We start from the raw sequence: 131,870 nt of genomic DNA, 5'->3' as shown, positions 1-131,870 counted from the left end.
TTTGATGATTTTTGCTACCAATAATTGATCAAAAATTGCATCGGCCTTGGTGATATCGAAAGTGTACACTTTCGATGTTTTACTCATCTCTTTGGCGGCCGAGCTGGTCTTCGTGTCTTTGGAACTAACTTGAGCTAATGCCTTGCAGACATAAGGTTTATCTATTATTATCTCGGCCGTGTCCACACTGGCATACTGGGTATCCTCGCTTTCGACCAATGCATAGCTAACCGTGGGATTCTTATACAACGTTCCCCGGGATGGTGACTTCGACATCTTCTCTTCTCGGAGCAAATAATCATACTGCTTAACGTGTTGAGCAAGTTTGTATTCCACGTCCAAACTGTTTAGGGCGATCCTGACAAATTCAACTTCAGGGAAAGGTACTCGGCACCAATTCTTGTCCGACTTAAACCTTGTTAAATATTCCATTAGAGATTCGTCGAACTCTTGAGCCATCCTAGCCAACGATGATACAGACATTTCCATCCCCGGCTGATAGAATTGTTCATGGAATTTCTCGACCAATTCCTCCCAACTTTGTACGGAGTTCGGTGGGAGATTAATGTACCAAGCGAAAGCTGAGCTTGTCAGTGAAAAGTTAAACAACCGTAGTTTATGGAAGTCACTATTGACATCTCCACAATGCGCCGTGAACCGAGCCACATGTTCTAACGAGGATAAGGATGATTCTCCGGCGAAGAGACAGAAATCGGGGATCTTGAAGCCTCGCGGGTATTCGAATCTCTCTACATAAACCGGGTATGGATTGATGAATTTTGGAAACTTCGGTCCCTTCTTTAGGGCCGAGTCGATCATTCTTTGGACCTCGGTCATGTTGACAGAAGCTGCTTCTTTTCCCTGGCTTGGTTCGTTAGATCTATTACCTGGTCCGCATCTTTTCTCTAAGTTGATTGGTTATAACCGGGCGGACCCTTTCTCAGCTTGTACTGGAACATTTGTAGAAGAAGGCTGCCGAGGTTGGCTGACCTGGCTATCTTCAAAGACTTTACTAACCAATAGTTCAAGCATCCTGGTCTGTGTGTCGTTGTTGCTTCGAATTGCGTCTAGTAAATCATTCATCTTTTGACCAATCGACTGCTCGACCTGTCGATATTGTTCATCGAGTCGTCTCCGAAGAAACGACCTAGTTAGTGGATCAGAACCCTCCCCACCATCTTCGTCGTAATCTTCCACTATTCCTTCAACGAACATGCCTGCTGTTTGGTTAGGGACTTCTTGGTTGCAAAGTTGTCCGCCGAGACAGATTTCATTCTCTCGGCGCGTCGCACTTGTAGCCTCGGGCGGCGCAACAATGATCGAATTTTTCGCCGGATGCAAATCCTGCCCAAGGCCTTGCATTGGTAAGTCAGCTATTGACTTTCCTATGATTGTTTTCTTTTTTACGGACCGTGTCTCAATGGTCATAAACTCCGAAGGTCTGGCACAATGGTCCCACTGGGCGTGCCAAAATGTTGACCCTAAAACTTACAAAGCCTACGCGGCGCGCAAGCCGAATAACTAATAAGCTAACTAAGTCTTTCGGTTGAATGTGGGGCGTGCCAACTCGTCAGTCGAGCTCGACCGAGGAGTAAAATTTGTTGATGTTGCGTTGAGCGCGTTGTTGACTTCTTTATCTTGCAACTGCGACCGAGGAAGGAACACTCTCGGTCTTTGGGTTCTAGAGCCTGAAGACGAGGCTGCTAGTTCTGCGAAGTTCACAAGTCGTCGATGCCTGATTCGGTCACCATGATTATATTCGTAAGAGTATAAGCACATCGAATCGACACCAGACTATACAGACACAAATATTCAAAGGTAATGTATGTCTTGATGGTGAACGTAGTTCGGCCGTCAGAATGCCGAACTTTAAAACTCACTTGTGAATATCCAATCATAAAATCACTCAGCGTCCGATACACCGAACGTCGTAACTCGTAATACCTTGCTTTGCTGAGACGGCTGATAAGATGACCCCTGCCAATAAGGATTCGAAAACCCTTCTCGGCCAAGACTTGGATAAATAATCAGGCAGCCTCGACGCAGTGCTGTTTATCCAAACTGAAGATGCTCTTCGATCGGTTGATTTTACGGCAACATTGCTGTTTATCCAAACTGAAGGTGTTCGTCGGTTGCCTCCACAGTGCTGTTTATCTAAACTGAAGGTATGTTGGCGGAAAAAGAAAAGGAAAATCTCAAGGTATTTGAGAGGTTTTGCGCAAGGCAATTGTATGTTGAATTGAAGGTCATTCTTTGTTGCATGATTTCTTGTATTTATAACACCCACTCCTTGAGACCGAATCAAACCCCTATCTGGATTGGGAGTCCTTGCCCTTTTCCAACTTTACTTCGAATAACCCTACTCCCATTAGGACTTTGAACTTACCCCCTTTCAAGGCTTTATTCATCGCTGGCCGAGAATCCTAGTTGCACCAGGACTTCCTCGACCCTCTTTATTTATCTGGACTACTCCTTCTTATGATATGACTCGACCGACCCTGCGAAATGGCCCAGAATCCATCAGGCAGGCCATAGTATTTGACACAGCTTTGGGCCGAGCACAACCCTATGCTCGGCCCAACAATATTATTTTGGGCCCAAACAGCTACCTATGAACTCTCCTGATCATAGAGGTTTCTATTTCTCTAACAGGCATTCCATATTTTCCAACTACGTACCATTTCCACCTGAGTCGGGCATAATCTTTCTTAGTGAATGTGGACACAATGCTCTTTGTTCTTCCCTTCATTCTGACATCATTATAACTTGGTTGGGGCGCCTTACATCCACCCATTTTGGTATTTTGGCTTCTTTGTCTTCCACTTCTTCAAAGGCTTCGTAATCTCTGAATACTTCTGACAAGCCCTTCAGTTGAGAATCCCCTTCCAACCTTTGGAAAACATTCTTGGAAGTCTCTTTCTCAGCTGCTCGCATGATGCTTCTGCGGGTTTCTTGTTCTTTTTCCTCTTTTCTTCTGAATAACTCCAGATCAATAATAGCTCTTGATGTTGGCACTTCTAACTCATATTCACATTGACACTTACTACACAACACCAGCCCTTTAACTATGGTTGCTTTTAGTGTCTTGGGCAACTTGATAGTTCCTTCTGTCAGTCTATCAACTTGCCTCATTTCCGCTTTCACTTCCCAGGTAGCTTTCCCTTTCTCAGCCCAAGTCAGGTTGATCATGTTTATTGGGGCTTCTGGGAAGGGATCAGTGTCAATCATCATGTTAGCTTGTGGTTTCTCCAGCAACAACTTCCCCTTCACTATGAGGTCTTGTATCCAATCCCAAAACTGGACACAGTTAGTTATGGAATGGTTGAAGGTATAGTGCAGCTTGCAATACTTCTATCCTCTTAATTCTTTTGGTTTAGGCATCTTTTTTGTGTTGTCGAGTACAATCATTCTTGCCCGCACTAATTCTTCATAAATATTCGAGGCCTTGGTTAAATCAAAAGAATAACTCTAGTGTTTAGAGGGCTTTATAGGGATAATTCCACCATCATTCATCACCACTTTCTGATCTTTGACTGGTTGGACTAACCCCTTCACTATTAACGGTTTGAAAAGGGTAGTCATCTCTGCCGCATACATGTCCATCCCTTCTCTTTCGTGGTAATCACTTGCTTCTGGCTTTGTCATTTCAAACTCTACTTGGTGGATTGTAGATTTATTTTTATAAAAAGGGGAAACCTTGGATAAGTGTTTGACTTGTTGTTCCTCAAGCAATAGCTTCTCGTACTTTGTGGCAGCAATTACCAACTTTTGCAACTCATTGAACTATACATCATAAATTTTTTTTTCTCAAAGGCAGCCTCAAAGCCTTCTGAGCAATGGATATAAATTGCGCATGATTAATAGGGAATTGGCACCTCATTCTTGTCATTCTGAACCTCATCATGAAGTATTCTATAGACTCATGTTCATATTGCTTCACCTCTACTAGGTCATTAATAGACATCTCGGGCTTCATCCTGTAGAACTGTTCATGAAAAGCCATCTCCATTTGCCCCCAGTTAGTAATAGAATTAGGGGGGCAAAAGAGAGTACCACTGAGATGCTAGACCCACCAACGAGTTCCTAAACAATCTTAACTTATAATTAGGATTGTCTTCAAATGCCATGCAATGGTCGGAGAACTTGAAAATGTGATCTCTAGAGGACACACTGCCATCATCTCTACTAAAAGTGAGGAACGTGGACATCTTGAAGTTGAGTAGAAATGAATTATGCTCATTGCATTTATGTTATTAATTCTTAGTTATTTTAAATCTTCAAGCTTCTTTTGTGTGTTTTCAGGATCATAAGACGTATTTGACGAAATGATGCATTGTGGAGCGTTTTGGGGCCTTTTGGAGCACTTTTGGGCTAAGGATGGATAACTTATGCTTGGAGCCAAAGTGTTGGACGAAATTGAAGGCCTTGTATGCACTTTAGGACATAAAACAAAGGGCCTAGCCCATTCTCTTCCCAAAAACCATCCTAACCCATGCATAACCTACCAATTTCAGCCACATGCATCACAAACACACAACCTTTGTGCCGTGGCCTCCCACCCCTAATTCCAGCCATCCCATTTCATCATTGCAGCCACCATTCACCCTAGTTGTCAATCACATGCTTTCCCATTCTATAATTCATCCACATGCATCTTTAATCATTCACTCACATGCTTTCCCAACAAACAATTCAGCCACATGCACACAAAACCACCCATTGCCGTGCACTCACTTCCCATTTCCAGCATTCCCCTTTGCATTTCCAGCTTTCCACCAACCAACCTAGTTGTCATTCCACATGCATTCCCTCTTTAATCATTCCCTCCTAACTGCCATTCACATGCTCTCCCATCCATTCTCTCCCTATAAAACCATGCAATGCATTCATACACACCATTTCATTCACAACACAAAACAATCACACAACACACCAACACAAGACATCCCTTTGTGCCGTGCCTTCCTCCACCATTCCAGAAATTCATACACACTTCACACCATCACACAACCATTCCTCCATACAAATACCACCCCAAAACCTATCCTTAGACCTTGTGCCGCAACAAAGAGGAAGAGAAGAGGGCCTAAATGTTCATACAATTCAAGTTTGAGTTGTTGGAATGTTTAGGTGTTTCTTTTCCTTTGATTTCAATGTTTAATTTCAATTCTCTTTGTCTTGTATGTATGAGGAACTAAACCCCCTTTAGCTAGGGAGTGATTCGAAACCATGTTTATGCTTGCAATATGAATTGATTACCTTTGGTTGGAATTTCATGAGTTGTGGATTCAATTTGTTTAACTGTTTGATTGATAACTTATTTATGTATGTTTATTGAGAGTGCACGCTTAATTTTCATGCATGAATATTGATGCGAGTTTTATACGCGCACAAATTAAACCCTCTTTTTGTCAAATTGTAGTATAGGTGCAAGTAGGGATCGTTCTGGACCGGGGATTAGGAGGGATTGTTAATCTCTTGGAAACTGACTTAAAAACGTAAAAACAATATAAAACACTAAACTAGACTCAAAGAATTCAAAAAACTCCAAATACTTAAAAACATAAAATAAGACAAATCAAATGATTAAGACTTAACAAAATAGGGGGGGATTGTGGTTGGACGAGATTAAACTAAACGGACAGATTATAATTTAAAACAGATAGTAAAGATGAATGTGATGAAAATATGGATGATGGAATAGCTAAGGGGTTTTTCTCCACACATGTTACACTTGCATACAAGATTGATTTTCGGTTGGTCTTTCGATAAATTATGAAACTCAATGCTCCAAGTTAATTAGGTCCGCTTAAATTAACTTTCAGATTTCCCTAGATTCGTTGGATTGAATGGAATACGCATTACAACCAAATTATTCTTAATCAAAGTCCCTAACTATGGAATACGCATGATAGAGACATTCAACAAAGATCATTAAGTTCAACGGAAATCATAAACATTGACGAGGCATTCGTTACTATGGAATACGCATGAAACTTATGCCAAGAATTCGTTTAACGCAATTGTTTATAAGCAACCTCCACTACTTGTGAATATAAGTTCGTAACTATTAGGTGAAACTCACTTATATTCTAGCGTCATATTCATTCAAACGGTTAAACAAATTGAATCCACAACTTATGAAATTCCAACCAAAAGTAATCAATTCATATTGCAAGCATAAACATGTATTTTGAATCACCCCCTAGCTAAAGGGGGGTTTAGTTCCTCATAACTTTGAAATCAAAGAAACACCTAAACATTCCAACAACTCAACTTGAATTGTATGAACGTTTAGACACTCTTCTCTTCCATTACAAAACAAAGAAAATTGAAGTTAAACATTGAAATCAAAGAAACACCTAAACATTCCAACAACTCAAACTTGAATTGTATGAACGTTTAGGCACTCTTCTCTTCTTCGTTATTATGGCACAAGGTCTAAGGGATGTTGTTGGTGTGTTGAATGGATTGGGGAATTATGGAAATGGATGAGGAAAGATAGAAAATGGAAAGAAACTCACGGCTAGGGAAGGGAGAATGTGTTTGTAATGTGTTGTGTATGAAATGAGATGTGAATTGAATGAATGAATGCAAGGGTATTTATAGGAGTAGTGGAGGGAACATATGGCTATGTCATTTGTAGGTGAAGTAGGTGGATGTTGTAGGTGAAGTAGGTGGATGTTGTAGGTGAGTAGGTGGATGTTGTAGGTGAAGTAGGTGGATGTTGTAGGTGAAGTAGGTGGATGTTGTAGGTGAAGTAGGTGGATGTTGTTGGTGAGTAGGTGGATGTTGTAGGTGAAGTAGGTGGATGTTGTAGGTGATTATGAGTGATAAGTGATAAGTGTATGATATGTTAAGTGATAAGTGAATGATTATGATAAGTGATAAATGAATGTATGATATGATAAGTGGTGAATGATATGTGGTGAATGATAAGTGGTAGTGTTTAAGTATTTAAAATAGGGAACAAAGCCCTTCCTTGCATGGCAAGGAAGGGAGACACAAGGAAACACACGACAATGTCCTAAGGTTGCTAGGAATGTTGTTTTTGTGTTCTAAAATGCGTAGGAGTTTTCAATGATGCTCAAACATGAGGTCTTTTTAGGATTTAACTTTCCTACTTCAAGTCTTCAATTTCGTCCATCCTTTTGGCTCCAAGCATATGATATCCATTCCAATCTCTAATTTGCTCCAAAAGGCTCCAAAAGGCATCATTTTGCATACTTTGCCCTTAGAACCTGAAAACACACAAAAGAAGCATAAAGAACTAAAATAACTAAAGAAACATAACGTAAATGTACGAGAACAAGCCATTTAAGTCGCATAAATATGCTCCTATCAAATACCCCCACACTTAGCTTTTGCTAGTCCTCGAGCAAAACAGAAAAACAAAACAAAAAGAACAAAACACAACCTACACCTTCCAACAATCGTATCAGGGACTTCCAATGCACATGACAAATTAAAAATCATTATTCTCACAGATTTGAGCCATCTTTACACTTAAGTACATTCTTACTCATAGTCACCACATACTAGTTCACAATTAAGCATTTAAAACCATGTTTTGAATGTAGTAACATGCCTTAGAGAATTCCCTCAATTTCTTACTAGATGTACTCTCGTTTTTCACACAGATTTTCTGACTACACACCCTACACTAGGTATATGTGAGAAGATTGATGTAATCATAAAAACGAACAGTCACATATATGTATTTCAAAGGAAGCAATTTCTGGAGTTAATAAGCATGTTTAGATATGATCTCATGAATGGAATGCTACTACTTAGACGCGAGGACCAGTGATACCATATGCTCATACCAAGTTCAAACTCCACAAATTGAAATACACAACACTCAAGATAGAAGTCAAGGGTTGTAACGGGGCTTGGGGTATGTGGATAACAAAGAAGGGATATGGAAAACAAAGGTTTTTAAAGAAATAGTGAGCAAAGCATTTGAACCAACTTAGAATTCACTTTTGAATGAAAACTCAACTTTTGAACAAAAAGGGAGAATTTAGACAATTTACGCCCAGAATTGGTGTTTTGGAACCTTTCTTCAATCACTTATTCTTTCATTTTTTTTTTTTTTTTAAGCTCTTTTTTCTTTCTTTCTTCCTTTTCTCTTTTTTTTTTTTTTTTTTTTTTTTTTTTTTTCTTTTCTTTTGAATCTCAAAACATAAACACTTAAACATTCTCTCCCCCACACTTATTTTCTTTCATAATGTAACTCAAAAGGAATTCAATTAAGTCATGCTCACTATCTTTTAAGAACAAGGGTGGGGATTGTCCTAAACTAGGCTAGGTGAGGAAAATGTGGGTAAACAAAGAATAAAGGCTAAACAAGGCTCAACGGGGTTAAAACTTACAACATATACGAAGTATGGGAAGTAAGGCTATTTGGCTATGGTGGTGGTCACTACACAACTTCTTCTTGAATATGTGTTATGCAAATCAATAACATGCTTTGAATGAAATGGGCATGAGTTCTAGCATTTAGTTCTATCATGATACAATTGCATTCTAAGTAGCAACCAAGCAAGGCATAATGAGATCATGCAACAACTTTAGAAAATAAAGAATCACAGAAAATAACTCTCCAAAGAAAGTAATGGCTCGAGTCTCACAGGGATGTAGCGTTTGTTTGAGTTTCTTCCTTCAAGCATGTTACAAAAACGAATTTTTCTTTTATGATTGCATGTGAAGTCATACATTATAACCATAACCAAGCATATACCAAGAGTAAATCAAACTTTTCTCTATGTTTATAACTCTTTCTAACCGTCATGCAATTATAAACCAAATCCTTATCATTGTGTTGGAAGGTACCCTAAGACACAAACACACAAAAACGACTTTTAAAACAACTCCTTTTGGGTTTTTCAAAACAATTTTTCAAATTTTTATGGGATTTTCGAATTATAAAACAAAACACACTAAAACACTCTAAAACAACTTAAAAACACCTTAAAACAGCAAGGAACAACATTAGAAGTTATGGTGGATAAAACCCTACGAATTTGCATCAAAACACTTTAGTTACCCCCCCACACTTAAATCAAACATTGTCCTCAATGTTTTAAGCATAGATTCACACAAAACATAAGTAAACACACAAAAAGCAACTAAACATATTAAACATGGCATAATGTAATTAACAAAGAGAAGAGTTTAGGGACGCAAATCTGGTTATGGAGTGTAAATTCCCTCTTCTCCTTGGTGATTGCATTGAGGCTTTGATCTTTGTGATTCCACAGGCTTACTCTTGAACTGGTTTCTGCCCATCGTTGATTTTCCTTTGTGCTACTTCTTGAACTGGGCAGCAGGATGGTTCTTTTGGTTTCCCCAGAAGGTCTGAGCTTCCTCCTGTTATCTGTTTCTTTGTTCAATCTTTGCAGGAGTGGTCCCTTCTCTGGAAGTGTAACAACCGTTGAAGATGACTACTCGAGAGCAACGCTAGGTAAGCAATCAGGAATAGATTCCAGGCAGTTGGCTCCAGATCGGAAGACTGACTCCAAGTGCCGGCTGATTGCTTCTTTTACTTTGCCATGCAAGTAAGAACAAGGACAAAGAAAAAGACAGGGAAAGAGCATGATATGAGATACTTTTGCTTTTGACCTTGATGATATGAGATACCTTTGCTTTGAAGAAGCGGTGAATGAATCACCACATGCTTCAATCCGCCGTTTCCTCCTGGGTCATATGTACTTCAGGCATCTGGTATCATCTTTGGGGAAGAAGAAAGAATTGAGTATTTTGAAAGGCTTTGCTGGGAGTGCGCCCTCAGAGGTGAGGGAGAGTTGGGCATTTTCTTCAGGTTTGCCCTGCCATAAAAGACGAAGGTCGACATATATAGAGATAATATCAAGTGGTGGTACTTTTTACCCTTTGTCGACAAACGTTTTGATCCCGCAAATCTGGCTCTTTGAAATAGTGGCGCCTCTTCGATCTTTGAATACGCCTCTTCGATTTCTGAGCAGGCACCCCTTCGATTTCTGAACGACGCCCCTTCGCTTTCTGAACGACACGTGGTAGTGCAGATGCGGCTCCTTTTGACAAAGCTGCACGCGTCTTCTGAAAAGCAGAGAAAGCGTCGCCGAACTTTGCGCTTGTCGGCTAAAGATGTGTAGATGCGATGATGGCCTCCACGTGTTTTCAGCTTTGTCAGAAATCTTTTGACAAAGTTGAACGCGTTTTCTGAAAAGCCGAGGGAGCGTCGCCTAAATTACGCCGGAAAATCCGGCTCTTTGAATCGGTGGACGCGTCGTCTTGGCTTTTTATAGAGCTATCAATCACCCCAACACACACACTCTGAAGATTTCCCATTCCTGAAACTCGACTCCGGCCCTTTGTGAAATTTTAACTCCATCCACCCCTTCTCTTTGAACACTTTTGAAAAAAAATGGCAAACTCATCGAACCTTAGCTTAGATTTGAGTCTTAGCAGCGATCCGGTTGCGCCCCGTCAAGGTAATGTATGGCGCCCTTCTTTTTTATCTTCTAACGGTCCTCTTTCAGGTGAAGACTCTGTGATGCAGGACGCCACAACAGCTACAATAGTAGCTAAAAACCTCCTCACTCCAAAAGATAGTAGGCTGCTGTCAGGACGGTCCGATGAGTTGGCCGTTCAAGAGTCCCTCGCACTTAGTGTTCAGTGTGCGAGTTCTGTGTCCAACATGGGCCAACGCCTGCTTGCTCGGTCCCGCCAAGTGGAATCGTTGATGGCAGAGGTGGAAAGACTTAAGCAAGAGATCCAGCAGCTTAAGTACGAGAATAGAAGTTTGCATGTGCTTGCAAATAACTATTCGTCGGGGATGAAGAGGAAGCTTGATGAGCTGCAAGAATCTGAGGGTCGAATTCACAGTGACCGTCAAAGGCTTGCGTCTTATCTCCAGAGGCACCTTTTTCCTGGGTCATCCAGCGTTTGGCCAAGTATTGAGGCCTGGAATGCTCTAGCTCCGATGCCTCCCGCTCCGATGGCTTCCGCTCCGATGCCTCCCGCTTCTATGCCTCCCGCTTCTATGCCTTCCGCTTCTGCGCCTCGTAGTGGGGCTTCACGCAAACAACCTTTGTGAAGCTCCACCTTTCTCCATGTTTAGTATCTTTCTTTCTCTCTTTTTTTTTTTTTTTTTTTTTTTTACATAAATAAAATCAAACGGCATGGAATTTATCTTTGAATGGGCGGTGATACTTGAAATGATCCGGTAATAGTTTAAATTCCAGATTGGGTGCCTGAATCATTAACCACATGTTAGTATAAAAGAAAATTGAAATTCGGGGAGGTGGCTTACCTGTGTGCTCCAAAATGAACTCCAGAATAAACACCCCTTCGAAAGTTATGACTTGTCCCGTGTCATAAAATCCAACTTCCTTGGGAATTGTGGTTTCAAATATGTCCTCTTTGATGCCTTCTACATCTTCTCCAGCCACTACCTTCTCTTGAATCATTCTTCTTGGTGTACAAAGTCCTTTGAAGAATTCAACACCATCTAAAACTTGCTGTGTTGCACCAAGAATTTGAATAGCATTTTGCACCTTTGGGAAGGCTTCCACGATGTCCTTTTTACTCTCTTCTTGGTTGGGAATCAAAAACCTGCTAGGAAAAGGGACATTGGGTGGAATAACATCAGAATAACATGGAATTGGGACGTCCTTACTGGTGGTGGGTGGTTTAGAGGGCTTAGGGGGCTGCGGCAAGGGTTGTTCTACCCTTGCCGTGTGCATGTCTTCTTCCTCCTCCTCAATTAGCAGCTCTTCATCCACTTCTAGGCTATGTTTGGACATTTTTAGGTCAGCTCCAACCTCCATAGCACTTCTCAAAGTGATAGCATTATGGATTTCAAAATCTTCCTTCGAGTTTTCAATAGTTGAGTTGGAGAGTTCACTTTGCTCTTGAATTTGTTTCATGAACTCCATAATCTGCCCAAATTGCTCGTCCAATTTACCCAACTTCTTGTCTTGATTTTGTTCGTCCTGCGTCAAAGAGGTTAGTAATTGAAAATTTTTATCATTATCCATGGACATACTTGAACTTGATTGGAATTGTTGTGGGGGAGGTTGTGGTGGCTGCATAGGTGTTGTATTGAACTCCTCATATGGTTGCCAATATGCTTCTTGTTGAGCCTCCTTGGCTTGATTTTGTGACCCCTGCGCCAAAGAATTTATTTCATTAAGAATTTGATTATAATCTATTGGCGAACTTGAATTTAATTGAGCATATTGCATATGAAGTTGTGGTGGCTGCATAGGTCTTGAATAGAACTCCTCATATGGTTGCCAATATGCTTCACGTTGAACTTGTTGATCTTCCCACCATATAGAGTTTGAATGATCCCTCCAATCTCTTTGTGGACATTGATTGGCTTGAAATCCTTGCCTATATGAAGCACCAAATGTAGGGACACTCTGCATTGTGGTCCTTTCGGCATACGGCGACAATTTAGAAGTAAGATTTGCCAATTGAGCTTGAATGCTAGCAAAATCCATATCTTACTTCTCTAGTACCTAAAATCAAAGAAAGAGAACTAAATCAAATATCAAAAGTAACAACAAACAAAGAAAACAACACTAAGTGAGAAACTAAAACGAAAACAACTAAACAAAAAAAAAAGAAAAGAACCAAGGGATTAGCAAAGTTGCTAATCCCCGGCAACGGCGCCAAAATTTTATGCGAGTTTTATACGCGCACAAATTAAACCCTCTTTTTGTCAAATTGTAGTATAGGTGCAAGTAGGGATCGTTCTGGACCGGGGATTAGGAGGGATTGTTAATCTCTTGGAAACTGACTTAAAAACGTAAAAACAATATAAAACACTAAACTAGACTCAAAGAATTCAAAAAACTCCAAATACTTAAAAACATAAAATAAGACAAATCAAATGAATAAGACTTAACAAAATAGGGGGGGGATTGTGGTTGGACGAGATTAAACTAAACGGACAGATTATAATTTAAAACAGATAGTAAAGATGAATGTGATGAAAATATGGATGATGGAATAGCTAAGGGGTTTTTCTCCACACATGTTACACTTGCATACAAGATTGATTTTCGGTTGGTCTTTCGATAAATTATGAAACTCAATGCTCCAAGTTAATTAGGTCCGCTTAAATTAACTTTCAGATTTCCCTAGATTCGTTGGATTGAATGGAATACGCATTACAACCAAATTATTCTTAATCAAAGTCCCTAACTATGGAATACGCATGATAGAGACATTCAACAAAGATCATTAAGTTCAACGGAAATCATAAACCCTCTTTTTGTCAAATTGTAGTATAGGTGCAAGTAGGGATCGTTCTGGACCGGGGATTAGGAGGGATTGTTAATCTCTTGGAAACTGACTTAAAAACGTAAAAACAATATAAAACACTAAACTAGACTCAAAGAATTCAAAAATACTTTAAAACATAAACTAAACAGATTCTAACAAGTTCAAAAGACTCAAAACTCTTAAAAACACAAACTAAATTGATTTCTAACTAATTTGACATTAAAGTAAAGGGGGATTTAGGTTTTGACAAAATTAAACTAAATGAACAAATTGCAATTAAAACAGAATGTAAATATGAATGTGAATAAAATATGGATGATGGAATAGCCAAGGGGTTCTTCTCCACACATGTTACACTTGCATACAAGATTGATTCTCAGTTGGTCTTTCCATAAATTATGAAACTCAACGCCCCGGGTTAATTAGGTCCGCATAAATTAACCGTCAAGTTTTCCTTAAGTTAATGAATTGGATGGGTTAGCGCAACGCAATTCACCACATTCTCCAAAAGTCCTTTACGTGAACAGCACAATAAAGATACAATCAAAGATCATTAAGCATTATGAAAACTATAAGTGTTGACGAGGCATTCGTTACTATGATGAGCATGAAACTCGTGCCAAGAATTCATTTAACGCGATTGTTTATAAGCAACCTCCACTACTTGTGAATATAAGTTCATAACGATTAGGTGAAATTCACTTATATTCTAGCGTCATATTTATGCATGAAAATTAAGCGCGCATTCTTAATAAACATTCATAAATAAGTTATCAATCAAACGGTTAAACAAATTGAATCCACAACTTATGAAATTCTAACGAAAGTTAATCAATTCATATTGCAAATATAAACATAGTTTCGAATCACCCCCTAGCTAAAGGGGGATTAGTTCCTCATTACTTTGAAATCAAAGAAACACCTAAACATTCCAACAACTCAAACTTGAATTGTATGAACGTTTAGGCATTCTTCTCTTCCATTCCTCATACGTACAAAACAAAGAGAATTGAAGTTAAACATTGAAATCAAAGAAACACCTAAACATTCCAACAACTCAAACTTGAATTGTATGAACGTTTAGGCACTCTTCTCTTCTTCGTTATTATGGCACAAGGTCTAAGGGATGTTGTTGGTGTGTTGAATGGATTGGGGAATTATGGAAATGGATGAGGAAAGATAGAAAATGGAAAGAAACTCACGGCTAGGGAAGGGAGAATGTGTTTGTAATGTGTTGTGTATGAAATGAGATGTGAATTGAATGAATGAATGCAAGGGTATTTATAGGAGTAGTGGAGGGAACATATGGCTATGTCATTTGTAGGTGAAGTAGGTGGATGTTGTAGGTGAAGTAGGTGGATGTTGTAGGTGAGTAGGTGGATGTTGTAGGTGAAGTAGGTGGATGTTGTAGGTGAAGTAGGTAGGTGAAGTAGGTGGATGTTGTAGGTGAAGTAGGTGGATGTTGTAGGTGAGTAGGTGGATGTTGTAGGTGAAGTAGGTGGATGTTGTAGGTGATTATGAGTGATAAGTGATAAGTGTATGATATGTTAAGTGATAAGTGAATGATTATGATAAGTGATAAATGAATGTATGATATGATAAGTGGTGAATGATATGTGGTGAATGATAAGTGGTAGTGTTTAAGTATTTAAAATAGGGAACAAAGCCCTTCCTTGCATGGCAAGGAAGGGAGACACAAGGAAACACACGACAATGTCCTAAGGTTGCTAGGAATGTTGTTTTTGTGTTCTAAAATGCGTAGGAGTTTTCAATGATGCTCAAACATGAGGTCTTTTTAGGATTTAACTTTCCTACTTCAAGTCTAACCCTCTTTTTGTCAAATTGTAGTATAGGTGCAAGTAGGGATCGTTCTGGACCGGGGATTAGGAGGGATTGTTAATCTCTTGGAAACTGACTTAAAAACGTAAAAACAATATAAAACACTAAACTAGACTCAAAGAATTCAAAAATACTTTAAAACATAAACTAAACAGATTCTAACAAGTTCAAAAGACTCAAAACTCTTAAAAACACAAACTAAATTGATTTCTAACTAATTTGACATTAAAGTAAAGGGGGATTTAGGTTTTGACAAAATTAAACTAAATGAACAAATTGCAATTAAAACAGAATGTAAATATGAATGTGAATAAAATATGGATGATGGAATAGCCAAGGGGTTCTTCTCCACACATGTTACACTTGCATACAAGATTGATTCTCAGTTGGTCTTTCCATAAATTATGAAACTCAACGCCCCGGGTTAATTAGGTCCGCTTAAATTAACCGTCAAGTTTTCCTTAAGTTAATGAATTGGATGGGTTAGCGCAACGCAATTCACCACATTCTCCAAAAGTCCTTTACGTGAACAGCACAATAAAGATACAATCAAAGATCATTAAGCATTATGAAAACTATAAGTGTTGACGAGGCAGTCGTTACTATGATGAGCATGAAACTCGTGCCAAGAATTCATTTAACGCGATTGTTTATAAGCAACCTCCACTACTTGTGAATATAAGTTCATAACGATTAGGTGAAATTCACTTATATTCTAGCGTCATATTTATGCATGAAAATTAAGCGCGCATTCTTAATAAACATTCATAAATAAGTTATCAATCAAACGGTTAAACAAATTGAATCCACAACTTATGAAATTCTAACGAAAGTTAATCAATTCATATTGCAAATATAAACATAGTTTCGAATCACCCCCTAGCTAAAGGGGGATTAGTTCCTCATTACTTTGAAATCAAAGAAACACCTAAACATTCCAACAACTCAAACTTGAATTGTATGAACGTTTAGGCATTCTTCTCTTCCATTCCTCATACGTACAAAACAAAGAGAATTGAATTTAAACTTTGAAATCAAAGAAACACCTAAACATTCCAACAACTCAAACTTGAATTGTATGAACGTTTAGGCCCTCTTATCTTCCTCGTTGTTGTAGCACAAGGTCTAAGGTGAGGTTTGGGGAATTATGGAAATGGATGAGGAATGGTGGAATGGGGACTCACGGTTTTGGATTCTAAGGGGAAGTGTTTGTGTTAGTTGTGGTGTGTGAAATGGAGAGATGTTAATTGAATGAATGAATGCAAGGGTATTTATAGGAGTAGTGGAGGGAACATATGGCTATGTCATTTGTAGGTGAAGTAGGTGGATGTTGTAGGTGAAGTAGGTGGATGTTGTAGGTGAGTAGGTGGATGTTGTAGGTGAAGTAGGTGGATGTTGTAGGTGAAGTAGGTGGATGTTGTAGGTGAAGTAGGTGGATGTTGTAGGTGAGTAGGTGGATGTTGTAGGTGAAGTAGGTGGATGTTGTAGGTGATTATGAGTGATAAGTGATAAGTGTATGATATGTTAAGTGATAAGTGAATGATTATGATAAGTGATAAATGAATGTATGATATGATAAGTGGTGAATGATATGTGGTGAATGATAAGTGGTAGTGTTTAAGTATTTAAAATAGGGAACAAAGTCCTTCCTTGCATGGCAAGGAAGGGAGACACAAGGAAACACACGACAATGTCCTAAGGTTGCTAGGAATGTTGTTTTTGTGTTCTAAAATGCGTAGGAGTTTTCAATGATGCTCAAACATGAGGTCTTTTTAGGATTTAACTTTCCTACTTCAAGTCTTCAATTTCGTCCATCCTTTTGGCTCCAAGCATATGATATCCATTCCAATCTCTAATTTGCTCCAAAAGGCTCCAAAAGGCATCCTTTTGCATACTTTGCCCTTAGAACCTGAAAACACACAAAAGAAGCATAAAGAACTAAAATAACTAAAGAAACATAACGTAAATGTACGAGAACAAGCCATTTAAGTCGCATAAATATGCTCCTATCAAATATGACGCTAGAATATAAGTGAGTTTCACCTAATAGTTATGAACTTATATTCACAAGTAGTGGAGGTTGCTTATAAACAATCGCGTTAAATGAATTCTTGGCAAGAGTATCATGCTTTTCATAGTTACAAATGCCTTGTCGATGCTTATGATTTCCAAAGAACGTAATGATTCTAACTTGTATATTTATCATGTTGTTCATATAGAGAACTTGTTAGGAATAATTTGATTGCGATGCATATTCATCCAATTCAATGATTCTAGGGAAATCTGAAGGTATTAGGTCAGCCCTTGATTGTTAGATAGATACCGACAGAATATCATAGTTAACAGCTTCTTGATTGCATCCGTGAAAGTTCGAGATTGATGGTTCGAGTTAGCAGGTAGTTCCGGAACGGACCTAATTAACTTGGAGCGTCGAGTTTCATAATTTATCGAAAGACCAACTGAAAATCAATCTTGTATGCAAGTGTAACATGTGTGGAGAAGAACCTTCTAGCTAGCATTCATCCATATTTTCATCACATTCATATTTACATTCTGCCTTTAAATTACAATCTGTGCATTTTATTTAATTTCATCAAAAACTCAATCCCCTCATATTTTGCTGAGTCTTAGTCATTCGAATTTGTTTTATTTTGTGTCTTTAAGCATTTGGAGTCATAAACACTTTTAAATTCGTCCAAATTAAGTTCTAGTTTCTGTTTTGAGTCTTTTGATTTGTTTTAGTGTTTTAAGTGTTTAGTTTTGCATTCTTTGAGTCTAGTTTAGTGTTTTAAACTTTATTTTACGTTTTTGAGTCAGTTTCCAAGTGATTTTGCAATCCCTCCTAATCCCCGGTTAAGAACGATCCCTACTTATACATATACTACAATTGTCACAAGATGGTTTAATTTGTGTGTCACATAAGTTTCGCATCACTCATCGATATACTCAGGGTATGGCTTCTGATAGGTGATCTTGAACAACGGATGAGCTTGGGGTTGAGCATTTTGGACCATCATCCTTCTTAAATCAGCTAACTCATCTCTAAGTTGTTGGTTAGCTGCGTTGTTGTATGGGGTATGTGGGGTTCCCTATATCGGGCTACAATCATTGCCCGATGAGGTTTCCTTATTTGGATCGGGCTGTCTCCACTTGGCATTCCCTCCCTTACTAGCCAATGGTTGGCGTCTATAAGGAGGAAGTTTGTCTGCCTTGGTAGGCTCGCATTTTCCACTGGATTCTCCGATTAACTGGGGCATTCCATACTTCTTTTTTTCTTGCCCGCTTTGCCCCTACTATCTAGTGAAAATAATAGAGGGTAGGGCAACTCCGCTTCTTGGATTTCCTCTAATACAGGCTGATTAACTCCAGATCATTCCTTGTTTTTTCCTTTATCCTTCTTTTCCTCGAGCAAAGGAAATAGGGGGATAACTGGTTCTTTCTCAGGACTTGCTTCCCTCATCATTTCCCTAGCATAACCATTCTTTGGAGTATTGTACTCCAGATCTAATTTTTTTTGTAGACTTCCTGTTAAGGAACAGACTCTACTCACTTCTCCTTTGGTTTCCAGAATTATACTTTCCATAGTTTTTAGTACTTACATCATGGTGGCTTGCAAGTCTTCATTGGTCACCTTCCTTCTTGACATCTCGGATAAGGTTGGGCTTTCTAGAATAGCTGGTCCTTTGGTTCTAGATTGCTTTTAATGAAAACATATCCATTAAACAAACAGGATCCAGATGTAAATGAGACTCTTAAAATAGGAAAACATATGAAATAACTTGAATACATGTTGGAGAATACATTTAAGCAATAGATCTACTAATTTAGAACACAAACAAAGAGCTTTAGGCAAGATTTCACCTTGTCTGGCAAGGTTGAACTTCTTGCAGTCACTTCTCTTTGAGTTTACAGGGGTTATATGCTAAAAAGGGATGGATGATAAATGAGTTTACACGAGGGATTCGATACTAGGATGCTAGAAGGTAGCAGAGCTTTAAACTAAAGAAAGATAGGCTTTCTAAGGAAAACTATTGGTAAAAGATTTCAGATCTGGGTTGATTACAGCTTATGTTTGTTTGTTTGTTTGTTTGATTGGTTGAGTGTCATTGTCTTTGGGGTCTCTTCCTCCCTTTATAGACAAATTAGTCGATTTTCATGACTTTGTTCTTACTCAAAAGCACTTAGAGGGTAGTGAGTGATCAACTTTTTACTTGAAATGCCACTAGAAAATGTTATTTGGCTAATAATCGGTTAATGTTCATCACTTGTCACTTCAATGGTATTGTCACTTCAATGGTAAGCACATGGTTTGTATCTTGGCTGAGAATGCCTTAATTTGCCTTTGGGCTTGATGTTGGGCTTCGGGCAAGTCCCCTTTTGATTTGGCACCCTTGGGCTTTCCTTCATCTAAGTCCAATGTTCAAATATTAACCCAAAAACATTTCTTAACTTTCATTTCCAAACCTCGAGCCCTTTTTTTTTAAAAAAAAAAATATTATTATTAAAGAGAAGGAGAATGATTTCAAACTACTACAATAATTTAGGGAGGAGAGCGTTTTGAACCCAAAACACATGGGTAGAAACTCAATACCTTATCCACTAGGATAAATTGGAGACTGCAACAAAAATCTTGTCCAATTGCTGCATGCATATCAGACATGCATAAGAGCAGCTCCACCAGAGTTGATAGCCCGATGGACTAGCTATCAAATAGTGCCAAAACGCCCAAGCAAGAAAGTCCAGCCCAAGCTGGCAATTGAGCCCGAGAGGGCCCAAGAGAGAGTCTCATGGGGAGTTGCTGGCCCAAGAGCCCGGAGTAGGTATGATGCAAGGCTAACGTTAGAGCGACGTCAGCTCATCCTCATTAGCTTTCTGCTTCTTTAGCTTTCTGCTTCTTTTTCCTCCTCACCTTCGATTTGCAGATGTCCCAGGCCTCCACTTTACCATCCTCAACTTTCAAACCCATTTCTCACAAACCCTAAAACAATCAAGTCTAGATACCATCAAACACCCAAACCCACCACCTTCCCACCCCCGCAGAACCACCCAAAATCGCCTCTATCCACCGTCGACACAACCCATATGAAAAACCTTTCCGAACTTTACAAAAACCCAACTGAATTTAGAGGAAAAAAGGACGACCCAGCTAAGAAAACAGCTAGATCACGCGTAAAGCAGATCAAATTCGACGAACCCTTGAAGCGAAATCAATCAGCTCGACAAACCTTTTGGTACTTTATTTGTTGGGACTGTTGCCTTTCTGATTTTTTTTTCTTTTTCTAAAAATTTAGATTAACGGGTTTTTCTTGGTTGACTTGATGGATTAATGTTAAAGCTTGAAACTTTCACACTTCCCATTTGAATTAATGTAAGAATTGATAAAAGATCGATTATTTTATTAAAAAAAATATTAATATTTTATTGCTTATTGCCAGGGCTATTCAATGTAGAGGTGGAGATGCAAAAGGCAGTTACTGTTATTAAGGGCAATTAATGTTCACTGGGTGGATTCAATAGTGAATAGCCCTAAAAGACCTTTGCAATGGTGGAGTTGCTCTAAACGTATGATGATTAGCTTGAGATAGGCTTAATTAACTAATTGGGAAGAGTTTGTTTTGCATCGCGAAGTTACATCAGTTAAACAGAAATGAGTAATTGTTGTAAAGGTGACTAGATGGTTGGCCACTAATCACTATGTTGCTCGTGATTTGCTTCTATAAAAGCAAGCCTTATGGAACACAACACACCTAAGGATGAAAGTAAGAAGTTCACAGAAGAGGAAGAGAGAAAATAGAGGAATAGGAGAAGAGATAATAAAGAGAGTTACTTTTGTACTCCTATTATTCTAAATTATAACGAAAGCACCACCGCTGCCCCGAGGACGTACTCCAGTCACACTGACTGTAAAGGAACCTCGTAAATTTTGTGTCTTGTTTTATTTATTTCACTGCACACACCATCGATTTTACAACATTAATCATATTATATATGAACCTAAATAAAGATGCATCAATATGCAGAAACAAAATATGAGACATCATATATATGTATATGATGAGTCATCTTTATAGATGTATGCCAATTTGACCTTAAGGGAGACTAAATGTGTAGCTAAAATTTTGTCAACTAAATTACATGAAAGTTGATAATTGAATTATTACTTAATTATTAATTAACGTATTTATTTTTTTATTGGTAACCCATAATTTAATTTGTAAATTTAATCTATAATTTTAGTCAACTTAGTATTATTCTTTGACCAAATATGAGTCATCACATGTATGACCCTTTTCCTGTATTATTATGTAGTTAAAGTTAATGCAGGAAATCGAAATCCATAATCTATCTAATTAATTAATATAATTAACCTTAAAAGTGATAAGACATCCTTTGCTTCAGAGTTCAGACTACAGATATTTTGCATTCATTAATTCAAATTTAATTAGATTGACAAGATCTGCTCACCACTGTTAAAACTGATCGATATAAATCTTTCATGGCATTGCCATTGCAGCTTACTGATATTGTTAAAAAAATCAGAAAATTTTATTTTTCATGTTTTAAACAACTGTGCGGCTGTGCCCACTTATCTATCATGGCATTGGAAAAATAAAATGATAATATAAATAAAATAATATAATATGGGGAAATGACAAGAGTCCAAAGGGGTAATATGCCTGGTGGGATTAATATTATTATGTTGTTAAAGTTAATGCAGGAAATCGAAATCCATAATCTATCTAATTAATTAATCACCTTAAAAGTGATAAGACATCCTTCACTTCAGAGTTCAGACTACAGATATTTTGCATTCATTAATTCAAATTTAATTAGATTGACAAGATCTGCTCACCATTGTTAAAAAATCAGAGAATTTTATTTTTCATTTTTTAAACAACTGTGCCCACTTATCTATCATGGTATTGGAAAGAAAAATGATAATATAAATAAAATAATATAATATGGGGAAATGACAAGAGTCCAAAGGGGTAATATTTCTGGTGGGATTAGGGCTGGTTTGGTATTGCTGTGCTTTGAAAAAAAACTGCTTCTGCTGTGCTGTGAGAATAAGCAGCTGTGAAATAAAGCAGCAGAGTGTTTAGTAAACTTTTTTGTAAAAGTGCTTTTGAAAAGAAAAAAAAAACAGTTTTATAGTGTTTGGTCAACTTTTATGTAAAACAGATGTGAAAAAAAGCTGGTTTTTCAAAGCTGGGTTTTGCAGCTTCTTGTTTTTGGCTTTTTTCATCCAAAACTGTGAAAAAAAACTAAAGCTGAATGTTTACCAAACACAAAAACAGCTCCTGGCTTTTTTTTATACCAACTTTTTTCAAAATCACCTCAGTACCAAACCAGGCCTAAGAGTAGGGAGTGGGGAGTGGGGACTTGCTTCTAGAAACCCCAAGAGGGTTTGCCTGCTCAAGTGATGGGTTTCTTTCTTTTTTTCTGAGTTCTAGAAACCCCAACAGGGTTTGCCTGCTCAAGTGATGGGTTTCTTTCTTTTTTTCTGAGTTCTAGAAACCCCAACAGGGTTTGCCTGCTCAAGTGATGGGTTTCTTTCTCTCTTCTTTTCTGAGTTCTAGAAAACACTTCATACTTTTGTTCTTGGGTGCACGCTACCCTAATGGCCGGTGGATATATGGATGAAAGTTCAGCAAATCAGTGTTGTCTGTTGTCAAAACGATACACACGATTTGATGTACTAACCCGATCGAACTTAGAAACAACGATAAAACGCCACAAATTTGGTAAACGGACGGCCCTACTGTGCCCCGGCCATGCCCCTTAACTCGCTCGTTCAACAAATGTGCAATATTGGCCTTGGATTTGAGGGTTTGACATTTGAAAACTTTTATTTTTCACGGTAAAGATAAGTATATCATCACTATTAAGATTAACAAATTGCCTAACAGAAACGATAGAAAGTAACAAAAACACTTAGAGACATCCAGATGCATGGAGAGGGTTTTTTGGTGGGGCAGCAAAAGCACTTAACATTACAAGGCTTAGCTAGCCAGGTATCTATATTGATGTGGTTCAAAAACTTCACAATCAAAATTTTAAAACATATCTATATATCTACCACTATATCGGGAGTTTTAATGAAAAGCTCGCGATACTATTTACTTTAACCAAAAACCATCTATTTATACTAAAAAGTCAATTTTCATATTATTCAATTTACTCTTTATTTTATCTTTATCTTTAAAACTCAAAATTTTCAAATCATTTTCATTCGTTTTCCTTTAAAAGTAATTCCCCAATAAATCAATAACCATCACAACTTTATATCTTCTGATGTAAAAAAAAAAAAAAAAAAAAAAAGAAAAAAGAAAATCAACTTATTTTATTAAACACACAATTTTAATTAGTCCTATAACCACCTTCCACTCATTAAAATGCGATGATCCTAATCCCTTACTTTTGTTAAAACAAGGCACCAATCACTCTCATACGTCTACGTCTTATTTTTAGAATATATTAATAAAAAATAAATTTACGTGTTATAATTTGAATAAAATAGTACGTCATCGAGTTCCACCTACACCAGAAACTTGTTCCTCACCTTTGTAGTGGGGAGGTCACCTTAATTATGCATGTGCCTATAAATGGGTAAGCTCCCAAGACAAAATCCAAGTTGTGAGCTGGAAAACATAAAATGGAAAAGCATCCTCATTTCAGTCCCCTAGCTTACTTCTCAGCATTCATATTTTCTTGTTAGTTAAACTTCCGAAAATGGTACTTACTACTTAGTAATCATTTTTCTTTCTGAGTAATATACTTCTTGTCTTGGTTAATGGAATTCGTTGAAGTATTTGTTTCTCGGACTCAACGATATATAAACTGAACATGTTAATGTATGTTTTCTTCAGGAGGGAGGGAAGATGGGTTGGACTGTCGCCGGTGCCGTGGACTACAAAGGGTTCCCAGCCAACAATTCCAGAACTGGTGGTTGGGTGGCCGCCGCGCTTATATTAGGTAAATATATGTATATGCTTTTATTTTTCATGGTTTCTGCATTTCTTCCGCCACCATTTTAGCAGTTCCTGTTAATTCCAAAATTTTATGCATGAAAGTGATCATATTTGATCGACGTGAGAAAGATCATGAACGCTACTGGTTAGCCGTATGTTAGCACAACTTAGCCGTATGATGGAGTAGAAAGGTCATGTGAAGGTGATGATAACGTTGAGAGAGGGGTTTTGGGGGGTGTAGAGCATATGTTTAATCTTAAGGCCGTATGGTGGCTCGGTTTGGACTAGACTATATCAATTAAATTGGCAACTTAAAAATATTGGGACCGAACTTTTAAAATTGGACAACAGTCCAACAAATTGTGTCTTACAAGTCCCCTCCAAAAGGGCAGAACTCTATGCAGTAAATAATTTTCTCGTTTTTGTTTTTGTAGGAATCGAAATATGCGAAAGGCTTTCGACCATGGGAATAGCAGTTAACCTGGTGACATACCTAGTCGGAACAATGCATTTGCCGAGTGCAGCTGCAGCCAACATTGTCACAGATTTTGTGGGAACATCTTTTCTCCTGTGTTTGCTGGGAGGCTTTCTCGCTGACTCCTTCCTCGGCAGATACAACACAATTGCAATTTTTGCTTCCATACAAACACTGGTTCGTTTTTATAAATTACGTCCCTTAGAGCCCGTTTAATAATCATTTTAGCTTTCAGTTTCAAGTTTTAATTTATAGCTTTATTTTAAAATTTGAAAACAAGAAACTTGTTTGGAAACGGGAGTACAATGCATGTTTTGTGACATAAAATTGATTCAATCTTTGCCTTAACATATCTGACGCAGGGCATGGTTGGATTAGCAATATCAGTGAAATTGCCACAGCTACGCCCACCTCACTGTGACACTACTGCCGCCACCAACCACTGCAAAGAAGCCAATGGATTCCAAATGGGAATTCTTTACCTTGCTTTATACATAATCGCATTAGGAATCGGCGGCCTGAAATCAAGCGTTTCGGGTTTTGGAACCGACCAGTTTGATGAAAAAGATGACAAGGAGAAAGCCCAAATGTCCTATTTCTTCAATAGGTTCTTCCTCTTCATTAGCACAGGAACTCTGGTGGCAGTCACGGTCCTCGTCTACATACAAGATGAGGTCGACAGGAGTTTGGCCTATGGAATATGTTCGGTTTCTATGTTTATAGCCATTGTAGTATTTTTTGCAGGGACGAAAAGATACAGATATAAGAAGAGCTCGGGAAGCCCCATTGTTCAAAATTTTCAGGTTGTTGTGGCTGCTATAAGAAAGAGAAAGATGAAAGCTCCGCTTGACATTGCCTCACTGTACGAGAATAATCCTGAGGCTTCGAGAATTGATCACACAGATCAATTCCGGTAAGTTTACTTTGTACGAAATGATTAAGTAATTTTTTTCAAGGTTGTCTGTTGTCAGATATGTGATAAAATGTTACGTTTGAGTTTGGATAGTTTCTTGGACAAGGCTGCCGTTGTGGTGGAAGGAGATTTTGAGGAGGGAACTTCTACGGGATCTAGTACCGCGAAGCCTTGGAAGCTATGGACAGTTACAAGGGTGGAGGAGGTCAAAATGATGGTAGGATTGCTTCCAATATGGGCCACAACCATCATGTTTTGGACGGCATACGCGCAGATGATCACCTTCTCTGTAGAACAAGCGTCCACCATGGAGAGATCAATCAGAAAATTTCAAATCCCGGCTGGCTCTCTCACTGTCTTCTTTGTGCTAGCCATAATGATCACTCTTGCTTTTAACGACCGTGTCATCATGCCTCTTTGGAAGAAATGGAATGGCCAACCAGGTATACAAATATGCACGAAAACAAAAATACTAATGGTCAGTAGCGGATTCAGAAATTTTGCTGTACAGAGTCAACGTGTAACACCTCCCAAAATTTTGTAACAAAACATATCCCTTAAAATTAAACCATAGTATTTCATTAGTGATTCATGGAACCAATTGCATTACTTGAAAAACATTCTCTTTTGTGCCATAGGTTTCACTAATCTACAGAGAATTGCAATCGGCCTTGTCTTATCAACTATTGGAATGGCAGTAGCAGCGCTATCTGAGAGGAAAAGGTTATCTGTGGCTAAATTTGCACGCAGCGCCACTGGAACTCTGCCTATTAGCGTGTTCTTGTTGATCCCACAGTTCTTCCTGGTGGGTTCTGGTGAAGCTTTCATATACACTGGGCAGCTCGATTTCTTCATAACCAAGTCACCCAAAGGAATGAAAACAATGAGCACCGGTCTCTTCCTCAGCACTTTGTCCCTCGGTTTCTTCGTTAGTAGCCTATTGGTTTCGATCGTGAAGGCAGTGACAGGAAACGAAGACGGGCAAGGATGGCTCGCAGACAACATAAATTATGGGAGGCTTGATTGTTTCTATGGACTATTAACTGTTCTAAGTGTGATCAATTTCTTAGCTTATCTTGTTTGTGCAAGGTGGTACCACAAGACTCACAAACAGCATGCATTTGTTTTGCAGATGGCTTCTGCTAATGGTGCATAACTAATATGATTTGTATGTAATTCCAGCAAATGAAGTATCTTCCCCTAGCTTTGATGTGTAGTTCAGCTTGCGTAATCATTCATTACCCTTGCCCTTGTCGTTAAGAAGAAAATATCTTCTAGATATTTTATGTATCATTGATTCACTTAGGGTTTTGATAGGGATGGTTATGATTTAGGGTTGATTGTTTTGGGCTGTGTGGGCTCGGATGTGAGTTATGTTAATTTTGGTGTTATGAATTTTTTTAGTTGGTAGTTATTTAGAGTTATTGCTTTCACGTTATGTTAAAATTCATATTTTGTACACGTCTTTGATGTACTGTTAAAGTTGTTTTAATGGATACTGTATTTCTTGAAAAAAAAATGTACATGTTTGATAAGAGATTTCTTGCTTCCTCAGTAGTTCTTCGATGCCATAATCATAGAACAGAAATGAATTAAAAATGAAAAGAAAAAAAAAAAAAAAACCCAAAAAAGATGTCCGGCACAATCCACTGAAATTGTGGAATTTATTAGGCACCCATTAACCGAACAAATTCCAATATCTTCGGTAGACTATTGCTGAACATGAAGAAAAAAAAATGATAAATTTCGTTCCGACTGTGGCATGAACACTACAGATTATTTCTTACATGAAAACAGTCGTACATGAATAATGCCGAGTTTTCTTCAGGAGGCGGGAAATGAGCTCGATTGTTGTTGCAGATGCTGTGGGCTACAAGGGGCACCCGGCTGACAAGTCCAAAACCGGTGGTTGGCTTTCCGCAGCGCTTATAACGGTTGTGTACATGTTTTTACCTTCTTGATTGCAGCATTGATTTTGATCTGTGATTACTATGATGCGAACACGATGAAGTATAAGATTCAAACAAAATTTGCGGTTATGAGGGTGAGAAATTATAATTTCGATTATTTGTTTCTTTGTAGGGGTCGAATTCTGCGGAAGGCTTTTCACAAAGGGAATAGCAGTGAACCTGGTGACATTCCTAGGTGGAACAATGCATTTGCCTAGTGCAACTTCAGCCAATATGCTAACAAATGCAGTAGGCACATACTTCTTCCTGTGTTTGGTTGGCTGCTTAATCGCCGATTCCTTCCTTGGCAGATACAAGACTCTTGCAAACTCCAATCGGCAGATACAAGACTCTTGCAAACTCCGCTGCAATACAAGCACCGTTAAGTTATCCGGTCTAATCCAATCCTAACCGCCAAACGTGGCCTTGATCCTAAATACTTCACAAATGTCATACTCCGGTGCATTGCGATATTAGCAATATCAGCAAAACTGCCACAGCTGCACCCACCACCTTGTCGTCTGAGCGCCAGCTACTGCAAGCAAGCAAACGGATTCCAAATGGGGGTTTTTTACCTTGGTTTGTATACAATGTCAGTAGGTATTGGTGGCCTGAAATCAAGTGCTTAGGGTTATGGAAGCAACCAATTCGACGAGAAAGACAAGAAGGGGAAGGCTCAAAGGGCCTACTTCAACAGGTTTTATCCTCTTCATCGGCTTTGGAACTTTGATCGCAGTCACAGTCCTCGTCTACATACAAGACGCTCTGGATCAAAGCGTTATGCACAGAATATGATCCATTACAATGCGTAGAGCAATCTTAGTGCTTTTGGGTGGGACTAGAAAATACAGATATAAGAAAAACTTGGGAAGTCCCATTGTTCACATCCTCAAGGTTATTGTGGGTGCTACGAGGAAGAGAAAGATGTCCTTTTGCTTACGACTTCGCCTCTTAGAAAACTCCCCTATGGATTCAAGAATTACACACACAGACCAGTTCCAGTAAGTTATAATTAATTAGTACTTTCAATCATAGGAAATTAACTAAATAAACAGTAGTAATTTTCAATTAACTTTTCGATATGTAGCTTCCTGGACAAGGCAGCCATTGTGGCTGAAGAAGATTTTGAGGAAAGCTCTTAGAAGTTAAGGTCGGCTACAAAGGTTGAGGAGGTAAAAATGGTGATAAGACAGCTTCCGATATGGGCAACAACCATCATATTTTGGACTAGTTATGCACAGATGATGGATGACCTTCTCTGTACAAGCAGCATCCACCATGGACAGGTCGATCGGAAATTTTCAAATCCAACTGGCTGGCTCTCTCACCGTCTTCTCTGTACAAAAATTAATGTTGCGAAATCAGGCTGTGAATTTAGACTGCACGTACGTAACGTTATTTCTAAGTGAAAGACTCATTTTTTTCTGCTTGCAGTGCAACAATACAGGTTTCACAAAACTGCAGAAAATGGCAATTGGGCTTGTACTAGCAACTATTGGGATGGGAGCAGCAGCACTAGGTGAGAGGAAGAAGTTAGCAGTGGCAAAAGCCAACGGAGGATTGAGTCCTTTGCTGATTAGGGTTTTCTTGCTCCCTCAATTTCTTGCTGGTGGGTGCCGGTAACGCTTTCACGTACACCGGGCAGCTCGATTTCTTGGTTTTGTCGTTAGCACGGGCCTCTTCGTTAGCACCGTATCCTTTGGTTTCTTCTTCAGTAGTCACTTGGTTTGGATTGTTACTAAGGTGATAGGAGGCAAAAATGGGGGATGGCTTGCAAAAACCATAAACCCGGGGAGGCTTGACTGTTTTTATGGGACTTTTAACCGTTCTCGGCGTCATCAACGTCAGTGCATATATTTGTTGTGCAAGGTAGTTCAAGCCACGAAAACTCACACCACCACCGGATTCTGCCGCTAGTGGCGGTTCCCCTGCTGAGGAAGATACGTGCTAGTAGTAAAAAATCAGTGTACCCATATATAGAGTTGGGAATTTAGATTTTTACACTCGTTTTCCTCCCGGAATTTAAGTTCAGGTAGTAATGTATGAACACCTGTTTTACTTTTATGAGAACAAGCAATATGTAGGAGCATAGAATGTCCTGACAGAAAACCCAACAACAATTTGAGAAGAAATCTCAAATCCAACCATTTCACTGAATGAAGTAATACCGCCTCTTTCGACCAATTTTACTGCTGCAAGTCATACAGCGATCAAAGAAATCGGAGAACGACAGCTATAAAATTGGTGTTCAACCAAACCAAAATTGGGCAAGCATTCAACTGAGTAGAAGCAAAATATAAGAGCAAACCGGCATACATAACACAGTAAGAATAAAGCACATTAATATTGATATACTTAATGAGTTTAAGCTCTCTTTGTAAACTAATTACGAGTCTGAGAACATTTATAATTTCCTACTCATAAAGATAAATTGCCACAATGCACGGCGATGATCAAACATCAAACCCCCCGGTAATTGAAATTGACCGCAGCTAAATTGAACTATTCGATATAAAAACAAAAATATGACCAAGAACAAAGAGCAAGTAAAACACAATTATCTAACACCACATACCCCCAAACAATAGCTGCTAACTCGGACCAAGTAACAAGCTTTCCATTTCCTTCCTCGATTATCTTTGATCTAATTCCCTATCTCCATATTTCGCACTCACAGTGTTGAATTTATCTGTTTGAAAATCAATCCTTAGTCTCACTCTTCTTTCCATTCCCTTCTCCGTCCCTCTCCTCCAACAACCTACCGGCCTCCACATTTTCCTGTTGAGACTTCCTCTGCGCCTCGGCCGCCTTAAGCCCCTGCAATTTGGCATGATTGTAGTACGCAACACCGCCAAATGCAATCAGGTACCCCATCAAATTGATAGGTGTCACGGTATCCTTGATCACAGACCACGAAAATGCAATCAAAAGCCAATCTTTGACAACCCCAGCAACATTCATAGTCAAAGCAGATGTCTTTCCCACTAACAGAAACACCGCCAGATTCAACGCAAATGCGCACAGCGAATTTGTCCCAAAAATCACGAAATCAAAGTGAAAACTCGAGGTCTGCCTCAACACCGGCAGCTCAACAATGACCCACGGCACGCACAAGAAGACGAAACAACACGGCGCAACATAGTAAAGTGAAGTAATCGGATTCAAGCTAATACCCTTAGCATTAAGCAGAATCTGAATCAGAACCAACCTCGTGGCCTCGAACGCCACGGCCAACAGCTGCAATGTGACTCCCCATGAGTTGAATTTCGCCTCCCCGTAAGCCGCGATGGCAACGCCGACGGAGATGGAGACCATGTTGAGCATGGTGTCGCTCTTGAAGGCGTCCTTTTTGAAGGCGACGCCGATGGAGTAGACCGCGACGGGCATGAGGGCCTTGAGCATCTGGATGAAGGAGACGGAGAGGAAGATGTAGGCGGAGTTGGAGAACCAGAGGGAGAGGGCGTAGAGGGCGCCGATGGGGACGACGGACTTGAGGTAGAGGTCGCGGGAGATGGAGACGGCGTCGACGAGGCGGAGGACGCGGACGAGGAGGAATGCGAGGGAGGAGCAGAAGGCCATGTGGATCATGGTGAGGGAGATGGGAAACGGCCAGTTGTACATTTTCCGGTCGAGGATGTACTTGTTGTAGATGATGACGGTGAAGGAGAGGAAGATCCAGACGGAGACGTAAGCGTATGAAAGGAGGACCTTCTTCACCACCCCCTCTGAAAGCGCCATTTTTTTGAAATCTGAAAACCCTAGCGCTAATTTGGGGGTTTGGTTAGATTGGATCTGAAATCTGAAATCTGAAAACCCTAACCCTAGATTAGGGTTCTCAGAGGACTGAGATTTAAACAAGGAGGAGACTCTTTCTCTCTCTAAATCTCGTTCTCTCACTAAAATGACTCACAGTGTGGAAGGGGGAAGAGTGGTGGAGGAGGAGTTGCGGTCGGATTAGATCTGTGGGATATGGGCTTTTTGATAATTTCGGTGGGATTTTGGTATTTTGGAACATGAAATACTATAACAAATTTGTAGATGTTTTACCGGTTATTAACAACACTTTCCAGGGAAGAATATTATAGTGTCTTAAAACCAAGATTCTAAAAATTGCTAGGCGGTAGTCGGATGTCAGATAAGGGTCTAGTGCCTAGGTGAATTTATGTAAATTTATTATATATCTTGTACATAAGTGTCTATTTATATCTAAAAAAACATATACTTATATGGATAATAAAAAATGATAAAATGCAAAATAGAAGTAGAAGAATACATACATCCCAAAAGTTCAGTATTTAAAAACTGTAAGCATATAATCATAATGAGGAGGATTTGGATGATAGACTAAATTCTTCTTGTTCATGAATCATGATCCTTGTATTGGATTAGACATAGACTAAATTATTTAACTTTGTTGTATTTAGTTTATTTCTTTTCTTTGTATGTATCCCTTCAACCAATTTGTTTCACTATTAGATGAACTTGTAGTGAATCCATCATTTGCAAATTAGGTACACCATTTCCATAAGTATACCACCAATAAAAAATATATTAAAAAAAAACTGCCTAGGACCACCTAGGTGCCGCCTAGCTTCCAGCCGATTTTTCCAAACGCCTTGCCCAAAATCGGGGCGGGGTTCCACCGCCTAGCACCTAGACGGCCGCCTAGGTCGATTTTTAGAACAGTGCTCAAAACCAATAAGACAATGTATTCAACTGATGACGTTTTATCACGGTGATAAAATTAATTATGTTTATTCACTTTAGTACGAGTTGGATTCCACTGATTATCTTCTTTTCAAAAAATAATTATTTAAGTTACTATTGTTGTTGTCATCTACAAAAATACGTTTTCACATAATAAAATCTTATTTGTTATGTCTTCTGTATTAATTTGGAGACATTTGTTCACATAAATGTAGTAGTCATGGTATAAGAGTTTATTTTAATCTAGATACTTTTTTTTTTTCTATTGAATTGGGTTCGTTTAGAAGTAATCATACTCTTTGTAAAGATCTATACATAAAAAATAGTATTGTTCTTTACTGTTCCACACAATATCTTAATAAAAAGTTAAAATACAAATTTTAGACATGTGCTCAGAGATGACCAAGTTAAGATATTGTTTATCATTTCTCTGAAGTACCATACGTATCAAAACTCAAAAAAGAGTTGTTATCTATACGCATATTTTTATTTTTTACACATTTATTTTTAATTTTATCATTTGATATTCTTCAATTTATTTGTTAGAACAATAAAAAATTGAGTATGAAAGATAAAAAAATATGTGCGAATAATAAAACGCATATCAAAAAAATTTGTTTTGTTAAATTTATAATCAATGATCTACTGAACAAAATTAAATAGTAGAATTTCTTAGTCTTGAATTTCCTCAATCTTTTGCAGGACAATGCAGTTAATTTTTTGATCATTACAACCCCGTTTGATGGACAAGATGAGATGTATTATTTCCAATTAAATTAGACTCGGAAATAACGCATTTTGTCGTCCATCAAATGGGATGAGATGTGTTATTGCCAATGTTTGATTAAAAAAAAGGTAAAATGGACTGGATTTGGATACAAGTTCATCTCCGTCTCCCGCTCTCACAATCTTTTTCTTTTGCTCAATTTCTTCTCCTTGGTTGTTATCCTTTCGTTGGATTTGGCCTTCGATCATCGTTTCGGTCTACTTGTTCGATTGCCGGTGTTCATCTTTTTCGTTTTGGTCAGCGTTCTTGTTCGATGCCTGCCAATTAGCTAAGCTAGCTGTCCCGTATCCCAAGAGAGACGATAGAGATGTTTGTATGGTTGTTGACCAACAGAAGAGCTGTTATGCGTTTATCTATCCCAACCTATCCAATTTGATTGTTTACACCAAATATTAAATACATATCTCAACCTATTTATTCTAATCCTAACCTAACCAGTTTAAAATTCAGTATCCTATCATGTTTAGCCCACCAAACGCGCTTGCATGTTTCAGATCAAAGACTTTCGAAAGAAGAACATGGTGACATCAAATGGGCCTTGAGGTTGCAAATTGTGCAGTCCCAAATTAGTGAGGGTGGCCTTGAGGTTGCAATAAATCTATGGTTTTGGCAGTCACTCTCTACTAACAATGCTTCTGGTCATTTCCGCTTGAATTAAGTTAAAAAAAAAAATCCTAATCGGATATGCTTGCAAAAGAAAAAATAAACAGAAAAATATTTCATTGTTTTAAAAGTTACACAGAGACGGTTATAATGGTTAAAATTCATATTAAATTAAAATAACATATTATTGTTCCGCCGGCAGGCCGGCGGACTGCCAGGCAGCCGTGAGGCATTTTCCGGCGATATTTTCTATTTGCGTAGGGTAGTTCTAATTTTCTAAAAAAAGCCGTACACAATCATGATTGAAACAAAATTGTGTTGTATGAATAAATATAGCTATGATGTATGCCCCCACATAATAGGGTGCAAATATTTATTTTTCCAGCTAATTTAGCTTACTTTCTGGAGTCTGGCCATTTATTGACCGCCGCGTGTTGATTCTTCTTAAATAGTAACATGGTTCTAACTTCTAAACTTTACTTCCAAGGGATACTTTTGCCCCCTCCCGGACCCTTTCTCTTGAATTTGGACACTTGTCATTTGTTTTTATTTTTTTTATCTAATAGTGCATAATTAGATTAAAAGATCACAATGGTATATAACATTGAATATAAATATGTAACTTAATTAAATACCGTCACAATAACATTCCGACCGACCGTGTTAGAGTTGACTCGCAACAAACCGCACTGCTGAAAGTCGCTCAAGAAAAGAGTGCAGGTTGCCTTCCAGTCCCCCTCACGTTTCTCCCTCCTGCAATCAGATTCTGAGCACACCCACTAAACCGAAAAATTAATCACTTACTATATTGTATTCATTCATTCCGTGAACCCCACCAACCACCTCTCTCTGTTTCTCTCTCCTCAGCACGGATCCCCTATCCAGGCGCACTTGCCCATATCCTCCGCCGCCCAAACCCAATCCCCCCAAATGAAAAAAGCTTCCATCTTTCTCCTCCTTCTCAGCTGAATAAATCTTGGGTTTTTCTTCTTCTTTCTTGCTGTGAACTTGGTCGCCGGCAATGGAGACCAACAAGCCACAGAAGAAAAAGAAATGGTTTTTACCGTTGGTGCTTTCACTTCTTCTCTCCACCCTTCTAATATTCATCACTGTTTTCACCTCTTCCAGCGCCTCCTCCTCAAGGTTTTCCCGACCCCATGTGAAAAATCACCTCCCCCATTTCGTCGAATCGAAGCTAAAGATTTCGGAAACATCCAAAGACCCAGTTCCTAGATTGGCCTACTTGATCTCTGGCTCCGCCGGCGACGGCGGCAGCTTGAAGCGGACGCTGAAGGCGCTGTACCATCCGAGGAACCAGTACGCGGTGCATTTGGACCTCGAGGCGTCGGCGGAGGAGCGGCTGGACTTGGCGAAGTTTGTGAAGGAGGAGCCGATGTTTGTAAAGCTGGGGAATGTCAGGGCGGTTCTGAAGGCCAATTTAGTGACTTACAGAGGGCCGACGATGGTTACCAATACGCTGCACGCGGCGGCGATTTTGTTAAAGGAGGGCGGCGACTGGGATTGGTTTATCAACTTGAGCGCTTCTGATTACCCTTTGGTGACCCAAGATGGTAAATTAAAATTTACAGCATTTTAATAGCAAAATGTATTTTTTGGCTTTCTGATTCTTCTACCGCTATTTTTTCTGCTTTGGGTAATTTATGAATTTTGTTTCTAAATTCGTGCTAATTTTGGTTAAGCATTGGATTTTGCTATATTTTCCGTATTCTTGCATTGGATTTCTTGGTTTCTCAGGCTTATTTTGGCAGCTGCAAAACAGTTTGTATAACTTATTTATTACTGCTTTTGGTTTTGGCAGACGTGGGTTAGGCCAGTTGGCGAGGATAATGTGTTCGTCCTTTCCCTTCCCCGTAAATTAGGGTAATAGAAAATTATATTGCCTTGTCACAAAAATGGTTACTGCTTTTGCTCATTGCTAGCTGTACTGAGAAGCATTCAGATAGTTGAGGGAGGGGGTAGGCCTTGTAGTTTCGTTTGTGATCTCTGGCGTTCATTCAATCCGTTAGTTTTTGTGCTTTTATTTCGTTGAATATAGAGTAGCGGTTAAATGAATAAGCTTCATTGTCGTATCCTAACACCTTAATTTACGTGTTTGTCCAACAGATTTGCTTCATGTCTTGTCATCCATTCCAAGAAATCTTAATTTCATTGAGCACACCAGTGACATTGGCTGGAAGGAGTATGTTCATCTTTCCTTATTTCGGAGTAATTTTTAAGTTTTGGTCAAGTTCGAAAGTAGGACACACTGATATGTATAGCTGCTCCTAAAAGGTTTAAATTCCATGAACCCCACAGGGACCAGAGGGCAAAACCCATTATAATTGATCCGGGGCTGTATAGCCAGCAAAAATCAGATGTGTTCTCAATCTCACAGAAAAGGAGCGTACCGACTGCATATAAGCTGTTTACAGGTGAAAATATCTGCTTCCGCTGCTTCTCATTTTGTTTCCTACAGCTACTTAATGGTTATTGATCTTTCGCAGGATAGAATGCAAAAATATCATCTACTAAAAGAATTTCTGCATAACTTGGTAAACACGATAGGATTAGACACCAAGTATGGTTTAAGAGAAGTTTAAACTATTTTTTAGCACGTATCTGGTTGATGGTCTGGAAACGTGTTATATCTTATATATTACTTTCAAAGAAGAAAGTGCACTGCTTATGGTGTTCTGTAACACAGGTTTCATAGCAACTTCCTTCTAAAAGTTTACGAATCTTAGTTATGCGAATGCACCTCCGAATCATAGGTTGTGAGTTCTTTTCGTTTGTTATATTCTTTATTGCTCTGTTCGGCTTGGTCGAATTGATTTGTTCAAGTTTAAACCCTAAGTCCCTCTATACATATAACTTATAGCTGATTCTGGATTCTGCTCAACAATTTCCTCAGGCTCTGCTTGGATGATGCTCTCCCGTCCTTTTATCGAATATATTTTATGGGGCTGGGACAATCTGCCAAGGATAGTCCTTATGTATTATGCCAACTTCCTTTCTTCACCAGAAGGGTATTTCCACACTGTCATCTGCAATGCTGAGGAGTTTCAGAACACTACTGTGAACCATGATCTCCACTTCATATCTTGGGACACCCCCCCAAAACAACATCCACATTTCCTCGTCGGTGATGATTTCCAGCGTATGGTAGACAGTAATGCGCCGTTTGCCAGGAAATTTGGGAGGAACGAGTCAGTTCTTGACACGATTGACTCAGAGCTTTTAGGCTGCAGTGCTGATGGATATGCACCAGGTGGCTGGTTCAATACTCAAGCAAATGGAAGTGCGACAGTTCCGGATTACAGTTCAAAAAACATCACCACTCTCAAGCCGGGTCCAGGTGCTGAAAGACTAAAACGTCTCATCACCGGTTTGATATCTGCAGAAGATTTTCATGCGAAACAATGCACCTGATACCCGGAATCCAGATAAACGACCATGTTAGTCTTATAAGTTATACCAAGTAAGCGTTGCCGACCATTGATCTTAGTTCATAGTAATAATGGCTGACAAGGGCATTTTAGCAGGCTATAGGTACTTAGTGGGGAAGACAAGTCAATACCTACAATCATATAAATATGTATATTTTACCAATTTACCATATCTGGTAATGTTCAGTACAATATTCTTCTAGTTGAAAAGCTGAAGGTGTACTGTAATGTATTATACAGTTTACATAATGATAAGTGTTCTTGAGTCATGCTTGATTAATTTCTCTGAATCAGGTTCGAGAATCGAACAATTTAAAGGAGTTGAGAGTATTAACCATTTCTTCTGCTGTGGATGACAGAGATCACCAACAAGGAATTCTTCGGCCATGCCATTTGCCTCTATCACACTGGAACCAGGTTTCTTCTTCATTCCGGCTTCCAAGATCATATTTCTGCCTCCTTTGCCTCAAATTCCCTGCCAGCTTCCTTGTACATATTATACGGAAGAAGATGAATGCCACAGTCCGCTACTTCCGTACCAGCAAGCTTTTTCCAAATTTGGTCCCCAACTTCAACATTCCCATGAACTCTACACGCAGCCGGTAATGCCTCCCATGCGTTGGCGTTCCCTCTTCCTAGTCCTCCCATCTTGTCCTCTACAAATTGGTCAGCTTCCTCCATGCCCGCTCTAGCCGAAAGGTCAACAATGCACGCATAGTGCTCAATCCTGGGTTTAACTCCGTTAAGGTTTCCATTTGATCAAACAAGTCAAGGCCCCTGTCAACCATTTGATCAAACAGTTCAAGTGATTTCCTTGCATCCCCAATCATTGCAACTGATCATACCATTCAACGCTCTAGCATCCTTATTAGGAATGCCCTCAAAACCCCGTAAAGTTGCTTCCACATATGCGCATTACATGTACATATCAACGAGAGCAGTGGCCAATCTCGTGTTAAAATCAACATGGCACCTTTTAGCATTAGGAGTGCACCCACAGTCCTTATGTGACCGCACCGAGATATGAGCAGAGGTAGTGACAAGTATAACAAGAACCGACTCATATGCTTTGTGCCTGCTTCTTGCATTTGCCTGAATAAAGAAAGCACCTCTCCGAAGTCGCTCACCTTAGAATACAGCCATCATTGCACTCTGTTTCTGTCAGGCATTTCGTCAAACAACTCGGGCATTCTCAACATCCCCTGTCTTCACATATGCGTCAATCATTGCCGTCCACACCATCACATCCCCTTCAGGACTTTTATCAAAAACCACCTTTGCAATTTACAAGCCGTGGATTACGGCATAAAACTCGATCAGCGAGCTAAGAACAAGAGTCGTCACCGTACCCGAATTGAACTACATGACCATGAACTCATCGACTGCTGAGCTTCAAATTTGGGCCGAGAATCGTGCACGCCAGGGCCGGTCGTGAATTTTTTTTCGTATGTTGTACATCGAATATTAAAGAAAATAAACCTTTTTCACATTATGACTTTTTTGACAAATGATAGGATAATTTACACTAAACTCATAAAAAATACGGTGAGGGAATTCAAAAACGAGTCCTTGAATGACAAGTTGAACACTTTTAACTAACTGATCTACAAGCTAGTTGCACATTATGAAACCTTTGAAATGAATTTTTCATATTTAAGATCTCTAATTTCTACATGTAAGCAACAAATTGCTACCATCAAAGGGCACATAGTAATTCAAATATGTTTTTGTTTTTCGAGCGCTCATGAAAAGTTGCGGTTCATTCTAAATATATAAAATCATAAGGAAAAATTGTACAAAGAAATGTAGGATGATATTTTTGGATTTCCAATAATAATACTTTGTTTAATAAAAAAATAATGACAACACAGTTTATTACTTAACCCTGAAAAAATTATCAAAAGATACAAAAAACCCAAATTTATATTTAGACGAACTTGAACATGATTTTGCGAGTAAATTCAAACTGAAAACAAAAAACCACTACTGAAAATACCGCATTTAATAACCTAATTAATGTTTGTTTGTTATTTAAAGTAGACATGAAAAAAAAAAAGAAAAAAAAAAGGGAAACTACCCCTTTATGTTGAGAGAAGGAAATAAATTTGGGTGGGCACGGAAACATAAACCAAATAAAACCATCTTGTCATCTAAAACATATTACTATTTAATATGAGCATTTACTATATATGAAGAATAAAACAAAACCTCATACATATATGAACCAGCTTAATTTTTTTTGGTGCCCCTCGTTTTTTTGAGCCCCAAGAGGTCGCCTTGGTGCACGCTTTGATCAACGGCGGAAAAGCGTAGTTGTTCGGGACAAACCCATAATTCAGCATGTCCAAGTAGCACGAAATGGCAGGAACCAGCGAATGCGACTGAACGTATCCTCTGATCATGGTGTTGTAAATGAAGATGTTTCGGTGGTGCTCGAAAATTGTGCAAGCGTAGGAAAAGAAGGAAGCATCTTTGGAGGTTGCTGCGGCGGAGAGGAGCGACGTAATGGCGTATGGTTTTCGGGCAAACGACATGTGAGGATGTGGGCGTGGATTTGCTTGAGCTGGTTTAAGGTTTTGAATTATTGTGAGAGGGGAACAAGGTCGTTGCTCCCAATGGTTTTCTGAATAATTGGCGGGTAACCCTTGGGCAGTCCCCAGGTGGACTTTGGACATATGGGGGTATAACTTGATCAAAATGATCATGGGCGTGGGATTTTATGACTTTGTAAAGTCAAAGTATATTTCAAAAGTATTTTTATTGTGAACACAGAGAAGTTTTTATAAAGAGTTATATGTGTTTAGTGAAAAAAAAAAAAAACAATTCGGAAGTGCTTATAGAAAAAAATACTTGGAAGTGCTTTTTGAAAATTATATAGCATCTGCTTTTTTTAGAAAATATTTTCATAATCCATAAGTTTTTTTAAGTTTTTCTATTAGACATAGCCTGATGCGTTTTTATAATCAAAATGCACTTTTAACCCTTCTAAAAGAAATCACTAGTATCTTCGAAACCTATGACGTTTACGTACTTGGTTTGTTTGCCCCAAGAACAATGACTCTTTTTCTTAATGAACTACTCGTATCCATGACGAGGAAAATCGAACTTAATTGGAAAGGAACGTATACGTTATCCTAGTCAACTGACTTAACCAACACTTGCCGTTGAAAAGCAATGGTTGAATGGCACATTGTCTTTTTTAATCACCTGCTAATATTATATGTTTATATTCCATCAATTTGAAGGCAAATGCAATTAAAAATTGGAGATTATGTGGACTTTGTTCTGCTTGTTCCTATTTGTGAATTTACTTTTTGTTACAGCAGATAAAAGTAGTGGAGGTAAAACCAAACAACAATGAGAGATTCATATCATATGTTCACTCATCTGCAATCTTAATCATTTTCTTTCCGGTGTTATGACCCCGAAAAAGTCCAATGAAAGCAGATGGAAAACTCTCCAAACCACACGAGATGTCTTCAACCGCTTGCAAATTGCCCGTGCGAAGATGATCCACGGTGGTGGAGATAAAATCAAAGTACACATTCATGAGATCAGCTGCTAAAAACCCTTGGATCTTAATTCTCTTGTAAACAACGTCTAGCATATTTGGCGCAGCTCGCTTTCCGGCATCTGTGTACTCAGAAATCACGCCGCAGACAACAACCCTACCGAAGGTGTTCATGTTCTCAACTGCTGCTTCCAGCATCTCAGCTCCCACATTGTCAAAATATATATCAATCCCATCCGGGAAGTACCTGAAGATCAAACCCAATTTAGTATTAACCCGTATTTCGCTTCAAAACGATAGGATCAAAGAGAGGTTTACTTTTTGAGAGTTGACTTTAAATCGAGCTCTTCCTTGTAGTTGAAGGCATCATCGAATCCGAGCTTTCCCTTGAGCAATGTGACCTATCAAACAGAACATTCGGATCAATTTTCATGAACAGATTCCGATTGAACGTAGTGTACCTAAAAGAAAAGTTTTGTAAGGTTACCTTTTCTTTGCTTCCGGCACAGCCAACAACATAGCAACCGAAGAGTTTTGCATACTGTCCGACCAAATTTCCAACCGATCCAGAAGCTGCAGATACGAAAACTTTCTCCCCCTTTTTAGGCTTGCACACTTCAAAAAATCCCCCATATGCTGTAAGTCCACTAAAACCTGTGACATTCAAAATAACCAAATCAATCCAATTGTCAACGAATTACGTGATTCAAGGACACTGGGTGCCTCTATTTTTAAGGGTAAGAAGATATAAACATGGAAAATGCCTTGAGCCAATATTGGAGTATCAATCGTTGCGACGATGAAGTAAAATTACCTAGAATTCCAACTTGATAAGAAAGTGGAAATCCTAAAGGGTCAAATTTCCTAAACATGGTCCCTTTTTTTAGAACAGTGTACTCTCCCCAACTGATGAACCCCACAACCAAGTCATCCTTCTCAAACTCTGGATTCCCAGAAGCCACAACTTTTGCCACACCATAAGCATCAATTTCCTGCCATCACCATAAAAAAAAAAAAATCAAAAAACTCAATTATGTTGAGACGGAAGCTGCTATTTACACTTTAAAATCACATTTTTACACTAAAAAATCAAACATGGTATTATTTACTTTACTCTTTATTTTGTCTTTATTGTTAAAACTCAAAGTTTTCAAATTTTTTTCATTAGTTTTCCTTTTAATAAATAAAATAAGAGGCCCAAAATGTCTGTGTTTGAGTGCTAACAATATTTTCCTTTATGAATTTTGTAACAAATAAGTTTCAGAGCTTACATCTCCTGGGGCGACGGCAGCTGCATAATTTATGGTTTTGTGGGAGGAGCTGAACCTTTTCATGCGGTTGAGCTGGTACGGATCGATCGACACATAGAGATTTTTCACGATGACATCAGTGGAACCAGCGGAAACTGATAGAGCAAGGGGTGAAGTTTTGACCTCAAAGTCTGACTCTTTCGGTTCTCCGTCGTCGAGGGGGGATTTTATAGTAATGTACCTGTTGGTTACCTCCATTTTCGGCTGCCTCTTTGTGCAGGCAAAGCTCACTGGATATACATATATAGAGAGAGTGAGGGAAAGATGAGTGAGAAAGGAGGATAAGTTAAAGAAGAGAGTATTACAAAATTGGAATCATAACGTTGTAAGAAGCCACACAATTGGCTGATTCTCTATCGCTAACTACAGTACTTGGATATATCAATGGATATATCGAATATCGGTTGCTTTCGATAGAAATGATGAAAATTTAGAATGAAACTATAGGGATTGACAAACATTAGTTTTGACGAAATATAACAGTTCCTCCGATATTTAACATATATGTCAGAAATATCGACAATATTTGCCGATTTTAGCCTAAACTTAAGAATTTAATTTTACCCTATTGCATAATTACTATGAAGTACAAAACGAAATTAATAATAAAACTCAAATTTATCAATAAACTCAAACACTATAATTAAACCATACGATCCTCTTTGCTTATCCTACGTTCATTATGACTAAAACCTTAATAGCTCTCATAGAGAAAAATAATTTTTTTTTTTTATTGTTGAATGATGATTTTGAAGTTTTGAATCCTCCAACCAAGGTATGAATCAATTTATGAATTTTTTGTTCGTTTGATTTCAATTTTTTAGAGTTTAGAAGTTATTTTACTCTAATTTTTTTCAAAAGAGGATTTGACACCGCTTCTCCGTAGTGGAATTTGTAGTAAATTACTCCTTCAATTGAGAAGATTGAACTAATTAATTAAGTTTATAGAATAAATTTTTGCGATTTAAAAGGTTGAGGGGTTGTGTCACAACTTGTAGTATTTTTATAACCTTTCAACTTGTAGTATTTTTATATAAAATTACAGTAAAACAACTTGTGTGAATTTGCAGCTAAATTAAAAGGTTGAACTGGACATGTAGGTGGGGCCATAGCTCATTTAATTACCTGATGTAGTATTTTTTAAGAAAGAAATATAAAAACAAAACAAGCCTTGATTTTCCATAACGCTTTCTCTCATCAATGTGGGTATTCCTGTTAGAATTTCTCTATCCCACATTGGTCACAGAGCTTGAGAACAAGCCATTTAAATATAATTACCCAATTATAATTAATACCGAGGCATTTTGTATTCAAACTCCATACCTGATGGATTGAGTAGGTGGTAAAGTGGGAACAGTATGAATGTTATTGGGTTATTGGAGTGAGCCCTCATCCTGTCTACCTGAAATTTAAGAATTCCGATTCTCCTGTGAATATATAGTCTTCTCCCTTCTTCTTGCTCAAGCTCTTCAAGCCATGGTCACAGATGTAAGTAAACATTCTGCCTGATGCCTTAAGGACTTACAATTCTTTCGAATTTCGAAATGTGTATTTGTTTGTTAATGCTTTTGTAAAGTTTGTTTCTTCTCTGTGTTCTTGGTTCAGTGTTTGACTAGGATTATAGGACTGATGAGAACTGAACTCAGTTTGCTGTCTACAAATGTGGGTTAGACTAGTTGGTCTGGGTAGTGCGTCCACCTCCCTGTACCTAAGTTCAAATCTCCTCCCCGTATTATAATAGTTTAAGATATATGGTTTGCTTCTGGCTCTGGTTTTGGTCACAGGCTCATAGTTGTTGTTATTGGAATCGGTTTTGTTGAACAAAATTATTATTTCTGGCTTAAGAAAGCAGAACTGGAGACATGCATGCTTGCTTTGTATGAGTTCAATTTCAAGGAGGAGGAAGAAGAAGAAAATAGTGTAATTAATCAATCTTAAGACTTAGTTTTAAAGAAATGGTGTTCAATATTCATTTGTCAGCTTGAAGAGATCATGATTGGAGCTTTTAATTGCCAAAATTCAATGGTTCTATAACTTAACTCGGGAGAGACCAACAATTATAGATCCAATAGGCAGTACACTAGTTTGCATTGATGTACTAAACTCGGGAGAGACCAACAGTTATGGAACCAATAGGCAGTACACAGCTAGCTATACTAATAGCAGAAATAATATTTATCACGCCCCGATCCCGACATATGTCCAGGATTGACACGTGACGTCACCAAATACTGGTCTCTAACATACCCTGCCTCCGGAAAAAGGTCAAACATAACTTAAGATCTGAATGCACAATTATTCTTCGTAGACTTTATGGCTGCATCTAACATCCTTGTTAGACTGCCTACGTACCCTAAATAGGGATCAAGCGATTCGTAGTTCATTACTTCAGTACATTCAAATATTCATCACATAAGTCGTTATGTCCCAACAAAATATCACAATGAATATCATGCAATCTTTCAAAGAACAACGACAAAGCACAATCATATTCTCTCGCCATATTTATCAACAAGTCAGTCATAATAATAATAATGATATCCAACATAATAATCCCATAAGACGAATAACATTTCCACTTCATCCATCACATGAATCATCACGTTCCCACATAAAATCACATTTCATAACGTGTAACATATTAAAGAATTAACAAGGCACAACATTATTCTCCAGAAATATTAATCAACTAAAATAATCATAATAACAACACTCATATCCAACGTCACTCCACAATCCCATCAATTAATCAATTCGTGAATCAAGATGTATAATCTTAGCATTTAATTACGTTCATCAAGTAATGCGATAACAAAACATTTCACGAATTAACCAAGAAACTCTATATAATTCCCCACTTGGATTATGAGTAATAAACATGGTAATTTTAATTTATTTTCACAATATCTATTGTGGGTAGTTCCCATCCACTTGAATTTAGGATTCTAAGATCACCTTACGGAATGAACAAGAGCAAGGATTACGGACCACTCAACGGAATCCAACAACATCAGGTTCCGGACCACTCAACGGAACCAAAATATCAAGCGGTTTCTCGTAATCTACCCAAACCTATCATATGTAAAGTCAATGCCTACATCCTGGGATTGATGCACTGATAAATCATGCATTCAGATAAGCTGCGAGGCTCAGGTGAGTGGCAATAATATAAGCATGTGATACAATAATAAAACCAGCCATCAATCACAATTTATAAACCTTTAATATAAATCATTCATAAGAAATCAATACCAAACTTTTGAAAACTCCGAGGGAGTCACCCAGACATCCAACGGTTTGCCTGGAACAATCACAACATCTCACAACCATATTATCATACACACAATGAAAAGTAGGGTTAGAGCGATACAGTTCGGCCGAAGCCTACGTCTTTGAAGCTATCTCAATTCAAACTCAATGAAACCCAAAGTGGATACTATCCCGGACCATCACTCAACGGAATCGCGGAGTAAGAGAGATTCCAGACCATCACTCAACAGAATCCGAGTGGATACGATTCTGGACCATCACTTAACGGAATCGCGGAGTGGAGTAGGAAGGATTCCAGACCATCACTCAACAGAATCGCAGAGTGGAGTAGGAAGGATTCCGGACCATCACTCAACGGAATCCAAACTAGGATACGATTCTGGACCATCACTCAACGGAATCGCAGAGTCCAATGCATAACAACCAATCAATGAAACACCACATGAATCAATTTACTCAAGTTATAAAGGTTCAACGAAACAAGAAATAAAATAATGAAACGAGGGATGAAACACGTTTCAAAGCAACAAACCCCATGACAATGGGTTAACGGTCCATCACTAGCCCTCACCTTTCATCAAATCAAGTCAATCATACAAAACAAACCATATTTCCAATATGCACGTCAAATCCCACTTCGTAAAACTATCTCGATGGCTAAATATAAAAATTAACAATTTATAGGAAACATAATTATAAAACCATTTCATATTCACATATATTAAAGTCACTCACATTTCATCATATCATACCATCTATGCAAATCAACCAACTTTCAAATATGCACGTCAAAACACATATCACAATCATCATCAGTACACAAGCCAAATCATGTTTAATAAACATAGGTCTATGGCTAAATATATACATACATACATACATATACATATATATATATATAATCACATTTCAATAGAAATCACATTATAAAACCAAGTCATATTCACAGATGATACTAATATAAGAAATCAAGGTAATAACCATATCACATATGTTCAAGTCACTCTCTAACCAATGTAGGCCACTAGACTTCACTTAAGTCTCCCATAGTACTAATTTTATTATTTAGAACGTATCGAGACATGTTGACCACAATTCAACTCTCGGTCAACGATGGGGTCCACCACTCTACGTAATTCGATCTTGAAGATCCGCGCATCAGATTTATGATCCATAACTTCCCAAAGTCCACATTATTATTCTAAAATAACATACTAAAATTTCATTATGATCCAACGATCGGATTGTCGTTAATCACACAAACAAGTGGCGGTCCAAATTGATCACCACACCAAACAATTGAATTTTGGGAAACCAAGCTAGACATAGGTTCACAGGGTCACTAGAAGGTATTTGGAACCTAGACAACACTCGTGAACAATTCCACACACCGCCACACGCAGTGGTAGTCAAGATGGATGGTTTAGAAACCCCGAATTTTCAACATTAACTAGATGAGCTCAAATTTACGTGGTAGCTAGAGCTCAACAAGGGAAACACTTTTCACAACTAGGCCGACGATAATTTCTAACCGGAAACCGTCCAAATTCACCGGAGAAAAACCGGATTTCTAGGGTTCTAAACACCCAACTCTAAAATGAATACGAAAACACAAACTAAGCATACCAACTTGAAGATTATGAAGAGTAGATGAAGTTTTATACCTCACTGGAAGGAAAGGGTTGCCGGAATCACCGAAAAAATGATAAAACCGCCGGAAAAGTCGTGGGCTTTGTGGCTTCAAACTGCAAAGATGGAAAATAAATTGGGAAATCTAATACTACAGAGATATAGGGTTCGTCAAGAGCTTTCCATGGACACCAAGATCACCCAAAACGGAGCTCAGATGAAGAAGATACAAGTGGATCAAGTTTGTGGGTTAATGGGTCAAAGTCTCCCCTAAAACGGGTTAGTAGCAGCTCTCCCCTCCATTTTCAGAAACTTCCCCTTTTTTTGGAGGTTTCTCTCCCATTTATAGCATTTTGGTAAAATTATCAAAATGCCACCGACTTCAAACGACTTTAACTTCTCCGTTCTGAGTCGGAAATAAGATCTGTTTACGCCTACGCGCTCATGGAATCCAACTCTACCTAACCAATTCAAGAGTTGACCGAAAAGGTCGAGAAAATTTGAAATGACAATACCCCTCACTTTGTTTTTCTCAAAATTGGAGAATTAACGAACTAGTTCCAATCAAATCTTCGAAATACATTAAGAATAAAATAAAATAAAAATTTTGGGGACGAGATATCACAGTATTGCCTAAAAATCCTAGTAACTGATGATAATCTGAAAGCTAACCTTGAAAAGCGAAGTACGATGTCGGGAGAGACCAACAGTTGTGGGTGTAAAAATAAATCCACATATTGAATTGGGTTTATGGGGGTATATTTGGTAGTAAATTAGGGTTTAAAGACATATTAATAGGTTAGTTAAAAATCAAATAAGTGCAAAGAGTCAGTTGGGTGTAGAAATAGGTTGCATGAGTTTAAATAAAATTTCCCTTTTCATATCTTTCTCTGATTTTTTGGATATTTCCATGTTAATACCTACAATCATATATATATGTATATTTTACCAATTTACCATATCTGGTAATGTTCAATACAATATTCTTCTAGTTGAAAAGCTGAAGGTTACTGTAATGTATTATACAGTTTACATAATGATAAGTGTTCTCGAGTCATGCTTGATTAATTTCTATGAATCAGGTTCTAGAATCGAACAATTTACAGAAGGAGTTGAGCGTATTAACCATTTCTTCTGCTTGTGGATGATATTTCTGCCTCTCTTTGCCTCAAATTCCCTGCCAGCTTCCTTGTACATATTATACGAAAGAAGATGAATGCCACAGTCCGCTACTCCCGTACCAGCGAGCTTTTTCCAAATTTGGTCCCCAACTTCAACATTCCCATGAACTCTACACGCAGCCGGTAATGCCCCCCACGTGTTGGCGTTCCCTCTTCCTAGTCCTCCCATCTTGTCCTCTACAAACTTGTCAGCTTCCTCCTTGCCCGCTCTAGCCGAAAGGTCAACCATGCATGCGTAGTGCTCAATCCCGGGTTTAACCCCGTTAAGGTTTCCATTTGATCAAACAATTCAAGTCCCCTGTCAACCATTTGATCAAACAGTTCAAGTGATTTCCTTGCATCCCCAGTCATTGCAACTCCAGCGATCATACAGTTCAACACTCCAGCATCCTTATTAGGAATGCCCTAAAAACCCCGTAAAGCTGCTTCCACATATCCGCATCACGTGTACATATCAACGAGAGCAGTGGCCAATCTCGTGTTAAATTCAAGATTGCACCTTTTAGCATAGCAGTGCACCCACAGTCCTTATGTGACCGCACCAAGATATGAGCAGAAGTAGTGAGAAACAATAGCCGCTCAATAGGCATTGTGCCTGCTTCTTGAACTTGCCTAAGAAAGCACCTCTCTGAAGTTGCTCACCCGAGAACACGCAGCCATCATCGCACTCCACGATATGGTGTTTCTCACAGGCATTTCGTCAAACAACGCTGGGCATTCTCAACATCCCCTGTCTTCCCATACCCGTAACCCGTCAATCATTGGCGTCCACACCACCACATCCCTTTTAGGACTTCTATCAAACACCATCTTTGCAATTTATATGGATAACGGCATAAAACTCGACCAGCGAGCTAAAGAACAAGAGTCGTCACCATACCCGAATTGAACTACATGACCATGAACTAATCGACCACTGAGCTTCAAATTTGGGCCGAGAATCGTGCACGCTTTGATCAACGGCGGAAAAAGTGTAGTTATTCGGAACAAACCCATAATTCAACATGTCCAAATAGCACGAAATGGCGGGAATCGGCAAATGCGACTGAACGTATCCTCTGATCATGGTGTTTTACATAAAGATGTTGCGGTGGTGATGGTGGTGCTCGAAAATTGAGCAAGCGTAGTACAAGAAGCATCTTTGGAGGTTGCTGCGGCGGATAAGAGCGGCGCAATGGCGTATGGGTTTTCGGGTACACGGCATACGAGGATGTGAGCGTGGATTTGCTTGAGCTGGTTTAGGGTTTTGAATTTTTGTGAGAGGGGAAACAAGGTCGTTGCTTCTAACGGTTTTCTGAATCGTCTGAATTGGTGGGTAACCTTTGGGTAGTCCTCAAGTGGAATTTGGACATAAGGGGGTGTATAACTTGATCAAACTGATCACGGCCGTCGGATTTGATGACTTTGTAAAGTCAAAGTTATTTCAAAAGCAATTTTATTGTGAACACAGAAGTTTTTATAAAAAGTTGTGTTTAGAGAAAAAAAACACTTAAAAGTGCTTTTTTTTCTTCTCAAAAGTGCTTTTAGAAAAAACACATGGAAGTGGTTTTTCAAAATTATATGACGTCTGTTTTTTATAAAATATTTCTATAATCTATAAGTGTTTTTTAAGTTTTTTCTGTTAAGCATGGCCTGAAATGTTTTTATTGTCAAAATGCACTTTTAACCCTTCTTAAAACAAATAACAAGTATCTTCGAATCCTATTACTTTTACATACTTGGTTTGTTTGGCCCAAGAACAATGACTTTTTTTTCTTAATGAACTACTCATATCCATGAAGAGGAAAATCAAACTTGATTGGAAAGGAACATATATGTTATCTTTTCTTTTATTTTCTTTGGATTTTGGAGCTTGGACCAAGCAATTAGCTAAAAACTACTTAATCACCTGCTCATTGCTTAACAACTTCCACTTGCAGTTCAGAAGTCCTAATCAAGCTTATATTATATGTTTATATTCCATCAATTTGAAGCCAAATGCAATTCAAAATTGGAGCTTATGTGGACTTTGTTCTGCTTGTTCCTATTTGTGAATTTACTTTTTGTTACTGCAGATAAAAGTAGTGCAGGTAAAACCAAACAATAATGAGAGATTTCATATCATATGTTCACTCATCTGCAACCTTAACCATTTTCTTTCCTGTGTTATGACCGCGAAAAAGTCCAATGAAAGCAGATGGAAAACTCTCCAAACCACACGAGATGTCTTCAACCACGTGCAAATTGCCCGTGCGAAGATGATCCACGGTGGTGGAGATGAAATCAGAGTACACATTCATGAGATCAGGTGCTAAAAACCCTTGGATCTTAATTCTCTTGTAAACAACGTCTAGCATATTTGGCGCAGCTCGTTTTCCTGCATCTGTGTACTCAGAAATCACGCCGCAAACAGCAACCCTTCCGAAGGTGTTCATGTTCTCAACTGCTGCTTCCAGCATCTCAGCTCCCACATTGTCAAAATATATATCAATCCCATCCGGGAAGTACCTGAAGATCAAACACAATTTATTATTAACCCGTATTTCGCTTCAAAACAATAGGATCAAAGAGAGGTTTACTTTTTGAGAGTTGACTTTAAATCAAGCTCTTCCTTGTAGTTGAAGGCATCATCGAATCCGAGCTTTCCCTTGAGCAATGCCACCTAAAAACAGAACATTCAGATCAATTTTCATGAACAGATTCTGATTGAACATAGCGTACTAAAAGAAAAGTTTTGTAAGGTCACCTTTTCTTTGCTTCCGGCACAGCCAACAACATAGCAACCGAAGAGTTTTGCATACTGTCCGACCAAATTTCCAACCGATCCAGAAGCTGCAGATACGAAAACTCTCTCCCCCTTTTTAGACTTAAAATTAATAATTGATTTAGAATTTTAATACTCACACCTTTATTAAACTCCTAACTAATTTTCAATTCAAAACATTTCCAAAATAAATAAATAAATAAATTAGAATAAGTTTGTACCCATTAGCTTTTTTAAAAAATGTTTTCAAAATTTTAATCTTAAAATGTACTCATTCTTAAATATACCAATTTGTTATATGTAAAATGTAGACCTGGCATTCGTGTCGTGTTTCTCGTGTTCGTGTCGTTTTCGTGTCATACCCGATAGCTTAACGGGTCGTGTCGTGTAATACCCGTTAAAGTAAACGGGTAATATGACCCGACCCGAAATCAACCTGTTAATATTTCAGGTAATATGACCCGACCCGTTACCCGTTAAGAAAAATATATTTTAAATCAATAAAAATGAAAATGAAAAACATAATTTGACCCAAAAAAATGTAAAACATAATACTAAATCAGTATATGCATACTAAATTTCGGAGTTGACCCCTTAATGAAAGTTGTAAAGCTTTTTATTACGAGTGATTACATTTTTCACACTTCTACAATAATTATTATTAATTTTATTAATTTTTCACTAAAATAAATAACATTGTTCATGAGATTTGGAGGATTTTAAAAATCTAAACGACCATGTAACCTTGCCAATGGAACTCAAAGCTTACATGTTATTCCTTTTACAAAATCCTCAATTTTCATAGATCATCATGACATAAGATTTTGTGGTATATATCCACTTCTGTAAATATTTTAAATTGACGATCAAATTATTTCATTGTATTCATATAAGATCAAGGAGTGTAGCTGTAAAAAATCATCAAAATCAGAGTTAAAATAACCGTTAAATCGTGATTTTTCGTTTATAACCGTCGAAACATTTTGTCTCGTTACTTGATCTCTGAATGTTTGTTTTTTGCAATTTCTGGCGTATGCGATCTCGAAGCATATATAAACACGTTTGATGGTTGGATCATTGAAATTATTTTCATATGATGCGTATCCCATCAAAACGATACATTAACTAACACTAAGTGTTTATTTATATTTTCATTAAGTATAACATAAGATTTTGTGGTATCCACTAATGTAAATATTTTAAATTGAAGATCGAATTCATTCATTGTATTCATATAGGGTCAAGGAGTGTAGCTATAAAAAATCATCAAAATCGGAGTTAAAATAACCGTTAAATCGTGATTTTTCATTTATAACCGTCGAAAAGTTTTGTCTCATTACTTGATCTCTGAATGTTTGTTTTTTGCAATTTTTGGCGTATCTGATCTTGAAGCATATATAAATAAATTTGACGGTTGGATCGTTGAAATTAGTTTTGTAGGATGCGTATCCCATCAAAACGATAAATTCACTAACATTTAAGAGTTTATTTATACTTTCATCAAGTATAACATAAGATTTTGTGGTATCCACTAGTGTAAATATTTCAAATTGAAGATCGAATTCATTCATTGTATTCATATATGGTCAAGAAGTGTAGCTGTAAAAAATCATCAAAATCGAAGTTAAAATAACCGTTAAATCATGATTTTTCGTTTATAACCGTTGAAAAGTTTTGTCTCTTTACTTGATCTCTGAATGTTTGTTTTTTGCAATTTTTGGCGTATGCGATCTCGAAGCATATATAAACAAGTTTGACGGTTGGATCGTTGAAATTAGTTTCGTAGGATGCGTATCCCATCAAAACAATAGATTCACTAACACTTAAGAGTTTATTTATACTTTCATCGAGTATAACATAAGATTTTGTGGTATCCACTAGTGTAAATATTTTAAATTGGAGATCAAATTCATTCATTGTATTCATATAGGGTCAAGGAGTGTAGGTATAAAAAATCATCAAAATCGGAGTTTAAATAACCGTTAAATCGTGATTTTTCTTTGCTTGCGGTGGTGATGGTGGTGCTCGAAAATTGAGCAAGCGTAGTAAAAGAAGCATCTTTGGAGGTTGCTGCGGCGGATAAGAGCGGCGCAATGGTGTATGGGTTTTCGGTAGACGGCATACGAGGATGTGAGCGTGGATTTGCTTGAGCTGGTTTAGGGTTTTGAATTTTTGTGAGAGGGGAAACAAGGTCGTTGCTTCTAACGGTTTTCTGAATCATCTGAATTGGTGGGTAACCTTTGGGTAGTCCTCAAGTGGAGTTTGGACATATGGGGGTGTATAACTTGATCGAACTGATCACGGCCGTCGGATTTGATGACTTTGTAAAGTCAAAGTTATTTCAAAAGTAATTTTATTGTGAACACAAAAGTTTTTATAAAAAGTTGTGTTTAGAGAAAAAACACTTAAAAGTGCTTTTAGAAAAAACACATGAAAGTTCTTTTTCAAAATTATATAACGTTTGCTTTGTATAAAATATTTCTATAATCTATAAGTGTTTTTTAAATTTTTTCTGTTAAGCATAGCCTGAAGTGTTTTTATTGTCAAAATACACTTTTAACCCTTCTTAAAAACATAACAAGTATCTTCGAATCCTATTACTTTTGCATACTTGGTTTGTTTGGCCCAAGAACAATGACTTTTTTCCTTAATGAACTATTCATATCCATGAAGAGGAAAATCAAACTTGATTGGAAAGGAACATATATGTTATCTTTTCTTTTCTTTTCTTTGGATTTTGGAGCTTGGACCAAGCAATTAGCTAAAAACTACTTAATCACCTGCTAATTGCTTAATAACTTCCACTTACAGTTCAGAAGTCCTAATCAAGCTTATATTATATGTTTATATTCCATCAATTTGAAGCCAAATGCAATTCAAAATTGGAGCTTATGTGGACTTTGTTCTGCTTGTTCCTATTTGTGCATTTACTTTTTGTTACTGCAGATAAAAGTAATGCAGGTAAAACCAAACAACAATGAGAGATTTCATATCATATGTTCACTCATCTGCAACCTTAACCATTTTCTTTCCGGTGTTATGACCGCGAAAAAGTCCAATGAAAGCAGATGGAAAACTTTCCAAACCACACGAGATGTCTTCAACCACGTGCAAATTGCCCGTGCGAAGATGATCCACGGTGGTGGAGATGAAATCAGAGTACACATTCATGAGATCAGCTGCTAAAAACCCTTGGATCTTAATTCTCTTGTAAACAACGTCTAGCATATTTGGCGCAGCTCGCTTTCCTGCATCTGTGTACTCAGAAATCACGCCGCAGACAGCAACCCTACCGAAGGTGTTCATGTTCTCAACTGCTGCTTCCAGCATCTCAGCTCCCACATTGTCAAAATATATATCAATCCCATCCGGGAAGTACCTGAAGATCAAACACAATTTATTATTAACCCGTATTTCGCTTCAAAACAATAGGATCAAAGAGAGGTTTACTTTTTGAGAGTTGACTTTAAATCAAGCTCTTCCTTGTAGTTGAAGGCATCATCGAATCCGAGCTTTCCCTTGAGCAATGCCACCTAAAAACAAAACATTCAGATCAATTTTCATGAACAGATTCTGATTGAACATAGCGTACTAAAAGAAAAGTTTTGTAAGGTCACCTTTTCTTTGCTTCCGGCACAGCCAACAACATAGCAACCGAAGAGTTTTGCATACTGTCCGACCAAATTTCCAACCGATCCAGAAGCTGCAGATACGAAAACTCTCTCCCCCTTTTTAGGCTTGCACACTTCAAAAAATCCCCCATATGCTGTAAGTCCACTAAAACCTGTAACCAAATCAATTCAATTGTCAACGAATTACGTGATTCAAGGACACCATGTGTCTCTATTTTTAAGGGTAAGAAGAGATAAACAGCAAAAATGTCTCGAGTCAATATTGGAGTATCAGTCGTCATGACGATGAAGTAAAATTACCTAGAATTCCAACTTGATAAGAAAGTGGAAATCCCAAATGGTCAAATTTCCTAAACATGGTCCCTTCTTTTAGAACAGTGTACTCTCCCCAACTGATGAGCCCCACAACCAAGTCATCCTTCTCAAACTCTGGATTCCCAGAAGCCACAACTTTTGCCACACCATAAGCATCAATTTCCTGCCATCATCATAATAAAATATTAAATATAATTATAAAAAGCTCAATTATTTTTGAAATGGGAGCTGCTATATTTGCACTTTAAAAGCATCATTCAGCACTTCAATAAATAAAACAACAGGCGCAAGATGTTTGTTTAGGAGTGCTAATAATATTTTTCTTTACAAATTTTGTAATCCATATGCTTCTAAGCTTACTTCTCCTGGAGCGATGGCAGTTGCAAATCCTATGGCTTTCTGGGAGGAGCTGAAACTTTTCATGCGGTTGAGCTGGTACGGATCAATTGACACATAGAGATTTTTCACGATGACATCACTGGAACCAGGGGAAACTGATAGAGCAAGGGGTGAAGTTTTGAGCTCGAAGTCTGATTCTTTCGGTTCTCCGTCGTCGAGGGGGGATTTTATGCTAATGTACCTGTTGGTTACCTCCATTTTCAGCTGCCTCTTTATGCAGGCAAAGCTCAGTGGATATATATATATAGAGAGAGAGAGAGAGAGAGAGAGAGAGAGGGAGAGAGGGAGATGGAGATGGAGAGAGATGAGAGAGAGAGAGAGAGAGAGGGAGAGGTTCAAGAAGAGAGAGAGGCAAAGCTCACTAGAAAAATCAAATAGCCGGTCAGTTCACGACAAAACCGGAATCAAGATGTGATAAGAAGGCCGCACAAACGGTTGATTCTCTATCGCTAATTGTTGTGCGGAAGCTTCAAATATGAAACCAAAGCTAATACGGCAAAATATGACAAGACAAATAATCCAACAATAACACAAGGATTTATACTGGTTCGGCGTAAGCCTACATCCAGTTCCGAGACGGCAAAGAAATTCCACTAATGTCAAAAGGAGATTACAAATAGAGTTTTAACTCTCAAACCCAATAGCCCACATACACCCAATAGCTCTCACTCTCACAAAGAACAAATGGAGAAGATGGAAACATATACCAAATTCCTTCTCTCCCAAAAGCCACAAAATGTAGCACAAATATCTTTTATTGAGTGATCACTAACAAAAGGGGATTACAAACAAATGGGAAGGAGCAGCACTGTTTCAAATGGGAGAGCCGAATGCTCTCTCCTCTGCTCTCCTTGCTCTCTGTATTCAGCTCAAAACATAAAATGAGCTCTACTCTTTCTACTCACCCTCCGTAGCTTTCTATCTCTTTCTCTTCTCTATTATTAGGCTGCAAAGGCAACCACCAAAACATAAAGGACCAAAACCCACGGGTGTAGAAGAGAAAGAAAACATTTTCCCTTTTTTTCTTCCCTAAAACAAGGTAAGGTGTTGTCCACCTTTTTCATATTTTAATAGCCGAAAGTTATATTGTCTTGTTGTCCACTTGGTCACAAATCCAACACTAATAACATGCCAAAACAAAATACAAGCTGAAACCTCCAAATATATCTGATGATGGTCTTTTAACCAAAATAGTTTATTAGATTTGCATAATTCCTCATTCTGATCATTGAGATTTGAAATCAGTAGAAGTGGTCCCTGAGTTTGTTCATCATCAATCATTTTGGTCATTCTTAGATAATTTTGTTATATAATGACAAAAATACCCTCAATTTAATAAACAAATAACCAAAATGATTTAACAAAAATTGAGGGTGTTTTTATCTTTTTATCTTTATTTAATGGAGGTTTTTCAAAGAGGAACCAAAATGGTTGATGATGAACAAACCACTCGTATTGATTTTAAATCTCATAAACTAAAATAAAGAGTTATGCAGATCTCAAATATTATTTTGAGTAAAAAAATGAAAGCAACCAATTAAAACTCGATCCAAGAAGATGCTTTCATCTTAGATTATGGTGTTGTACCCCTTTTTGGGGGTCTTTTACATTGGTTTTTGCAGTAATTTTAAAATTCGTGTTTAATGCACGTTTATTTTTGTGGTTTTATATTTTAATGGTGAATATTGTTAAAAAAAAAAAATGAAAAAAAAAAGCCTCAATGAAGATTTTTTTGGTCGAGCTGGCTGAAACCAACCATGCATCTAAGATCAATTTTACCTTTAAAAACTGCTTGGTTAAGAGTTAATTCAATTCACTCAGATGAATAGTAATTGATTGCAACGAATAGTAACTGTTCAAGTACATTTTCTCCTTAAATTGAATAAACTAATTAATTTGTATTAAAATATTATTAATTTTTTTTAATAAAATAATAAAAAATAATTTTATTTTTAATTTGCGATAAGATTTTTAACAAATCTTGTCACGTCATGTGTTATTATCTGAAAGTACAATTTTTGTTAATAGATTTTTAAGTACAATTTTAACCAATTCTGAAGCGCCACATGTCATGATTATGTAAGAATTTTATAAATAGATTTTGAACCAATCCCGTCGCGCCATATGTCACTATCTGTTTAGAATCCTTTAGAATAGATTTCGATAGGAATTTTAACCAATTTAGACCAATAGGCCATTTTTTTGCAAACAAAAGTATATGAAAACTTTGGTTGAAAGTATTGAAAATGACACGCCCGACCCCGATATCCTTCAAACACCAGGGTAGGCACGTGTTGGCCGACATCCGAAGGTGACGAAACCATATTAACATGCATGTAAATTATGAAGAAAAAAATAACGTAAATAAAACACGTAAATTTTACTAATAAAGAATATGCAAATGTAGGAACGTATTCAGAGCATACAACTAACCAAGAATACTATATAATGAATGTTATAAAAAGGTAAGAACAAAGGAATGGGTCCTACACCAAGAGGACTCGAATATACCAATGTGGAAGTGCCTTGACGCCGAGATTGTACGCCTCGATTCTAAGTCTTGAAGGGGCGCAAAACAAAACATGAGTGGACTAAATTTATATATAAGTAATACTAAACCAATTATTCTTCAATGTACTAACCCCCAGGTTTAGAAAACTCATATAGCATAATAAGTAATAAGTTTTCCGAAAACCCTAACCTGCCATAAAACTTTCATAAAACATAAATTGTATAAAGTGTGCTTAGTAGTGGAATCACAATTAGGGGTGGGCATAAAAACCGCCAAACCGCAAAACCGCATCGAACCGTAAGAAAAAAAACCGAAAAAAACCGTGTTGACCGGAAAAGTCAACTTTGAGTGAAAAACCGAACCGAACCGTTCAAACCGGTTCCGGTTCCGGTTTCGAATGACCAAGAACCGGTCGAACCGAACCGAACCGTTTTATTAATAATAAATAAATAAATTATATATACACACACATGTCATGGTATAATAGGTTGAAAAATTGTGTACAGGAGCTGCTGCTTCTTGCTTGCTCTCTGAAGTCTGAAAACTTGCAATTTGTTTCATCATTTTTTTGTTTGTTGACTGATTGACCAGTGCATATGTATTTTAGTTGTCTCTTTTTGTTGACTTGGTGCCACTACCAAAGACATTTGCATTAAAAAAGATGTGTTGTATGCAACTTTATGTAATCAGTTTTAGAAGATGTATTTGAATGCATAATGATTTGGTGTTCAAATAATTTATTATTAGGAACCGTAAACCGGCAAGAACCGAATCGGAACCGGTGTAGACCGAACCGTAATGTTCTAGTCATAAATTTAAGTGGAACCGCACCGAATCGAACCGTTAATATATTTCGGTTCCGGTTCCAATTTAGGGGTGGAACCGCACCGAACCGCACCGTGCCCACCCCTAATCACAATCGCCCAAAGGCCCTACATCACCTGCCCGAAGGATATATAAGCAGCACTCGCCCGAAAGGCCCTACATCACCTACCGGAAGGCATATATAAATATCATTCTCCTGAAGGCCCTTCATCGCCCGCCCGAATGCCATATATAAATATCTTCCGCCCGAAAGCACTACATCGCCCGCCCAAAGGTCATATATAAATATCTTCCGCCCGATGGTCATATATAAGTATCATTCGCCCGTAGGCACATAGTATGAATAACCACCAAGTAAGCACAGAAAATCATGGACATAATCTTTCCAAAATATATCTCATCGAAGCTCAAACATCATATCATAAATTCATAGGAGAGTTCTAGCTCAAATCCTCATCACAAACCATGTTCATAAGTATATAATCATAAATATTTCAAAGAACGTAAATCCGATAAAGCATGATATTTCATAAAGCGTAAATCCGATAACTCATAAACATTTCTTAAAATGTAGTCATAAAATCATGATTTTCTTAAAATGTAGTCATAAAATCATGATTTTCATGTATGTATTTCTAGTAATTAAATCATGCATTTTGGAAGGGATCCACTCACCGATACTCTGTCGTTGAAGAGTCGTGCAAACTAGAGAAGACGAGGTCGCCACTAACAAACGCACCTAAGCACATAAAGGGACCAATTAATAAAACTCTACTAAAATGATTGAATTTGAGAAAACAAATGTCGTAATCAGATTCATGACATCGAAAAACCTAAGGAGGGACCTCGATTTCCCCCACGCACCGCCATGCACAGAAATGGGCCGTCGAAAAAGTTGCCGAAAAATTCACCCGTGGAGGCGCGTGTGCTCCACACACCAGCCATGACAGCCTTTCATGCGCTGACCATAAAAATCTGGGAATTAAGTCTGTGTTAGGTCGGATCTAGGTTTTGGTTGCTGGGTTGGACCAGGTTATTGGATTGGGCCCGATTATTGGGTTTTGGATCCAATTTTGGTTTGTGGGTCGGGTCGACCCAGTTTCAGGCCGTGGGTCAGCCGGTTTCTATGAAAATGGCCGAGAACCTAAACGGAGTTCGATTAACTCCATTTCACAATTGTAACTAGCATGCCATACATGGATTTGAAGCTATGAAGGAGAGGAATAAAAATATACCACTAGTGTTCCTGGCCGTGGCTTAAGTTGGCGAAAAACGGCCTGCAAGTCATGGCATCCCTTGCCGGAAACTGGATTTGCTACCCCCGAGCTGATTTCGTGTTAATCCTTCACAACAACAAGTATACCACTTAACAATAGAACTCAAACATCAATTTGAGACAGAGAAAGAATGACTCTGAGGCTCACCTAATCAGAGGTGGTGGAACTTGCCGGATTCGTCGACATACGATGGTAATGGTGGTGCTCTCGATCTTTGCACTCGCAGATGAAGAAAAGGGATGAGAGATGTGAGAGAGTCCGATAGAGATGAAGGAGATTAGCGAGAGATCCAAAAGATTTCGAAAAGATTGAAATTCTAAAAGAGTTAATTAATCTGGACCGTTGGATTTCGAAAAGATTGAAATTCAACAACCCAAAACTGGACATATGGCTAACGATAAGATTTTTGACATTTTCTCTTCTTTTTTTTTTGGGCAGAAAAACCTGGACCGCTGATATGAAACCGAACGGTGATTTTTCCATGTCACTAGCCATAGGGTCTGAATTTCAAATTTTTTTTACCGTTGGAGAAAACTAGCCGTTATAAATCTAACGACCATCGCTGCACCACGTACCCCCATGTCCCGCTTCTATTAGTGTGCCTGCATCGCGATGTCGGGAATGCGCGGCCACGCGCTTGGCGTAAAAAAATTGTGATTTCACATAGCTGACCTCAGCCTGCGTCAAGTTGACCGGGTATTGGGCCAGCTAATTTTCTACTAGGCATGTGGTTGGCCTCCCCTGGAGACCAACTGATTCGATGGGTGGAGTGAGTTTTTTGGGGGAGAGGGAAAATGGGTTTGTTTGCCCAGCTAATACATGGAGGGCTGGAGTTGCTCTCAGATGTGACTGTGAGGAAGTTTCTCAATAAAAAACCATGTGAGGAAGTTCGATTTTTTTTATTTTTTTATTACAATTCTTGGTGGATGATTTAAAATTTGGATACTATTATCTATATGTAAATTTTTGAGCTATTATTAGAGTTAGTCCACTGTCTTATTTTTAAGGAAAATTAATGAAAATGACATGAAAATTTTGAGTTTTAACGATAAGGACAAAATAAAGGGTAAAGTGAATAGTACCAGGTTTGACTGTTTAGTGTAAAAATGTGATTTTTCATTAAAATGAATAATACTGCGGATTTTTCATTAAAACTTCCTTATTTTTATACTTTAATTAAAAAGTTCAATTTTTTTTGGTACAATGCCTTGTGGATGGTTTGAAATTGGGGTACTATGATTTAGATCTAAAAAATTGAGTTGGCATTGGATTTAGTCCACCGTCCTATTTTTTTTTACTGTAATTAAACTTTTTGATTTATGTATCTTTATTCACATTTGTAATTTGAATATTTAAATATGAAGATCTAACCATTTTTCTGAAAAATAGTTAAAAGAAAATTTATATGTTATCATATATGATTTCCATGTCATGCGTTGCTTATGTAAATTCAACTTGTGATGGAGGTAGAATATACGAAAACAAATAAAACTTAATCTACCTATCATCCATGAAAATAGTTTAAACAAATTTAATCTTCATACATTTATGAATACATACTGGTTGTTGTGGACCTTTTTAATCGAGTTGGATTTGGGTCTCGGTTGAAACACTCAACTCTCCTGGTTTGCTTTGGACATCAAGTCCTGAAATACGTTGAAATAATTAACACGTCTTAGGAAGCATTCAAGATGAATCAATGACTCCAATTTAGCAATGATTGTATCAGTTACATAACCCCGTATATTACCAGTGGATCATGGCTATTTGGTCTCATTTATCCAAGATGTTGGTATTTACTTTCTTTTCTTCACAGCTCATTGTTATCCGATGCCAATGGATCGTTAAAGACAATTACGTACGGTGACAAGGCTGAACCGGCACAAGACATATCGTCAGTGTGTGGAAGTCTAATTCCCACTTTAGAACGACTTGAGTTACCAAGCGAGGTACGCCTTACTTGCCTTGCTTTATACTGCACTTGCTAGCCTGATCATTCTCAGTTGCTAATGTAAAATCTTCTTTTTATGCTCCTTTGTTCTCTTCTCAGGCCTGATAAAGTAGACCAGAGTCTTAAGGTGTTTCGGAGATTAGCGACTTCACTCAAGGAAATGACGATTCGACGGTTAGGCTCATGAGAACACCAGAACCGCCTATTATAGTCTGACTCGATGAATTTTGCATTAACGTATCCGATTTTGTATTCTAATGTTATGGTGTTGTATATTCGGATTGTGTAAACTGCAAAGTATTACAACTTTTTGTCCGTCAAAAACTCCAATTTCTTTATAAATGCTGTAGTTTTGCAAAAATGAACTGTTGAAAAAGTTTAGATGAGATAATTGATTAAGTGATCGAATTCTGATACGAGCTGTATCAGGTAAACAACAAGATCAAATTTGGAGACAGGGTTCTGGTTGAATCACTCCGAAGGCAATGCCATGGGCATTGGTGCAGTTCGAAGTCAAGTTCTGTCCTTGTATAGCCGGTCTAAGGTATATAGATTTCAAAAATACTCCGGTGCAAGCGACAGAGCGACTGCAGTTGAGATTGATAGCCACTTGGGAACTTGATGTACCATACAGGTTGTTGAAGGAGACATCACTTATATGAACGCCAGTATCCTACAACCGAAAGAAGTATAAATCGAAATGATGCGAAAAATTCAAGTTTGCATTCATGGAGGGGAGTGTGATCGCTTTTACCAGTTCCTTGCAGGCGCCCCTTTTGCTGCAGTAGTTTTGATCGATAATTATGGGGTTCTTAACGGAACGGAAAAACATGTGCTCGAACGTGACCCGTCGGACGTAACCTTTGCCGGCCTTGATAGGGCCAATGTAGGAACAAAATGTTACTCAAAACACTGAAGATTGAATGAGAATGTCTCTCGAATTTGTTTCCGAAATTTCGGGTTTTCATTCGGTACCTGCCATGTCTTGATTCGAGCTCCGTTGGTGGTTCCTTGGAGGTAGACCTGAGTTACATGAATGTTCTCCACCTGAACAAAATTCCCACTCCTCCCTAAGCTGCCAATGCTGCTTTCAAAAACAACAGGAGGGTGTGAAGAGAAAACAAATACGCGAAAATCATTACTCTTGAAATAACGAGTTTGGAGTAAAGCTGACCTGATTCCGTGGCCGGGGCCGCATTTAACGTAGGAGACGACTATATTGGATGTATGGTCTCCAATGGAAACACAATCATCGCCTGTTGATGAAATCATTAATTTCGTATCAATGTCAACTAACATGTAATTTTTCCATCAAGAAAATAAAAAAGAAAAATTGAAAAATTTGAGAAAACTTTTACCCGTTGCTATAATTGCATTAGTGACAAACACGTAGTGAGAGGCAGAAATGTGAATTCCGTCAGTGTTGGGGCTTCTTTCCGGAGCTTCGATCAGCACATTCTCTATGTGAATTCCTTCGCACCCTTCTATTAAGACATGGACTTGAGAGCTATTTACGAAATGAACCTCACTAATGCTGCTGTTGTGACACGACACAAACTTCATTGCCTGTACTTAAACCGTATGTAATCTCCATATATAATGACAATTATTGCCTTCATGAATAAATATATTTGTGTAGGGAGAGAGGTTTAGTGATGGTACTTACAGTTGGGGCCAATACAGTGCATCCCTTCTGAAAAGAAAATTTATATCAGACAACATATCGATAATTTCGTTCTTCTAAAAAATTATTGGGTACGGCCGTCCGTATTACGTCACACGTTCGCCCGAGACACTGAGGGAATCTCTCTATTCAGGTCCGCCATCGCCCTGTAAGCTCCGATGGCGGGGATTCGTTTGTCTGTCTTCGTGAATGGGTGACGTGACACGGGCGGCTGCATTTGAAAATGTACCAGGCCAGGGTGGGCTCTGCAGGACTGATCCCACCAGCCTTTGCCTCTTCCATTGATTCTGCCAGGGCCAACTACCTTGAGCCCGCTGACTCGTTTGAAAGCTAGCCATTGACTTTGGTCAAGCTCCTTCCATGCTTCAGGTGAGTTTGGTGCCAAAAGTCTCCCTAGTATCTACCGAAAAATAACCAATAAATTATATATTTCTTAATTTGTATAAAAAAAAATCAAATTAGATTCATGGAAAAATAATAACATTCACTCAAAATTACAGAAATGATTTTCGTATTGTTTTAGAAGACAAAAATGAAAGGAGAGTGGAGAATGAAAAATTGGGAGTGTGAAAATTATTTTCCGACAAGCTATTGAAAACTGCATCCGAAAAATCTTACCAAAAAATTTATGATTTTTGGCTTGCATGGACCGCCGAAGACGACCGGATTAACCAGAAATTTCCGTCGTGGAACGATCAAGGTAGAAATTTCAGATTCTGAGTTGCATGTTGCATTCCAAGCCAGCAAGAATGCCTGTAATAATACAAACTAATGGCATTAATCAGTGGATTAAATCTTATGTTACGAAATATAAACAGCTTAATTAATTAGATACATCCCAGAAAAACATAGTGTACTTACTTCGGAATTATCAATGTTGCCTCCGGCACTGATAGCTCCGAAGTCTCTGACATCAAAAGTCGTTAGATTTGCAGGTTCGGTTGAACAAGCAATGGCGGCGGAAACTAACGACCCCAGAAGAAGAAGAAGAAGAAGAAGAAGAAGAAGAAGCAGATAAAAATAGCCCCCCTGCATTGGTTCAGAAATTTTGGAAGGACAAAAGCTTTTTAAAACCGATATAGAAATATGGGGGACAATTAATATAAAAATATAATACGTGTTTGAGAAAGAAAATATATAATATATAACTGTTATTGTTTTAGTTTAATGTATATGTGAAAACTATTGTTTTGTGAGGCGAAATGATAAGCGGTTTTATTGATAATTAACCACGGATGAGATTTAGAGGTTCCACGAATTAGAAGAAATAATCTTGAAATAGAAGGCCAATTTAGTACTGATTTGGTTTTATTTATGTAAACCTATTTATAATTCTTGATTTGTTTTACCTATAACTTTAAAAAAATAAGTCATGATTAAGGTTTTTTATTGACAATTGGATTTGACCAATGTAAAAACAAATCTAGGACATGAAAACTAATTTAGAGCCGAGATCATCAGTTTAATAAAAGTTCACATTTTCTAGAAAATAAAAAAAATAAAACATAAAACAAGAAGACTTGAGATCTGAAATGCCAAGAAATAATTAAATTAAAACATTTTACACTAAGTAACTTTTCATAAATAAATGTTTAATTTAGAAGTTAAGAAAAAGATTTAGCTAGCTTTTCTCACCATGGCATTCCTGGAATTAAGCTACCACCAAAAGGATGCAGCACACTTTATGGTATCTGCAAATTCAAAACATAATGGAACAAAAAGCAATACCCAAATTCTAATAATTAGAGATTTTGACAAATGATATTACATTTACAATAAATTTATCTAAAGTATGGGGAAGAGGATTCGAACGATGCAGAAGGAATATAAAAACGTTAAGTAACTTATTAGTACCAGAGTAATTCCATACCTCTTGATTTTCCCAATAGCTATAGTGCTTGACATTGAAAATTGGAATTGTATGAGAAACTAGTTAGGGATTTTTTTTTTTTTTTTTTTTTTCTCTTTCAAACCTTGCATTCTTTGTCATGAATCCTTACATTTGGAAGAAAAAAATGGGTATCCATTTTAAGGAGATTATTAACCTAATAAGGTTAATTAGCAAAAGTTAGCTTCTAATTTTCTGCTTTTGGGAGATGTTTATTAACTAAGTAGTTTTATACAAGAAACTTATGTTTCTATATTCAAAATCCAAAACTGCTAGAGTATATAACATCCCATACAATACTGTCTTAGTTACCACACATGCATTTATGTTATGGTCGTGAAAAACGTTTATCCAAGCCAAACTACACATCTGAAACGCACAATATGTGATTTAAATGTTCTTTTTTTTTATCTATTTTTCTTTTCGTTTTTATTTTTAAACCAATCAATAGTAATTCTCATTGAATGGTTGCCGATCTTTTCTCTTATCAAAAATGAAAGAAGATTCTTTAGTTCCAATTACCAACCTTCGAATGCAACCAGTTGAAACTGCATGTCGAGATTAAATGATTAGCTAGAAACTTTGTTCGATTGTTTAGAGAAAAAAGTAGTTTTGGTTATTTTCTTCTTCTCTATAAAGTGGCTTCCATTCCATACCATTTAATTACAAACGTCAACCAAATAATCGATATATTGGGAGTGAAATCATGAAGAGTATCTTGTTGCCCAAGTCTAGCCAAAGTGCAACCCTTTCAATCCACACAATCCCTCATGAGTACAATCTATTTGCAAAATACTAAGGAGACTCTATTAAAAGTGAAAATCTGATGAACTCTTTGCTACTTTATATTTTTTACACAATATTTTATAATATTAGTACGAAAATTGACGTTAAATTGTGAGGTGGTAAAAAGTACACGAAAAAGCATACTTTTGAAAAGATCCTCTTAGCATTTCTCATCTGCATGCATGGACATCTTCTTCAATAATTACAAGATCTTTGCTTCTTCAAGAGGATTACCATCTTCTTAGTTATTTCGAGCGTTCCTTTTTTCGATTAACAAGTATGACACAACTGTGAATTTGCCCATCAAATTCAACCAAAAGAAAGGAAAATGCATGATCTTGAGCTAAGCCAACAACAAGAGCGGTTATAAATTATTTTACTTGACCACAAAATGGGTAATACTTAAGACCATATTCAAAATCAATGTGATCAATATATAAGATTGTTTTTTTAGTATATTACGGTGAGTTGAAATCCAATTTATTGGATTTAAGAACTTCTATTTTATTTTATGCAATAATTGTCGTTCATGAGATTTTCAAGTCATTATAGATAAAAGTATATACTTTCATATTTACCCAATTTGTACAGATCATTAACAATGAAAAATCTTATATTACTTGTCGTGGCAGGTCCTAATTGGCTGCATAAGATATTAATGCTTTTTATTATGTAATTATCTTACACATGGTAAGCATTCGTCGATGCGACTACGCTATTAGGATTGCATATTAGGGTGCAGGAGAAAATCTCTCCTCTTGGACCCTTATGTTCTTGGTTTCTCTTTCTAGACAATGTCAATATATGTCCCTTTTGGAATAGTTTAGGGCTTTCTTATTTCTTTTAATACAATGGTATTATCTTTTAAGCAGATTAATTTAGATTAAACTAACCCAACCAGCTAGTCATAATAACTAGGTATCAAACTCGTTAGCAATATGAGTTAAAATTGAGATTTCTCACGAAGAAGAATACTAGTTAATTGTATTGTCAAATGACCATACATTTTTTTGTATCAAGATAGAAAAGAAGAAAATTAGATTATGACTAACATTTAAGTTTAATTGTTCAGGTTGGCTCAATAATATTCTCAATCAGTGTGACTCATCCAAATCCAAAAAATAAAATAACAAAATAAAAAGAACAATAACAAAAACAAGTTTAGCACATCCTAAGTGGAATCGGATCCCCTCTGGATCCATATATACTGAGTCTGCTGAGCAGGTAATTCGGGTAGTTGAAATTTGATCCAACGGTTACAATTATTATAATTTTTAAGGGGCTCCTTGTTTATAGTCATTGGATCAAATTTCAACAGCCCAAATCGCCTGCTCAGCAGGCTCAATTTTATTGGATCTCGAGGGGATCCGGTTCCTTGAGTGAGTTGCCAAAAACTGTTTTCTATCTGAAAAATCATTGTTTGGCCAACAAGTTACAAAAGGGTTTAAGCAAAGAACCAACCAAAAGGATTCCACTATCACTAAAGCTTACAACATATTTGGCCGAGTTGTCAAAAGGATCATTTTCTACCCAAAAATAGGGTTTTTGGAGAAACAACTTAACAGAACAAGCTTGATTTCCAAACAAGTTTAAAACATTTTGGTTCAGTTTCCAAGAATTGTTTTAAGAAACAGTTATCAAAATTAATACAAAAGTAATAGCTTCCAGCCTTTACTCACATCCAGATTTCAATCTGTCTTTTCAATTACAAATCTTGGGTTCCCCCTCATTCATCCCCAATCAACCAAGATTCAACATTTTCCCGAGAAAACCCCAGAAAGTTTGCAACTTTACCAAGAAAATCCCAGAAAGATTCAAATTAGCCATACATCTGATCCAACGGTCCAAAACCAGAATCCATAAGAGAAAACTCACTTGAGTTTCACTCTTTGTAGACTGTTGAGAGTTGAAGCTCGTACGCTCATTCCCCAGAAAAACTTCTACAGCAGCAAAGCCACTGCAAACAGATCCAATCCCAAAATTTTCCCGGAAAATCACGCATTTTCCGAGAAAGTCACAATTCTCCCGGCAAAATAAAACCCAAACTTTTTCCCACCAATTTTCAGATTTCGAATGGCTAATGCTTGGAAAAGAGACAAACCCATGAGACCCCTTTTATTCCTCTTCTCTGCAACTATCGTCCTCATCTTCGTCTTCTTCTTCCTCGCCGCCCGCCCTTCCGCCACCCTCTCCACTCCCACCGCCATCGACCCCACCATCCGAACCAATCTTCCGATCTACGGAATCTCCTCATTCAATTGCGAGGAGTGCCCGCAGTCGCACCCCGTCATCGCCAACGTCGTCGAAGGCCTCCGGTACCCCTTCATCTACTCACTCGCCGATTTGGGCAGCTTGCCGGGGAAGCCCCACAAGAACATCGTCAGATTCCTCAAGAGGAAGCCGTTCCGGAAGCCCGATATCTCGGCGACGATTCAGGGGGTTCTGGAGAAATTCAAAGGAGAAGGGAGGGACAACGGGCTGGTGGTGGACGTCGGTGCCAATGTCGGCATCGCCAGCTTCGCCGCCGCCGTCATGGGTTTTCAGGTGCTTGCTTTCGAGCCGGTTTTCGAGAATTTGCAGCGGATTTGTGATGGGATTTACTTGAATCGTGTGGGGGATTTGGTGACGGTGTTCGAGGCCGCCGCCTCCGATAGCCCTGGCAATATCACCTTCCAAAAGGTACCCCCTTTTTGCAATTTTAATTTTGGGTTTTTGATTTAAAGTTTTGTGCTTTTGTTAGCTATGAATTGGGTTTGTTTGTGAAATGAACAAATGATTGAAGATGAGTAAAAATAAAAATTTGCAATTTGAGAGTACATAGGATGGCGATTTGGGTGCGAAAATTCTTCGTGCAGGACATCTGTTTCATAGTCGGACTAATTTGGATTCGAAGGTCTAATAATGTGCTATAGTTACATGATGGGTTGAATTGGTGATGCTAATGAATCCATGTGACCTAAGCTGAGTTTTTGAGTGATTTGTGATGAAGTATTCCCTTTTTTGGCCTTTGTTTCACTAAGAATATAGAAGCACAGATGAATAATGACGAGAATGCGCCAGGGGATAGTAGAGGATTAAATACTTAAGATCGAGAGGCTGCTCTTACCAAACGGCATTCGATTAGCACAATTGAAAACTCTATTTTTGGCATTGTTGTTTGGTTTGTATTAGATAATTATCAATAAGCTCTCCAAAATTATGTAATGCTGTGATAATCTCCTGTCTGCTGCGTTTCTCATGTGAATTCTGCTTGTGTTACCAGTTGGTTGGTCGGATGGACAACAGTGCTATTTCAGCCACCGGCGCAAGGCTGGCCTTCAAGAATAATGAAGAAGTGGCAGTTCAAGTAAGGACCATCCCTCTTGATGACGTGATCCAGGAATCAGAGCCTGTTCTTCTGCTCAAAATTGATGTGCAAGGTTGGGAATATCATGTGCTGAAAGGAGCTTCCAAGTTACTGTCCAGAAAGGCAGGAGAAGCACCCTATATCATCTATGAGGAAGATGAACGGCTGCTACGAGCCAGTAATAGCAGTGCAAGAGAGATACAAGAATTCCTGAAGAGTGTGGGTTACAATCACTGCACCCAGCATGGTACAGATGCACACTGCACCAAATTGGGTTAACATGTTTTTCGTACCTTAGACTTTGCCACAAGAAACAGAACGAAGCTACCACATCATGGTTGGTTTGCATATAATTTTCTGAAGACGGACTAGTCATACATGATTCTGTCAGATAAATTACATAATGATCTAACAGATATCAATATAACACAGTGAGAACGTGCAGTCTGTAACGTGCTTGGCTAATGCACAAGTTGAGGGCAAGCTATTTTGGGAAACATTCCGTGAATACATTGAAATGCATTGAAAGGAGATTGGTTCAGAAGAAGCTACTTGTTGAGATCAACCGGATTTTTGTGTTGGTCGGCATGCTGCAGTGTGCCTTTGAAGGCTTTTAATTGTAAAATGATTTTTTTTGTTATCTGATCTTTACTAATAGATCAGCATTCATCCCCTAATTAGTTAAGTAATAAATCATCTTGTTAGTAGCAGTTGAGCAGAAAATATGGCATGTACAGTATATTTCATTTATGTATAATCCTAACCTCTAAGTATTCTATCAACTTGGAAGAATGGTAGCCTAAAGGGGTCTTCGCCTTCCTCTTTCAATAGCAGCATCTGCAACGGAAAATCAAATATATTCAAAAGTTCTTAACGGGAGTCGACCTCAGCAGGTAACCGGAGCCATGGATGTCATGGACAACACAATGGGGTGACGTGACCTGTGTGGCCATTTGGCTTCACATGTAGGACAACATGCTCTGTTATAACGAAGAAAGTTGAGGTTTCACCATAAAACCAATTGACAATATGAGAAGTAGCACAACCTCTTATAAGCCCATGTAAGGTCTTTCCTCCCATCAATGTGGGACTCATTCTCACCAACCATAACCCTCGACATGTCCACCCTGTTTTACTTCTTGCCAAAACATCCAGTAGGGTCATTTTTCCGGCGCCAGAACACCCATTAGGGCTGTTATGACTCCGCCTAAAATTTCCGTTCACACCCTTGTGAATTTCTTTCCGGAAGCCCTCATTACTTATGCCTTGATCTTTCTTTTCATGTGGCATGTCAATCGCACATCGTATTTCATTAAAAGTAACCGAAAGAGATTGAAAAGGCAGAACCATCCCGCGCTGGCGCTTGGTACTATTGGCTTCCATGTCACTTCCCTCATACTGCAGTCAAAGCCTCATTCGACACTTCTGATGCTGCACAGGGCTCTTCAAGTGCTGTACATTTAGCAAATTGATAGTACATAAAGATTTAATTACTGTTTGAAGACAGAACGAAAAATGTCTAAGTTTGTTGGTTCTTACGATCAAGATACTCCAGTACGAACGTGAAAAGGAAGTTGAATAGAAGAGTAAATCCAATCAAAGCTGCCACTCCAACCCAATACCAATGTGCTTCCGGAAATACTCCTCGAGAGTTCCAAGACCGGAACCTACAATACAAATTTACACTCATATTAATTTGCCAATTAACATTTTTCAAAATATATGAACCGAAGCATGTATATTGAAGTATTTACATCGAAGTATATGTATCAAAGTATGTGTACTGAAATATGTATTAAAGTATGTGTACTGAAATATGTACCAAAGTATATGTACAAAAATATGTACCAAAATATTAGTTCGCCTACAAAGCATGTGTGTCGAAATATATGTATCAAACTATGTGTACCGAAATATTCTTATCGAAATATGTGTACCGGCCAGAATGTATGTACCGAAGTATGTGTATTGAAATGTACCGAAGTAAATGTATGTACCAAAATATATGTATCGAAATATATGTGTACCAAAATATGTGTATCGAAATATATGCACTGAAGTATGTGTATCAAAATATATGTACTGAAGCATGTGTATTGAAATATATGTATTGAATATGTGTACACAAATATATGTACCAAAGTATATATATACCAAAATATAGTACCGAATCATGTGTACCAAAATATATGTAGGTATGTACTGAAGCACGCGTACCGAAATATATGTACAAAGTATATGTACCAAAATGTAAGTAATTGTACAATTCTCAAAATATAATGTAGATCACTGTGGTTCATATGTATAGACCCGAAATAGAAGGTTGTCGATGTAGTTGAGAGAGAGAAGACCATCATCTTATACAAAGTGAGGAAGTTGGAGATGTCCGCAAAGTGAGGGTCATACCTTATATAGTTATAGGTCAATATGAAATGTTAGAACTTAAGTGTAAATCTTTGAATTTCAAATCAGTAATAAATTCTGCAACATCTCTTATAAAAACAAATATTGTTCACTAACATAAAATTAGAAGAAAGAAAACCATAAATCAATGGAAAATGGATAAATGACGTGAAATATGCATGCTGACATATAATAGCGTTAAATGACTAAATTCAATTCTTAATCTTATATCAGATATTAATCAAAAGTTCATTTTCTCCAAAGATTACACCCTAATTTCCTATATCCTTAATTATAGTTTGAATCGAGCTTTGGAAATTATTTGTAGTGTAAACTATCTCATTTTATAGTAAATTACTACGTATAATGTTCAGCCTTCAGTCTGAAGAAATGATTATTCTCACATTTTTATTTTCCATCTTTCTCACATTTTAGTTTCATTTTTCAAATGTCATTTTCATTATTTAAATTTTCACATGAGGTATTGGGATATGTGTCCCATACTCCTATACTGGGTTTACACTGCAGTTCTTCAAATTGTGGAATCCAGATTTCCAGACTTCAAAATCCCAGTAGTGAAAGAGTTAGAGGACAAAAACCTTGTCTCCAAACCAACTGTGATTGTCGGAGTCTTGCTTCAGCAGTTCGGGCAGGCTACAATAGCGGGGCTGCTGTTCTTGTTGATAGGCCCGACCACTCTCGGCCATACTACTACTGTGGACTACCAGAAAACCTTCATGGCACCGTTGCACACAACGGTGCAATTTCTCTTCGCCATGCTTGTATCAGACACGTGGCAGTACTTGATTCATCAATGCATGCACGAAAACAAGTTCCTATACAAGTATACGTATTCCTGCTACCATAGGCTGGTGGCGTTGTACGCCTACGGAGCACTGTACAAACACCCCCTCGAGGGGCTGGTGGTGGACACCATGAGTGGTGCTGTAAGCATTTTGGCGTCGGCATGTCTTTGAGGATGTCAATTATTTTTTTTCTCGTTGGCCACCGTCAAGGCAGCAGACGACTACAATGGAATGTAGATTTCATGGCATCCTTTCCACCTACTTTAATACAAGTTAAAACTTGATTAATAATTGTAATAAAAATTTATATCATGTAAAATGTGCTACATCATTGGGTGCACAAATTTAATGCAAGAATTTGGTGTATGTAGCACTACCCTATAAATATAGGTAAATTCACCTAAAACATAAAGGTAAATACTTTATTTATGTGTGTGTATATATATATTTATATGAACAAAAGTTCCTAATAATATAATAATACACGAAATATAATTTACTTACGAAACAAAAAAATGTTTGATTCAAAATTAATTCATTTATAATTTACGTAAAGTATAGATAAATTATTTGCACACGCATATATAATAATAACAAAATGTGCCTCATAAAAGAATGTTGGACTCGCCTCAAGGTTGGGAGCAAAGGCCATTCATCAAACGGGACGTCAGAGCAACCAGGTGGCATAGAGTATTCGCGAAAATTTTTGGCAAGAATATGTATAAACCGGTGAGTCTCTGCAATTCTACTCAACCCGGCTTGAACTAGCTCGAACCGACTTCAATTGGGTCAGATTAGCTCAGACCAGCTCGACGCGTATCAAGGTACCTTATGATATACTTCCAGCTTCATTGACGAAATCAGTATCGACATGATATGTTTTCTTCACTACGCAACCCAATATCGTATAACTTCACCTCCTTGTTTGGCCACCATCAAGGCAGTGGACGACCACAGTGGAACGTGGATTCCAAAAACAATAATCACTATACCACGCCATCCAGTATGCCCTGCATGTGGTCATATTTTGGTTTCGTTTGACAACACCTTCATTGCTTTTCAAGTGCATGATAAAAAAAATAATAATAATAAAAAGAAAAAAAAATAGTTTTAAAAAACACTCCTGGTACTTTTAACGAAAAATTACATTTTTTATCTTTTCTTGGTACTACTCACTACATCTTTATTTGTCCTCTTTCATTAAAACTAAATTTTTTTTTTCTTACTTTTCATTAGTTCTCCTAAAAAAAATGGCATTATGTGTCTTATCTAGAGCCGTCTTTGAGTTTTTAGTGACTTGTGCGAAATTTATAACAAGGCCACTTTTTAAGATAGTTTTTTAGAAAGAAAAAAAAAAGTAGGACAATATATTGATACTAGAAAGTAATAACTTAAATCAAAACAAACTTCAGGACTTAATGATTATAAGTGTACAAATATCATTAAATAATAAGTAAAAATAGCTACAATCATAACTTTCATTAAATAATAAAAAACAATTCAATCTTGAACCACAAAACAAGAAAATAAGCTTCAAAAACTCTTAGCTTTAAAGTTTCACCTGAACATATAGCATTATTATATCATAAAATTTTTTGAAAAAAAAAAAAATTAGGATGTTGTAATTGGCACTCCAATATCTCATTGTGCAATCTAAATTTTTATAGTTAGAAAGAAATTTTTTTACCCTTATAATTGTCACATCCCGGCCCGGGCCCCCACCACATCCCGGGCTCGACTCCACCGTAGCACGATATTGTCCGCTTTGGGTCTCCACTACGCCCTCACGGTTTTGTTTAAGGAAACTCACACGAGAACTTCCCAGTGGGTTACCCATCCTGGGATTGCTCTCACGCGAACTCGCTTAACTTCAGAATTCCAATGAACTCTTAAGCTAGTGAGCTCTCAAAAGACCTCGTGCTAAGTAGAGATGAGAATATATATATATATAAGGCTTACATGATCTACTCTCCTAGACGATGTGGGGTGTTACATAATGATTTCACAATGAGATTTTAAAATTCTAATAAAAGCATTTTTTTTTTTTCATATGACATTATTACATGTAAATATTAGATGCCAAAATTTCAAGGCCCTTTTAAATTTTGGGTTTGCTTCCCCCAAAGGCGACTCTAGTCCTATCCTAGTGGATGTATTTGTTTTCGTGGGAGGGCTGTGGTTAGGCGATATTCATATTGTGGATTCGATGTGTGGTTCGGTTCATGAACTTTCATTTGACATTATTACATATAAATATTAAATGCCAAAATTTCAGGGCCCTTTTAAATTTTGGGCTTGCTTCCCCCAAAGGCGACTCTAGTCCTATCCTAGTGGATGTATTTGTTTTCGTGGGAAGGCTGTGGTTAGGCGATATTCATATTGTGGATTTGATGTGTGGTTCGGTTCATGAACTTTCATTTGACTATGCTAACTACACTCCAAGTAGAATTGTGTGTTTGCTTTGAAGTAATTGTCTTACACGAATATAGTTGCTTGTCAATATCCGTTACAGAGGTGGTACAAATTCACTCCTTCACATGCAGCGAGAAAACTTTACTTAATTATGGGCGTTACAAGCCCTAAAGATGCGTTACTTTAGTTGTTTTGAAAAGTAAGATTTAAGAGATTTTTCTACAAGTGTAGAAACATGTACTGCAATAGTAAACCAACTCTAAACATTTTGGATGAAAACACGAGGTTTGGCCAGGGTATGTGGGCAAGTAATGTACAAGTGAGCCATCACGATTCGCTTATCATCAACTAGAACGTTGATGTTTTGATTGAACACTCGCATGGCCTTTTCCCTTGTTTCGTTGCCGATGAACTTGACTTTCCGCTTACACCACCCCCCCCCCCCCTGCCCCCACTGTCATGGGGTCATGTCACCGTCGAGTTTCTTGGCATCAGGATTGTTGGAAGAGCCATGCTTGCCCGCTGAAAGAAGACAAATGCTGCTGAAACCCAATTGAAACGCAGCGTTTTGTTTGAGCTGCAACGATTTCATTTTACCAAAGGGCATTGAGGTAATTAAAATGTCTGTTTAATGTTTATATAAAGAAGTACCTTATCCTCTGTTTTATTAGAGTCAACTCTTCACTCTCCACAGGTTCTGAATAAAGGCCGTAACTTTCTTACTCCAAAAAAGAGAGAATTTTGAAAAATCCTCTTCGAATGGCGACCTCTCTTTCTTGTCACGCCTCTTTGTTCCTTCAATTCCATAAACAAACCAAGTACTCTCTCTATCCTCTCTGCAATTTTAGTTGATTGTTTTCTTTTTCTTTTTGTTAATTCAGTGAACACTTCGATTTTTCTACAGGGGTTTATATCGAAAATTCGACTCGCGGGAAGGTTATTCGGGTGAATGAAGTGTTTCGGAACTCGAAAGCTGCAAACTTTCAGTCTTGGGAGGTCAAGGTGAGGCATTTCTGACCAACCCATTTTTCCAACATTTGAAAATCTTGCTTTCCATTGATTTCCTTTGCTAAAGCACCTTTTTAGGCTTGGACCATTTTATGTACTTGTTTTGTGAAGAAATGTATAGAACTGAAATGGGTTTAATGAATTGTGAAATTAGCAGTGTGAAACGTATGTTTAATGACCAAAAGATTCCCCAGTTTCTAAGTAAATGTCTTTATTTAAGAGTTGAGGTTTGGAAATTGGTTATAACTTATGAGCTTGCTAGAATGTTGGGATTGTTGGATGGCGGGGAATGGTAGGATGTAACGATTGTTTTTGAAAGTTGCAGAAAGAATTGTTGCTTGTGAATCGTGTAAGCATATGAGCAGAGGACTATGCGAATCGGTTAATAGCATTATCCAAGGCTCTTCTTTTCCTCAGACTTCACTTTGGTGTTGTCTTGCAGGCCACTGATGGTACTCCAACGACCAAAGTAAATAGCATAGTTTGTTCTGCATGTGAGGGAAATGGTAAGCGAACAACTCGTCTTTGAATGTATCTTATGCTGAATATCGACTTGAAAGCTTCATGATGAAATATCTGAAAGCATCAGGCAACTATTTCCTCATCGTTTCCCGACTCTCTGGCATGATATATAGCTTCTTGTCTCTATCTTGGAGGAGTTATAGGGCTTAATCGTCCATTGCTTGATAGTATTAGTATCTGAGAATTTCAGCTCACTGGTTTTTTATTTTTGATCCATCAACCAGGTGCGAAAGCGTGTAGTCAATGTGAAGGTACAGGAGTTAATTCTGTAGACCACTTCAACGGACAGTTTAAAGCTGGTGGAGTATGTTGGCTTTGCAGGTAACCATGTTGACTCGAATCAAAATCTAATATCATCGTAATTTTCACGGAGGAACAAAAGTTGACTTTCCTAATAAAGAGATTTCATACTTCAAATGCTGCATGCTGTGCCTTCCCCTCATCAAATTGACCAGCTTATAGTTCATCCTAGTGGGAACACTCCCATTTCGTTGTTTAGCTCGACTGTGTCTTTCACCTTTCGGAATTCTTGTGCTATTTCTTTTTCGTATGTGCTACCATACCATCCGACACTAGTAACAATGTTTTCTTGCAGGGGGAAGAGGGAGATTTTGTGTGGAGATTGCAATGGTGCCGGGTTTTTGGGCGGCTTCATGACCACGCATGACGCCTAGATCGTTGCAACCAGCAAGGACATATACGATCCTTAGAAATTTCGACCAGAACAGAAAAGACCAAAATATGTTGCTCAGTGTAGTGAAATGTTGTACTTGGTAAACAAGTCAATAACTCATTCCTTTGATTAGATATTGTAATATGGTTACTGCATTTAAGACAGACCGCGATACTCTTTACCCGCAAGTCTCCATTACTCGAATCCCGTGTACTAGTGATAATGAGTAGTGGCACACTCGCAATCACCAAACTTGCTCACATGCCATGTTGTGACTAATTTGGAATCGTCAACTTGGCATCTCATTGCATCTGAAAAAACACATTGGGAACTAGCCTCTAAAAATGAGTAGCGATTTTCATGCTCCGTCGCATTTTCTCCTCACGCTCCTTTTTATTTTTGTCCAATGATTTTGCTTTGACTTGTTGAATCCAAAAAAAATCAATTTTCCTGAAGATTGATCAGATAGAGATCAATCCATAAATAAAAGGAAACTCTAACAAAAAACTCCCAGTACTGTTCGCTTTAACGAAAAACCACATCTTTACACTAAAATATCAATCCTTACTATTCACTTTACCCTTTATTTTGTCATTATCGTTAAAACTCAAAATTTTCAAACCATTTTCATTATTTTTCCTTAAATAAAAAGGCATAGGCGATATCTCATTTACAATTTCACAATTGTTTTTTGCTTTACACACAGTAATTGTAACCTCGTGTCTACACAGACAAAGTTTCCAAGATTACAACAGTGGCAGTACAGTCATATCAGGTGGCATCATGACAATATAAGACGCAGAATCTCTCCCGAATGTTTGAACGATTTCTCGGTTTCTTCCAAGCAGTGGTTCTTCTCCTCCCTCGTCCAGCTCTGTCGATGCACGCATGTAAAAGTTAAATCAAGCCAAGATATGCACGAAAGAAGATTTTGCAAACGAAGAGAAACAAATTAAATCTACCTCTGCAACTTTATTTAACTTCTCCCGTACATTCTGCAACAGTTGAGGAAGCTCGCCGTCCCATTTGTAGAATTCCAATTCCTTTTTGTCAAGTATCATTTCCGCCACCTGAAGTTGGGTAAAAATAAACATAACATGTGTTAAGAAGTTGAAATGAGAAAATCAATTGTTTCCTACACGCATAAATCAAACGTTAGTTATTCAATTCGCTACCATGCTATGAACCCTTTTTCCCTCTCTCTCAAATTTGTATAATACGAGTATTCTTATGACTGCTTACTATTCAGAAAGAAGAAAAATGCAGGTAAATCACAATTGCTGTTAATCCCAGAGACTCAATTTACATGAACAGCGCTCAAAAATAAGTAATTATCTGAAACGATATGTCAGAATTACAGATTAGATTATCCTGGTATCCTTATTCATGCACTAAACCAGCTCACAACAATGTGACATACACTATGACATGTTAACATGTTAAAATAAGTGGGCACACTTTCCAGCCATTATTTATGTACCTTTTTCCCAATCATTCGACCACCAGCCGAATGAGCAAAGTATATGTTGTAGAAGTGGCAAATAAATGCTTGAGGATCCTTCTCCGACAGTTCCTTAAGATACTCTGCGTAGGTTACACCCGGAGCAGAAGGTTCTGGTATGGCATACCCTTGCTCCTTAAACCACTTCAAATCTTTCGCCAACTTTTCAGACCTTTCCAATCCAGTATTTCTGAACTCAGCGTCTATGCCAAAAAAATAAAAATAAAAATAAAATAAAAAAGAAAACGAGTGCAACATTACGAATTAGCTCAATCATGTCATACAATAACACACCAATAAGTACAAGTAATTTTGCAAACACTCAGATAAACATGAACGCTCGGAATCTCATTTCATGCTCATATCTAAAGGCTCCCATCCTTTCATGACAATCAAAACAGAACAAGAAAAAACTTTGCTCATAAAACATATTTAGGTCATAAAACATCTTTTATAAAACATAACAACCCAACGAATGAGCTTGGTTGTTGTTCTTTTGCTCATAAAACATGTTGCTCTGACAAAGTACAGACTTCAATATGAGAGTGGCAGAACCAATTGTTTAGGCAACAGCTACAACTCCTAAGTCCAAAGTAACTGAAGGAAACCGGCGTTTCAAATGAATGAAGTCAAGAGTCAAGACAGAACTTATTAACCATCCAACTATATAACAGAACACAAAGAATGTTATAGAAGTTGCACCGGAAACATTCTGCCCGGCAGACTGTCAAAGAAAAGCTTTATGCAAGACAGTAACTGATGCAGTATCCTAACATAAAAGTTGTGCGACATACAAATGCACATATAAGATTGTACTTCTTTGTTGGTGCAGTATCCCTACACACTCAAAGAAACATACATTATCGGTGATACTTAATGAACACAGATCACTAGCAGTCTAGCAATTCCTCGGCACTATAAAACTCGAAATCAAACAGTCAAACACGGCGATAAGCATTCTACACAGCTAAAGTATTACAAGATCATCCAACATCCAAAACACATGATCAAAATCCAAACTTTAACAACCATATCAAAGCCAATAACTCCAACAGAATAAACAACACCCAGAAAACATTCAAACAAATATAATATCAGCCAACAAATTTGCATTCAAAGATCCAAAAAATTCAAACTTTTAATCCAAAACGATAAAAAAATTTACTCACAAAAAGGAAAGGGGGCTTTTTCAACAATCCCTTCAAGGGTATCGTAAACCAACTTGCTATCCACCAAAAACTTCAAATACCCATCAACAGTTGGCTCCCACTTAGCCACCGGCCCCTCCTGCGGCTCCTTCACCTCCTTCTCCCCCTCCTTAGCTTGGTCCCTGGTGTGCAACTTCATCGCCACGAACCTCATCTCCTCCACGAACCCCTTCGCCTCCCCGGGGTACCTCTTCTTCGCCTTCTCCGCCGTGGTGGCCGAAACCACCCCGGCCACCGCCGCCGCGTTGGTGGGCACTCTGGAATTCATCCTCAGAAACGAAAAAGAGAACTTCTTCGGAAAGAAATCGGAGCCCAAAATTGGGGGCAACTTGAACTGGTTTTTGTTGAAAAGTGATTGGGATTGCGAAATCGGGGTTAAAGAAGCCATTGCTTAAAGTCCAAAGCTTGGAGGAAGAGTGAATGAGTTGATTAAGTGTTCAAAAGAGATGCGTGAACGGAAAGTTCAGATTAAAAAACCCCCAAAAAAAAAAAAAAAAAAATACAAGTCGGTTTGCGGACACTTCAGTCTTCAAGGCAAAGCGACGGATTAAAGAAAACAAAAACAGCAAATAAATGGAGAATATTGAATTGGATGCAGCGTGGGGTGGTGGGTTGGGAGCGTATGGGTCTGCCGGCGCTTTGTTTCTATCAAGATTCAAACTTTTTGAGAAAAGGGTGGCTCTGTTTTCTTGCTTTTTTTTTCGGGTGGGAATCGTAATTTTACTGCTCTGTTATTGTTCTTCTGGTTCACATTCCATCCGTAATACAGGGTTTAATGGTATACAGAATTCCCATCATATAGGAATTGCCAAAAAACGTAACTTTATACGTTCAAAAAAATCCATACAATTATGGCAATAAAAATACCACTTTAAGCAATTTAGGGGGTATTTAATTGAGATTTTGATTGATTTTAATTATTTTAATGAATCTAGGGTATTTAATCAGGATTTTAAGTTATTCTCTAAAATTAAATGTGTATTCAAGATAGTTTATTAAAATCCTTAGAAATCCGGATGTATTCAATTAGAATTTTGAAGAAGTTTATAATATTTCAAGGGTATTCAATTTGAATTTGAATTTAAAGAATTTGGAAAAGTTTAGGAATTATAGAAAATTTGTAGTGTATTTTAAGTATCCATAAATCTCACATCTTCTCATGAGATTTCGAGGAAATTGAATCAAAATTTTACATGGAATCTCTACAAATCAATTATAAACTTTATAAAAATCTATAGATTTATAAATCCATTAAAATCTCTCAAATTCTCAATTGAATACACTCTCTTAAAAAATTCAGGAAAACTAATGAAAATGGCTTGAAAACTTTGAGTTTTAACGATAAGAACAAAATAAAGGGTAAAGTGAATAGTACCATGATTAACTTTTTAGTGTAAAAATATGATTTTTCGTTAAAGGAAATAGTATTGAAAACTTTTCGTTAAAGTTCCTTTTAAATTTCACAATATAAAAATATATAAACTTAATTTATAATAAAATAATATACCAATCAAACGTGCCAATATTAAAGATATCGTACCAATCAATTAAAACGTACCTAAAAAATGTTTCTACTACAAAAGCAAACGTACCCTTATATAGTTATCTCTATAGATCGAATAAACTTATATAACCTTGATGGTATACCATTAAACGTACGTCGTATCATATTTCCTAAGCAATACAAATAAACACAATTTTCATATCTTATTATTACCAACCATCAAGGATGAACTTCAAAAATCAATCATTAGGAGAAATTCACACAATTAATTATTATATTAATGGGATCCCTTTTAGAAAGAAAAAAAAGGAGAAGAAACAAAATGACTCGATTGTTTTGGTAGGTTTATCAACTACATTTATTTTAGATAATGATACCAAAGATTGATATTTGAAATTAATTATTGCAAGTGACATTTTATTACAGTGATGGAAAAATATTGAGTCATTGCATGACAATGTAGGTTCAAACTCCGTTGGTGACTAATCTAATAAAATCTATTGGTAAGGAACTTAAAAATTAAATCTCAAATTTAAGAGAACAAGGAAAGGGGCATTTAGGAGATAAGGATCTTCTTCGGATCCTATTTGTGAGGATTTCGGAGATCCTCCAATCGTGTCCATTTATCGTACATTATGCACCTAAATTTTCGTCAGGTACTATTTATATTCAACTTTAAATAAAAAAATTTACAATGATTTTTTAGGAATACAAAAACTTTATTTTATTTATAAACTATGTAATACGCTGACATGGAAATTAAAATGATGATGTGGATGAAGCTCAAACGGGCTGAAGTTGGGAGATGACCAAATTAGGCTGGGAGATGTATGTGGCTTAGAGCAGTTCCACCCCTAACACAAATGCACTAGCACCCAGCGCATTTTTCCACTTAGACCCCAATGAATAGTAATAGACCAAATGCATCTCCAACCCTAACAAAGAATAGCCTAGTCAATTTTATTAAAATATTATTATTTTTTATTATAAAACAATAAAAATAATAATTTTATTAAAAAAAAAAAAAGGTATCTAGTAAATTTGTGGGCAGTCCAGACAATTTCTCCCCTCTTATTTTTGCAAACAACGCACCCAACCGCTTTATTCATCTTTTTCTCCTTCCTGCCTCAATAACACCTCTTTCTCTCTCTCTCTCTCTCTCTCTCTCTAAAGGTTTGTTCCTTTTGCAGAACCAGGCCTTCATCAACTTTAAGGTATGACTTTTCCTTCATTTTCTTAAGCTCTTTCAATTTCCCGAGCTTGATCGTCGTTTTATTGTTTCTGCACGATTTTCTATAATTTTTTTCACATTTTTTCTAAATTCGGATTTGGAGGAGCTCTGCACCAAGAACCCGAAATCTCCCTCCGCCCCGGAATCAACCTCAGTCCCGAGGAGCTTTGCACTAAGAACCTGAAAGCAACCTCAACCTCAAGGAGCTTTGCACCAACATCTCTCTGTGATGCGTTGATCTTGCAGGAGGTTGATGACCCGGCTGACGTCAGATGGCCCGGCATGTGGGTCTGTCGATTTTAGGCCGGTCTCTTGCCTGGCTTGGGCTGGGTGCTAGTCAAAATACTGGGCTGGATTGGATAGCCTGGGTATCGGGCTGGTTTTTTGGCTGGGTGCTGGCCTATCAATTCCCCGGTGGAACTGCTCTTAAGGGACTACTGTGATGTGGACAACTGGGGAACAGTCTTTTGACTCACTTCCATGTTCTTTTCTACAAAAAGGACATGAAACGCCGCGTTGGTTTAGGTGTTTTTTTTTTTTTTTTTTTTTTTTTTTTATTTTAATTGTCAAGTATAAGCTTTATTGATAGAAGAAAATGTAAAAGAGATAAATTTAAATAAAAGCGGGTAGTGGGCTGAGTTGACAAAGAAGTACAAGCAAAGCACTTTATAGCTCAATTGGATTCTGTCTGTTGACATAAGTCATCATCACCACTACTACTATGTACATCATCAATTTGCTATTTGTATTAGCCGATATACGGTTAGCACCAACAAAAGACAAGGGTCATAAAACAAAACCACAAATGTGAAAAAAGTCTCAAAAGAAGAACAAATATAATCCAAATTTCACAACAACAAAGTTGCACAAGAAAACACAAAGTTGGTTCTGATAAACTCAACAAAAGAAATAAGTAGCCAGAACCAGCAACCATATCCACCATTCGACGACCAACAAGAGAAAACTTCTAGTGCCAACAAAGCAAGAAGACAAAACACCATCAAAATCGTAGAAGGCAACGTAGAGACTCAAACTAGCAGTAAAGCGATTTTGCACATCTTCATCTGAGTGAGCAACAATTTGCTTTCTAGGTGGGTACCAAATAAAGTTACGCAACAGATAATTATTTGAGAGGGTTTTAACATCATGTTGACTAGAAAACACTTTTGTTTATAAACATAGTTTTTGACATGTACGTTTCTAGAAAATTCCCTAAAGAGTCTAAAGTATTTCAAAAATTTGTGTCGAACGTAGTCGGAAACACTTTTGGTTGTCAATAAGTGTTTTTAACTCTTCAAGAAGCAATTTTAATCATTCTCTTATTTATTCAGTTTCAAGTATCCCCATTCTTAATAGGAGAGGAACTTACGAGTGCAAGTTGGATATGAAAATTTCAACTGGACTTAAAATTCCTTGATTACGATTTCCTTCGTCTTGAAGTTATACATATACTTAGTAAATACCATAACTAACTATACTCGATTGGAAGTACTTTTGAAATGATTGAAAACGTTTTTGGTTGAACCAAAAAACCGCTCCTTAGTAAAAATCCAAGTGAATCTTGGAAAATCACTTTAAATGATCCATACAAGAAGCACATATATGTTGCTTCTTCCACAAAGTACTTCAGGTGCTTTTGGAACTCAAAATAAATTACACCAAAAGCGCTTTCAATCATTTTAACAGCATTTCCAAATGTGCCCTACTTCATTGAAATGTCCTTCTTTTAGAGAACGTAAAAGGATTATTTATTCAAGTGGAAGACCAGTAGACAACAGAGACGCTTTGGCCGAGTGGTTAAGGCGTGTGCCTGCTAAGTACATGGGGTTTCCCCGCGAGAGTTCGAATCTCTCAGGCGTCGTTACTTTTTTAATTTTTATTTATTAATACTTTCAGAAGTTCTGGGCTCTGTTGTATATGGGCCCTAGAATAGTTAAAAGTTATATGAATGTTATTGCGCGCAAAAGGAAAAAAAGGCCCAACCATTACTTTCCTTTTTCTTTTGTCTTTTCACAAACTAATTTTTAAACCACTTTAATCATAATTACTAGAGCTATTCAAACTCGAGTGCAAAGAGACGAGCGCACAGCTTTGAAGTCTGAACCACTGCCTAAATTATATCGGACAAAAGACATTTTTTAAGAAAGAAGAGTTATCAAAGTTGATTTCAGTAAATTTATCATACTACTACATAATATCAATCTATACATAATATAACAAATATTTAATAAGTAATATCAACGCTTATTAATGTCAACATCACACTCAGAATATTTCCCACACAAACAATTTTATTTTTATTTTACATTATTATACGTGTCACCTTTCTGGATGGATTAATTAAATTTTGAGCACACTTTCCTAATCTCACCTTGTGTACCAATTTTCACCTCAATGCTACCCATTTTAATCATAGCTTTTGGGAATTCAAAGTCAAATCTAAACCCTAGCAATCCCCTAATGTTGCCAACATAGTTTTGCATTATCTTACGCGTTGCGTCATCACCCCAAAGCCTTTGATCCGACTCCAAAACTGCATTTCCATCCTTCACATTCTTGAAGAAGCTCACATCAAACTTGGTCTGGCTTCCTCTGTCCAATGCCACCGGCTTCGTTCCATCGCCGTTCATCGGGCACAGAGCTTGGAGTTGTTCTAGGAATGCTTGGTTTATGGTCGGGTCGGAGTTGCCTGTGGCTGTGAAATTGTAGAGCCGGTATCGGATGAACTGGCAGTGCGTTTCGCCAATGGTATGTCCCCCTGCACGCAATTCCCCATTAACATACGAGCTTTGAAACTATCAGGTTTTTCTTCTTTTTTTTTTTTTTTTTTTTTTTTCTTTTCTGGACATTACGTCCGTTCTTTATTATGTTACATGACTGTTGTTGACATGGTGATTTCATTATCAATAACATATTAATAACAAAACGTATCAGATAGAGTTTGATTACCAACTAGGGTTACGAGATCATGATCGTCGAGGCCTTTAGCAGCAAATTTTTGCCTTTGCACGGCAATTGAATCAAGAGGAGAAGGTAGGTTTGAGGCTTGAGATGACAAAGAGACCCTGCCATCCCTTCTTCCGGTAGGCACTGACCAACTTGGACCGTCGCTCTGAAATGAATAGACCAAGAAAAAAATAATTAGAAACCGCTAAACATCAGGTGGTGAAAAAGCCTTTATATACTGAAGCAAATGTTGAGGATGCATGTGATGAGAGGCTAGTCAATTACTAAGTCAACAGAATCTCGAGCAGCCAATGCAAGAATATCAGCACACGAGACAACTCCAGGACACAAGGCCTCTACTTGAGCTTTTGCATCATCAATCACTTCGAATCCTTTCAACCCTAGATTCGGCAAGGCATTCCTCTCCGATGAAGCGCCCTTGATCAAAACTGAACCGTCACAACCCTGCAGATCATGAACACAAAATGACTCATGTTACCAAAATTAACGAAGACGCATATATGGGTTAGGTTAGTCGGCTAGAGCAATATGCTAACATAAAAAATAAAAAAACGAGAGCAAAAACCTCAACGAAGCAGTCGTGGAAGTGAAGCCTGAGCAAGCCTGCAGCAAAGGTGGGATCCTTGTTGTAGTATGATTCAACTGTGGATCTCACCATGGCCTCTGCTTTTGGACATGAGGAAGAGTAGAATCCAGCTTTCAGTTGACCTTTTGCAGGCAAAACCATTACCAGAATGATAAGCAAAACCGACACCACCTTCATATCTGCTATGCACAAGAAAACGCAAACCCAATTGGGTTTTAGAAATTTAAATCTATATTGCTAGTTCACTCTTTCACTACCAAAACATGTACCACTACTCTTGTTTATAAATGGATTTGCTTGCCTTGTTTCATTGGATTTGCTTGAAACATCTTTTATTAGTGGAACGTGTGGGGCCCCATATATATTTAAACTTTAGGGGGGAAGTAGGATACTTCTTGTATTTTGGTCTTACTCAACCTCACACTGAACTTATTAGGAGAGAAACTTGGGTATGACAGTCTGACCACCTGGATGGTTACACTCACAAAATAACAAGCTTCACAATATTTATATATCATCCGACTCCACATAAGTACATCATTCAATTCACACGGTTCACCTGTTGTGAAGAGAGCTCAACCAACTATTTATCAGGCTGCCATACATAAATATTCTCCTCGTAGTGAAATAGTGAGATTTGGAGTGGATTTCACTATACATATGCATCATGCAGGTTGTATTCAAATGTGAAATGGATATAATGGGATAGGCGCTTTGATTCTCAACCTTTATTCGTCCACGCGTTTTTCCCCTTTTTGATGGAGTTATTTCTTCGAGTCCCTTTTCTCTTTTCATCCTCAAATTGGAGTTCCCATTTACTATTTTTGGATAGAAAGTTTGATGAATAATGCTAATATGGTGGCAGATCAGTTGGCGTCTTTCAAACCTCCGAAGATGAGAGATCAGTTTTGGGCCGATAGACTCCCATCTTCGTTGGTGCACGTTCTAAACAAGGATGTTCTACCTTGCCCTCCTTCGAGCTAAGGTTTTAAGTGGTGTAGGTGGTGAGACGCTCTGCACTAGGTGCAACATCCTTCTCCCTGTATCAACCTTACACTACTTTTGTTTGTAAGAACTCAGTATGGTTCTCCTTTGTCAGTCCCTCTGTGGGCTTTCATTTATACTCTTCGGCTTTGCCCTAGTAATGCAATTCCAGTTGTCCAAAAAAAAAAAAAAAAAACTAAAAAGAATTTAAAAGAGTTGCTATTAACACTCTAAATAGGACATCATGCATTTCTTTTTTTATATAAACAAAATGAATACACGATAACCTTTTTCGATACTAATAACAATTTCCTAAAAAGAGTCGATAATAAACTAATCAATACGTGATCTGAAATAAAAACAATAAGTCGATAATAGGCAAATACTAGGAAAACACCACGAGCGAATGAATCTTGAGGTTTGAACGAGAAACATTTTTTGTTTGACAATCACACCGTTTAGTTATCCATACTTACGATATAAACGAACGACAATATTGATATGTTACAGATAGATACTGAAACCAAATATCTAAAGATTCTGTGGGTTGGGGAACATTATACTCCTATTAAGCCAAATAGTTTATTTTACAGAACTTAATTATACTACTGAACAGTCTGAACTCAGTCCAGCTAACATTTTGCACTTTACATCTGTGTTAGTATATAAAAAAGCATGCATAGCAGATGCATTTGAAATTTTAAAAATTAATTAACAGAAACAAAAATAAAAAGGGCAAAATACTAGTTTAATTTCCATAACCTATCAATCTAGCTACTTGGCAACTTGTTCCAGAACAGGGGCTTTTTTCCATGCGTCTTCCAATCCGCTTGTTTGCAGCGGCGGCAACGAGAAGACGCTAACCGTTGAGCTTCCGCTCCTAATTTCCTTCAACGCGCGCAATGCCGATATTGTACTTTTCATGTACAAGCTCTCCATATACTCTATCTCTGAAAGTTCTCTGGATACTCTGCTAATACCATCACTCTTGGTAGGGGCAGAAGTTGAAGGATTGCGCCCGTCATCCCCATAAGATCCTTCAGTTGATACGGGATCAACGTTCATGGAAAAGAGCTGGTCAAGCGTTATCTCACACTCCTTCACGAGCTTGTAGAGCAAGTCGGTGGTGAAGAAAGGCTGTTGCAAGACCTTCTGGATAAAGGGCAAGCGCATAAGAGCACCTGTTCGTTTATCGTACTTCTTCAGTATCTTTACCAATCCTGTTAATTAAGATTGAGCTCGTCAAACCAAGAAATATATCTATCGAATGCAGGTCAGAACCTCCAAAATAAATTTAGAGGAACATCTACATCGATTCTAACAAGGCATTAAACCCTACAGCAGTCTCTTCGCTTGGGAAAATATAGAATTTCATTTGGAAATTAAACGCATGAAGAATTAAGGCAGCAGTCCCGTAAAGTTACATATAACTAGTATTCATCTGCGTATCATATTTTTCTTTCGATGAAAGTCTGTATTCAACAAGAAGTATTTGAGAACTTTAAAATACATTCCTAGATTAGCTGTTCGTCATGTAACTTGTCAAATTTAAGATACCTAAACACTCATCATTAGTTGATACCTAAACACTCATCATTAGTACCCAAACGAAAATCTTGACTTGCTTACAAACGTCATTGAGAACTCAAAGATTTAATGCTAAACAATAAGGTTCTCATATAATAATTAACAATCAATGTTAACTAAGCATATAGATAATCTTTCGATGGATGTTTTACTAATCTTGACAAAACATTTCAAGTTCAATATGGCTTATAATCGTAAATTCCTCGATATTGAATAGTTTGTTAAAGGGTTCTCATGTCAATAAATTAAGCATACCCAACAACGAGCAGCATATACTTTTAATCAGTTTAAGATTGCGGTATCTAAAGCAAACAAGTAAAAGATCAAAAGCTCAACAATACAATACCTGTATAGTTGAGGGCGCTGTAATTCTCCAACAAAACCATCTCTCCATGGAAGTCCACAATCTCCTTGCGGATCTTAATAATCTCGTCGCTGTAAGGCTTTGCTTTCGCTACTCTGTCTTGTATCTCCTGCATTCATACACAACACATTCATCTCCTGATCGAAAAATAAGAATTTTTGCAGTTTCAACAATGCATTGTAGTAATTAACAACGACCCGCGACACAAGGACTTTCATGCCACGAGAAATCAAATGTTCTGCACCTAACATGGGTGCATTGACTGACACGTATTTATAAACTTAACTTTTCTTAACTTTATTGTAGTCAAAATTTGACTAGGCCACAAAGAGGTGAATGATTTGATCTCACCACGAGATGCGAATATTGCGAATCCCAAACCAATTATCCTTTGACATGTGAAAACGTTTAGATGCGTGAAAATGCTTAGTTTGCTCGGGATACTGTCACAGTTGCATCCCATGATCACCGTCATAGGTAAGTTGCCCACCAAGAAAAATGACGCAAGTTAGCACTAATTTCATTTCCGGCACCAGACGGTGTTTTTTAACGGAGATACCGCAGCCTAGCACCTCAGCCATACAAAGTGAGGTGTGAACCCGTTGAAGGTGACAGGTGGCAGCCTCTCACACGCATGATTATATTTGCGGTTCACAAGTGTAACGGCAAGGCGCCATAAAGTATAACGACTAACGGCCACTCGAAAACAACGAGGAATAAAGATTCCGTGTGCGCAATGCACACATCGAGCAAAGGTGTCGTTTTGGAAAATTAAAGTCGAAATTAAGAAAATAAACTAGTGAGCTCCAAATTTAGAGATAAATCCAGCAAATTAAACTTCAAAATTTAGAAAATCAGCGATAAATATAGAATCATGTTACTTAATTAGCCTAAGACTCTGTTTGGTTCCGGAGAAAAGAAAGCTGAAAATTTTCTCAGGAACCAAACAACTGGAGAAAAAATTTAAATTAGAAGACAATACCTTCAATCTAATAATGTACTCTTCCTCCTTCTCGACGAAGAAGGAGTTAAATTTCTCGAGCTCGTCCTCCAACAACTGAATGAAATTGATCTCCGCCGCGGAAATGCCCTCCTTATTGCCGCCGTCGTTAAAATCGGCGGCGGAGGCGTCAATTCTGGGGCGCTTGGCGGGGCGGTCGCCGGCCTTGGGTTCGATGAGCTTCAACCGCTTCTTGAGCTCCTTGTAGGACAAGAACTTGTCCCGCCATTCCGGCAGGGTCTCGTCGATCTGGTTGCTCAGGCTCTTACCGAACTTCATCTGAAAATATTTTTCTCTTTGGTTAGAGAGAAAAGGATTGGAATTTTCTCGGGAAAATGGGGAAAATGGGAGGGTGGTAGTGGAGGGTAAAGTGAGGGGATATAACGGTAAGGAGGGAATATTCGGAGGGCAAATGTTGGAATATCCTTTAGTTTTCAATGAGTATTATTCCCTTTTCATTTTCTCAGTTCACAGTATGCGAGATAGATGCCTGATTTATTATTTATTTATTTATTATCTGGTTCGAGGAGTGTAGCCGGAGTGACTGATCCGAGTCCGAGTGTGGGGCCCAGTAGGTGGGAGTTGAGGATTTAGAGCCTCTCCGGTCTCACAACCCGCCATACATAGATTAAGCAATTCAGATCGTTTAAGGAAGATATATGAGAGTTAAAGATAGATATTGTATATGAGGTGAGCAGATGAAATGATTAATAGAAATTACATATTTAAATTGACTGGTTCGAATTGTTGAGTCTTTAGACTCCAGAATGAGATATGAAGACGGTCTCAATTCGGGAGTTGATAGGGCTTCAAACCTTCTGTACCAACAAGGTGGTACTGAAAAATTGCTAGTTAATCGTTAGTTCATATATAACCAACATCTCATAATCTACGGATCAACAAATATGTTTTCTTAAAAATTAATCACCTTTCTTTTGATCTACACCCTACGAAGCTCATGTAAAGCACCAATTTATGTGTCAATTTTGACCTCTTTTTCACCTCCTTAGAGGCAATTCCACAAAATTTAATATCTTATTAGTGAAATCTTATCAAATATCTTGCGTGCTGAGCATAAATATAGCAAAATGCCATTAATTCATAATTTGTGATGCAATGTCAAGGACCTATCATCTCAACACTCAAGTGGTCTCCAATCATTGATCAAGAAGGTGACATAGCCACGAAGATTTTTCCCTACAAAAGAAGAAAAAAAGAAGTAAGCCGAGTCGATGATTTGTGGAAGACCCGAGCACCCAAGCCAAATATATAAAAGTGAAAAAAAAATTTCAGTGTGGCATTCAGTAAGATGATGTTACTAATACACGTATAATAAAAATAAGTGACTGAACATATTCAAATGAGACTAATTTTTTTGCACCAATTATTAATGCATAAATAATATTTTAAAAAAATAAACAAGTTCATACCATTTTTATAACAAAAATATTTATAATTCACGTGTTATTACATAAATAATCGATCGCATTAAAATAATCATTCGATTAGATATGGAAGGGCCTTCTTTTTGGTTGGGTGTTTTGGTGGGGCTTGTTATGCTAACTTATGACGCATGGTATAATTCCAAGAGATATGCCTTATCTCGTTGAGCAAAGACAAAGATTGAATTGGTAAAAAAAATCCACGTGACTGGTAGCCAGTGAGTAAAATCCGTGCCATGCCATTGCCAGCGTGTCCTAGTCGACAAACAGCCCAGTGGACATGTCCAATTTCGTACATCAAAATTAAATGCTGGGAACTTTTATCCTTGGAATTTTCGGCTTCGTGGACGAGATTCGGATCTATCTCCGGGATATTCTTCACTTCTGAGTCCCAACTCTTGAGTTTATAGCTTGGAAGTCATGGATGTTGAAAATTGTGGTAGAGGCTTCGCTTTTTATTTTCTTTTTTATTTTTGTTGTCCTTTTTATTCTCCATGGTATATTCTACTATATGTACATTTTTTAACCGTTGTTGCGTATTGAACTCATATAGTTTTCGATCAAAAAAAAAAAAAATTATACAGTTAAAAGCAAATAGTTACACATAGACCTGTCAAGAAATTAGATACTGACTAATAGGATATGAATAACATTAATAGAATAAGTTAACTCAATTTAAATCAGTGTAACGTATAAATGATTTCTAGACTTTTCTATCCAATCAAGTTTGAATTTTTCTATCTTGTAATTTAGTTTGGTCTTTGAAAAATTTGATACGATGTTCGTTAACTCAGTAAAGAGGATACGACCCTGTTTATGAGAAGTTTGTTTGATTATCGTATTGATTTTGGTCGACCCATCTTTCTTAACAAATCTAATTTAACACAAGAGATTTGGTCGAAGTTTGTTTTGTATATAGTTTTGATTTCGCGACAAAACGCGTTAAACAATCTATATAACATTGTAGGATTGTAGAAAAGACATTGTTAGACTCCCTATATGTAAAAAATCATGCTTCATTATATGATGATGTGATATAGTTTCATTTTATAAAACGTCATAATCTAAACTATTTGTAAAAAATATGAGGTCAAAGTTACAAGCAAGTTGAGGAAAACCCGGATAATGGAAAGAAGTAGGAGGGCCTTGGGCATATTCTCCTTTGGGTTCCCTAGAGATCCCATCCCATGTATGTCACGAGCTTACCCACGCAATTCAAAGCCGGTGCTCGTTCCAATTTTTCTTTTATTTATTTATGTTTTTATGTTTGCATTATTTTTTTTTTCTATCCTCAATTGTTTATTTTCCTATTACAACTTATTATACTAAATTTTTATTTTTTTTTTAAAAAGGGAGACAACTAGTGGCAAGTCACGGTTATTTATCCCTTTTGGGGATCGAGAAGACTTACAGGGATATTTCAGAACTTACTATACTAAACTCAATCAAAGAAATTATGAAGAGATTTGAGAAAGTGAGACAATCTCGCTAATACAAGGCATCTTCCTACAACCTTAAAACTTTTGTTTTGTTCACTTCGCAAAATTGTTTGTTACCAACCATGACAGCCCAAGTCAAACTTTTCTCTTTTTTGGTTTTCTTTACAGCAATACATTTACATTATTAGGTAAAAATTGGAACTAAACCATACAATAAGTCACCAAAAATTATTTGGTATATGTAATATGTCGAACTTCAAATCACACACTTACAAATGAATAACAATATCACTAAATCGTAGTGAAAGTGACTTTTTTTTATTTTATTTTTTATAATAATAACGGTGACTGGTAAAAAGTAAAAACCATATATAAAGTACCCAAAAATGGAATAAAGCTAATGTTCAAATCACTAATTTATTTACTAATTAGCATTTGTTTGATATCATTCTGGTCATTGGAATTTAGCCCAACTACTCCAATTTTGGTCAACTTGAGAAATATTTTATGATATCTTAGCAGAAATCTCACGTCAATGCTTCAGCATCTATAGGGAAGATTTTCAGGATATTCCTAAATCCTAATTGAATAAATTAAAAAGTTTATATATGTGAACTGTTATTAACATTTCAAAATTTTATTCTACATTTCTGATAAGCGTAATTTTTTTTACTCATTATATAAAATTTAGAGTACAAAATGAAATTTTTGTAATGCTAATAACAATTCATTTATATATTTAATATATACCGTAATGCTTTCATCTAACGAAACCGGTCCAGCAATTGATTCGAATATGGGCCTTCAACCAGTCCAACAATTCAGGCACTTCCGCGACTCTACTACAACACTCCTACGAAATGGGCCAGAATTCATTCTCATAATAACCTAACTTTTGAGGGCAAACAATGAACAATCCTACAAACATAGTCCCCTTGAAACGAGAAGTGTTTTGAATGCGGTTGTTCTATGCGACTACTCATTCGTGAAGTTAGAGTGCTACCATTATCTTGAGTATTCTTCTGATTGAATTAGAATTCGGTTATTTGATGATATGATGGGAGTTATACTGGAATTATCTGTAAAACTCTTTAAACTAGTTTTTGAAGTGATCCATCCCCTCATGTTATCCAAAAAAAAAAAAAAAAAGTGCTACCACATAGACTGATTAACTGTTTCATTTCCTTGTGAGTGTGCTACAACATAGAACAAGCAAAAACAAGAAAAAGCACTTCTCGCTTAATGTATAAATTATTAAGTATACATTAAGCGAGAAAAAGCACTTCTCAGCTTTCTTTGTGATTAACTGTTTCACTTCTTTGTGACTGCATTCAAACACTTCTCGCTTAATGTATAAATTATTCTGAAAAACAAGAAAAAGCAAATTTTATTTTTAATTATCAATGGGATTATCATTTGGGAAAATTGGCTCCTAGTTTTTTAGAACATACTTGACAAGTTGGACACCGATATATACGGTTCATTGTGCCACAGATTAGTACGCAGTGCGGAATACAACAATAGAAACTTTGCCTTCGAGAGTGAACACTGACCATGTATTAGTGGCTGCATGGTGGCTATAGATTTTGGACACTAAAATCAGCCTTTAATGAAATCAAGAGACATGCAGATATTAAATAGTGCGTTAGTTACATTGTCTTAAGCTTAATCAAGTAGTCCTCCTTTTTTTTTTTTTTTTTTTTTTTTTTTTTTTTTTTTTTTTTTTTTTTTTTTTTTTTTTTTTAAGGGGAGACAATTAGTGGCGAATTACAGTTATCTACGTCTTTTTAGGTCCGGATGAGACTAGTTAGAAATTTCATTCCATCCTTGACCATGATCAAGCAGATTCACAGTTTACAAAATATCAAACCTAAGACCTTCCTTTTTTTCCTTTAGCTACATGTATTTAAACTTGGAAATTTTGAAATTAGCCCATTATTCGTATGTATATATGTAAGATTTGTTTGATTGAGATTAATGAAAAAAGAGTTTTCTTTGTCTTAATCACGACTAATTAAGCCTGCCAGGCTTTTACTCCGACTTCACTCATGGAAGCTCTCTTGGTATCAAAAATGTCGTTTCATATACAGGGCCGGCTTTAAGAATTTGGGGGCCTTAGGCGAGTTTTTGAAGTGGGGCCAGAGTTCTCTCACTCCTAACCCTTTGTACATTGACATATGTAAAAAAAAAATCACTAAACACATGAAAAGTCTATTTCTGCATCAAATATCATTCAAAATTAATATTAGAAAAAAGAAAGATATACAAACATTATTCAAATATTACCCTTCTCGCGTTTTTAGATGCAAATGCACTTATTAAGTTTACATAATCTAATTTTTCAACCAATTCAAACCAAAAGAGAAGTCCCTACCCAGTACGCTAAATTCCAATCATTTTTCTATTGTTACAATGTTGTTACATTCAATAAATGAATGAATGGTTGGATTACAAAGACAACATCTTATAGCTAGGGAAATACTAGAGTGAAGAGGATAGTAATTTTCGTATATGCGCCTAGGCGGACGAGGCGGATTTGAATAATTTATTATATTTTATATAACTAATTAATTTGAACATTAAATAATATCATTTCTCAAAAAGGTGAGAGTTTTAGCCTTTTAGGTAGATAATAAAGATATATGTGGTGTGATCTTAAAATAGGGTAATAACATCCCATAAAATAAACATAAAGGTGATATTTAAGAGAGAAGCAAAAAAAGTAAAAATAAGATGGTGATGACTATTTAAAAGGGAGAAGACGTGCAAATATAAAAGAAGATGGTGGGACCATCTTAAGTAAAATCATGCAATTAAAATGATGTTGGGAATAGGTTGTCTTCTTCCTTGCACGAGGCTGACCCCGCAACAAAAGATTTCCAGATTCCTGCGTATATAACCCCGCATAGCTCCCGTTCATCTCCGTCCAAACCTACCTAGCCGCCTCAAAATTGGGGGCCCTTCCAAAGTGGGGGCCCTAGGCGGGCGCCTACTCCAGCTATCCTCAGGGCCGACTCTGTTCATATATACTATGTTATCTTTTATAGCTACGTATCACATTGGAGTTTTGGGATCGATATATTCTTGACATCGGACCTACCTTCGAAAACACAACTGATCGATCAGGTCTTTTTCCTAAGTGGATGACCTTACTTTTCCTGCAAATGTCATTTAAAATATATATGATCGATATTTTTTTTTATCTTGAATTACTTATAAATTTAATGGAAAATAACATATTTTTTGTTCTTATATATTAGTAGGCTATATACATACTAATTATCCATATGTAATATATATCAAGACCGACACAGTAGATGAAGAGTTAAGAAAATGGACAAAATTAATGGATGGGAGAGAGACTTCGAATGACCAAGTGATAAGGTGGGAGGTGGTCATTCGGCCATCCCTTTCTGTTTAGCTAGTTATGGCTTGAACTGAAATGCCTCCTTATGTCATGTTAATTTGGTGGTGCAAACCCTAGAAAGTTGAAAACGATCCATGTTCTTGTTAGGAGTACAGTGTTGTGTGGATCATTTTTGTTGATGTGTCTAACCCATGTCCTGCTCTTTTTACATTTCCTTTGTCTGGTGCATCTGAAACTAGTCCTAGAAATTAGTATGTTAACATTGAAAATGATGAATATAAAGTATGGAAGATGCATAGTCGTGCACTTATACAGTTAATTACTGCCACTTTGTCACATGTTAACATTGAAAACGATCCATGTTCTTGTTAGGAGTACTAGTTCTCAAGATCTTTGGATCCGTCTTAAGGGACATTTCTTTAGAGTCTCTAGGACAAGTTTATTTCAAACGAAGTTTGATTTACAAACCATTAAAAAAAGGCTCAAACTCTTGTCCTAGTATTTGCAGAGAATTAAAAAGGCTAGAGACTATCTTTCTACTGTAGGAGTGTATTTTGAGGATGAAGACATTGTCATTTTGGCTCTTATTGGACTACCTCCTAAATATAACACTTTTAAATGTGTCATAAGAGGCAGAGAAAAGGTTATCTCTTTGAAGAAGTTTAATCCCAATTACTTGCAGAATAAGTTATTATGAAGCCAATACTAATGAAGGTCTAACTTTCAGTCCAGTAACACCTCTTCATATGGGTACCCATTTAATTCTGGTCAATCTAACTATATATGGATTCAAACCTTACAACAACAAGAACAAAGGCAAGGGAAAGTTCAATCAGGGCAATAGGCATAATATGCCTAAGCAGCCATATCACATTCAGACTACGATTCTTCCTACTCCAAATGGATAATACTTTCCTCCTTCTTTATTAATGTTACATAATTTTATTGTGCAAGCATAATAATTTGAAAAGTTTGTCCTCCGATAATCTTTAAAATCAACACTAATGGTTCGTGGAATGATTGGTCCAAACGTGGAGGTATTGGGGTGGTGATCTGGAATGATCAAGGTGTGTTTGTGGCGGGTTTGGCAAAAACTTTTGATCATATTGGCTCTTCTCTGGTTAGTGAGGCGTTGGCTATTAGAGAGGGTATTTTCTGGCGACTCTAAGGGGTTTTCAAAACTTCATTTTAGAAAGTAATTCTCTCTAGATTGCGGCAGCACTTAATGAATCCTCAATCAATTTGTCTATTGTTGATGCACAAAACCAGTGAGACTTTGGAACAACGTAAAGTGTCAAGTTTGTTACCTTCGCTCGATTGCTTCGGTTACCTAGTGAAGATAATATGTGATAGAGATAAGGAAGCAAACACAAGATGTACGTGGTTCATCCTAAGTTTGCCTACGTCCATGAGGTAAAGGAGTTCTCATTAATAATGAAGGGTTTACACAATATATAGGTTCAAACATAATCATCATTAGTGGATCATAATGATGAGTTTAAGTACAGTAATGGCATTCGTCTTTAATTGTAGGAGAATAGTCTTCTTTTATAGTTGAAGAGAGTCTCCGACTTTCGTCCGCGGTTGATGTGGAACTCTAGGAGCTTTATTCTAACGTTGATACGTGTCATAATGTGATTGGCCTCCTGGATGGAAGGAAACTTTTGTGCTTCGGCATGGGTGCCTCAGCATGAATCCCTTAGTGGGTTTCTGAAGGTATGAAGTTGACTGGTGCTTGGTAGTTCCGGGATTGGTCAAGTATGGTACAAATAGCGATCCTTTAAGTTCCCGGGTGAGGAAATCTTCTCAATTGGGGACTTGAAAAATCCAAGTCATTGAGTAATCACGAAACTTATGAGTATCGAACTGTAGTAGCATATAGTAGGAGTCCCCCAGTTTCCAAGCGAAGATGATAGCCGAAGTATTCTTGAGTCATTGAAGAAAAAAGACTTCAAAGATTCTCTCCTTTTTTTTTAGATGTAGCCCAAGTATATATATTTTTTTCTTAAGCCCAATTCCTTCTTTCTTTTTTGTGAGAAGAAAAATATGTGGTTTACGCCTTTTCCTTTGTGTACATAGCTTGAATGGTTAAAGTTAGTCATAGGAATGATTTTGCTTCACAATATCTTGATCAAGAGTGTGTGAAGCTTTTTACATGTTGTAGTGTTGAAGCTTTTTACTTTCGGCACATAGCTTGAGTGGTTGAAGCTTTTTCTTTGGGCACATAGCTTGAGTGGTTAAAGCTAGTTGTAGGACACCATAACTTGATTTTGTTTCACACTGTCTTGATCAAGAGTGTGTGAAGCTTTTATCATGTTGTAGTGTTGAAGCTTTTTTCTTTGGTCACATAGCTTGAGTCGTTTAAGTTTTGTAGGTGAACCTTTATGCTTGAAGCTTTGTAGGTGAAACTTTTGGGTTGAAGCTTTGTAGGTGAAGCTTTAGGTTGAAACTTTGTAGGAGAAGCTTTTTGGTTGAAGCTTTGTAAGAGAAGCTTTTTGTTGAAGCTTTGTAGGTTAAGTTTTTTGGTTGAAGCTTTATAGGTGAAGCTTTTTTGTTGAAGCTTTGTAAGAGAAGCTTTTTGTTGAAGCTTGGTAGGTGAAGCTTTTTGGTTGAAGCTTGGTAGGTGAAGCTTTTTGGTTGAGGCTTTTTAGGTGAAGCTTTTTGGTTGAGGCTTTGTGGGTGAAGGTTTTTGGTTGAAGCTTTATAGGTGAAGGTTTTTAGTTGAAGCTTTATGGGTGAAACTTTTTACTTAGGCACATAGCATGATAGTTGAAGCTATTCCTAGAGCACCATAAATTGATTTTTCTTCACAGTCTTGATCAAAAGTGTACGAAGCTTATTACGAGTTGTAATGTTTGTATTGTTACAAAAGGGAAATGTCTAGAGCAGATGCAAGAGGGTTGAAGAGCTTGATCTTTGTATACCATGCATTGAAGCCTTTGTTGGCTTGTAATAAGACTTTGTTGGTGACTATGACCTTTGTTGGGTGTAAGGGTTCCCCAGCTGAGTTAAGTTAAGCTTGCTTATCACCCTTTTGAGTTGTAAGGCTTGAAGGTTTTTGATTATTTGTGAATGCTAAGAGTTCACATGTACAAGTTGTACCACTCATCACCTAGTTGGTGGGAAGAATGGTGAGTTGCTGAGACAAAAATGTTTATTAATAGTACTAGTTGTACTCTTCATCGCCTGATTGGTGATACGAAGGTGAGTTCCTTCGTTACCTAGTTGGTGATAAGAGTGGGAAGTTGCTGAGAGTACGGGTTGTACCTTTCATCATTTTGTTGGTGATACGAAGGTGAATTCCTTCATCATGGTTGGTGAAAATAAGGGCAAGGTGCCGAGGCACATTGTAGCAAGTGTTGTATGACAAAAAATATGTTGACATCCCTTTGAAGCTTAGTTGGCTTATGTATAAATGTGTTGAAATGTATGATGTTTATGTTGATTGACATGAGTGATGCTTATGAATGTTTTGCTATGCATGAAGGAATCCATACTTTGGATATGTGAACCATGTTGGTTGTAACACGTAGTTTCACTTACTTTGTGTCAAAGTATGCATGTTGAAGTTCTGAGTTAGAGTATAGAAGTATATCAACGTAGACCAAGTGTTCTAGTGTTAGGAATATAAAAAATTCAGACGAAGTTGTCTAAATTTCCTCTTCATTAAATATTTGCTGAATGGCTTGTGTTACGAAAGATCTCAAACAATTGAGGATCAAAACATTTATAATGTGTATGCCTTCTTATAATAGCATTTCATTCAGCACCTAGTCCCCCCTCCCCCCCAATTTGAAAGAACGAGGCTTGACCCTATGGTCATAATAGTTGAAGGTACGTTCACCCCTGGTTGTCTTGATATGAACCTTTATCCTTCTTTTAGTAATGAGCTTGCTGAGAGTAAAGATCATTCCTTTTACCAAGAGACAAATAAGTTTGGTGACTTAGCGAGTAGCTAAGTAAAGCAAGAGATGATGCAATGAGTGTCTGAATGACCAAAACCTCCTCACTTGGTAGAACTTGACTTCTACTCCTCACTTGTTGATAGGGGTTAACCATAAGAGGGTTCTCTTGGTATGTTATTGTCTCGGTAAAGGCATGATTGTAAGCTTGCATCATTACCTCAGAGTAAGTCTTCCAAGTGTTAACATTGATCATGTACTTGAAGAAGCATTCACGCATGTTTACCGTGAAGGCCATAAGTGTTGTTTTATCATCTGCCTCAGTGCAACGAGAGTACTCGTGGTTGAAGTGACTGACATAATCAAGCAATGACTCGTCCGATTTCTGACGAATGGTGTATAACTCATCAGCAGAGTCTAAACGGTCGGCTTGGAAAATGTGTTGAACCATGAATAGTCTTCTTAGCTCAGCAAAAGAATCCACAATATTAGGTTGAAGACGACAATACCAATTGAGAACTCCACCAGAGATAGTTGAGGGGAAATGAGACATTGTTCTTCATCATTGTGTCTTCGATATGCCATGGTAGATTCGAAGATGTAGATATGCTTAATTGGATCATCCCTCCCATTATACAACTGTAAGCCAAGCTTCTCTTTAGTTTTTCCTTGTAGATGGGTGCAAATGATCCTCCTTATTAGAAGGCCTGGCCTTGGCTGATTCCAGTCAAGTATTTTGGGCTGACGATCGGCTTTCAGCCTGTTCACTTCTTTGATGAGCTACAAGATAAGGGGGTCCTGAGTGGAGTCAGGCACCACTAGAACTCTTCTTCGTAAGTTTTCCTCATCTTTTGAAAGTAGGAAAGTTTGGTCAAATGACTGTTGCCTTTCCCTGGATTCATTGTATTCGTTTCTAAGACGTGTCTGTTGAAAGTCTCCTACACCTACTTATCCCCTCAAAGGCTTTCCGTTTCTTTCCTAGATTGGGGGCTTTTCTATGTTGTGGTAGGGGACTAAGCCCTTCAATGACCTTTAGGTGTTTGATCCTTGAGCTTATGTGGATGGTGTTTTCTTGACACTGCCTCAAGAAGTCTCAACAGTTGTGATAAATAGCCTTCAATCATTCCACTCATTCTGCAAGAATGTGCCTCCTTCCACTTCTCATGCTTGGGGTCAAAGCAGTTGGGTTTTGCATTAACCAACACATTTAGTTCGCTTCTCATTAAGAATATCCATGTTGAAGACCGGTGACCCTCTATGTTGGGGGGGCACCTAGATGATGGTTAACATCCACAAGGGTGATGGGCTCGTGAGATTAAGTTTTCTTATACTCGTAAAGCATCTCGAAGAGTTTCTCATACTGTTCTTGGATGATCTCATTCTTCATTGCTATCTTGTTGTTCTAAGCCTCAAGCTCTTCGACCTTAGCTTGAAGAGTAAACTTCTTTCTTTCCTTCATTCGCCATTTCACACTAGGCATGAAGGGGTGTCATTTTGCGTGCTGTGGCTTCCTTCACTTCCCATGTTGGAGAGGGATGCCTGATCAAATAAGAGTGTATGAACAGTGGAAACCAGTTTGACAAAGCTAGAGAGAGTATGAATAATTGTCATTCCCACAGACAGTGCCAAATGTTGATGCACAAAATCAATGAGACTTTAGAACAACTTAAAGTGTCAAATTTGTGACTTTCGCTTGGTTGCTCTAGTCACCTAGTGAGGATAATATGTAAAGAGATAGAGATAGGGAAGCGAACACATGATGTTTGTGGTTTATCCTAAGTTTGGCTACGTCCACAGGGTAAAGGAGTTCTCATTGATAGTGAAGAGTTTACAGAATACATAAGTTCAAGCATAATCGTCATTAATGGGTTCTAATGATGAGTTTAAGTACAGTAATGGCATTAATCCTTAATTGTAGGAGAATGATCTTCTTTTATAGTTGAAGAGAGTCTTCGGCTTTCTTTCGCGGTCGATGTGGGACTCTAGGAGCTTTATTTTGAAGTTGACAAGTGTCATGATGTGATTGGCCTCCTGGGTGGAGGGAAACTCTTGTGCTTCGGCAGGGGTGCTTCTGCATGAATCCTTTAGTGGCTTCCTGAAGGTATGAAGTTGACCGGTGCTTGGTAGTTTCGGGATTGGTCAAGTATGGTACAAACATCTATCATTGGGCATATTATTGAGGATTCAAAGGCTCTTCTTACCTCAGTCACTGGAGCTATTTTTACTCATGTCCATTGCCAAGCAAATGGTTGTGCCCACCAACTAGCGCGCTATGCTCTTTTTTCAAATTCCAATTGTACGTATAGGATCATGTCCCCCCGGACCTGATTTTGGATCCTCTTTTGGAAAATATTTTGATTTAATGGAAATAAAAAAAATTCCTTTTGATTTTTCAAAATTTAGAATTCCTGCTTCCCGCCGGGATAAAACAAATACTCATGGTGAAATCAGTAGACACGTACAAAGAACACACTAAGCTGTTGCTGGCATGGATCATGTCATGACGTGAAAATATATGTGATATCTTTGGACTATATTACAACAGTTTAAATGCATGGATATGAAGATCGAACAGAAAAAGTATTTGAAAAGGTCATACCATATGGAAGTACACAATGAAGCACATGGAATTTATAAGGCCTCGTGATCATGTCCCATCAATGCATGCGTTCAGGAAGCACGCAGTTATATATCCTACCTACGTAGCTAATTATTTCCATTTAATTTTTCAGGTTACAAAACAATATGTATATACAGTGGGGATCCCGAATTCCAATATCTTGGGATCTTAGTGTAAAAGCCTTTAAAAATTTCGGACGACGTGGTGCGCCGGGGACAGGTGGTGGTGGTGCGCAGTGGGGTTATACCATGAAAGCTTACGTTGAAAAATTATATGAAGAGCTTTAGAAAACCATAGAATCTAAACGCTAGCAGAGAGAGAAAACAAAGCTAAGAAAATGATTCTCATTATCATGTTTTGGATCAATCCCATTGAGAGAAAGAACACTTTAATCAACGAATCAGTACAAATAAGTTAGTTTAGTAACTAACAAACACTATTTTTAAGTTGGCACTTGACTAACAGTGTGTATACTAACATGGAATAAGAATGGAGGGTCAATAAAGCCTTGAAGGCTCGGATGTGTAGTGTTAGATTTTTTTTTAAAGGCGTAGTTCAAGACGACGTCATTTTGGTCAGATCATTAAAATAAAGAAGAAGAAAACAACTTGATAACAACCCAGGCAAGCTATTGAGGATTGCTACCGAATTATGCTAATACCCATTTAGGTATTTCATTGAACACTTGTGGGCGTCCTCGAGTCACAAACCAGACGGCCATAGTGTCCTCCGAGTACCTTCCCAACCATTTTTCCAACTTCCATAGGATCTTGGGACCAGTAGTTACCTTAGTGGATCTGCCACTGTGTGTGCGCGCGCGCATGCATTGTTGAAAGTATGTATGTCACATCCAGAAAAGAATGACCTTGCATGCTTATATATTTGGGCTACTTTTCATATTATCAATGACTTTATAATGAAATCTTAACTTTCTTCACAATTTAGAACAGATTGTCCCGTGTGTGAAGCATGATGGCCACATGTATTAAGGAAAATTTAGTTGTAAAAGATAAAACTTAGTTTTGATTTTTGTTGAGATACTTTGTAATAGTTTTGGTAGTTAGTGTTAGTTAGAATGTGTGGTCAACACTAGTGTTAGTTAGAATGTGTGGTTAACACGTTTGTGGTACAAAGGCCTTGTACAAATACAGTTGTAATATTTCCCCATTAACAAGTGTTCAGTATCACCCGATTTGAATTGTCTATATATTGAGCTTGAAAATTTGGCACACGTGAAGGGCGCGTCGAGAGCATGAATTCTTTATTGAAAAATTAAGGGACCTTACATGTGCTTATAAGTAGCTAGGCTAATTTTCGTACTATCAATTGATTTTATGGTAAAAAGTTAACTTTCTTCATGCATGTGTGTGTGTGTGTGTGTGTGTATATATATATAGAGTGAGACCGATTATGATCATATATAATACCTGGTTCACATATCAAAATTCTCCATAAAATAAAAGCTGAAACATTATTACGTACCATATTGCATGTGTGTAATAGAAAATCAAAACCTAACCACCGTTTTTATATTATTAATTTTTTAATTACAAATAAGAGTTCCGAATTAAGGATCTCTATAGTACTTCTGCCCTTCACCCTCTATACATCCACCATTTCTTAGTTTGATCGTGGAACCTGAACATATGTAAGCCAAAGATGCAAGGAAACCAAGGACTAGTAATGATGAATTAAAAAGTGATCTTCATCATGTGATTTCATTTCAATTTGTAGATCTATCACGATCATACATTAATTTTTAATTTGTTTATGTACTTATTTAACATTTTTTTTATTATTTCCCAATTACTCGCGGTCTTGCATTAGATCCATGTGTTTCGCTGTTTGTGCCACCTACGTCTTCCAAAATCTTAAATATGAAACCTAACACAATGGGTGAAGAACTTTAATCGGCCATTTAATGAGTTAACGTGACGTTTGGAATTGACATCTCCACCGTATGTGAACCTCTTTTTATCTTACGTCCACCTCAATTCCGTACGGTTCCATCCTCTCTGTTGTCTTGGACTATTTGCGTATGGCCTCTGTTGCTGGGCACTGAACTTGTGCGCTCGGCAGTCGGCAAGGGTTGCAGTACCACACTCCCCAGGAAGAGTGCCAGTTATTATTGGGTTGAGACTTTTTAAGCACCTTTTTAGGAGATGATTGTGGTATACTGTATACATGTACCAATTTTATGTAGCAGGTATTTTTTGTAATGTACCAAATAGGTATTGAATCATCGTTGGAGCTATATATTTACTATATAGAATTTCTTATATATATATATATATATATATATATATTTTTTTTTTTACTTCCCTCATTTTGTTCCAAAATACAAGAATTTTATACAGTAAACTTGATCCCCGCAAGAGCCCTCTCATCTTCTCCCTACAATATACGAGTAAACCCTATCATCTCTAGACGAGAAAAAATAGAGTATTAAGTAAACCATTAAAAGAAGATTTGGATCTCATCTGGATCCTCTTTGTGAGGATTTTAAAAATTCTCATAATCTATATGTTCATCGTAAATTATGTGATTAGAAATTATTTAAATTTTTTTTATCAATTCAAACTTTCCATTATGGCTGACACACAATTGTAGTAAATTTGTTTTGTTTTTTTTTTTTTTGGGTCAGTACAATTAGGGGGCGTTTGTTTGCCCTCACTAACTCGGACTGAACTGGACTAGCTATTAGTCCAATACTGTGTTTGTTCCATACTGGGACTAACATTAATGAGACTAAAGGGGACTAGCATGGACAAAACCCTTCACTAAGAGGTCTTAGTGAGACCCCCCAATAACCATGGGACTAGCTAAGACTATCCTCTATTTCTCATCCTTGTCATGCTCAACGACCACTCCCGACAGACTCCTCGTCATTGCCGGTCACCTAGATCAATCTAACTTCCCGACTCTCTTTCAGATCCATTTCACAACCAACTTTCATATAAAATATACCAAATTGAAGCTGGGAGTGACAAGATTACGATTTTACTTGAATCGAGGCCAAAATATGGTCGAATGTGGCCGGAAAATGGCCTGGAAGTCTCGGCCTGTTTGGGCTTCTTCAAATCCATGACAAATTCGAGCATGCAAAGCTAAGATCTCGGTCCAAGGGTGGTGATGAATTTTTTTGGCGGTGCTAACTTCATCCAATTTAATGAGGGTTGGCCAAAAAACACATCGGGAAACCTGCAACTCGTCGGGAAAATTGGAGCCGTGAGGTTCCGTTTGAACAACGCATAGCTAGATAGGGAGGAAGGACAGAGAAATAGAGACTGGAATCAATAAGGAGTTTGACCAGGAATGAGAAAGAGACATGAATTGAGAGGTCTGAGAGGAAAAAAAGAGGAGAGGGTGGGACAATGAGAGAAGAGGAAAAGAGTGGGACGGAAATGGTAGGAAAAGATGGAGAAAAAGATAAGATCATAATAAAATATTAATAATTTATATATTAAATAAAATAATATTAGAATTTGTTATTATCCAGCTTCTTAGTCCAATACTGCACCAAACGCTTTACTAAGTTAGTCCAGTTTAGTCTAGTCTAAGTCAGTCCAGCTTAGTCCTTGAAGCTAATCCAGTCCGAGATATATAGTAATTGTACTACGTACAACAATACAATTAGTTATCCAGACACTGCAGACTGTACACTGCCTGCAGTTGTCGCCTGGATTTAATTAGCTGTCAGTTTCAAAGCTGAAAATCCGAGGCTCATCAGTGTAACTAACTAGCTACACTACATACGGAAGCAGACTAGCAGAGAGGGTACAAGTTAGTTAATATCGCATCGACATCGATTTTTATTCGATATGCAGATATGGGAGATGGACTGAATGTTAAGTCCTAATCTGAAATCTGTTTCCTATCATTTCAAAGCATGCATCCATCGACCTTTTATTGTTGAAAGTTCATCATGACTGTTCACTGATGCGTCGATGTGTTTCTGAATATTTATTCACGTCCAGTCCTTCAATTTCATTTTTCCAGTCAACAAACGTGGAGATAAATATCTTTTGTTGCGTTTGTGCATATATTTATTTATTAGATAGTGCTATTTATATAAATATTTTTGTTTTTCACACAATTTTATCAATTTTTTTATCGAATCAAATAAATTGAAGAAAAGTAATGATAAAAAATTAACAAATGTGTATAAAAGGTAAAAGTAAGTGTGAATAAAAGTTTTCCGTATATTCTATGTAGTTCATTCATGCAATAGGAGGTTCAAAGAGTTCATTTTAAAGGGAGATTATATTAACACATCTCAAATTACTTCTCCCACATTTTTTTAATTTTTTAATATTTTTCTATTAAGTGTTAATGGTGTGTAGAAAATATTAAAATATTAAAAAATTAAAAAGGTGTGAGAGAAGTAATTTAGAATGTGTGAATATAATTTCTCTAGTTAAAATCTTTATATGAAATTAATAGTGGAGGAAGATATTACAATAAGCCCCAAGTCCACGCAGTGTCAAAGTTAGAGTCTAAATAATATGTACCAGTAGTATATATATCAAGTGACGGAAAAGTTACAATAAACTAGCTACTTAGCTAGAGAGACATGATATTAATTATGAACATGGAATTTGGACAATATATATTTAGATATTTTATGATTACTGTTTACATATTATTCATTCATGCAATTATTTGTTGAAAATGCCCTAAAAACTGTACTTAAACGAATTATTGACATTTAATTAGTTGAATTGAGAAAAGTCGTGAATCAGGAAAGAAAAAGAAAGAAAATGTGTGCGAGCTAGTTGATTTGATTCCTAATATTGAGCCATTGCATTACATATTTATTTTATTAGTGGACATTTCCGATACTCAAATTTTAATAAACATACAAAAACAACATCAAAATAATTCATGTATACTCACTACATGTAAAGAAAAATATGTCAATGTGCAAGTCGCTTTAGTCTTGAGAGAGAGAGAGAGAGAGAGAGAGAGAGCAGCCGGTGGACAAGTGAGGAGGGAACTGAGTATTTATGAGAGGCTACTGTATTATGGAGGTTGTAGTTGACAAATTAATTACAGAAGCACTGCAGAACGTACATATATGCTGGGCTTAGTTCGCCGACACCATTGCATATAGCCTCTCCTCCTACTCTTTTTATTTCTACCTATATCTATCATCATATGTAAGCTCAAATTTTCTGCACTTCTCTCACCTCTCAATCGCCCTTTCATTCCTCTCTCTCTCTCTCTCTCTCTCTCTCTCTCTCTCTCTCTCTCTAAGTTCGATAAACAAACAAAATGGTGCAATCAAAGAAGTACAGAGGCGTCAGGCAGCGTCACTGGGGCTCTTGGGTCTCAGAAATCCGCCACCCAATACTGTAAGCAACCCTCACCAACATATATGTACCATTTGGTTATTTCTTCTCAACCCTCACCAACCATACATACATACATACATGCATGCATATATATATGTATGTACGTATATGTATATATCATCTACATATAATACGTACATTCGCGTGTGATTATGGTGACTACTGCAGGAAGAGAAGGGTGTGGCTAGGGACGTTTGGGACAGCTGAAGAAGCTGCCCGAGCATACGATGAAGCTGCCGTTTTGATGAGCGGACGAAATGCCAAGACCAATTTCCCAACATCTATTACAACTCAGAGTAAGAGTACTCGTGCCACAGTAGGATCATTCGATCACCCAAAAACTAGTAGTGGTGACTTGGATTCACCATCCGGACCGAAGGGTTTGTCGGAAATCTTGCATGCCAAGCTAAGGAAATGCAGCAAGATACCATCCCCATCCATGACCTGCCTGAGGCTCGACAATGAGAGCTCTCACATTGGAGTGTGGCAAAAGCGGGCAGGTCAACGCTCTGATAACTCCAATTGGGTCATGACTATTCAGCTTGGCAAGAAGAAGAATAATAGTAATGTTGATACTAATAATGCTGATGATCAGAGTGTTGTACCATCACAGCTAATGTCGAATTCAGATCAGTCGGTTTCGATTGCAACATCATCAGAGACGGCGCCCGAACTCATGGCAGAGATTGATAAAGAAGAGAAAATTGCGTTGCAGATGATAGAAGAGCTGCTTACCAGAAATTGCCTAAGTCATGATTTATCATTTGGAATTCATCAAGGGGAGGAAAAAATTTATTTGTAGTAGTACTACTCTTATTTAATTACTAGCTACTTGTGTTTGTTTGGTAAAATTAAGAAAGTATAGTGTTATATATAGACTTTTTTTATTAGCACCCCACATAATGTTGAATGCATCCCACATTGAAATTTAATCTTAAGTGGTTTATGTAACCTACTATGCAATGACAATTTCGACCTTATGAGGTTTAAAGAAAATAAGAAATTTCTAAATACACCCCAAATTACTTTTAACGTATTATTTATTTTCTTCAGCTACCAAGACCCCTCTCACCCTCCACTCCATTGTTGAATAAAACTCTAACTATTGAAACTATAAACATGTTGATTGAGAAAAAATTTAACGAATGGAACACGATATCAATATTTCGGAATTTTCACATGAGGTAAAATTTCATATTTGTCATTGTCTTAATTATTCAATGACATCGGTAATTATTTAAGTCTGCTTTTGCTTTCCATACTACCCAATTTCATAGGAGGCCAACCCAGCAACGCCTTTTCCATTCTTATTCATCTTTTGGGGTTTACTTTTGATCTGTTAGGTTCCTCCTAGTTGCCATTTTTTAGTAGAAATCCTTTTTTGTTAGCAAAAGGCTTAAAGAGACAAAGAAAAGGAGATTGGCTGTGATGACCTAATGAAATTCAAGCTCAACAGACCGGATTGTAGAATTCTCTTTTTAGAGAATGTTAGGGTTTTAATCCTAAGTCAATTTAATTTATAAAATTGAAAATGAGTATTATAAGATTTGAAGAATATGGGATGTATAGAAAATGTGGGGTGTATGTGGAAAATATTAGGTGTATGAGAATGTGGGGTGTAAGGGTATTATGAGAAAGTATGTGGTGTGTATTAAAAAAGCAAATATAGGATGTATTAAATATGTAGGGTCTAATCAACAATATATAGGGTGTTAATAGAATAAGCCTATATATACCTATCTAAATAATCTATACACACACAGAGGTAATGGGAAAGATAATATATTTAATTATGTAGTCGTCAAAAGGGTTAAGTGTAATAATTGTAACCCATTAGTGTCCAATTGTTTTTAGCCATCAACTGCATAAAGGGTTTGGATATTTATGTGCCAAATTGAGAATAATAGATCACTATCAATTTCTGTTCTTCTTGATCACGTAATTGATTAATTTCTTGGTTATTCAGTTTGTTTGTTTATTAATTTTTCTCTTGTCTTCCCCACTCGAATAAATCATTATAAATAAGTTAATTAAAGTTCTGATTAGTCGTAAGTGGTGAATTATCTTGATGCATAAGCTTATATAAGGTCTTTATATTCAATCCACCACGTCATGATGAGTTCAATTCTCTCTTACCTTATTGTCGTTTAGATTAGTAGTATCATTTTTAATTAAAAAAAAAAAATCTGATTAGCCAGCTTTGGAATGATTCTATACATACCTTTATTAGGCTCTATATGTTTCTCTGTGCTTGTTGATTACCCTAATTTTTGGCATGTTCTCCTTGTATGTATCATGATTAATCTTTTTTTTTTTTTTTTTTTTTTTTTTTTTTTGAAAATTAACGGTCTGTTTGATAACTATTTCGTTTTTTATTTTTAATTTATATTTTTGGTTTTTGAGACATGGAAAAAATATATGCGAAAAAGGATTGATAGGAAGGAGGAGAAGAATAAAGAAGAACGAAATGACATAAAAAAAACTTGAAAGTGCAAACTTAAAATAGTTTTGATTTTAGATTTTTCGTTTTTTATACCTTCCACTCGCACATTTCTTCTATTGTTCTATATCGCACCCAAATCCTTCCTCCACTCTTCTTTTGTTTGTCATTTTCCCTGTAAGTATATATAGCTCTCTATTTTGTATCCCAATCACAACAAATAACTAAATAAACAAAACGAAATTATTATAGAAACCAGCCCTAATTTATGTAATTATTAATTATGTACATATTTTTTCTTCTTCATGGGAATATATTAATATATTATGATCAGTGCTTCTGCCCTCCATTTACGTCTTCCACAAGAAAAGCATGAAATTAAGACCTTTCTAGGGTGTGCATATGTCGAGTGTTGTAATTTTCTGCTATTCTTATATCTCAATATTGTCATCGTAATTAATTAACTCTGTCGGCTGTTGCATTACCGTCACTTTCTACTCTTTTTTTTTTTTTTTTGGTAAAGGATGTTCATAAGATGCCATGCACACATGATCGTCTTAACAATATTTCCCAACCAGATATTTAGTTAACATCATTAGTTATCCATCAAACATATATGTTGCAGTTGATTAAGAAAGAAACATCATCAATGTTTTGTACGACTAGTGTCATGAACTTTTCTATGAAATTTAGTTGACATCATTAGTTATCCGTCAACATATATGTTGCAGTTGATTAAGAAAGAAACATCATCAATGTCATGAACTTTTCTGTGAATCGATCGAGCTTCTAACGTCAAACTCTTACGTAATAGATTTTTCGGCATATTTGAAATACCGTTATGTGGTGGTATATATAGCATGTAAAAAAAAATTATAACTCGTGCATCATTTTTCAAGTAATACATCCTATAAATAGGACATATCAACATTGTCGCCCGCTCATCTTGTTAGCCCTAATGAGACATGCATTCATGCATTATGTAAATTTGTAATTAGTTACTGTGTACAGTTTGTTTATCAATTTTCCTACGTAAAGATTGTAAATAATCGTAAGTTTCCAAGGATATATGAAAATTATGAGATAAATATATAATATAGTGCTGGCCTCAAAAGTGCAAACTACAAAGTATGAAAGTGATCGATGGAGACTTCAAATAAAAGCCATTTAGTACGTAGTTGGTTTGATCATAAATATTTCTTTGCTCAAATTTCTTTATATCTTTGAAACTGTCTTGTTTTCTCTATATATGGGGTCCCCACCTGGGCTCTCACCACATTTTTGTAAACTAATTATCAACGATGCATGATTAAATCACATTTCGCCCTTAATTTATTACTTATAAAATTAAATTAGCCGATGAATGCTGTTTTAGAGTCCCACATTCTTTCTTTTCCCTTTCTTGTTAAGCAAGACTACACCAAATATCTTTCAAATTTATCTTCTTTTGTTTTACATTACTTTTCTTTCTTGAATGGTAAGCAAGCATCGTTAGATATTTTCTTTTTCATCTCGTGTCACAACTAATAGCAGAAAGAATTGGTGGGAACAAGAACATCAATGTATTCATTTGTGTCTATAAATGGCGAAGGAGAACAGAAATTGGAAATTAACTAAAAAAGCATGTGGTTCAATATCTTAGTGGATGAAATGTTGAGTTTTCACTAATCTGTCCAGCTTCGAAACTCCCCTTCCTCTAAAATATTGTAATACTTTCGAACCCCCACCTCTTTTCTTAACAATGATAATTTTTTTTTTTTTTTTTTAAAGTTGACTAAAATAATAATTTGACAAATCTCAAGTTGAATTATTGATTATTCAAATATTACCAATACATCATTTAAACACCAACGATATATTGATTGAATATTGACAAATATGAATTAAATATTGGAAACAATAAAAAATTGAAAATGAATCATTTCAGCCGAATTCTCAAGCTTGTATCTATATCACACTAAAAACATGACCCACATGACATCAATTCAACATTCATATAAACAAAAAATAATGTCATTTGTTAGGAGAAAAAATAGTAGTCAACTTGATTGTTAGATGGACAAAGAGACTATTAGCCTAAACTTTAAGAATTACTTTATCAACTTTTTAAAAGATATGGAGCAAAGTGTGTAATTCATAATAAGTAGTTTGGGCCTACCCAAAACTGGACAGAGAAATTTGGACCCATAAAGGATGAAAAGACAGATTTGGGCCTACCACTTGTGCCCTTTAATCGTTATTAAATAGCCCAAACTTCCTGTCCTATCTGGGTCCGAAGCTACATTCATGACGTGGCCCACGTACAGCCTACCATTCAACGGTAACTACCATTCTTTCACAACCCGCGAAACTGAGTCAGCACCGAGTTCAGCTACGACTCGTCACTCCCCACCCCCCTCACCCTCCTCATTCCCCTTGACTCGGTGTGAACTCGGAGTCCGCCATGCTCAAAGGCAAGCTCAAACTCCTGGAAAAGGCCAAGCGCGTTTTCCCGGACCGGATTGGCAGCCTGGTCGCGGGATTCGAAGACAAAGAGGAAGAAAATGATGGGTCCGACTTGGTGTTCGAGTCGGGCGAGGAGCTGGAGACGATTCTGCCAAACGGGTGCGGGTCCGGCAGAGAAAGAGATTGACGAAGACGATGAGGATTTTGATGATGAGAAGGTGGATAGGGAATCGGATTTGAGGGTCCGGCAGAGACCCGAAATGGAGGTGTCGGGCTCGGTGTCGTTGTTGGCGGCCATTGCCTCGGATGATAAAAGGTCTGATCTTGCATTTTTATTTTTTATTTTATTTTATTTTTTGTAACTAGTTACATTACTGGTGTATTTTTTTTTTTTTTTTTTTTTTTTTTTGGTATATAAGAGACATTTTACTTAAAACTAATCTAAGTGTTACGAAGGGAATTTGAACTCGGATGCATAGATAAATATATTAACTATAGTTAACATATGGCTATGTCCACTTCTCTATGGAAGGTGTAACTTTAGAATATGTAAGCCGATATTTAGGATGAAGGAAAACAGTAGTACCACACTCGGAACCTTTGCCTTTGTGGGTTTTGTTTGAGTTGCAATAAAAAAACAAGACAATGTTGATAGTTTATTGATCGTTGTTACCTACATTTCTGCAGAAACCATATAGATCATGTTGTTAAGAGTACATCCTCACATAGCAGCAACGTATCAAAACCACCACCAAATTAGATTCTTACTTAGTTGTTAAGCTTGTGATGTGTAGTGATTAGTTATTTGTATTATGTTGAGTTGGCACACATATTTGGGATATGGTATTTATGTATAAATACCTTATGTATGGTTCTGTTGAATGAATGAATAAACACAATTATATTTCTCTCTCTAGAATTCTCTCCTTCTCTCTCTATAACAGTTTTCCCTCTTTGGATTCTGAGTTTCGTTTGAGTTCTCAGAAACAAAACCGTGAGGGCTTGGTCGGGGCCCAAAGCGGACAATATCGTGCTATGGTGGAGTCGAGTCTAGGATGTGGTGGGGACCCAGGCCGGGATGTGACAATTGGGTATCAGAGCCAATCCCTGACCGGAAGTGTGCCGACGAGGACGTCGGGCCTTAAGGGGGGGGTGGATTGTAACATCCCATATTGCCCATAGAAGTGAATCCTCTAAGCCTTATATGTATATTCTCATCTCTACCTAGCATGAGGTCTTTTGGGAACTCATTGGCTTCGGGTTCCATCGGAACTCCGAATTTTAACGAGTTTGCGTGAGAGCAATCCCATGATGGGTGACTCATTGGGAAGTTCTCGTGTGAGTTTCTAGAATTGTCTAACCGACTCTGATTCGGTGCTTCCCTCTCTTCTTGAAACTTCCTAGCGTTTCTTGAATTTTCTTACCTCCCAAACAGATTGCTGCTTCTCTAATCTCAATCCAACAAATCTTGATATGACGACTGCTGCAAACTTCTCCAATTCTACTTCTCAACCTCCTGCAAACCCTAATTCCCCAGCGAATCTCCCTCACAATGACATCTCCAACCTCTCGATCATGTCAATTGGATCGATTTCCACTACAAATGTCACTGGAATGGTTCCGACGAAGCTCAATCGTCAGAACTATATCACTTGGCACAGTCTCTTCATCTCTGTCATGAAGCGTTTCACGCTTCTTGGACTCATCAATGGCGAGGACCTGTGTCCTCTTAAATTTGTTCAAAATTCCACTGGCGAGTGTGTGCTCAATGATTCTTTTGAGGCCTGGTGTGAGCGCGATCAAATTCTGACCATTTGGATCAACTCTACGCTTTTTGAAGATCTTCTTCCCTTGACCATTGGCATGGAAGACTCTCGTTCTCTTTGGCAATCTCTTGAACAACGTTTCTCTGGTGCTTCTTGCACACATGTTCACAGTCTTCGATCGAAGATCCACACGATTTAGAAAGGTGATTCTTCCATGACCGACTTTCTGAATTCAATTAAAGATATCTCTGATAAACTTGCTTTTGCTGGTAAACCACTGTCTGAATCCGATCTTGTGGCGTACATCTTGTCTGGACTACCTGATGAATCTGAGTCGTTTGTTGACTCTATTGAGACTCGCAATGAATCTGTGACTGCTAATGAACTTCATGGTCTCTTATTGAGCAAAGAAATCTCGCTCCAAAAATGTAAAACTAGAGCCTCTTCCTCATTAACTGCACCATTTCATGCTTATGTTGCTCAATCCGCCAATTCTGGAGACATCTCGAACAGAGGCAACTGGAACAATAACAATTTTCGAAATCGGAATCGGTCTAATCAGAATCGTAATTTTGGGGGAAACAAACCTAACAACTGGAACAACAACAATTCCAGTGGTATCCTTGGTGCTGGTCTTTCTCGCCAAAACTTTGGTCAATCCTCCTTCTCTGGTCGTTCTGTACAATGCCAGCTATGCCTTCAATATGGTCACTGGACTCCCACATGCAATCGTCTCTCTCAATTTACATCCACCTCAACAAACACTTTCACTCAAGCTCTCACAACAATGTCTGCCATGACTTCTGTTGCACCTCCTAGCTATTGGCTCACTGATAGTGGTGCATCTCTTCGCGTCTCACTTGATCCCTCCATACTCAAGTCTGCCATTCCCTATTCTGGAAGTGATCAACTTTTTGTTGGTGATGGAAAAGGTTTGTGCATTTCTCATACCGGTTATGCCCTCATTCACACAAAAAATGCTTCTTTTCAATTGAATAATGTCCTTTTAGTTCATCATGCATCACATAACTTGTTATCTGTTTACAAGTTTGTCTATGACAATTGGTGTTCCCTGACATTTGATCTTTGTGAGTTCTATGTCAAGGACCTAAGAATTGTGAAGATGCTTTTCTAGGGCCCCAGTGAAGGAGGCTTGTACCCCTTCTACTGGAATGCTTCCAATGGTGTTTCTGGGATTGCAATCTCTCATATTGCTCTAATAATTGCTAAGGCTGACATCCATATCTGGCATCGAAGACTTGGACACCCTTCTAGGGGAGTTTGACATTTTGTTATGCATAAGAATAATCTCCCTGTAATTGGTTCTGTTAATAACTTGTTAATGTGCACTGCATGTCAATTTGGGAAAGCTTCTAAGCTCCCATTTTCATCTTTACCTTGTACTTCCACTAGACCACTTCCACTTCAGGTTCTCCACACTGATGTATGAGGTCCCTCTCTCACATCTTCATGTACTGGTTACAGATTTTATCTAATAATAGTGGACAATTTTACTAAATATAGTTGCCTTTATCCTCTATATTTCAAGTATGATGTATTCTCTACTCTCAAGACATTTCTTTTAAAGATTCAAACTCTTCTTGACTTCAAAGTTCAAAGTATAAGATCAAATACAGGGGATGAATTCTTGAATAAGTCACTCCAAGGTTTTCTTAATGATCAAGGCATCACCCATCAGTTGAGTTGCTCTCACACTCCTGAGCAAAATGGGTGTGCAGAGAGAAAGCATCGACATGTTGTTGAAATGGGCAGAACACTGTTATCTCAAAGTGGTTTACCTGCAAAGTTTTGGGTTGAAGCTTTTCAAACTGATATCTATCTCATTAATCGGTTGCCTTCTCAATCTTCTGTGATCAGTCCTTGGGAACTCATGTTTCATGCTTCTCCTAAGTATCACACACTGAAGACTTCTGGATGTGCTTGCTACCCATGGTTATAGCCTTATTTGAGCGACAAATTGGACTCAAAGAGTAAACAATGTGTTTTTCTAGGTTATAGCTTAAATCATAGTGGCTATAGGTGCTTGGATCCTATCACCAATAGACTATACATCTCAAGACATGTGGTGTTTGATGAGTCCTTATTTCCTTAAAAGCATCTTTCTTCTCTGGTTTCATCTGAGCAATCATGTTCACAGCAGCAATCCGATCCTCCTATTTCTCTTTCTCTTCCATTACCAGTGTCACATTCTGAGAAACAAACAAAAACTGCAGCTTTCAATTCTGAGCAACAAAATACATCTTCTCATGTCCAAATTTGATTCACTCTCTAGCTACATCTTCTAGCACAGAAGCATCTCCCACTACCTTATCTACATCAGATTCATCTCAGTCATCATCATTCCATCCTCCAACTCTTGTCAATAATCACCGTATGATTACAAGAGCAAAGGCAGGTATTCATAAACCCAAGGTGTTCACTGCTACTAAACACCAACTCCCATCTTTAGTTGATTCTCTTACCAAGTTACCCACTACTCCATCGACTTTTCTCCAAGGCTCTAAGCACTCTCACTGGATGAAAGCTATGCAATCTGAGTTCCAAGCATTGCAGTCCACTAGAACTTGGGAATTGGTTCCTAATAATTCAAATTACAATCTTATAGGTTGCAAATGGGTTTTCAAAGTTAAGCACAAAACAGGAAGGCTTGGACTTCTTAGAAACCTTTAGTCCAGTTGCAAAGCCTACTACTATCAGGATCTTACTCTCCATTGCTGTTAACTATGATTGGTTTATACATCAACTTGATGTAAGTAATGCCTTCCTCCATGGTCATTTAAAGGAAGATGTACATATGATTTAGCCCCCTGGTTCTGTAGATCCTTCCAAACCTCATCATGTCTGCAAGCTTAGGAAATCACTCTATGGTCTTAAACAAGCTCCTCGAGCTTGGTATGAAGCTTTCTACAATGCTATTCTTTCTCTGGGATTCAGTTCATCATATTATGATACCAGTCTCTTTATTAAAAGGGATACTTCTATTACTTTTATATTGGTCTATGTTGATGATATAATCATCATTGGAAGTTCAACTATTGAGTGTCAATCTACCATATCCAAACTGCAAGCTTTGTTCCCTGTTAAGGATCTGGGAGATATTCACTATTTTTTAGGCATTGAAGTTCAAAGATCAACAAAGGGCTTGCTTATGCATCAGTATTAGTATGCATTAGACTTGCTCAGAGAGACAGATATGCTTGGAACTAAACCTTGTGCAACACCTGTGTCTACTTCCAAACTGGATCACTTAGGCACACTATTATCTGATCTCACTCATTATAGGTCCACAGTTGGTGCTTTACAATATCTAACTTGGACCAGACTTGATTTAGCCTTTGTTGTCAATCAAGTTTGCCAATATATGCATTCTCCAAGAACCATTCATCTATAGGCAGTCAAGCGCATCCTGAGATATCTCAAGGGCACTGTTGATTCAGGACTTTGGTTCACTAAAGGCACTCAATGTCTCATTGCTTGGTCTGATGTAGATTGGGCGAGTTGCCCTGTGGATAGAAGATCCACCAATGGCTATTGTGTGTTCTTAGGTCCTAATCTAATCTCTTGGAGTGCTAAGAAACAAGCCACATTTGCTAGATCATCAACAGAGGCTGAGTATAGGTCTCTTGCAAATACTGCTGCTAAGTTAACTTGGGTGTGCAAGATTCTGCAAGATATATCCGTCCCTTTGCTCAAGACACCGATCATCTACTCTGATAACAAAAGTGCCACTGCTCTTGCATTCAATCCTATTTTTCATGCTCGAACCAAGCATGTTGAAATAGACTATCACTACATCCGAGAGAAAGTTTTACTTGGTCATATTGGTGTACAACATGTTACTTCACTTCTCCAAATTGCAGATGTTTTCACCAAGTCTTTGGTTGCTGATCAATTTGCTGCTCTTACTTCCAAGCTATTAGTTTGATCACCTTCCTTCAACTTGAGGGGGTGTGTTAAGAGTACATCCTCACATAGCAGCAATGTATCAAAACCACCACCAGATTAGATTCTTACTCAGCTGTTAAGCTTGTGATGTGTAGTGATTAGTTATTTGTATTATGCTGAGCTAGCACATACATTTGGGATAGGATATTTATGTACAAATACCTTATGTATGGTTCTGTTGAATGAATGAATAACCACAATTATATTTCTCTCTCTCTCTCTCTCTCTCTCTCTCTCTCTCTCTCTAGAATTATCTCCTTCTCTCTCTTTAACAGTTTTCCCTCACTGGATTCTGAGTTTCAACACATATCGGGCATTACAATTTGTTGTTTGTATTCTTCTTTTATTCTTTGTCCAGGTAATTTTCTGCTTTAGGATTTTTATCTATTTTTCTTTTCCAATTAGCTTTCTCAGCCAGAGATAAATTTGGAAAAGTTACAGAGAAGCGCTCGCTCTGGGCTTCCGGATGGAGGAGTTTTGCATGCAATGACGTGGAAGGTACTGACTTTGTTTCACTAGCTGCTTCTGCAATGTAAACTTTGTTACTGTTGTTTTTTTCTACTAGATTAACAAATCTTAAGAGTTCAGACCACAAGTATTACTTAGGAAAGGGTTCCTCAGTCTTGGTTTCTGAGGTGAATGTGTTGTTTTGTTTTCTATGCGTATGTGTATATCATTGTGTGTGTGTGTGTGTGTGTGTGTGTGTATTGATTTTTCAAACCTTTGAACAACAAAAGGCTAGCGATGACAAGTAACTTGTTGACTGATAATTTAGATGCGTGTATATATTTAATGATTGTCCTTACATTTCATGCACACAGCTGCTTTTGGGTTATCTACCTCCTTCCTGGGATTTATGGGAAAAAGAACGGATTGAAAACCGACAAAAATATGCCAAGCTTAAAGAGGAGCTCCTCCTGAGTCCTGTAAGATGCTCGCCAAGTTTCCTAGTGAACAAACTGTACAGTAGCAATTTATTTACATAGGTTTATATTTTACAGAACAATAGCTATTCATCAGAAGCAATAATTTTGTTAGTGTTTATTATGCACTAATCAAAATCTTGAATCTAGGCAGTCACAAATCACCACGAGAAAATTTGGTGATTTCAGTTATTGCAATCGGCCTGCTGACGGCAATGTTGATGCACCGCTGAAGCGATATGAAATTTCCGAGGAAGATCACCCTTTAAGCCTTGGTAAGGCTAGTGTTTGGCATCAATACTTTCTGTTAAAATGCCTTTTTCATTATAAGGCTGTATCTTGGCTGCCTTCGGTACGATTAGGTGACGTTAATCCTGCTACATGTTTATTTATAGCATACAGAGATTGTAGAACAGATAGACCGTGATTTGAAACGAACACACCCGGATCTGAAATTCTTCTCGTGGGATTTATCATTCAGTGGGAAACACAGGGTATACGATTCCCACAAAATAAAATATTTCTTAAGTTAGCTCCTTGTGTGTGTTTGTCTCACATGTCCAGCAAATAGATGACTGACGGTGTCACTAACTCGATCTTTGCTGCATTTCCCTTTTAAGGAATCAATGAGAAGCATTCTTCTGCTACTTGCAAATTAAATGCAGCAATCCGCTATGTGCAAGGCATGAGTGAGGTCTTGGCGCCAATATACCATGTCCTTAGTACTGACACGAATGAGCAAAATGCGGTAAGAGAATTGCCTGGAAACATTTAAATGTTTTTGTCTTATAAATGTTTGACATAACTTGCATATATTGTCCAAGTGTAAAAAGAAGCAAAGCTGCAGGATGGTTTCGTTCTGCAGGTAAATGCAGAAGCAGATAGCTTCTCTTGTTTTGTTCGACTCTTGAGTGGCTCAGTGGATCACTTTTGCGAACTGGATAACAGTGCAGTTTGTATACTCTGTGCTCTCTCCGCTTGTCAGAGTTATTGAAAGCCAACGGTGAGGAACTGTGGAAGCATCTTGAGTTCAATACAAGTCTACAAAGGTAAAATTATATCAGAGCGAATTACAAGATTCAGTTTAACCATTTTTTCGCATTTTTGTGGGGAACTAAGATGCCATTTTCAACAGATTGTGTTGCGCCTAACTTCGTGGCTTTTTAAAAAATGCCCTCCCTTACAGGTGAAACAGCAATACTTTGGATTCAGATGGATCACATTACTACTTACACGAGAATTCAACTTCCAAACCATCATGAGAATTTGGGATTCACTACTGAGCAGCCCTTTTTGGTGCGCAGGTATATCTCCCTCCCCATCTCTTTGTGTGCTAGTAACCCAGTAGTCAGTATGGCAATCAGCTTTCCTCTTTTTTTTTGTCAATTTTAGTTTGATGATGCGCCGTTATGAACAAACACTGATTTCTTCAAAAAACAACTTCTGCAGGATATGCTTCTAAAAATTTGTTGCGCAATGCTGCTATGCATGAAAAGTAGACTGTTAAGTGGTGATTTTGTGGCAAACTTAATACTTATGCAGCGCTATCCAGATATTAACATCGAACATCTTCTCCATGTAGCTCGGGATCTTAGTTATGAACCCATCTTCATATCGTTCGTCTTTGTCCCTGTAAATCCAATACCAACACGCACGATTCTGTACGCATTTTTCACTTACCGGTTCGTAAAGATGAACAAAACAACTGTTGCTTTAGCTAATTTGTGGCGAACAATTCTCAATGATATGGAAAATGTTTTGCAACCTGCAGCCAATCAGGCTGAATTTCATGAATTTTCAGATGCATGAGTATCTCACAAACGTAATCAATTAATTAAGGCTGGTTGGCTCGCTCACGTCCCTGTAAGAACAATCACAGATTGACCCTCAAAATCAGCTGCAGAAAATTAATTAATTTGCAATTTGGCACCTTAAATAAAAGCCTTTGTGATCAACTAGAAGGTTTATTTATTCATGTTTCCTCAACTTGGCATGTTTCCGTCAGTTGATTTGACTTCTAATTAATTGGATTACGAATTTTTTCATAGACCTCACATTTTTTTATAATTAAATTTTATGTGTTAAACACAAAGAAAACTCGGAATTGAAATAATTTTGATACATCATATTTCAATAAACATACAAAAGTCAAGAATAATTTCAGATAACAGGTTGACACAATGAATTGTATCACATAATTTATATGATCACGCGGTACAATTATCATACCTAATACATTTTAGAATTATGGTACCTAATACGTTTTCCATCAAACTAATCACCTTTTTCAGCAACCTATTTGCTGTTAAGAAGCCTCAAAATTTGAATGCGACAGTTAGGATAGAATGTTTATCCAAAATGGTAGTCAAAACTAGAGCAAGTTTTGAATTTTAAATACGAATTTAACGTAATCTCCGCCATTTGATAACATGCTAATCCTATTGCGTGGCTGTTTACCTGCACCACCACTGCATATCTTAGTATTTTTATTCTGTTCACAATTGTTTCGAACGCAACCACTCCAAAATAACAGAAAAATAAAACGAAACCACTCGGAAATATACGCATACATTATCTTCATTTTTCTCCACCATGCTTCAATTCAGACTTGTTTCATACAATATACCCATATATTAATATGATGTCTGTATATATATGTAGACAATAATTTCAGGAAGTGACAACTCAATACAATCTCATTTGTTATTTTTCGTGATTTGGTTTGACTTGTATGTTCTTGGTCTCACCTTTTGTTCCAAAATTTAGAACTTCTTGTTCCTTGCGAGGTAATTAATGCTTCATTTTTGTTCAGCAGCATAAAAGATACTTGTGATTTAGTTGATTGCCGAATCTGCTAGCTAGCCTGTGTTCGATTTGCGGATACAGTTCTAGAGATCGATATGGCGGCGAAACCAGTGCTACTGCATGGAGTTCTCCATGCAACCATCTACGAGGTTGACAGGCTCATGGCTGGTGGTTGCTGCATTTTCTTCTGCAAAGTATAAATCTGTTTGTCCCTTTTCTCTCTGAATTGTGTTGTTTATCATGTTATTTCAGTTTCTAATTTTTCCTTCTCAAAACTTGATGATCAAGTCATAATTTATTTTTCCTTTAAACTTGTTTTGCTTTAGATTCATATATTATTATCTCTAACAATTCAATCATGATCCAAAAATTTCTAATTATTTTCTTGTACAATAAATTATTATGGCGTATTCATCGTTAGTTTTATTTCCGCATGAGAGGTGATAGTAGCATATTCCGACGAATCATTTCTTCAAAAAGAAGAAGAGTATATGTGAAAACACTTATTTGAAATATCACTTATCAAATTTGATTGTGGAATACAATTTTTTTTTGAAGAATTCTCCATGATATAATCGAACTTCCATGTTTGGCTGTGTGATTTCGTCCTGCAAAGTGGCTGCAACTACAGTAACATTTACTGTATCTGTATTCCAACTTTCAGGGGACCATCATCCTAATTACAAGACATTTTCAACCTTGAGTCAATAATGGCATCTTGATCTATGCCCATAAATGACCCGCAAGTCGCCATGGCATTATTGATTTTTATGATAAATTCTACTTGATTTTGGACTCATGTGATGCTTGACCACTTAAATTTCATTTTGCGACATTTTACTAACTAAACATTTTGATTTGTGCTTAAAAAGCTCGCCGTTAGTTTCAGAGCATTGTTATCGACACTCTAAAAATGTCATATGCACTTCTTTCTATTTAAATTTTATCTTGGTACTTTCACAATTTCAGACAACAAAAAAAAAAAAAAAAAAAAAATCCTCAACGGGTTGTGTGACCTGCTTTGACTTGCTAAATGTAATGTGAGAAATCTAACTTCAGTAAATGTCATGATTCAATTTCATTGCAGTTTCTTGGAGAGTCAGTAGGGTTTGGGAAAGGTTCCAGACTCTATGCAACAATTGATTTGGAAAATGTAAGAGTCGGACGAACTAGACTGCTTGAGAACTCAACGAAAAATCCCCAGTGGTGTGAATCTTTTCATATTTACTGTGCACACATGACTTCAAATGTTGTTTTCTCCATTAAAGAAGACAATGCTTTCGGGGCCAAAGTGATCGGAAGGGCTCACATGCCGGCTGCAGAACTCCTCAACAGCGAAGTAGTAGATAGATGGGTTAAGATCATCTATCACAACAAACCTCTGCATGGACGTTCGAAAATTCACGTGAAGTTGCGTTTCTTTAACGTAAACCAGGAGTCGAATTGGTCTCGTGGAATAAGAAGTCCTGAATTCCAAGGAGTTCCATACACATTTTTCACTCAGAGGAATGGTTGCAGAGTTACCCTTTATCAAGATGCTCATGTCCCTGAAAATTTCACCCCACAAATCCCTCTTGCTGGTTCCAAGTGTTATGAACCGCACCGATGCTGGGAAGACATTTTTAATGGCATTTCTAATGCAAAACACTTGATATACATAGCAGGTTGGTCTGTATGTACTAAAATCACATTAGTAAGGGACCCAAAGAGGCAAATCCCGGGAGGTGATTTGACCCTCGGAGAGCTTCTTAAGAAGAAGGCAGATGAAGGAGTGAAAGTCCTAATGCTTGTGTGGGATGACAGAACTTCAGTGAAGTTGCTAAAGAGAGATGGAGTGATGGCTACTCATGATGAAGACACTGAAAGTTACTTCCACAACACAGCAGTTCATTGCGTGTTGTGTCCCCGAAACCCTGACAACGGGAATAGCATTGTCAAGGATTTACAGGTGTCCACCATGTTTACGCATCACCAGAAGATTGTCGTGGTGGACAGTGAATTGCCTAATGGAGGAGGGTTGGAAAAGAGGAGGATTGTGAGCTTCATTGGTGGCATTGATCTTTGTGATGGAAGATATGACACACCTTCACATCCCATTTTCAGGACTTTAGACACAACACACAAGAATGATCTCCATCAGCCTAATTTTGGGGGCGCTTCGATCACAAAAGGTGGTCCAAGGGAGCCTTGGCACGACATACATTGTCAGTTGGAAGGGCCTATTGCGTGGGACGTCTTATTCAATTTTGAGCAAAGGTGGAGGAAACAAGGTGGGAAGGACTTGCTTGTTGAACTCAGAGAGCTTGATGACACATTTATGCCACCATCTCCGGTTATGTCCCCTCAAGACCATGATACATGGAATGTTCAGCTGTTTCGCTCCATCGATGGAGGAGCTGCATTCGGATTCCCTGACTCCCCCGAAGATGCTGCCAGGGCAGGCCTTGTCACCGGGAAAGATCACGTGATTGATCGAAGCATTCAGGATGCTTACATCAATGCCATTCGGCGCGCAAAGTCTTTTATCTACATCGAAAATCAGTACTTTCTTGGAAGCTCTTTCGGATGGCATTCAGATTATGCTACCCTTAAAGTTGAGGAGGTTGGTGCTTTGCATCTGATCCCAAAGGAACTGTCACTAAAGATTGTTAGTAAGATTGAAGCCGGAGAAAGATTTACGGTTTACATTGTGATGCCAATGTGGCCAGAGGGCATCCCGGAAAGCCAAACCGCTCAGGCAATGTTGCATTGGCAGAGGATGACGATGGACATGATGTATAGGGACATTGTTCAAACTCTCAAAGTCAAGGGGATTGAGGCAAACCCTAAGGATTATTTGGCATTCTTTTGCCTTGGTAACCACGAGAAGAAGCTACCCGGAGAATATGAACCTCCGGAAAAACCAGAACATGGATCAGATTACAGTCGAGCACAACAAGCAAGGCGGTTCATGATCTATGTTCATGCCAAGGTGATAATAGGTAAGCCAATCTTATATCACATTCTTCTTAATTAATTATTCTAACTTTTAATTTAACTTAAAGAAAACACGCATTGAGAAAATCTCACTTCTACTCAATTTTCTTCAGTTTTGTTCCTTTTTATTAACATAGTTGATTGTTCTAAGGGTGTAGAATCATCAGGTAGAGCTTAAAATTTAGATTCTAATCTTGGGTTGGTTTATCATTTCGAGTTTAGGTTCCAAACTTCATATTCGCCCCAAATGTAATACTTAAAACCTGAAATCAAAGCTCCAAAGCGTGATTATGAACTCTAAATTATCAACTCTTTTTCAATAAACGGATCAAAGTAGAACAAAGTTGATAATAAGTGAGATTTTCTCGAAACATCCTTTCTTAAAGAAAAAGTGGACGTCCCTACAATAGAATCATGGATTTGTATGCAGGACAAACATATACTGATTCAAGTGTTTGAAATGCGTTGCATAATTTGCAGTTGATGACGAGTACATAATCACTGGGTCCGCAAACATCAACCAAAGATCAATGGATGGAGCCAGGGATTCGGAGATTGCCATGGGGGCCTACCAACCCTATCATCTATCCACCGGAAAGCCAGCCCGGGGACAAATTCATGGCCTCAGAATGTCATTGTGGTATGAACACTTGGGCCTGCTTAATGACATCTTTCTTGAACCACAAAATGTGGAATGCATAAGAAAGGTGAACCAAATTGCAGACCAGCATTGGGACCTTTATTCATGTGACACATTGGATGGTGACTTGCCAGGGCATTTGCTTAGCTACCCCATTGCAGTTACTGAAAATGGAGAGGTCACAGAATTGCCCGGAACAGAATTTTTTCCGGACACCAAGGCTCGAATTCTCGGGTCGAAATCTGATTTGCTTCCTTCAGTCCTCACGACTTAGGAGTAAAAAGGTTTCTTCTCATTGTAAATATGTGTTAATATAATAAGAAGTTACCTTACACAATTACAAAAGAAAATTACCGTAGATCGGATAATTCGCTATGTTTTTATCACAATTATTATTTTTATTAGCTACATATGTGATTGCAACATAAATTTGATCAAATATAATTTGTATCTAGTGGAAATTTTGATGCTTGTATTTTATCAAATTTCACTCTCTTAGTCTCTTTCTTTCGCCCTCTTCCCCACCTACCTCCTCCTCATAAATTTGTCCTTGCGTTATATTTTTATTATTGATTTCCCTCTCAAATTTCCTTTTATTTTGGTTGAAGTTGGCTTTAGTTTTCAACATCACTTCTTTTGTTGATAAGAAATTTCGAAGATAACTATTGGTTTTGATGAGTGAGACCATCTTCATGAACACCCTTTCACATCTCTCCCTCTCAAAAACCCTATTGGAAAAAGAACATGAACATATTATCAACAACCATTTTTACAATTATTGGGATTTGATATTTGCCTTTGGCACCATTAACATTAACACTTTAAAGGTGTTGCCAAAAACTTTAACACTTTAAGGTAGTCCTTCGTTACTCTTATGGTAATACTGTCACGTAATGAGTGAGATACTCACATGTATATTTCAAATCATAAAATTGAAATAATACCGTATTAGATTTTTGACTTGTCTTAATTCCTATTCAAAAAAAAATTTATAGTCTAATCATATATTGCATACAGACGGTCGTTTACAAGAATTTCTCACTAAATTAAAAGAAAAGTGACTCATATTCATTATCACGAAAGTATTTGAATCTTTGTCAATCATCTATATTAGGTTAAATATGTTGCCCGTGCTATCTTCTCATATCTTCCATTTTTTCTCCTCCTTTGAATCGCTGCCAATATAATCCAAGCCAGATATGCTTGTTCCCTATCTTACTCAAACTATAAAAATATAAAATAATTCCTAACCAGTTATGTTCTGCATAATGTTGTTTATGTAGTCTTCTTCTATCCCATATTCTAAAATTTGGCCAACATCCAACCACAATCCAAGGCCTTTTGCTTATTGGCTTTTGGGAACCTAACAAGCCACACATGTAACATTCTGACTGAGTAATGTTAACTGCTGAGGCATGCATGTGCTTGCTGCAAGCTTCCTACATATTTTATTTCTTAATTTTTTTTTTTCATCGAAGCTATGAGAAAAACTAACATCGCGCGGATATATGATTATTGTGGTTTTTTATATCAATAATACACAAAAACACTGTTATGTGATGTTTTATATAATTAATATAAAATACCATAATGATATTTTACTCATGTCATATAAGTTGCTTTCAAGCTCAAAACTTTTAAAACTCTATTGGCGCTCAGTCGTTTTCCTATCTTCAACTAAATCTGACTATCAACAACTCCAATATTTTGGCATGGAACGGCCTGACATGTCATGCATGACGACGGCTGCGTATATCAAAGAAGGAAAAAAAAAAAAAACCTAATAATTGAGCCCCATTATCTCAAGCTCCATTATATTCAAGAGTGCAATCCACCACTCTTCATTTCATCTAGGTCCAACAAATATTACCCCATTTCCTGCAGCATTTTGACTGATTTACCACATCAAACTCATCAATCACGATTCACAAAACGAGCCTCTTTCGGAAACAGCATCTTGATCGTTACGTCTTTTGTGTAGGTAGGAAACTTGAAACTTTATGTGGTTAGGTATTGGTGTTAAGAGGGTGCATTGCACGCAGCTACCATTCCATATTAATACTCACATTGCCTAAGATTGTGGTTATGTATTGGTAATTGTACTCTTGTACAAAGTACCTAACCTCCTACCTGTATGAAAGTTACTTTCCACATGAGGATTCGTTTTCCCTAGTTTCCAGAGAGCCAATTAGTACAGTAACACAACTTTCCATGGACAGGATATGGTGGTGGGTGGGACTGACACTTCCTCCAACATAACTGAGTTTGCAATGGCTGAAATCATGAACAAACTAGATATGATGGAAAAAGCCCAGCAAGAGTTAGAAGGCATAGTTGGCAAACACAACATTGTAGAAGAATCCCACATCAACAAATTGCCATACTTACAAGCTGTGATGAAAGAAACTTTGCGCATGCACCCAGCCTTGCCTCTGTTAGTCCCTCATTGCCCAAGTGAAACATGCATTGTGGGATAGTACACCATTCCAAAAAGATCTTGGATTTTCATCAATGTTTGGGCCATACACAGAGACCCTTCGATTTGGGAAAACCCGTTGGAGTTCAATCCAAAGCGGTTCTTGGATAGCAAATGGGACTATAGTGGGAAAGACTTCAACTATTTTCTATTTGGGTCAGGCAGAAGGATATGTGTTGGAATTGCAATGGCTGAGAGGATGGTGATGCATTCACTTGCTACACTTTTGCATTCTTTCGATTGGAAATTGCCAGAGGGAGAGAAGTTGGATCTTTCTGAGAAGTTTGGGATTGTGTTGAAGAAGAAGATACCTTTGATTGCCATCCCAACTCCAAGGTTATCGGATCCAGCACTCTATGAGTAGAACAATGCTGCTATCAAATTCCTTATAATACTTCACTTGAAATAATTAATACCAACTTAAGCCCAAAAATATTTCTTGAAAACTGCATGTTTACGATAATGTTCTATTGTGAGATATCGATATATATATGTGTGTGTGTGTGTGTGTGTGTAGATTATGAATTTATACCAAACTTATGTTCCTAGAAATTTCTAGGTATAAGAGCATTTGTTATTGTGTGTGTGTGTGTGTGTAGATTATGAATTTATACCAAACTTATGTTCCTAGAAATTTCTAGTTATAAGAGCATTTGTTATTGAAAACCTCAAGCTGATGTCCACTTTCTACGGTTTTCTTTTCTCAAGCATTTCCAGATTTGACTTGTTTTATTCTTCTCTGTTCGAATGATCAAAAGTGATATCTCAAATTGCTGAAGTCTGAAGGATAGGACTAATTCCCAGTGAAACACGAAAAATTACAATAAAATTGTGATATTGAATCGCCTAGATATTAGGTTGAGACGTTGGTATCTCATTCTCTTTAAAGAAATTCAAGGCCACTGTGGTTTAACAAAAGTTCTCGAACCGGTGCAGCAGTATATATCCTAACTTGCCCCCTCCAGAATATAATAGTCCAACTGTATCATCATGTGACTAAAACCTAGCTGCACAAAAAGGAAGAGTCCACAAAGACACCCTTCAGTGGCCAATAAGTAAAAGATGGAAAAGATGGAGGCATGAAGAACAATAGATGTAGAGGAAAATGCTAGTGGGATGATAAATAAAAATATGATGGAGAAAATACTACTAATTATTGTTTATTATCACCCTTAAGTGAATAGGGTAATAAACCGATACTTAACAATAATAAGAGCTACAAGAGTTACAACAGGTGAAAGGTTAAAAGACTCCACTTAATTCCGTACTAATAACAAATAACGACAAACAAACTTAACTCCCCACTAGCAATCAAATAATTATAATTATAATTTATTTATTTAATATTAAAAAGGATTTTTATAACAAATGACCCTTAGAATTGGCTCATCCCAACAAGATGGTCCTGAAATTGAAAATCGATCAATATTGTCCCTAAATATGGGTGCTGCAAATCAATGTAGTCATCCCGTTAGTATTATGTCAAATAATCTGTTAGTATGTTGATGTGACATATTTATGGACCCATATATCCTATTAAATTGCAACACGTGGATTATATCAAGCTATTATTTTTAAGAATGATCAAAATTCTAAAAACAATAAACCTGAGTAAATAGAAAGAAATAAACAAAAGTTTAGTCATTCTGGCTTTTAGGATCTCTCGACTCTCTAGTTCCTTCCACTGTTTTTGATCTTTTGGATCGTAATCGAAGAACCGATTCTCCCTCAGACTTGGTCTCATCTTCTCCTGGTTTTGACCATGGTCAATGGAACAAGAGGGGTGATGCTAGCATGTGATTAAAATTTTAATCTCATTTTGTTATGAATCTTATTGATTTTGGTCTTTTCTGACTTATCAGACCAGATTATGCATAGATAATGAAGATTACAGAAAATTGTGGTATCTCTATACCTATGGGATTACTGGCGATGTCTAAACAAAATAATAATAATAATAATCTTGAAAATCAAAACTGGAAATTGCGAGTGGGGGGTCGTGGAAGAATGTGGGGCGCCAGGGAAGGGAAGATGGGTGTGCGCAGATGGAAGGTTCGATCGGAGAGGGGGGGGGGGGGGGGGGGAGGAAGAAAGAAAGGGGAAGGCGTGAAGGCGTGAAAGAGGGAGAGAGAAGTCACCACGTTGTGGGGGACTTTGGCAGCTTTGAGTGGGTTGGGGTGCTTGGGGAGGGATGGGAACGGCAGCTTTAAGTGGTTGGGGTGGCTGTGGCTTGCTGATCCTTCCTCTTTTTTTTTTTTTTTTTCCTTAAAGCTTTGGAAAAAGAAAAAAAAAAAACTCATTTCTATTTAAAAAATAAAACATAATCCACATGGTGCATTTTAATTGGATGTATGAATGCATACATGTGCCACATCAACACACTAACAGATTATTTGACAGGATTCTAACGGAATGACTACATTGATTTGCAGCACCCATATTCAGGGATGACATTGATTGATTTTCAATTTTAAGGACCATGTTGATGAGATAGATAAATTTTAAGGATCATTTGTGATAAAAACCTTATTAAAAACGCACCAACAAGCTATTTAGTACTACGATTTAGTAATATTCCTCCTTACTTGTACGTGAGAAACTACATTAGTATGGCAAGCTCATTGTAAATATTAGCTTTACTCCCACACCCCCGTACTGTAGATACTAATATTTGTTGAAGAAAAAAAAAACAAAAAATGCACCAACAATTATTAATTAAAAATTGAAAGGTAAAGTTTGAAAACTCAAAAAATATAACTTTTAGATTTTGGTTTGTAACTATGAAACAAATATGCAAACAAAGTGAAAATGCAAACAAAGTGAAAACCAAAACAAAGCCGATACGGTAATCATTTTCAAATTGGAAGTTTACGCCTACCCAATTAACTGCATATGATCCACTATCATTTTCTAAATGAACGTTTGTGGCTACCCAATTAAGTGCATGTGGTCCATGAGAGTCTCCATGGTTTTGTTGTCTGCACTATTTTCATGTTTGGATTTACAATGTCGCTGTCCCTTCGAAGCTCATCTTTCATCTCATCCGTTTATTTTTTCCTACATCATGATTTCTTCTTTTCAAAAAGGTATGTACATGACAAGTTTGTGGATAAATTCGAGTTCTGTATACCCGAGTTTAAAAAGAAAATGGAAATTTGAAGACCATCCAATAGTGTTTTTTTTTTTTTTTTTTTTTTAACAAATGATATTATTAATATCTACATTAAAGGGAAAATGAGTGTGCTTACTCTCACAATGGGCTAACGATAACGTGGTTCAAATTCGCTTTTGGCGAGAATCGAACCTAAAACTTATCACTTACAAG

General features: G+C 37.4%; 14 protein-coding genes, 2 long non-coding RNA genes, 2 other non-coding genes and 4 pseudogenes across 19 annotated transcripts; 12 read left to right on the top strand and 10 right to left on the bottom strand.

Annotated features, from left to right (window-relative positions):
- The first annotated feature begins 23,761 nt into the window (after positions 1-23,761).
- LOC137712614 (protein NRT1/ PTR FAMILY 6.2-like) lies at positions 23,762-26,941 on the top strand. The gene is made up of 6 exons (XM_068451723.1): positions 23,762-23,853; positions 23,988-24,093; positions 24,524-24,741; positions 24,927-25,477; positions 25,571-25,920; positions 26,116-26,941. Exons 1-6 carry the CDS (start codon positions 23,851-23,853, stop codon positions 26,631-26,633), a joined length of 1,746 nt encoding a protein of 581 aa, XP_068307824.1. The 5' UTR covers positions 23,762-23,850; the 3' UTR covers positions 26,634-26,941.
- Positions 26,942-28,604: 1,663 nt separating this feature from the next.
- LOC137742991 (protein NRT1/ PTR FAMILY 6.2-like) lies at positions 28,605-29,049 on the top strand. The gene is made up of 2 exons (XM_068482936.1): positions 28,605-28,811; positions 28,861-29,049. Exons 1-2 carry the CDS (start codon positions 28,605-28,607, stop codon positions 29,047-29,049), a joined length of 396 nt encoding a protein of 131 aa, XP_068339037.1.
- A 702-nt stretch (positions 29,050-29,751) lies between these two features.
- Positions 29,752-31,424, bottom strand: LOC137734383 (probable sugar phosphate/phosphate translocator At4g32390). Its single transcript, XM_068473662.1, has one exon. It carries the CDS (start codon positions 31,162-31,164, stop codon positions 30,127-30,129), a length of 1,038 nt encoding a protein of 345 aa, XP_068329763.1. The 5' UTR covers positions 31,165-31,424; the 3' UTR covers positions 29,752-30,126.
- Positions 31,425-34,282: 2,858 nt separating this feature from the next.
- LOC137748537 (beta-glucuronosyltransferase GlcAT14B-like) lies at positions 34,283-37,249 on the top strand. Its single transcript, XM_068488708.1, has 4 exons — positions 34,283-35,094; positions 35,648-35,723; positions 35,840-35,955; positions 36,435-37,249. Exons 1-4 carry the CDS (start codon positions 34,545-34,547, stop codon positions 36,950-36,952), a joined length of 1,260 nt encoding a protein of 419 aa, XP_068344809.1. The 5' UTR covers positions 34,283-34,544; the 3' UTR covers positions 36,953-37,249.
- A 10-nt stretch (positions 37,250-37,259) lies between these two features.
- On the bottom strand, positions 37,260-40,058 carry LOC137742918 (putative pentatricopeptide repeat-containing protein At5g59200, chloroplastic; annotated as a pseudogene).
- Positions 40,059-40,267: 209 nt separating this feature from the next.
- LOC137737586 (2-alkenal reductase (NADP(+)-dependent)-like) lies at positions 40,268-42,087 on the bottom strand. Its single transcript, XM_068477122.1, has 5 exons — positions 41,752-42,087; positions 41,295-41,472; positions 40,968-41,134; positions 40,799-40,881; positions 40,268-40,727 (listed from the first exon to the last, which is right to left on the bottom strand). Exons 1-5 carry the CDS (start codon positions 41,986-41,988, stop codon positions 40,349-40,351), a joined length of 1,044 nt encoding a protein of 347 aa, XP_068333223.1. The 5' UTR covers positions 41,989-42,087; the 3' UTR covers positions 40,268-40,348.
- Positions 42,088-47,566: 5,479 nt separating this feature from the next.
- On the bottom strand, positions 47,567-52,834 carry LOC137729780 (pentatricopeptide repeat-containing protein At2g22410, mitochondrial-like; annotated as a pseudogene).
- On the bottom strand, positions 49,941-52,671 carry LOC137740608 (NADPH-dependent oxidoreductase 2-alkenal reductase-like). The gene is made up of 4 exons (XM_068480450.1): positions 52,594-52,671; positions 50,596-50,715; positions 50,429-50,511; positions 49,941-50,357 (listed from the first exon to the last, which is right to left on the bottom strand). Exons 1-4 carry the CDS (start codon positions 52,669-52,671, stop codon positions 49,979-49,981), a joined length of 660 nt encoding a protein of 219 aa, XP_068336551.1. The 3' UTR covers positions 49,941-49,978.
- A 741-nt stretch (positions 52,835-53,575) lies between the features above and the next one.
- On the bottom strand, positions 53,576-55,157 carry LOC137742838 (2-alkenal reductase (NADP(+)-dependent)-like). Its single transcript, XM_068482813.1, has 5 exons — positions 54,921-55,157; positions 54,546-54,723; positions 54,231-54,397; positions 54,064-54,146; positions 53,576-53,992 (listed from the first exon to the last, which is right to left on the bottom strand). The coding sequence occupies exons 1-5, from the start codon at positions 55,155-55,157 to the stop codon at positions 53,614-53,616; spliced, it is 1,044 nt and encodes a 347-aa protein (XP_068338914.1). The 3' UTR covers positions 53,576-53,613.
- Positions 55,158-61,966: 6,809 nt separating this feature from the next.
- On the bottom strand, positions 61,967-63,087 carry LOC137742754 (probable polygalacturonase At2g43860). Its single transcript, XM_068482735.1, has 4 exons — positions 62,883-63,087; positions 62,699-62,780; positions 62,500-62,608; positions 61,967-62,197 (listed from the first exon to the last, which is right to left on the bottom strand). Exons 1-4 carry the CDS (start codon positions 63,085-63,087, stop codon positions 61,967-61,969), a joined length of 627 nt encoding a protein of 208 aa, XP_068338836.1.
- A 4,297-nt stretch (positions 63,088-67,384) lies between these two features.
- Positions 67,385-69,925, top strand: LOC137719495 (uncharacterized). The gene is made up of 2 exons (XM_068458539.1): positions 67,385-68,561; positions 69,145-69,925. The coding sequence occupies exons 1-2, from the start codon at positions 67,956-67,958 to the stop codon at positions 69,505-69,507; spliced, it is 969 nt and encodes a 322-aa protein (XP_068314640.1). The 5' UTR covers positions 67,385-67,955; the 3' UTR covers positions 69,508-69,925.
- A 2,197-nt stretch (positions 69,926-72,122) lies between these two features.
- On the top strand, positions 72,123-72,704 carry LOC137742663 (sphinganine C4-monooxygenase 1-like; annotated as a pseudogene).
- Positions 72,705-75,528: 2,824 nt separating this feature from the next.
- On the top strand, positions 75,529-77,110 carry LOC137716924 (uncharacterized). The gene is made up of 5 exons (XR_011065763.1): positions 75,529-75,667; positions 75,754-75,851; positions 76,300-76,363; positions 76,604-76,700; positions 76,975-77,110. It is a non-coding gene; the product is annotated as an uncharacterized lncRNA (long non-coding RNA).
- A 556-nt stretch (positions 77,111-77,666) lies between these two features.
- Positions 77,667-80,299, bottom strand: LOC137746275 (heme oxygenase 1, chloroplastic-like). The gene is made up of 4 exons (XM_068486353.1): positions 79,723-80,299; positions 78,533-78,756; positions 78,015-78,122; positions 77,667-77,926 (listed from the first exon to the last, which is right to left on the bottom strand). Exons 1-4 carry the CDS (start codon positions 80,147-80,149, stop codon positions 77,834-77,836), a joined length of 852 nt encoding a protein of 283 aa, XP_068342454.1. The 5' UTR covers positions 80,150-80,299; the 3' UTR covers positions 77,667-77,833.
- A 3,976-nt stretch (positions 80,300-84,275) lies between these two features.
- On the top strand, positions 84,276-84,357 carry TRNAS-GCU (transfer RNA serine (anticodon GCU)). The gene has a single exon. It is a non-coding gene; the product is annotated as a tRNA-Ser (tRNA).
- A 419-nt stretch (positions 84,358-84,776) lies between these two features.
- Positions 84,777-86,299, bottom strand: LOC137725626 (peroxidase 25). The gene is made up of 4 exons (XM_068464418.1): positions 86,029-86,299; positions 85,728-85,907; positions 85,446-85,608; positions 84,777-85,254 (listed from the first exon to the last, which is right to left on the bottom strand). Exons 1-4 carry the CDS (start codon positions 86,224-86,226, stop codon positions 84,833-84,835), a joined length of 963 nt encoding a protein of 320 aa, XP_068320519.1. The 5' UTR covers positions 86,227-86,299; the 3' UTR covers positions 84,777-84,832.
- A 1,281-nt stretch (positions 86,300-87,580) lies between these two features.
- On the bottom strand, positions 87,581-90,352 carry LOC137745290 (SPX domain-containing protein 1). Its single transcript, XM_068485225.1, has 3 exons — positions 89,967-90,352; positions 88,967-89,093; positions 87,581-88,253 (listed from the first exon to the last, which is right to left on the bottom strand). The coding sequence occupies exons 1-3, from the start codon at positions 90,261-90,263 to the stop codon at positions 87,808-87,810; spliced, it is 870 nt and encodes a 289-aa protein (XP_068341326.1). The 5' UTR covers positions 90,264-90,352; the 3' UTR covers positions 87,581-87,807.
- A 17,438-nt stretch (positions 90,353-107,790) lies between these two features.
- LOC137747154 (ethylene-responsive transcription factor WIN1-like) lies at positions 107,791-109,085 on the top strand. The gene is made up of 2 exons (XM_068487555.1): positions 107,791-108,108; positions 108,277-109,085. Exons 1-2 carry the CDS (start codon positions 108,029-108,031, stop codon positions 108,908-108,910), a joined length of 714 nt encoding a protein of 237 aa, XP_068343656.1. The 5' UTR covers positions 107,791-108,028; the 3' UTR covers positions 108,911-109,085.
- A 441-nt stretch (positions 109,086-109,526) lies between these two features.
- LOC137720384 (small nucleolar RNA Z107/R87) lies at positions 109,527-109,620 on the top strand. The gene has a single exon (XR_011066508.1). It is a non-coding gene; the product is annotated as a small nucleolar RNA Z107/R87 (small nucleolar RNA).
- A 3,230-nt stretch (positions 109,621-112,850) lies between these two features.
- On the top strand, positions 112,851-121,414 carry LOC137718365 (uncharacterized). Of its 2 annotated transcripts, XR_011065874.1 has the most exons (7): positions 112,851-113,309; positions 119,131-119,223; positions 119,547-119,651; positions 119,799-120,142; positions 120,269-120,697; positions 120,835-120,952; positions 121,098-121,414. It is a non-coding gene; the product is annotated as an uncharacterized lncRNA (long non-coding RNA). The 2 variants fall into 2 exon arrangements; XR_011065873.1 differs by having other exon boundaries at positions 119,799-120,697.
- A 1,134-nt stretch (positions 121,415-122,548) lies between these two features.
- Positions 122,549-126,343, top strand: LOC137719154 (phospholipase D alpha 1-like). Its single transcript, XM_068458403.1, has 3 exons — positions 122,549-122,647; positions 123,541-125,434; positions 125,910-126,343. The coding sequence occupies exons 1-3, from the start codon at positions 122,549-122,551 to the stop codon at positions 126,341-126,343; spliced, it is 2,427 nt and encodes an 808-aa protein (XP_068314504.1).
- A 1,948-nt stretch (positions 126,344-128,291) lies between these two features.
- Positions 128,292-128,969, top strand: LOC137732391 (flavonoid 3',5'-hydroxylase CYP75B138-like; annotated as a pseudogene).
- Positions 128,970-131,870: the final 2,901 nt, after the last annotated feature.

Source organism: Pyrus communis, chromosome 1, assembly GCF_963583255.1.
Source record: "Pyrus communis chromosome 1, drPyrComm1.1, whole genome shotgun sequence".
Classification (NCBI taxonomy): domain Eukaryota; kingdom Viridiplantae; phylum Streptophyta; class Magnoliopsida; order Rosales; family Rosaceae; genus Pyrus; species Pyrus communis.
Note: the sequence above shows the minus strand (reverse complement) of the source record. Positions and strands in the feature narration are given on the sequence as shown.

Bases quoted from the DNA above. Each gene is read 5' to 3' on its own strand.
- LOC137712614 (XM_068451723.1), top strand. The intron at 24,094-24,523 runs GTAAATATATGT...TTGTTTTTGTAG, and splicing joins GGCCGCCGCGCTTATATTAG to GAATCGAAATATGCGAAAGG. The intron at 25,478-25,570 runs GTAAGTTTACTT...GAGTTTGGATAG, and splicing joins GATCACACAGATCAATTCCG to TTTCTTGGACAAGGCTGCCG.
- LOC137742991 (XM_068482936.1), top strand. From the start codon at position 28,605: ATGGTGATAAGACAGCTTCCGATATGGGCAACAACCATCATATTTTGG. The intron at 28,812-28,860 runs GTACGTAACGTT...TTCTGCTTGCAG, and splicing joins GCTGTGAATTTAGACTGCAC to TGCAACAATACAGGTTTCAC.
- LOC137734383 (XM_068473662.1), bottom strand. From the start codon at position 31,164: ATGGCGCTTTCAGAGGGGGTGGTGAAGAAGGTCCTCCTTTCATACGCT.
- LOC137748537 (XM_068488708.1), top strand. From the start codon at position 34,545: ATGGAGACCAACAAGCCACAGAAGAAAAAGAAATGGTTTTTACCGTTG. The intron at 35,095-35,647 runs GTAAATTAAAAT...TTTGTCCAACAG, and splicing joins CCCTTTGGTGACCCAAGATG to ATTTGCTTCATGTCTTGTCA. The intron at 35,724-35,839 runs GTATGTTCATCT...TGAACCCCACAG, and splicing joins AGTGACATTGGCTGGAAGGA to GGACCAGAGGGCAAAACCCA.
- LOC137737586 (XM_068477122.1), bottom strand. From the start codon at position 41,988: ATGGAGGTAACCAACAGGTACATTACTATAAAATCCCCCCTCGACGAC. The intron at 41,473-41,751 runs GTAAGCTCTGAA...TGGTGATGGCAG, and splicing joins CTGCCGTCGCCCCAGGAGAT to GAAATTGATGCTTATGGTGT. The intron at 40,728-40,798 runs GTAAACCTCTCT...TTTGATCTTCAG, and splicing joins TTAAAGTCAACTCTCAAAAA to GTACTTCCCGGATGGGATTG.
- LOC137740608 (XM_068480450.1), bottom strand. From the start codon at position 52,671: ATGCTTCTTTTACTACGCTTGCTCAATTTTCGAGCACCACCATCACCA. The intron at 50,512-50,595 runs GTGACCTTACAA...TTCTGTTTTTAG, and splicing joins GTGCCGGAAGCAAAGAAAAG to GTGGCATTGCTCAAGGGAAA. The intron at 50,358-50,428 runs GTAAACCTCTCT...TTTGATCTTCAG, and splicing joins TTAAAGTCAACTCTCAAAAA to GTACTTCCCGGATGGGATTG.
- LOC137742838 (XM_068482813.1), bottom strand. From the start codon at position 55,157: ATGGAGGTAACCAACAGGTACATTAGCATAAAATCCCCCCTCGACGAC. The intron at 54,724-54,920 runs GTAAGCTTAGAA...TGATGATGGCAG, and splicing joins CTGCCATCGCTCCAGGAGAA to GAAATTGATGCTTATGGTGT. The intron at 53,993-54,063 runs GTAAACCTCTCT...TTTGATCTTCAG, and splicing joins TTAAAGTCAACTCTCAAAAA to GTACTTCCCGGATGGGATTG.
- LOC137742754 (XM_068482735.1), bottom strand. From the start codon at position 63,087: ATGAAGTTTGTGTCGTGTCACAACAGCAGCATTAGTGAGGTTCATTTC. The intron at 62,609-62,698 runs GTCAGCTTTACT...TTTTGAAAGCAG, and splicing joins GGCCCCGGCCACGGAATCAG to CATTGGCAGCTTAGGGAGGA. The intron at 62,198-62,499 runs GTACCGAATGAA...TTTCGGTTGTAG, and splicing joins CTCGAATCAAGACATGGCAG to GATACTGGCGTTCATATAAG.
- LOC137719495 (XM_068458539.1), top strand. From the start codon at position 67,956: ATGGCTAATGCTTGGAAAAGAGACAAACCCATGAGACCCCTTTTATTC. The intron at 68,562-69,144 runs GTACCCCCTTTT...TTGTGTTACCAG, and splicing joins GCAATATCACCTTCCAAAAG to TTGGTTGGTCGGATGGACAA.
- LOC137746275 (XM_068486353.1), bottom strand. From the start codon at position 80,149: ATGGCTTCTTTAACCCCGATTTCGCAATCCCAATCACTTTTCAACAAA. The intron at 78,757-79,722 runs GTGAGTAAATTT...TTTTTGGCATAG, and splicing joins AAAAGCCCCCTTTCCTTTTT to ACGCTGAGTTCAGAAATACT. The intron at 77,927-78,014 runs GTAGATTTAATT...GTGCATCGACAG, and splicing joins AGTTAAATAAAGTTGCAGAG to AGCTGGACGAGGGAGGAGAA.
- LOC137725626 (XM_068464418.1), bottom strand. From the start codon at position 86,226: ATGAAGGTGGTGTCGGTTTTGCTTATCATTCTGGTAATGGTTTTGCCT. The intron at 85,908-86,028 runs GTTTTTGCTCTC...CATGATCTGCAG, and splicing joins TCCACGACTGCTTCGTTGAG to GGTTGTGACGGTTCAGTTTT. The intron at 85,609-85,727 runs GTAATTGACTAG...TATTCATTTCAG, and splicing joins CTCGAGATTCTGTTGACTTA to AGCGACGGTCCAAGTTGGTC.
- LOC137745290 (XM_068485225.1), bottom strand. From the start codon at position 90,263: ATGAAGTTCGGTAAGAGCCTGAGCAACCAGATCGACGAGACCCTGCCG. The intron at 89,094-89,966 runs GTATTGTCTTCT...GTATGAATGCAG, and splicing joins AGTACATTATTAGATTGAAG to GAGATACAAGACAGAGTAGC. The intron at 88,254-88,966 runs GTATTGTATTGT...CTTAATTAACAG, and splicing joins CAGCGCCCTCAACTATACAG to GATTGGTAAAGATACTGAAG.
- LOC137747154 (XM_068487555.1), top strand. From the start codon at position 108,029: ATGGTGCAATCAAAGAAGTACAGAGGCGTCAGGCAGCGTCACTGGGGC. The intron at 108,109-108,276 runs GTAAGCAACCCT...TGACTACTGCAG, and splicing joins GAAATCCGCCACCCAATACT to GAAGAGAAGGGTGTGGCTAG.
- LOC137719154 (XM_068458403.1), top strand. From the start codon at position 122,549: ATGGCGGCGAAACCAGTGCTACTGCATGGAGTTCTCCATGCAACCATC. The intron at 122,648-123,540 runs GTATAAATCTGT...ATTTCATTGCAG, and splicing joins GCTGCATTTTCTTCTGCAAA to TTTCTTGGAGAGTCAGTAGG. The intron at 125,435-125,909 runs GTAAGCCAATCT...CATAATTTGCAG, and splicing joins TCATGCCAAGGTGATAATAG to TTGATGACGAGTACATAATC.